We start from the raw sequence: 143342 nt of genomic DNA, 5'->3' as shown, positions 1-143342 counted from the left end.
CACCCATGCCCACTGTCTCTCAATCACAGCCCTCCGTTGCTCTCCTCAACCAAGAAACGCTCCAACAACGCCTCCAAGCTTTAATCGAAGGTGCTCGCAAGAGTTGGACCTACGCTATCTTTTGGCAGAGCTCCTACGACTATTCCAACGGTGTCTCTATTTTGGGTTGGGGTGATGGGTACTACAAAGGCGAGGACGATAAGTCCAAATCCAAAGCCAAGAACAAAGCTTCGTCGTCTGTGGAATTGGGATCCACGGAGGTGATTTTTCAAAGCTCAGATCTGATGAATAAAGTTAGGGTTTTGTTCAATTTCAATTTCTTCTTCTTGATGGCTGGGTTTCAATTTCTTGTTCAAATTTTTTGGGTTTTAAATTTTGTTTTCATGTTTAATCTGATGTGGGTCTGAAGTTTAATTTTGTGTTCTTATTTTCTGGGTTTGTGATTTTGGTTTTTAATTTTGTGTTCTTAAATTTAAATTTTGTGTTTAAATTTTGTTGTTTGTGTTCTTGTTTTTATTTTTAATTCTGTTTTTAATTTTTTTTATTTAGTTTAAATTAATAAATTAATTTTTTTAATTTAGATGCTGACGTGGTATTTTGTAATGCCAAAATAAAAATTTTTATTATTATTTTAATACTTCCGTTTGCCACGTAGGTCAGTGCCCTAACGGCACTGACGGAAAGGACTAAAACAGAAGACGTTTTTCTAAATAGGGACTAAAAGCGGTAAAAATAAAATCTAGGGACTAAAACGAGAATCGCCTGAAAACGTAGGGACGAAAATATGCTTTTCGCCAAAAATAATTTTACAATATTGATTTAAGTATGAAATAAACTCTCTTATATATACATTGTCCTTTTTGGTAATTTGCTTCTCAAATTGCCACTTTTATAAGTGATAGCCAAACACTTAGTTTTTGCAAAAAGCAACAATTTTTACCAAACACTCAGCTTTTTGAAAAAGTGAGTTTTTTGAAAAAACACTTTTTCATTATGCATTTTTTGAAAACCAAATTTCAAAAAGCTAAACCAAACTCACCCTAAGTCTAAGTCTAGTTCACAACTATTTTCACATCTTAGTCACAATTTGTTCACTTGATGATTTGTGAGTTGTGAAATTAAAGACCCACAATTTTTTACATAGACAAGTTAATGACTAAAGTTGTTCAAATTGTTGCGGTAGTAGATTTACTCTACGCTTAATCACGAGACATGACCAGTATGGATTACAAGCATGAAAGATTAATCATCAATTATAAACATCAAAAGAAGTTTTTTAATATTTTAGTAATGCTTATGGTTTATTCATCTAAATATCATCATAATTTCATATTATTATATTGGCCATGACTTTATTGATCTACTTTGTGTTAAATTATAATATTTTGTTACAGAAAAAAGCTACTCGCTTATATTCTTGCTGTCAAAAACACTCAACCTTCGTTACTTTAAAAGAACAAGATATTGTCATATTTTCTTTGTAGTTTGAAGGCATAAAATTATTACTTCTTCTAACCCTTTTGAATATAAAAATCATTGAGGGTACGAAATAGCTTTCAAGGAGATGTAGGAATGGTACGAAATTGTCATAGGTAAGGTGGCCCTAAAATCTTTAGATTAGACCAAATGCCAAATGCGGTAACAATAAAAATAGAGAATGAAAATGTTAAAGTTACTTCCAACTTTATTACAAAATATTTATAAACATGACAAAATATTTATAAACTAACGTGGCCTTGGATTTTTATTTTTTTTTTAGAGTTTTTCAATTTATAATAACTCTTTATCATCAGAGTAAGACACCAATTAATTTTTGATGTAAGCGAAGATTGAGTCCCGGATCTCTTACTTAACTATCAGAGACTTTATCAGTTGAGCTAACTGGAACCCATTGACCTTGGATTGATTGTAATAGATGTCACATCAATAACATAATAAATAATCATATTAACCTTTTTCACTTTGTGTTTAAAAATTGACACATCAATTTAAAGGTTAATGAGATAAAATTTATAATAATTTTAACGTAACCAAAATATGCCAAAACCGAGTTGCAAAAAAACTCAAAGTTAATTCCTAAAAAGATTAAATTATTAACTCCCAAACAAACAAACAGATCGAATCTCAGTGGAAAGTACTGATAGGCATTACATAATAGTAATGCGAGTTTGAAAATTCAAACTATCTATTAAGCATTTATCAGATATGATGGGGAGAATGACGATACAGCTAGATACAGACACAAAATAAAGAGATACCAAAAAAAAAAGAGAGAGGATTTGATAGGGATAGAAAAAAAAAAAGCTTTCAAGTTTGACTTAGGACATGCTTCCAGATTAAACAAAGCAAAGGAGGGAATCTTAAGTACGTAAGTTGTTGCCTAAGCTTCTGTTTTTTTCTTTCGTAAATTTAAAAATATTACTAGTTTGATTCGACACATAATTGTATGGAGGGATGGATTTAGAATACTAGGTAAAGTTTAAGTCCAGTGCTTCCAATGCACTGAACTCATTGAGATGGTAATACGTGTTCAAAAGTGGACACGCGTCATTATCTCAATGAGTCAGTGACCAGTTGCACTGAACTCAAACCTCATCCAAGAATAATATATAGATTAAATTAAGCTCATAATAATAAATTCAATTCATCCTCTTGTATACATCCCATGAACTGAGCACTACCTTGCACTAACCCCCACGTGAACTAGCTAGAACAATGTTTATCTGTGATACGTGCTACTATAATTTTGTGCTATTGCTTTTTATTTTTTTATTATTTTTTTCAAGATTAGTTTAGCCGTTTAGGACCTTGTTTTACTAGAATAATTATTGAGTGAGAGTGAGAGATATTGAAAGTGAAAGCAAGAACTGCAACCCAATAAGAGTATTGTTATCTGCAGACAGGTAGTTTCACAATCATTTTGGATTTTTGTCACATAAAATTCTAAAATGACGTTTTCACGTGGTCATAAAACTATATATTGTTCATATGTTTTTACTGTAGTAATTCCTGACTTAGAAAGCAAGTCTTCTGTACGAACGAATTCCTGACGTAGAATAAATTAGCCTAATATATAAGCTTTCTTTGAACAGAAAATTTGTCTTAAGTAGCAACACAGAAAAGTTCATGGAAAAAATCCTTGCAGTTGTCGACGCGTAAAATTTGATGACTTGAAGTGAATCGACGTGAGGATTAAAATTCATTGCGTTACAGCCATGGCCCACGTCGCTTTCCTACCAAATTTCTTTATTTTGACCTTTGATTTAATGAATGTGCTATTTCTTGTATCTCAGTGCCATTTTTCCAGTCTCCACACTTGCTATAAAAATTGAATCATTGTATGTTATAGCTTTTGATTTAAAAGTCAGAACATGATCCTATCAGTTTTGTAGCGTTTCCTAAAGTCCATAATATTATGCAATATTCTCTAATTTTTAATTTTTGGAGATCTTTCTTCCTTTTTCAGCCTAATATGAATTAAGGTTTCTTTACGGCTTTCCTAATTGTCCTAGGATCTCTTAATGCTTTTCTATATATAAGTATGTGGTTGTAACCCAAATTAGTATGAAGTTATTTGGTATTAAAATTTGAGGGAGTGTTATCTTTTCTCGATTTTGCCTTGCGAATTCAAGGTTTTCTATAGCACATGCATTTTTCTTGAGAATGTGTGTTCTACTTCTTGTGTCTAGCGTCAATTCCACATGTATATATTTTGGATATAATATGAGAATGAGATTCTCATAGAACTCATTATCCCTCGTAGAATACAAGTTTCCAATAAACATGTGATACTTAAATTGTGCAGATTTGATTAGTTGGAATTGGATTGTTTAAGTGTGTGATTGAGTCTCCAATCAAGTTACTAGGTGAATCTTGAGTTTATAAGTGATTACAAGAAGCTATAATTGTAACTTGATTGGTCATTTTGGTGTATATGTGCAAATATGATTAGCGCTTTTCTCGAATTGTTACAAATCATTTTTTTTATTTTTACCTTGAGTGTGTATATTTTAATTATGATCTTTGTTAAATGTCTTTTTCTACTAGAATACAAGGAAAGAGGCTACCCCCTCATGTAGGTCTTCTCTAAAATGAATACAATGGTATGTTTTAGCCATTTCAAGGAATATAAACCCAAATGATCAAGTAAGTCCTTACACAAAACTTGCAACATGGGTTTTGGCTGAATTAAGATCTTCTAGCTAGAGTTTTTAGGATAATTTTACCATGAAATTTTGCTCCATTGAATATTCCACCTAATCTAGTCCATATTATTAAACGATGATAACATGAAAAATATAATCCATTCTTTTTATCATGCATGAATGGATATGATTTTTAAGAATTTCACGGTGAATTTACCTTAAAAACTCTATAAAATCCTAATAATGGTTTTGGATTTTTAGAATTTCGAAACCCTCTATAGAATATCATGAAGCGATGAGTTGTCCAATTCCATTCATTTTAAATCTAAATTTCCAATTCATATTACCAAACCTAGAGGGTTTGTATGTGGTTGGGGGGGGGGGGGGGGGGGGGGTCTTGGACTGCAGCTTTTGTGTTACAAAATGAATTTGTCTTTATTTTATGTACGTGCGTCTAACGAATTGTCTTTATTTTCATCTGAGAATAGGGATTGAGGTACATGAAATTCTCAACTTTGGTTGATTAGGTATATGTCATGAGCATTGGATACAAATAAAAATTATTGCACGATCAAAGAGGTGCAGTTGCGGTTGAAATGGCCACTAAAAGTCTACTAAAGAAACAAAAGTTGTCTTGCTTGTTAGAATACAAAACAGCCCCTCAACACCATAATGTGGTGGATTTTCATTTATTTATAATACCATAGTTAATCATTATTAATTAGTTAAAAGAATTTATGTTTGAGGTTATTTTTAAATTAAAAGGCCACCGACCCCTCGGTATTCACGATTGAATAAACTAAGAAGACCTTAATTTGTTTAACCAGTTACTCAGAGAACTCTAGTTCACTTCACTTCCACATGCTAGAGTTGACTATCATCTTACCCTTGCGTTTCAAGACACCCTCCAATGTCTCTTTAATAAATTTCAGGTCATTTCTTTAACCAACAACAAGTACAAACAACTCATCCTCTCTCATCTGTTCCTTCAATTTTTTTGTCCTATTTGTGCTAATCAATCATGAGCGTTAAAATAATGATTAAATGATTAAATTCATTCTTTCTAAACAATGTAAGTTTTTAGGACCAATGGTAGTTTATCATAATACTAGAGAATGTGGTCTTGAGTTTAAATTTGATTTATACTTTACCTTCAATTTAAAATATTAAAAATTCCGTGAATTAAGTCTCACATAGTAAGGAGAGTTTATGACTACACATGAAGAAGAATGCTAAAACAATATTTAAAAGATTAAATTCACAATTTCCTAATAATTTAAACTTTCATTAGTTTATGAATAAGAATATGCTGGTAGAGTAAAACATTAAAACCATTTTATTGAAAACCATTTTACTAAGAAACCATGTCATGTCCAAAAATGCTCTCTCTCTTGAAAGAGTCATGAATTACATTGCTAGAGGATGAAAAATTAAGGTACTGAGGGAGGCTATCGTGGAATAAGTATGATGATTTGTCATCTGGGTCCATCTGTGGGGTAGGCATAACTGGCTCTTGCTGCATCTGGGTGCAGAGTATCTCTGCTTGAGCCACAGCTAGCTGCATTTGTAACTGAGAGACCTGGTTTTGCAGGAAAGATATGGCTCCAACACACCCATAAACAGGGTCTCTCACTCTTGCGTTTGCCTCGTAGACTAGGCTGCTCACTGCGTCTGCTCTCTGATGAACTGGAAGCTCCTGCTTGACATCATAATTATCATAAAGACTTGCCTTGGTTATGACCAAAAAATAAACAATAAAGAGTTCTCGGAAGTGGGTTCTCAAGTTCTTAATATTAAAACACTGACCGATATTGATGCTATAATAACTACAAATTTTTCTAAGAAAAAAGTTATCAAAAATGAGTTGTCAAAACATGAGTGATGCTATAATAATTACAATTTTTTTTTTTTTTGGTAAAGAAAAAGTATGTTAAAACATGAATGATGTGATAGATATTATAAATTTTACTATATAAGCTTTCCTAACTCAGATGTAGTATCTTTAACCATTTTCCTTAAAACGTATTCTTCTCTATGTACTTTACAATTATCATTGTACTTTTAGAGAACCAAAATTTCATAAGTGAATGAGTGTGTGAGAGAGAGAGAGACACCTGCAACATTTTGCTAACATTGCTAGCACCAAAGACCTTGTGAACAATGGCAAACTTGTGGGGGTCATCAGATGGAAAGTAAGGAGCAAAAATGCAGTCTTTGGCGCATCGGCGCCTCAGTAACTTGCAGGAAGCGCATGGTGAATTTCCACCCATGTTTTGGTTTCAGAAATAAAAGCTCTTTGTGTGTTACTGAAGGGAAAAGCTAGCTAGGAACTATGAAGGTGTGACTAGGACTAAGCTTGGAGAGAATGAGATTGGAGTGTGTGTATTTATAATAGTTGAGAACATGTGTGTGACCCTAAAGTGTGCTACAGATCAAACACACTTAACTGTATATAAGAAACTGTACTAAATAATAGCTTAACCATTAAAAAATTGATCTGATAAGTTTTATTAATTATTATTATTACAATGTATTTTAAAGATGAGAAAGTACTCGAATATATCACTACAGTTTTGAGTAAACTCTTGGATCCTTGCAGAACGTTATAGACATCAAAACAATATCAATAGGCACACTGTGTTTTAGCTGTGACAAGGGCATCTAAGTAATACTCTAAGATTTTCTCAAAAAAAAAAAAGTAATACTATAAGAATCAAGGCTCCTTTGTCTTATCATTGTTGTTGCAAACTTTATAATAATGATTTGATAACCTAGATTTATATATATTCACTGTATCTACTACTCCATTTTTTACCTTTTCTATCTTTTTCATCTAGCTTTTGGTCCGTTCAAATTTGGGGGGTCCCAAAAATGAATTCCAACCCTTAAATTAGTTTAACTACTTATGGTAAATTTTACTACATAAACTTTATAAATTAAGGCTTTAAATTTTTAATTTTTTTAATATTTTATTTAATATTTTACAATTAGTTTGTAAACTTTTTATAATAAATTGGTCATGTAGGAGTTTTACTGTTTTACCTTCTTTTTTTTTTCTTCATTTTGTAAATACTATTTAGAAGATATTGTGTCATTTGTGTGTGTGCATAAGATATAATATAATTGAAATTGGCCTATGGGTCTGGGATATGGTTGGAGACCAAAACTTGAAATGGGTGGTTCAGTCATGTTGCTTATTTAATTAATCGTTGTTCAGTTCATGTTGTACATAGATGGTAGATCCCATTTGGATGGTTCAGTTCATGTTGTGCAAAAACATATATAGTACAATTTACCTACTGTGTGCTTATTTAATTGCCATTATGTGAGTTTATTTTCATCACTTTTAAGGTATGTTTAGATACCGTATATTTTGCTGAAATTGAAAAATTATTACTAAAAATGCTATAGATAAAAATAAAAGTTAGTTAAAATAGTATAATAGGCTCATGAATAGTATCAAAAATGCAATAAGACTCACAAATTATAACAAAAATAAACTGAATAGTAAAATAATTTTAATTTTTAATCTCTACCTAAACCACATAATCAATCTACAAACTGAACTCTTCTTTTTCTTTTTCTTTTTTTCTTTTTTTCTTTCATGTAAAGTTGTATGAATCCAAGAAATTGAGCTCATGTGAGATGTGACTCATCCTAAATTCCCAACACGCTTTTAATTATTTTAATTAGAATTGTGTTAAGCATGTTATTAATTCATTTGGTAAAGATGCAATCAATTTATGCTGTTCATGAAAATCTACTGCTCATTTCAAATTATGGCAGTTTATTTTCACTTATTTCAATCAGTTTACAACCTGACCTCTTTCTTTTTTTGTGTAAAGTTGTCTAGGAAAATAAGCTCGTGAAACTCATCCTAAATTCCTAACACGCTTTTAATTAAAATAATTAAAAGTATGTTAAGCATGTTATAAATTCATTTGGTAAAGATGCAATCAATTGATTTATGCTGTTCATGAAAATATTTTCCTTCTAGCTTGTTCATTTCAAATTGCCTAAAGGAGAGGGACATGGAAAAAGAAACCAAGTTGTCTCTCTAGAAAACGAACCTGGACACCGAAAAATTGTAGTGATAAGGCCAGCTTCACGAACCTATGAGATGGGATAATGTGCCCCACTTGATATTATTCTAGAGGGGTCACAGTTCAAAAGGTCCATTCAGTACAGTGACCAGTATGAGTGTGTGTGAAACACGAAGTTGGAAGAAGAAGAAGAAGAAAAAAATGAATAATTGAAAAGGAAAACGGTAACAATATAGACACTGTTGTGGTTGACACGCCGCCAAGGCTTTTTTTGATCATTAATTATATTTTGTTGGCTTCCACGTCCTCCATTTGAGCCTTTGACCCTTCTTTATCTAGGGGAGTGCGTACGTGTGTGTAGTGTGTACACACAAGTGTTTGCTGGTCCTAGAGTACTTAAGAGTAGTTTAGGGTTGTTAATTAGCAAGTTCTTAACCAAGACCAACGAAGGGGCTCGACGTGAATGTTTGTTAGAACTTAGAACCCACAGACATTCACGTGAAAAACAAACAAAATCTCTCTTTCTCTCTCTCTTTCCCCCCCATGTGTTTGACTCAGATTATTGATTAGTTCAACTAATGGTCATAAAATATGTAATAAATGCACTGTTTTTTAGACTTGGACTTAAGCCATGAGACCTATATATTTTTGTGCTTCACAAAGTTGAGACCTCAAAATAATTGGCTTATTGTTTATTGACTTTTCTTTTCTTTTTTTTTTGTTAAGTAATAGTGTGATATTCCAAGTATCAAACAACCATACTTTGAAATATATGAGCAACTGTGAGAGTTGCATAACAATAAATCAATTTCTAAGCTTTACTTAGGGACAAAATTAGAATTCGAAGTTGAGGGGGGCAAATATAATTTTTCTTGGGTTATTTTCTAAAATCTTAAATATATATCTACTATTTAATATTTAAAAAAAAAATTGGGTGGGGGGAGGGGGGGGGGCCATAGCCCCCCTCAACTTGTACATGGTTTCGTCTCTGGCTTTACTGACTGTAGGTCACTAGGTCACCGTTGTGGAGCCAAGGCCTATAGAGAGCAATGGCCTAGCTAGAGAGGCGAGGGTTCTAAAAATCAAGCATGGCCCCCATGAGTTTTAAAAACCCTCTTATCTCTTTGGATTTTTCCATTAATAGCTTTGTCTTTTAAAACTTTTAGGATTCGTTTAGTTGGAGGAGTGAAAAAGTGAGAGGATAGAAAATGGTAAGAGAATGGAAAAGTAGAAAAATAGAAAAGATTTTAATCTCTTATTTTTGTTTGATTGAGAATGAAAAAGTAGAGGGATGAAAAAATTGAGTTTATATAAATTTACTCATATACCCTCGTTAAAAAATGATGCCCAATTGAAACAAAAAGTGACAAACAATCAAAAAAAATATATACAATCACCTAATTTTTTTTTTTAAATCATGTGTAGAAAAAAAAAATGGAATGAGACATTGAACAAAAGAAACACTTAACAACATATTAAAAATGGAATTAAAAAAAAAAAAAAAAAAAAAAAAAAAAACCTATTGAAGAAGCCCATGTGCAACTTGCTCATGGGCATTTTTGTCCGTCACTTATAAGATTTTCTCCCAACAAGTTTTCTCTTCATATTGGAGAAAACTTTTTGGTGGGTTCGGGAGTGCTCCACCATTATTTTCCTCTCTCCCCCTCTCAACCAAACACTCTTCAAAACGTTTCTCCTCATTTTCTCTCCAAAGTTTTTAATCCACCCTATTTCACCTACAAACAAATACACCCTTAAGGGCCATCATACTTTGAACCCCTCTAGAAGTTTTTCTTGTTGCCTGATCAATAATTTGTGTATAGTAGATTCTATGGTTGCTTTGCAATGTATGGATGGAAAATTAGAAGAAGAAAAAATTCATACTACATGATAAATATTTAATTAATGTGAACTAATATTTATAAAGTCAAATGATATAATTTGAAAAAAAAAATAAACTTAATTGAATTAAATTTATTTAGAGAATGTCAAATTTAGTGTAACTAGAATTTGTTTAGTGTTAATTTGTTTTATCTAAAAGACAATGAGTTCTAGTTAATTTTAGAAAAATTTAACAAATGCCCTAGATATATTGGTTTAGAAAATATTTTTAAAAATTTTTTATGGAAAAGAAAAAAAGCATTTGATATATTTTTTCAATTTTTTATATTTCTCATAAAAGTTGTATAAATTTTTTTCTAAAATAGTCCATTAACAAGTTCTCTAAGTGCACTCATTAACTAGATTCATTAATTTTAACTAAAATATATAAATATAAAAGTCAAATTAAAAATATATATTAAAATGAAACATTTAAAAAATTGTAGTTTTTCAAAAGCTTAAGAAAGACTATTAGAAAAATTCAATAAAATGACAAATGCTTTTATTTTATATTATTATATAGATATCGCGTGGAAGGAAAAAGATTATTTTGTCCCCTACAAAACCTTGGATTTAGAGGGCAAAATAGGATCCAGGTATGGTCATTCTAACATTTTGTTTTAGAGGGATTAGAAAAGAAAGATAGGAGGGAAATTTCAAGTGAAAATGAAAGTAAATTTCCTAATTGACTCAGTCACTCGCACAAATTATAACAACCGCTTTCTTTTTTTTCTCTTTTTTTTTTTTTTGAAATATAACAAACACTTGAATGAAGTCAATGAACGTGAATATTAACCAGTGCAAGTTGCTTATATGTGATTCTTAAGTGAAGCACATCTACACAAGTAAGTGTTTTTTTTTTTTTTTTTTTTTTTTTTTTTTTTAATGAGTGGACAATATTTTATAAAAATTGTAAAGAACAATTTGTCTTTCACTTATAATGAATAATCTGGTAGAAAAAAAGAGTAATATTAAGGATATTACAAATTTTAATATATATATACATAAAATAAATTCACATAAACACTCAACTAAAAGAAATGTTAATTAAAACTTATACAAATTTTACTACAAAATATTTACTAACTCACGTTGGCAATCATTGTCAATAAACCGATGTGTTAATTTTTAAATACATACAAAAAAAATAGTTAAAATTTTTACCATATTGTTAATGTGACATTAATCATATTATTTGTCATGTTAATTTTTGAGCTTTTGTAATAGAATGGATAGTAATTTTATATTTTTTTAAATTTTTTTTATGTAACACTACCTCACATTCATGGTTATGTTAGTTTATAAGCCTCTCTTTTTTTTGGTAATAAATTTAATAGTAGTAGTTTTTAGTATTTTCCTTTGGTAGAAATCAGAATTGTCCTTTCCCTTATCTGCTACAAACTTGGCAGGTAGAAGAGTTCCTAATTGGTCACTTAAATTCATTGACCCTGGTTGCCCATCCTAGCTATCTTCTACCTTATGGTTGGCAAGATAACTTAAACTAATACATATATATAGATCCTCAATATCCAAGAAATTTTAAGCTAATAAGGGATCAGCAACACTTGTAGATTTTCTTCCTATATTTTTCTTTTTCATTGTCATTAGGTGAAGGAGAGTGATCCCGTGAGTTTCATTCAATTCTTATCAATTATCACAGGTTATATGAACTTAGATTTTTAATTTTATCGGATTATTGAAAATATCTCTTTAGATCATAGAGCGAGACTGGTTGGTTGGGCTAATCAGCAAGAAAATAGTTCATGAACTGAATTTGTAAGAAGAATTTTTAGGGATAAGAGATAAGGGTCCTACAGAATTCTAAGGGATAGTGACAGCAAAATCGTTCTTATTAAGCTATAAGAATTTTCTTCAGCATTTTTTTTTTTTTTGTCTCAACTTGTAGCTCTCAACGAAGTACCCCGTGAATCGTCGCAAAATGGGAATCTTAGAACTGATGGTTAATTGATTTTAGACATCTTCACATCAATATTTAATTTTATGTAATCCTTATTTTTTCTTCGTTCAATCACAACATTATTTGTGATAAAATTGAAGACCAAGTGTGAACTTATATACCTCAAAATTTTAAAAATATCTCAATAAAGCTATTGGCACAATATTTTTACAACAAAATCTAAGTAGCAAGCTATTAATAGTAAATAAAAAAGTAACATCAATAATGAATTTAAATAAGAACCAATGACAACTTATAACTTTAGCTTTGTTCTAAAATTGTTGTACAAATATTATGTTTACAACACTGCTCAAAACATTCTTTCTTCCTCTTTTTTTTTTTTTTTTTTTTAAAAAAAATTATTGGACTAATGCATATATAATGCTAATACTGCCTGTCACATATACAACCCAAGATAATAGAATTTCTTAAACCATGACAGGACAGGGTTTACTTATAAACATAAGGCTTTCTACTTATTATATAGTGGATTACACTTGATTTAATTGATGAAATCTTTTGTAATTGAGCAGGGGATTTTGTTAATAGTCTTGTTTCTAATAAAAACATTTACAATTCAAATCTTCTCAACCCTAACTATGGATGCATCAAAAACAAAATAAGGGATTTGGATCAAATTCTGAACACTCACACACACAAGTTTTATATATATATATATATATATATATATAGCTTAGAGAAAGTACAATTAGATTTTAAATTGGAGTCCAATTTTGTGTTATGTGGCTTATCTAATTTTTAAAATTTTGTATCAAATGAATTATTAGGTGCAAAAATTGAAGAATTTAAATCCAATTGGATTCTAAATTAGAGTTCAATTTTACGCCACGTGTCCTATCTAATTTTTAAATTTTTGTAGCAAGTGAATTATTAGGTGCAAAAAAAAATTTCAAAATTCAATTAGATTATAAATCATAACTAAAAAAAATTGTGTAAGCTGTAACTCTATAAATCACAATTATACTATTGTATAATTGTGATTGTTTTCAAATGTACCCATACATATGCACGGAATTATACAATAGTTTAAGAAATAATTTTCAATACAAAATTTATTATAGAAAACTAAAACACTAGACTCAATTCCACGCGTCATATGATTTGTTGGTCATCGATTGATGAATCAACTATAAGAAATTGATAGATACTTTACATGCTAATCCAAAAGAATCTTAATAGTAGTGATGATCAGAAACAAAGCAAGCACCACACCAAGAAATTAATGAGGTCCTGACATGAATTTTTTTTTAGATATATAAGCAGGTCCTGACATGATATCAACTTGCAAAGATTGTTAAAAATGAAACTCATTTCGAGGGAGAAGAAGAACCCTAAGTCTCTTGCATTAATTGTCCATCACATGATTCCAAGCTTCTTTTCCTGTCTTCCAAAATAAAACAGCACTCTTTTCATTGTATGTTGGTCTCTTATATTATATAAAGGAATTAAACTACGCTATTTTTATGACAGAAATTTGTTTATGACTTTGGGCACTCCTTTCTTTCATGGATCCCCTCTGGTGACCTTTCTTTTTCCTTTTTCCACGTATGCATGGTTCAGTCCATGGTAATAATTTATGAACAAATTTTTTGTTCGTAAAAATATTATAAACTTTATATTACATAACAAAAAAATAATAACTAAAAATTTTATTTATTATTATGTAATTGATATCATACCAATCATATCTATTGTCATAGATTTTTTTTTTTTAATTAAAATTGGTAATATTGTTAATATATATATATATATATATATTTCTTTTGGTTCAACATGTTTGATTGTTATACCAGCTTGTTGACCTCACTGATCAATATCAAGCTAACTATGCTAAACCATGTCAACCTAAAGCCAAGCCATTGTCATGGGACTGAGTGCCCCAAACAATGGTCTTAGTCATCATATTCTGTTTTGAAACCCTAAGCTCTAGGAATGTGAGACCATGTAAATTGAGAAGGATAAGAACCTTGTTGTTTGGTTTCTGTGAATGTATCAAATTCAAGACAATAAATTATAGGGAAAAAACAGACATCTTCACCACATTAGAAGGAAAAACATGAGGCTTCCAACGCGGACATTAAATGAGCATCGTAGCGATAAAGATTTATTTTCGAGACGCATGGTTTTCTATTGTTGTTGTTGCCCAGAAAAATAAAAAATCTGATCTTTTTTGTTTTTGTTTTTATTTTTATGTTTTACATTGATAATCTCGTTGCTAAATCTGACTCTAGTAGATTCTTACAGTGAAGGTCATCTGACTCTTGGCGTGATAACTTTTTTTTTTCCTTTTTGCTTCGATTGATAAAGCAATTGATGATGCCCATTAAAAGGTGATAATAAAGTATTTATGTCGTATATAGGCGAAATTTTGATGGTGTTATGAGCAATCATGGTCCACACCTTGATGATGTTACACCTTTTTTTATACACTCTAATTCCTTTTGCGCCTACCTTGATGGCTTGCCTAATTGCAATGTCTAATAACTTTCCTTTAGTTTTCCTCTTTTTGTTTTTTGTTTTTTATTTTTTTGTTTTTAAATGATTTCTTTCTTTCATTTGCTAGCACTAGCAGCTCCATTCGGTGCAAATTCCATGGCAAACAAAAGGTTCAAATATTTCAATTGTGTGATGGGCTTGGATTTCAAGGTAGAGAGATACACATTTCGAGGTCCAAGAAGAAGTAAATGGCCCAAGGTGGTGCGATTCCTTCCAAAGACAATTATATATACTTCCTAGAACTGCGTTCCAATGTTCAATGAGAAATGCTGGGCTTTAAGCCTTTGACAAACAAAAGTTATATGATCCTAAAGATGATTGGTGTTGGATACTTTTGCAGTTTTGCTTAACTAGTTGCATAGTTTTGGTTAAGGTTTCAGGGAGCTCTCTATTTGAGCACAAGAAGAAGATTACAGTAAGCAAGCCTCCATAATACGTATAAGATACAAATGTATTCACTTTTATGGTTGATAAAACCGTGGAATCTGAAATCAGCCCAAGCCCATTTCTAGTTGTCATCACTAAAGGCAGTGGCAGAGCTAGAAATTTTGACTTGGGGGGCCAAATTATGGTATTCATAAATCGGTTTAGATAAATTCAAAACATATTCATATACAATTAGATTAGCAAGAACTCGTTATTTTCCTAATTTTTTTTCTAATGAACATAATCTTTCTAAACTTTAATGAGTACACACAAACTGTCTACTTTACTCTAAACATGTATGGAAAATAATCTAAAGAGAAAAATAATTAAATTTTTAAATATAATGGTGTAAAGAGCCTTGTAACTCAATTGATTGGATGTATAGATGAAGAGATAAAAAAAGGAAAAAATAATAATAATGGATGATCCTTGTGTAACTTTTTTTTTTTAATAAATTTGTTTTGGAAAGATTAAGCTATTTATTTTTGTTTTTTCTTGGGGGAAGCCAATTTTTTTTTCTGATGTTATTGGAGAGCAACTCTTTTTTTTTGGGGGGGGGGGGAGGGGGGGAATCTCATTTTTCTTTGGCCCCACCTTAACCGATTTATAACATATATATATATATATATATATATATATAGGATATTAAAATATTTCAAAATTTTGGGGCCATGGCTCCGCCACTGATTAAAGGGATTCCTCCAGAGATTTATTTTTAGGTAAATAGTTAGATTGGAGAGGTGGGATTCAAACTGCAAACAGGAAGCACAAAAGATGCCATTATTATTGAACTCTCACTTAAACTCCATCACAACCTCCAAATTTGGTTGAAAGTTTTAATGTTCAATTGTACATGAAACTTATATATATATATATATATATATACACAACAATAAAAAAAGGAAAATTTTAAGGCCTAATTCTTGTTGTAAAAAAGAATAGAGAATGTTATTGAACTACAAAGATTCTTTTAATGGCAACACTTGGGCATCAACGAAACTTGAGATAGGGAAAAATTTTAAATTTCTTTTAAATATCATAGTGGACTTTTTCAAGAAAGTATAAAAATGGCCCACTTAAGTTTTTTTATTTCAATTTTTTATGCTAATTTTCAATATTTAAGTAGAAATTCTAATAGGTTATTTTATTAATGTAACATTTTTGTATCTACTTGTTGAAGGCAAATATGATTTCAAGAACAAAATAAAATATTGGTAAAAGACAACCATAAGAAATTTCTATCAAATTTTTTTAGTTTCGTAGCCAAAAGAAAAAAAATAAAAAGTAAAACAGCATTAAGGAATAGAACAGGACAAAACTATTGCGTAAACAAGTAATTAATTATTTTAAGTTCTGATTACCAAAACATATTGAAAAAAACAAGAACAACTAAAATTAAGAATGAAACGTTGTTATTTGCTACAAAAGAAATTTGGAAGATAGTCAAAGATATTGTTCTTTTTCTTTGGCAATTTAACTATTTCAAATATCAATTTCCCAACAACATGGCAAAAGTTCTAAGGTGAATTATATTAAAAGAGTTCATTTAATGTTATCAATTGAGATTCTACAAGTGATTAAAGAGACATAAGAAGAAAAAATGCACTATTTCTCCAATATATATCATATACTATATAACAAAAGTTGGTCTTAGACATCATGGTTGCGCCTAATGGCTTCAACAAATTGTAGAATTTTTTTTAGATTTTTAAATTTAAAAAATATATAAAAATTTTCTTCTCCTCTAATCTCTAAGTTGATAAAAATCTTAATTTGATTACCATCCATATTCTTCATATAATCCATCTAATCCTTATTTAATCTTAATTTGATTACAATCCAAATTCTTCATCTAATCCTTATTTTTTTTACATGTAGTGTATTATAAAAAAAGCAACAACTTTCTTTCTTTCTTTTTTTAATTACTACATGTCACGTTCTAATGCATCTTTAATTGCAAAAAAAAATTTAGATTTTTAGATTTAAAAAAAAAAATATATATATATATATATATATAAAATTTTCTTCTCCTATAATTTCTAAGTTGATAAAAATTTTAATTTGATTACAATCCAAATTTTTCATCTAATCCATTTAACAAACAAGTTTAAGTTTAAGTAAGACACTAATTCTATTTGTTCTTATCAACTTATTTCGATAAAGTAACAATAAGGGTCTATTTGGATACAACTGAAAACTGAAAAACACTGTAGTAAAATAATTTTTAAATGTGTGAATAGTACCGTGGGACCCATTTTGAATAAAAAAGGTTGCTGAAAAGTGAGGTTTGTGGGTCCTGTGAACAGTGTGCGGGACCCATTGATGTGCTGAAAATGGTTGAAAAGTCAAATATTACGGCTACTGTTCATGAACAGTGCATGAACAGTTGTTGTAACAGTGAAGTTTGTCCCCTAAACGCGTGCCCCAAAAAAAAAAAGAAAGAAAGGAAAACGCCAGACGCAAACGCGTTGGCTTTTTCAGCCGAATCCATACGTAACCTAAGTATTGTATCAATTTTTTTTTATAAAGTAACAATTTTACTTTTAGCCTAATTTAAACATTAATTGTTGTTGTTGTTGTTTTTTTTTTTTTTTTTTGGATAAAGTATCAAATGATAGCTAATATGTATTAACATTAACGTAAACTTAATTAAAAATAAATAAATCTAATTTAGGTCAAAACAAAAAAAAAAATCAGGATAAAGTAACCCAAAAAAAAAACTAATATATATATATATATATATTAAATAATGACAAATTTTATAAAAAAATAAATGACAAATTCAAATCCACGTAAGTTTGAAGAAAAGCATACAAATTTTGTTTCATGATATTGACAAAAAATAATATACAAAAAAATAATAATAATAAATCATCTTATGCATTCTGAAAACAAACATATTTATTGCACTCTTGTGAGCTTTTCTATTACTAAACTTGAAGCTGCAATGTAGTTCCAAAATGTCGCTTTTATTTGAGGTGATGGTTGGAAATATGCAACCCAATTTTATCTCAAATGAAAATCAACTTCATTCGAAGCCAATTTTTCTCTGACAAAGCAAAAAATTCTCTTCTTAGAAAGCTAAGCTTTGAAGACTGGCGGAAGACTTGCAAAACACCACATAACTTGGGTCCCATGCAAACCCATTTTAAACGGAGGTCTAGTTAGAAATTAATATAGTCTTAGAAGTTGGATCAACTTGCACCAGTTATAATTATACAACATTATCAGACAGAAAGGTCGAATACATCTTGGAGTTTCAATTGATTGATAAAAACATGAACGAAAAGGAAATGCCCAGTTTTTTACAACCTGAATCTCTTCATTCCGGTAAAACAAGGCACAGAAGAAAATTTAAAATTTCAGTCATCAAAAGGTCTAGTGTATATATATGTATATATGTATATGTATATATATATATATGATACCTCATGTTCTCTCACGGGCAAAATTAAGCTTGAACTCCATCCACCGCGGCTCATGAGTTAATTAGAGCATAAGAATAGTGCATTCATGCTAAGCCCATTTTTATATGGGAAGTCCGGGCTTGGGCCTTGCGATTTTGATCCAGAAAGATTTTTTTGGGCTGAATAGAATAGAAGTGAAAGAACAAAGGAAACAGAATACAAAGACCAATTCACAGGGAGCCCAGAGCAGCTCCCTCATCACTAATAAAGGCCCAAGAGGGGACGAGAGGAATAGGAATAGGTCCCTATATCTAGCAAGAAGGCAAAGAAGCAGGCTGGTTGTGGGCAATAAAATTCTCACTACGGAAAGCATGAGGAGAGTTATTGGTTATTTATTACTAACACAATTTATTGCAATACATATTCACTCTATTAATGCTTTTTTTTTTCCCTTACCCACCAAAAAAAAAAAAAAAGATTGAGATTCTCTAGATTTCCTAAGGAACTCTACCAAATAAATTTCCTTAAATTCCAATCATTCTTTAATGATTTAATGGTCTAAATTCTGCCATGTCAGCATTTCACTAACAATATATATATATATATATATATATTTTTTTTTTTTTTTGAGACAAAGGTAAGCGAAATATTATTAAGAAAAACCAAAACTAAAAAAACAACACAAGTTCAAGGCAAATCGGAATGGAAAACATCTTCCATATCCTCAAGCAGAGATTCTGCCCATACTTCAGTATCTGCAGATAAAACTGTTTTTTTAGCTAAACAATGAGCTAACCTATTCCCCTCATGCCGAACATGCTGAAACAAACATCTCCTCAACGTTCCTCCAATTTGCTTAGATTCATCAATAATATGACTAAACAAAGTACGGCAGCGACCAAAGCCCTTCAAGGCAGCAATAACCCGACTACAATTACCTTCAATAATCACTCTAAACACACACAGCTCTGTAGCAAACATCACCGCCCTCCAAGCCGCCATAGCTTCAGCCATTTCAACAGACTAAACTGAGCCAATGTTCTGCCGCAAAGCTCCAATAATCTGCCTAGCACAGTCATGAACAACTACACCAATACCTGCTGACCCGGTTTCTTCAAAGAAAGTTGCGTCGAAGTTCACTTTGTAATGATCATGAGGGGAAGGAGACCAACGCACCACGAGACGACGCACTGGCTCACTTTGCACCTGAAGATTAACTTCCCAAAACTCATCAATTAAGCCTCGAGCTCGATCACCCAGTTCATGCAGCAGGCACACTGACTGGCGTTCTCTCAACCTGTTACAAAACTGCCACAAATACCACGCCACAGTAGAAAAAAGTGCAACACGATCAGGGACTGGACCAGGATTCATACTTGGAAGGGGCCAAAGCTTAAAACCAAAAAAATATTTATGAAAATAAAAACTAACATCTATTTCGTATTCAACAAAATACTACATACAAAATAAGTATTTCTTAAACATTTCATATTATAAAACACATCAACAAAGTATAACATACAAAATAAGTGTTTCTTATTTTGTGCGCAATTTTTGTTTAGTCCTTTTTTTTTTTTTTTGTAGTTAAAGGGGCATGAATTTTATTTATTTATTTATTTTCTTGTAGGTCAATATCTAAATATTTTTAGAGGAGGAGAGACAAATATATATAAGGGCAAATCTTAATTTTTTTTATACTAGTTTTTTTTTTTTTTTTTAATGGGGGGAGAAAGGGGGGGGGGGGGGGGGAATGGCCCCCCTCTACCCTAGTGTAGATCCGTCCCTGAACACGATAGCATGAACCATGATTAAATAGAACCTTCAACAGCTCCAAAAACGACCTACCCTTTGCCTAAACCAAAAACAGAAAACCCGGATCCATCATCCAAACCGAACGAACCTAATCACAAAGCCACAACACATGCATCACTGATTCCGAATGATCACCACAACCATCACAAACATTACCAAAAGGGATGTGCCAAGCCACCAAGTTCTATTTTGTGGGCAAAGAATCCTTTGCAGCACACCACAAGAAATGTCTAATTTTATGAGGAACCTAGACCTTCCAGATTTTCTTCCACACCGAGCCAACACCATTAGGAGCAAAAGAACTTGGCAGCGACTGGTTCTTATTATCAACAAGCATTCTATATGCACTCCTTACACTATAATCAGCATCAGCAGTCTAAGGCCAGATCAAAACATCCTCCTTCCCATCCACACAGACCTGGATTTTTTGCACCATATCCGCTTCCCATGGTTAAAAAAAGCTTGCTAGACGCCTCGGGTCCCAAGTTCGTGTACCAGGTAGGAACACATCACACACCCTACTAACATTATCATTGGCGTTGGGTGAAATAATTTTACTATGGTTGAGATCAGACAGCCACCTATAATGCCAAACATCTATCATTTGTCCACTACCTACCCTCCATATCGCACCTTTCTCAATGACACCACGTGCATTCAAAATACTCCGCCATGTGTAAGAATACTTAGGGTGAATTAGGGCATCAAGAATATTATCATTTGGAAAATACTTAGCATTAAAGACTTTAAAGAGAAGTGTATCCCAGTGATGAAGAAAACACCAAACCTGATTAGCCAATAAAGCCTTATTGAACTTCTGAAGGTCCCGAAACCCCATGCCACCAATTGATTTAGAAGAACATAAAGAGCTCCATTTAACCCAATAAATTTTTCTCGCATCACTACTACCCCACCAAAAAATTTGTATCATGGCTTCAATATCTTTACAAAGACCCACCGGAAGCTTGAAGATACTCATGGAATAAACCGAGATAGATTGGACCACTGCCTTAATCATAACTTCTCGCCCTGCTTGAGACAACAACTTTTCCTTCCACCCCTGCATTCGGCCCCAAATCCTTTCTTTGATCTAAGTAGAACACGCTTTCCTATCCCTACCTACAAAAGAGGGCAACCCCAAATATTTCTCATAATGTTTGATGACCGAAACACTAAGGGCCACTTTTGGAGCTTCCTGAGTAGCTTCATCTGTATTCTTACTGAAAAAGAGATTAGTCTTCTCCTTATTGATCATTTGACCTGAAGCAGTCTCATAAATGGTAAATAGTTCTTGAATTTTATTACACTCCTCAAGAGTAGATCTACAAAAAATTAAACAATCATCTGCAAAAAACATGTGAGTTAGTTTAGACCCATTTCTACAGAGAGAGAAACCATTAATCACTCCTTCATCTGCAGCATTCCGTAAGAGAGCATTCAACCCTTCAGCACAAAAGAGGAACAAATAAGGGGAGAGAGGGTCCCCTTGTCTTAAGCCACGAGAGGGAACAATCACACCATTTGGTTCACCATTCACAAGAATAGAATATGACACAGTAGTAATACACTCCATAATCAAAGCCACCCATGTATCCGAGAAACCCGTCTTGAGGAGAATTTTTTCAAGAAAAACCCACTCCACCCTATCATAAGCCTTGCTCATATCCAATTTCATAGCCATAAAACCTTTCTTGCCAGAATAACTATTCTTCATATGATGCAAAGACTCAAAATCAATTAAAATATTATTAGTGATCAATCGATCAGCAATAAAAGCACTATGGATCTCAGAAATAATAGAATTAAGCATAGGCTTGAGACAATTTGCTATCGCCTTACTAATAATCTTATAAATCACAGTACAAAAGCTTACAGGATGAAAATCAGAAACCCTTTTAAGGTTATGGACTTTAGGGATTAGAGTAATAAAGGTATGGTTTATAGACCTAAGGATAGACCTTGAATTTAAACAAGATAAAACAGCCTGAGAAACATCCATACCAATATCAATTTAGTAAGTCTGAAAAAATAAAGGCAGAATACCATCCGGACCAGGGGCTTTAAGTGAAGCCATCCCCTTAATTGCTTCTCCCACCTCCTCACTTGTGAAAGGTTTATCAAGTTATGCTCTCATAGTATCAGTTACTATAGCATTCACCCTATCCAACACATGATCTAAATCCTGTGGATTTGAGGAAGTAAAGAGATTAGTATAAAAATCATTAAGGAGAGTCGAAAATACCACCTCATCCTCTTGCCAAACCCCATTCCCATCACGCAACCCCTTAATAAAATTCTTCCTCTTCCTTTGAGTAGCAGTCCTATGAAAAAACTTAGTATTCTGATCCCCATTCTTCAACCACTGAACCCTAGACCGTTGTTGCCACATTTTCTCCTCTTTGTCATGTAATACATTCAACTCCTTTTTCAATCGAATCACCTCCTCATGATCCCCAGATCTGGCCGAAACCTCTTCAGCATGCCACAATTTCTCCTTCACCTGCTTTATCTTATTTTTAACATTGCCAAAGTGATCCCAACTCCAAGATTTCAACCGTTTCTTACACCTTTTTAATTTTTTTGCAACCACAAACATAGGTGTACCATCAGGGGCACAATCCTAAGCTCTTGTTATCACCTCTTTACATTCAGGATTCGAAATCCACATAGATTCAAACCGGAAAGGCTTCTTATGCCATTTTTGTTGCTCACCATTACCATCCAAATAAAGAAGAATCGGCCTATGGTCTGAGGTAAAGCAATTTAAGTGTCTCACCTTACCTGTGGGAAAACGAGTTAACCATTCATAATTTGCAACACCCCTATCCAACCTTTCCCAAATCCATTCTCCCCTTTGCCTCCCATGCCAAGTAAAATCCAGTCTCGAAAATCCTAGGTCAACAAACCCACAATAATCCAATACTTCTCTAAAACTTTGCATCAAAGAATGGGCCTGGAGAGCCCCACCTCCAAAAGTTCATTAAAATCACCCAAACAGCACCAAGGAAGCTTCACCTTTGAGCTAAGCATTCTTAGCATATTCCAACCTTCACTTCTACGATTTGTATCAAGCTTCCCATAGAAACCAGTCAATCTCCAAGCATTCTCCGAACCACCATGCACAATAGAATCAATATGATAGTTCAAAAAACTATCCACCCACACATCCACCTCCTTCTTCCACAAAAGAGCTAAACCACCACCCCTATCGTTACTAGGAACTGTAAAACATCCATAAAAAAGAATCATATCTCAAACCCATTTCATATGCTTCTTAGTTGACCATGTTTCAGATAAAAACACAATCTTGGGATCTTGTACTTGCACAATGTTGACAAACTTTTAAACTACATGCCTGTTCCCAAACCCCCTGCAATTCCAAGCTAAGGTTTTCGTGGCTGTTGGCGAGGCTGAACATCAGCCTCCACCGTGAAATTTTGAAAATCAACAACCTGTTTTTTCCTTCCAACACTCTCAAGTTTCAACTCCTCACTTGAATCCTCTCTTAGACGCTTCAAAGAGGTCGAACCCATCCCATCCGAAGGCACGACACCCAATTTGCCAGACCTTGAATGGCTATGTTTCCCCACCAATTTAGTAGGCATCACCTACCCAAACCCGTCCTAACCAGCCCGCATATCCCACTCATCCACTCCAACAACCTTTGAGGTCTCAAAACACCTTAAGTCAACATCAATCTCATCCAATTTAGCTTGAAAATCCTGGCTTACGAACCCACCAACCTGCGCAGAAATCCTACAAACTGAAGTGCTTCTTTCATCAGACACAGCATCCTCTAAACCAGCGTGTAGTACTGCCCCTGTTTGCTGTGCCTCAGATTCTGATCAATCACATTGGTTTTGCCCATTAGTCCGAGCTTCAGAATCTCCTTCATCCCTTCGTGCCTGATTCGTTACAACTTTAGTATTCTCCCTCACATCCTCTTCATACCCGGCAACCCGTATCACTGTCTTTCTCACCAGGTTTGGAGTAACCGCTCGCAGCCATGACCCAAATTGCTAGTCACTTTCCCTCATACTACCCTTCGTTTTCAACCAAACAGAGCATTCCTTATCATGGTTGGTAAGTCGACCGCACCAATAACAAAGGTTAGGCAAGCGTTTGTATTTGAAGCTCACCCAACTTTCCTCACCATTGCACAATCCTATTTTTCTGCCTTTGCTCAAAGGTTTTGTAACATCAACCTTCATCCTAACTCGCATGAAATTGCCACCTTCATAATCCTCGTGCTCTGCCCTATTGTGTACAAATTCCCCTGCCACGGAAACAATCTCTTGGATCACTCTCATATTCAAATTGCCCACAGGAAGATCATGAACCTATATCCAAAAGTGTGCACTATCAAAAATCAATCCTTTCATCTCTGTCTGCCGTCGTATTTGTTTCAGAGCAACCAAGTACTTGTTAAAAGACCACGGCTCACCTGCTACAACTCTGTCTATATCCGACTCTTCCAAGAACAGAAATAACACTCGATGACTGCCCATGTTGCGCACTTCGAATCCCTTCTTAGTATGCCAAAGTAATTTAAAAGTTTGAGCGATTGCTTCCATGTTCAACGCTCTACCAGTAAAAAACCTTGTCGCCAAAAGAAACTTCCCATCAAGACCTCCATCATCTACTTGATACATGTTTCCTTGGACTCAATCAGTGAAAAGTACTCCCACAAAACCAAGAGGTTATCCATGCCTGAAAACACAAGGAGCAAACCCATGTATTGTCGTTCACAAAACCAGAAAAAAACTACAGCCTCACTCCAAGGAGTAGGCACGTATTCTACAAACCTAGGTTGGCACCGCCTCAAGCCTTAGGTCAGAGAAACTTCTTTTTACCAATCTTCATTGACTTCCTTCAAAATTTATTAAAGACTTAACAATATTCTTAATTGTGTTGTTTGTACATTATTTTATCATTTTAAGAATATTGTTAGTGGAATGCTGACATAGTAAAATCTAGACCATGAAATTATTAAAAAATAGTTAGGATTTAAGAAAATCTATTGGTAGAGTATCCTAGGAAATTTAGAGGATCTAAATATAAACAAACAAAAATAACAATGACAAACAAATATGGAAGAGGTATTATTTCGAGTTCTCCCTATGAGGCTATGAGATGAATAGAAGTGTAATTGAGTCACAAAACTTTTGATTTTATACATTCTTATTAAGTTATTATTTTATAGATAGAATATGATTTGAATAGGGTTCTGTTTATAAAGATTATAATTTATTATCATTAGTGGCTTTTGTGTGTGTGCACGTATTTGAATCTATAGTATCCACTTTAATATGATCTTTTTAAAATAAAATATATATATAAAAAAGGTAAATAGTAGCGAAAGGGGAGGTGGGTTTCTTTCTCATTAGGTTAAAATTTTTAGTTTTATTTTTATTATAGACTAGATTTGATCTCAAAACCTTCATTTAACCATTATTGCCATTTATATGAGATGAGAAACATTACTCCTGAAATATTGGATAATTTTTTTTTAAACTTGCTCTTTGTAATAATTGGAGCTACCGTCATACGATTCATACTTCAAGTATGTGTCACTTTCTAATTGATTAAAACTTCCCTCCATATAAGAGAAAAAGTAATACACGCAAGTGCATATTTGCCACTAACACTACTTGCATAACTTATTTCACAACAAATCTTATAATTCTAATCCAGTTGACTCTAAGTAGTAAACATAATTGACATTCACAGACCTATTATTTTTTCTATGAAATTTATTATGAAAAAAAAAAGAAAAAAGAAAAAAAGATTGAATTTGTAGTGTTACTATTTGTAAGGACCTGATTTGAACTTTTAGCCCAACAAATGTATGGACTTAAGCCCAAAAAGCCCAAAGTAATAAATTTGTAGAGAGTGAGTTAGAAAACTGGGTTTTAGTGAATTAAGTAACCGGCCAATAGATTTTGATGACAAAGAAAGAAAGATAATAGACGTTCACTAAAGAAAAAAGTCCCTGGCCAAGTCTAAGGAGACTGATTCTTAAATATTATTCTCAAAACTTTGCTACAAGTCTGGTTCTAGATTGCTACAGTGTTTCTTCCCTTTTCTTTCCCCCCCCCCCCTTCTCATGGAGGGTCTCTCACATTATATAGTCCCCTTTGGGCCATCTTGATCTCACACTTGTTGATCATCTGAGCCTTTACTTGAGTACCTGTCCCATTAGACACCCACTTTAGCGTTCTGTGAATTGCGGTTACCAAGGCAGCACTGTTCAGGGGTCTTCTCCACATAAATGTAACCAGAAAAGTAGCTGCAGTGCATTCAATGCGGTGGTAGTAGCTTTCCCTTAGATATTTTTTGGGGTTTCCTTCTCTCTTGTACGTTTCTGGGGTACGTTCTTGTCACTGAGGCTTCCTAGAAGGTCGCCTTGATCATTAGGATCTGTGTTTGACCTATTCTTAGCCAGTTCGAGGAGACACTCCTCCTCGGACCACCTTCCCATCCATGCTCTGTTCGTAAAGTCTAACTTAAACCATTTTGTACTGCTTGCTCGTCTTCGAATTACTTACCTCCTCGAACAGGACCCAAGGCCTAGTATGTGATTTAGGCCCTTAACCCCACACTATTAATCTATTATAATAATGCTTCATCACCTATTACATGCGTTTGGTTCATCGTGATATTACATTACATCATAATATTATATTATAATATAATCTCAATACAAAAATACAACATTACATTGTTTAGGACTATGATGAGATTAAGGAGATGTAATATATTTTATAATTTTATATTATGATAATGTTAGAAAAATAAAATAAATCAAAACTTTTAAAGTCATATCATCATAATGTACACAGGATATAATCGCGAATTTAGTGTAAAAGTTGTTTTTTTTTATATATAATTATTAATGAAAGACAGCTGTTATTGTGACCTCATTTCAATCATATCATATTATACTATATTAAATAATTGTTATTATTTTCACCTGTGTGTTATCCTTATCATCAAACTCCAAGAGACAAAAATCTTACTATATCCCCATGACTAAATTATTAGATAATAATCCTACAGGTGCCTATACAAGTTGCTTTTTTATTATTATTCTTGTCCAGTTAGAATTTTGATTTGTGACTTACAAAAAGGCATTGCGTTCATTTGTGACATTAATTAAAATCCTAACTTATAAGAGCATCCACAATAGTGGTACTAAAAAGTTTAAAAATTATTTTTAGCATCACTATACACAAAAAAGGCACTATAATAGTGATGCTATAGGTAAATATTTTACCTATCTTGCTACAGTGTACGACTATATATGACTGTGCACTATAGCTGAAAACTAAAAAAAATTAATTTTTTATTCTACCTCTGATTAAAATATTATTTTTTTCGTTTTTTTTTTCCTGTTTCTTTTCTTCTCAGAATTCTCAACTCTCTCTCTTAACTTTCAGACCTCTCACAACTCTCACCTCTCTCTCTCACCACCTCCACCACGACAACCCCCACCACCACCACCACCACCACTACATCAGTCACAAATCCAACCATACCCACACTCATCGAACCCACCACCACCAATATCAATCACCCCCTCCACCAGCATGGCAACCCACCACCACCACCACCACATTAGTCATAAACCCAACCACACCCACACTCATCAAACCCACCACTACCAAAAAAAAAAAAAAAAAAAAAAAGAAAAGAAGCAAACATTAGCAAAACCCATGGCCAAAACATAACCAAAACCCACGGCCAAAATCCATCACTGAGAGAGCCACAACCCATGAACCATAACTGGACTAAGCGAACTTGAGAGACCCACGAGCTAGAGGAGAGAGTCAGATTTGAGAGACCAACGCAGATCCACCCACGGAGAGAAGACAGAGGTTTGGCTTGGTCAAGTGGGTTGCGTGGCTTGTGATGGTGGTGAGTTGCAGTGGCCTGTGACAGTGGTCCGACCATGGTGGCTTGGTGATGGTGTTCCACCATGGGTTTTAGGTTTGAAGGGGAGAGAGTAGAACAAAAGAGAGAAGGAAGAGAGAGAGACTGAAATGAAATGATGAGAGAGAGAGAAGAAAAATCAACCAATAAAATCCACATAGTGGTGGTTGTGGGTGTGGGTGTGGGTGTGGGTGTGGGTGTGGCTGATGGTGGAGGTGATTGCTGTGGATGTTTTTATTATTATTATTATTATTCTAATGAGCTATTTGTATTATTTTAATCAAATAACTAAAAATATAGATCCATTAATGTTGGGTGTGAATAGGTAAAATAGATAAAGTGACTTTTGTAGGTGTCAAAACTAAATTTTTAACTCCACTACTGTGAATACTCATTTTATGTTTCAATCTAATAAATATTATGTTGTACACGTTCATGGTATTGTGCAAATAGTAAATTCAAATAAAATATTTTTATATATTTTATTTGCATGTAAATATAAATGACACAAAATTAGAGTATAATGAAAATTTTAGAAAGACATGTGGCATGAAATTAAAGTGTAATTAAAAGGATACTTGGCATAAAATTAAGATAAAGTTATAATCTAATTTTAATTATTATTTTTTTATATAATATATAAATTCTACTCTAGTATAATCTAAGTATATATGTGTGTGAAACTCTCTTCTGGAGACTTGAACCTCAATCCTTGTCTCTCACACCTCATAAACACTTTTATACTTATGAAGTGATCATCGCATCAAAAACGTGCGGTGGTCTAATTTTGATTATTGATTAAGAGTTCAAACTTTTATGTACTAAATGATGAAAAATATTAACAAGTTTTCTAAAGGTATTAGTTTAGGAAGTATTTTTAAAAATATTTTATGAGGAAATGATAAAATAATTTATTTTTATGACAACATTTTTACATTTAAATTTTTTTTAATACAGTTTATTAACCATTATTATAATAGTACCTGTTAACATCCAGATATGACATCTTATTGGAAATATCAGAGCGAGTTCAGTCGGCAAGTGAGGATGAGAGTGAGGCATTCATAAGTGGAAATGTCCTAATTGCTTTTTTGACTTTTTATCCCTGGCTATATCCCCTTAGTCGGTGAATATCTTATTTCCACTGCACCTTCTAGATCTGCTAACTGTTTATTTTTTTTTTTTTTATTATTATTTTTTTTTTTCGGTTTAGGCATATATAAGTATAACTAATTTCTGCTTATTGAAATTTTAAAGTAAATTTGAAAATTGAAAAATCACAGGAAATGACAATCAAGGTACAACATTGGCTCAATGATTAATGTAAAATTTCAACCCAATTATGTACAAGGACAAAATTTAACAAAATTATAGATGCATAAATTTCTAGCGATTTTTTTTTTTTTTTCCTCTGGTATTTATACAAGCTCTTGAAACCACAACCTAGTTCAAAATTTTATCCTAATATGTTAAAATAGGAAAGTAGAGAAAAGAAACTGAAAGGTGAAAGCTAAAAAATGAATAACTGAGAAAAGATTGAAAGCTTACCACTTCTTTTTTTTTTTTTTTTTTTTATGTGGAAAGCTTGAGATATCAACAAGTAGTGCAATTATGTTACTATATCTTAAGTCTTAACCACTTATATCTACTAGTTTATAACTTCATGCATATGTATGGATACACTTAAAGATATACAATAAGATACATAATATAATCCCTATATATATAATTTAAATACTATTGATAGTCATTTTTATATTTTGTTAATTCTTTAAAAAAATTTATAAGGATATTATTAGGTATAAAATGTAAATTGTCCATTTTTTTAATTATTGTGAAACATTTTTTTTTTTTACAATTTATTTATTCTAGACTCTTTGGTTTTTGTACTTAATAACTCACTTGGATGAATATTTATGATGTGGTCCCACATTTGATTCTGAAATTAAGAAATAAAACTCTTTAAGAATAAATAATTTATGATACATGGCGCAAAATTAGAACTTTAATTTTTAATTATAATTTGAGTTTCTTTCAGCTTCACCTATTATTTATCTTCCTAGGAAGCAAAAGAACATGATCCATGTTTGACTTCCTTATCTGTGATCATTCTAAACTTTGAAGAGACAGATATAGTCATCTAAATGCAACAATATGTTTTGCATAGGCAAATTTAGAACACAACAAAACTATAATGTATTCAACCAATAATGGATTTTTCTTTGATTAACCATTTGAAAATTTTGAACCCTTGGTGTTTTCCTCACGAACTCATGAGTCTTTAATTTTCTTAATATATTTAGCGGACTAGCACATATAGTTGCAAAGGGATTTATGTATAGTTTGGTTATCACTAAATTTAGATTATGATAATTGATGTTAGGGTTCTAGACATGTTGACAAATCTTAATGTCTTTATCAACAAAAAAAAAAAAAAAAAAAAAAAAAACAAATCTTAATGTCAAAGCATATCAAATTTGAGTTAAATCAATATAATTGTGTTAGGGTTGAGTGTGATTTTATGAGGTAATGGTTTTTTTTTTTTTTTTTGGTATGTTTTGCATCATAATAAATTTCTATTTGGAACCTGTTTTGCACAAATCATTATTCTTGAAAATACATTATTTATTCCCTCATCGAAGTATTTTTTTTCATTGATAAGTGTAAGCTCCAAGGACGGGCTTGATGGGTCAAACCACTATTTGGGCTCACAATCTATTTATTTGGTGGGTCTGAGTATCCTACCTTGGGTTGTCCTAGGCTAAGGGATCCAATGCAAACACTTTTCTCCCTTTTTCTCAACGTTAACTCCTCTCTCTCTCTCTCTTTCTTACTCTCTTCTTACCCTCAGAATTGTATCCCCCAACTATCCATTCATTTCTCCTATTTATAGCCTTCGTTAATGGGATGCTCATCATTATCTTCTCCTTTAGTGCAAAGAAGGGTCCAATGTCAATGGGTTTAAGTGGGTTTTTAGGTACGAGTGGCCTTGGAAATGGTTCCCACTTCAGTTAATGTGTTCGACAGCGAAGTTTCCTAAGGTTCTGCTGGGCACATAATCTTCTCCCTTAGTGCAAAGAAGGGTTCAATGTCAATGAGCTTAAGTGGGTTTTTAGGTACGAGTGGCCTTGGAAATGGTTCCCACTTCAGTTAATGTGTTCGGCAATGGAGTTTCCTAAGGTTTTGCCGGACATGTAAACGGTGACGTGTTCGGGCGATGTGACCAAGCACGTGCATAGTTACCGGGAATGGTTTCCCGAGCATCCTGTGAGGAGGGCGTATGCGATCCGCTTTCTAAGTGCCCTGACAATACTTAGTCCACGTTGGTGGCTATTCGTGGGTCTGGGCTGTGGTCATTGTCGTTGTGAAGATTAGATCCTTGGCCCATATCATTGATTTATGGTCCAAGGCCCAATATGAACTTGGGCGTTTAGGTGCCGTACAATAAGGGTCTTCACTAGTATTCTACTTTGATACCATATCTTTGCATTGCATGTTAATTGCTTTATTATGCATATATGCATAGATACATTTAAAGATATACAATAAGATGCATAATATAGCTCCTATATATATAATTTAAATACTATTGATAGTCATTTTTATATTTTGTTAACTCTTTAAAAAAAATTTGTAAGGATATTATTAGGTATAAAATGTAAATTGTCCATTTAAAAAAAAATTATTGTGAAGCCCCCCCCCCTTTTTTTTTACGATTCATTTATTCTAAACTCTTTGGTTTTTGTACTTAATAACTCACTTGTATGAATATTTATAATGTGGTTCCACTTTGATTCTAAAATTAAGAAATAAATTCTTTAAGAATAAATAATTTAAGACACATGGCGCAAAATTGAAACTCCAATTTGAAATTTTAATTTGATTTTCTCTCAGTTTCACCTATTATTATATAATAATAATATATATAAAATATAGATATAGATATACAGATATATAGGATACATCACTAAACCCAAAAGCCAAGTCCATGGTTCTGTGTTCAATTTTCAAGTCCATGGTCTGTGCTCAATTTTATTATATGGGCTTATTTGGTTAAATAGTTTTTGTTTTTGATTTCAAAACACTAGAACACAGTTTTTTAAAAATTGAATTTGAAACCAATTTTCAATCCAAATTCAGGTATCATTTTGCATTTTCCAGTTTTAAACAGGTTTTCTATAATTGAAAACTTAACCAATATGAGACTTTACGATTTTACTAGTCACCCCATTCACACACGAATATTTTAACATAAATAACTGATAGACTTTGAAGATTATTTGAGATTTTCAACTTTGGATACCTTGTTAATAAAAAAATTAAAAAGATTCCAAAGAGAATTATGATATAAGAAATATTTGCAACCATACAATCAATCGAATACTCCATGTCCTTTTATCAACCAAAAAAAATAAAAAATACTCCATGTCCAGAATGCTAATTTTGGAGGAAAATCACAGTTCAAGGTGCATAGGCCACAATCTTCACCTGATTTGTCATACCCTCACTCACTTGTATGCCAAACTGTCCCCATTGGTGTCTCTTCATATAAGAAGAAAAAACTAGTTTTTTACAGTGGTGCTTCCTTTCCCACATCAACAAAGATTAATCTCAATGCCAACCCTTTTAGCTTTTAGTGTTGTTCCGTGCTATAGAAGGACCCCTTTCTAGTACAATGGTTGTGACCAAGTTCTAAATCGGGAACTCAACATTATTTCCAGCTTTTAAGGATATAATTTCATTCAAACCAAAGGCCATTTGACATTGTCACATTAAACATAGATGGTTGCCAATTTGCTATGATGTAAATCTAAGTTTCGTACTATGGCTCAAGGCAAAGGACAAAAAGCGTGAAGCTAACTACATGTAACATGCGTGACTAGTTACTGAAAATCCAATTGAATTTATGAACTGCATCATTAAAAGGTATTTGACTATGTGTTTCTTCTCTTAAAATTTCTCCTAATCTTTTTTTTTGAAGAAAAATTTCCCCTAATCTAACATGGAAAACTCCATTCAAAATTTACCATATGAGCACAAAAAAATTTGTCATTAATTTTTTATAGTAATTTGTTAGTACGTTACTTAACTTTCTAGGAAATAGAAACATAATAATACCAAGGTAATTAATGAATTACCTTTCCCAAATCTCTCATGAGTTGAGCATCCAACGCAAATATCCACGCTCCATACCAATAAGCCTAGAAATATAATATTTTTCTCAATTTATTTAATAACTATTAACACAATCTGTTTTTTTTTTCTCTTTTTCTTTTTTTTTAAAGAAAAGTTAAGAACACACCCTGTTCTGTTGGTCCATAGTAAAAATGATGCTAGGTAATTATAAATTTGGAAATGCTAACAAATGCCTTAAGGGTATTTGTTAGTGAATTATTTTAGAAAATTTTTTTAGAAAAAAAAAACAATTAATGTTTTGACAGTTTTTTCAATTTGTCATAAAAATGATATAAAAATTTTCTTAATATATTTTATTAACAATTGCCTTAAAATTACTCATTAACATAACCCTTATAAATTTTACTCAATAAACTTTACAAACCAGTGTGTTGTTAGTCACACAAAAAATCATTTATCATGTTTTTAAAATTCATCAATCATACTTATTGTCACATTAATTTGTAAAAGTTGTAGAGTAAAATTTGTAATGAAAAAGTTAACAAATGTCTTTAGGGTATTGATTTAGCAATTACTTTTAGAAACTTTTTTATAGGAAAAGAAAATAGCAACTTTAAATTTTCTTTAAATTGTCCATTAACAAATTTCCTAAAAGCATTTGAACTAATTTGTAATATTTTTTAACAATTTTCACGTAATAATACGTGATGTCAATGGCAAACTTGTGTAAAAATAATATTGTTTCAATTACAGTAGATTGCGTTATTAGCAATTACTTAGTGGATTAAAATTGGGTTCAAGTTTAGCATACACCAAAAACCAATTGATCCCCTCAAAAAAAAAAAAAAAAATTATGAAACAAATACTAGTCTACAGGTTTTGGGCTTCCAACCTCTCCTATGTTACAAATTAATTAAAAGTTTGGACGAATAATAAAAAGCAATTATCCAAAAAACAATCATCATATTTTTAAGTTGTATGACACCTAGCAAGTAGAGTCAATTCGAAACCAAACAAAACTTAAAATAGGGGAAAAATAAAAAAAGATTCCCAACCTTTCTGTCCAATCTTTTGGTCGCTATCAAACTTCTTGAAAGTTAACCAAAGAAACAGAGAGCTTGTAACAGACAGATAATGAATACAAAATTTGAAACCCAAAAAATAAAACTGCATTTGGCAACAATATCCCACCATTCTCTGTTCTCTGCATCTGGACACCAGAAGTCCCGATATTTCCTTCGGATTCTAGACGACAACAATAATGGCATGACACAAAGTACACAACCAACCAGCTTGGCCACGAGTTCAACACGCGCCCATATCTAACTCTCAATCTCATCCGTCCACTTGTCACCCCATCCAATGGCCCACATCAATCTTTCCCTGCCCTTATAACCCTCACTCATGGCCACCACATGCCCTATCTGTCTTCGCCTCTTCACCACAAATTCAACACTCACAAACTCTTTCATTTCCTTTCCTCTGTTTTCCTCTGTTTCACTCTGTTTTTCTCTCTTTTTCTCTTCGAAATCATGCTGCTCAAGACTGTTCCATCGTGTTCTCTCTTGAACCCACATGTGGAAACTCTGTCTTCTCCTCTGCCACAGCCATCTTCGTTTTCATTTTCTCCTCTGAACTCTTCGGCTGCTCTGGCTTCTTCGAGCCTGCGTTTCTCTCCAGCCAAAAAAGACACAAACTTTGTGGTCTGTGCCTCAAAGGGTGGTGCGAATAGCAAGCCTCTGATCGGTGTGGTGTTTGAGCCCTTTGAAGAGGTTAAGAAAGAGCTCGATCTTGTTCCCACTGTTCCACAACTCTCTCTCGCTCGCCAGAAATATTCGGATGAATGTGAGGCCGCGATTAACGAACAGATCAAGTGGGTCTTTTTTATTTTTTTCAAAATTGTTTCTTTTTTGTTCAGTCTGAAAGTTTGTGACTTTGTGGTTATTTTCTGTGTTGGGTTTTTGATTTCAATTCGTTTCTTGTTGTCAAAATGACAGTGTGGAATACAATGTTTCGTATGTCTACCATGCCATGTTTGCCTACTTTGATAGGGACAACGTTGCGCTGAAGGGTATTGCCAAGTAAGCTTGTAAAATTAAATCATTCAATTTTCATTTTTTATAACATTTTTCTGTTGCAAATTTGTGTAAAATTTATGGCTTATGGGTTTTTTGTAAACAGGTTTTTCAAGGAATCCAGTGAAGAAGAAAGGGATCATGCTGAGAAATTCATGGAATATCAGGTTTTGTACTTATTGTTTTTAATACGTTGTGATTTTGTACTTATTTTTATTTATTTATTGGGTTAAATCTGACTTGTGGTTTTGTTTTGCTTGGGAAATCCTCAGAACAAACGGGGTGGAAGAGTGAGGCTGCAGTCTATAGTGATGCCTTTATCTGAATTTGATCATGCAGAGAAGGGAGATGCCTTATATGGTATAGCTTCATTGGCCTATCTTATAAGTTTCATGTCAAACTGTACTTTTAATTACACATTTTGATATATTGAGGTTAAAAAAAGAACTTTTCGCATCCAATATGTGTAATGTAACATTGGTCTTGAACCACTGGTCCTACATGTTTGCTTTGTATGAGTTTGTCTATAATATCTGGTTTTTCATTGCTGCATCTCTTAAGAGTATATGCTTGTTAGAAAATAGAAATGGATGGAGTTTATAAACATATAAGTGACTACATTTACCATAAAGCTTCCATGAGTATGTAGCATAAATACATTTTGGTTGCTTTTGAATTTGATGATTTAAAAGCAAGGGATTTGAAGAAAAATAGCAAGTATATATTGCTTGATATAACTTTATTACAAGATGGTTTGAGTTTTGGAAATTTTTGCACAAACAAAAGCACTTGTGATGTATGAATTTCAAAATTTGAATCGACATGTTATCTTGATCATTTCAAATCTACCAGTTATTTTATGAATTTCAAAATTTGAAATAATATCTTATCCTAGTCATTTCAAATCTATATATTTAATAAAGCTCAAAAATTATACTTATAAAAAAATAATAATAATAAAACAAACCACGGAACTTCTGAATCCAAACATTAGTCAGCACTAATGTTATCCTTTTTCTTGGTTCAGCTATGGAGCTTGCATTGTCTTTGGAGAAACTGACAAATGAGAAACTCCTCAACTTATACAGTGTAATCCATCTCTCCTTTGTCCTTGTTCTTTGCTTTGTTTGAGTAGTGCACTTCATTTGCTTTGTTTAACCCAAAGCAAGTGCAAAATTTTGATTCAAGCACTTGACTTGATCGACAGGTGGCTGATCGGAACAAGGATGTGCAGTTGGCAGATTTTGTTGAAAGCGAGTTTTTAACTGAGCAGGTAAATTTTTTTCTCTATTGAAATGTCTTGCTTTAAAAATTTACATGTCAAATAAGGAAGGAATAAAGAGTATCATTTCAGACAGAATAAAATGATGAAAACTATATGTGCCAACCTTGATTAGTCTGTTAAGGATCCATAGCTGATTCCAAAAAAGGTTTGGTTGTTGTTTTCCATATTTGAAATCTATTCATAACAGTGTCAGTATGGAAGACACTATGGTAATATATGGTACGTAACTTTGATGTTGGCCTGATGGGGTTTCTTTTCTAGGTGGAAGCCATCAAGAAGATCTCTGAATATGTTGCTCAGCTGAGAAGAGTGGGCAAAGGGCATGGTAGGAATCCTCATTCTCTCACTTATTTCACTACATTTTCCATTCACTATCTTATTATTCAGTTTAGTAGATGTCTTTTCTTGTCCTCTGAAGCTGGTTTGTTTTATGGATTTTCAGGAACCTGGCACTTTGATCAGATGCTGCTTGACGAGGCTTGATGTTAAATCATTTCATTACTTTATGTTTACTTTTTTCGTGAGGGTTCGATGCAGTCTTTCATGTTAGTAGTTCTTCGTTTAAAGATGCTGTGAGGGCTCTCTGCAGTCTTTCATGTATAAGTTTTTCATTTAGAGATGCTGTGGTTAAAATTTTGTGACGGGTTAAAAAGGAAAAATGTATGTGCACTTATTTTAGTCTTCTTAATAAAATGTTAAAAGTTTATCGATGCCATCATATGTTAGTGTTCCTCTTTTCTCCAAGCTAGTTAGGGAGAGTTCATAATTCCATCTTAATGTGCTTATTTAGAGAGTCATCTTTTCTTTTTCTTTTTTGGTGACAAATAAGTGCATTTAAATATATTTCCATTTGGATATAGCTTTTTGTTGAAAGTTTATTTGTTTATATGGTTAAATGAGAGATATATTTAAAAATTAAAAAATAAGGAAAAAAGAAAAAAGCTTTACGTAGACAAGATATTGCTAAATAGATACCCTAATGCAACAAGAAACTTATGAATATTGCATTTGCTTGAATTGTTTTGAATGAAAGTTGGATATGTCATTCAGACATTGACTTGGTCCCTTTGTGATCTCACTAGATTAGGATGGGAATAGGATAGCCATTCAATACTCTCTTGGTTTATTCTGCAACCTGCACTTGTTGTTGGGACCCACTGGAGAAAGTGACGTGTACGAGTTTGTAGGGCTGGAAACATTTTAATTGTCATATTCGTTGCTGGGCTCTAGGTTCCCTATCGAGAGTGTCATTTTGGGTCACATATTCCAAATATTTAAGTGTTGGTTATGGTCTCTTTAAGATCTGTCCCCATCGTATCGCTCTCTCTGCGAGGTCAGGGATGACAAATGTGAAGTTCATTAAAGCTAGTAACAAATAAGCTGCAAATCCCACACTGCACCCATTACTACTATTTTGGTACTTTGCAAAATGAACTATCCGTTAATGAATTTATTTTTATAAGGTCTTCCAAAGTGTATTGGGGTTACATATTTAGAGAAAGAATACATATATATATATGATTTATAAGATATATAGGAATTCTTAGTTTATAAGGACAAGCACAAATGTTTAGTAAAAAATTTGATAGAATACAATGTCTAATCTAGCACTCAGAATTTTCAACTAACTCACACTATTTTTAGTAAACTTTATTTTACTCATCTCAATCCAAAACAAGCCATTAGTGCAAGTCATTGGTGCATCAAGACTAATTTATCAATTAGTAGTGCTAGTGGCACTTGGAATTTTTCACTTTTCTCTAATGGGCATTCACATGATAGACATGACAGAACCTGTGTCATATATTACAAACATAGGTGAGAGGGGAGTGAAAAATTGGTGGATTGTTTCAGTGTTGGTAGCAATTTCCTGGTATCAATACTGCCTGCTTCAATTAATTTTGGTAGCTGAATATTGGATATACATATCAGTCACTTGTGACTCGTTTGTTTAGGATGCGATATAAATATTCGATACCGTTCGTGATATAACAAGATGCGATATACTTTCCAAAAAAATAAAAAAAAGAGGTGGATGCAATATGAATATTCTTTGACCGTTTCAAAGAAGGTAAAAGCACCCCATGGTCCAAGAAATTCGGGCTGAAAACTTTTTATAATTTTTTATTTTGCTGAGTGGTCTAATATTACTTATTAGTCGTATTCTTTTTTTTAATCAGGTATTAATTCTTTTTGCCAAGTTCGTGGTTTTTTTTTTTTTTTTTGTTTGCTGAATAAGAACTTTATTGCTCAACCTGAACAAGGGGAGAAACAAAAGAACGGAGCCAAATTTCATCTCTATCCGAAGCCCGCAAAATCGAATAAGGCAGCTAAGAGATGGAAACCGGCCCAATCCAACTTACAAGAGCTGCCCATTGGGCCAAAGATAGGCAGATACATTGTCCTCTTTACAAACAAAAGAAAATTTTACATTTTTAAAGTACTCTACAAAATACAAAATATCATCACATAAAGATTTAATGCTCCAATGGGGATCAACATCTGCATTACAAATTGGCTCAATAACATTCCAAGCATCACCCTCTAGAATGATATTCTCATAACCTTCACTAGCAGCAAGCATCATGGCACTCCAAGCTGCTCTAGCTTCCCCCACCAATGAATTATTGGAAAGAAACTGGTCAGACCATGCTTTCAAGGTATTACCCATAGAATCTCTACTAACCACTGCAATTGTGGTTTTTTCTTCCTTAAATGCAGCATCAAAGTCCATTTTAATCCAATTGGAAGGAGGTGGCGACCAAGATACATCTTTTTTTGGCCTTACGGACTACACCTTCCAAGCTTGCTTGTGTTCTTGAAAAACCCGTAGATCTGTCTAGCAAGCTCTGTTGGATTACTATTAATCCCTTCCACTGTTGCTTTATTTCTTGCCCACCATAATTGATCACAAGATATTGCTGCATATAGCTGAAACTCCCTGGCCATTTCATCATCTAGACCAAGTTTAGAGCTTGGATAAAGAATAGCTTTGATCCAGTCCACAATCGAAACATTTGCTAAATTGTGGATAACGAGAGGCCGAGGAGCCATAAGCCAAATCTGGGCAGCCCACTCACAATGCAGAAAAAGATGCTCCAATGTTTCAGGGGCATTATTACATAAAGGGCAATCCAAAAAAGGGCAAAGCGGTTATTAAATTGATTAAGATACTGTGGGTTTCACACCCTACTCATATATAATTAATACTGATGTATAACCTGATTGAGTTTTAGGACACCTTAATTTCTTTTGATTTTTTAGGTGTAACTTTCAAAAACTACTACGTGATTAATGAACCTATAAGAAAACAAACGGATAGAAAATTCTTATAAAACGTACTTTCAGGAGCTAAAATTATCATCTGCTATCACTTTCTCACTACTCAAGCATTTAAGAACTCATCAAAACTTTCAACTATGAACCTGCCCATAGCTACCGTGCATGTCAGCCAAGTCAAAATTATGGTTTCAATATACCACAGAAAGCATTTGTTGCAATAGAAACTTGCCAAGATATTTGCCAGAAACACCAAGAAATTCATCCAGGTAAAGAAAAAAAAAATAGACAATCAACATTAGTTAGTCCAGCAAAATTTAATTCAAAATAACAAAAGTTTAAGATCGGCTGTTCAACTTTAAAGTATGGAAAACATGACAAAAATTGGAACCAAAATCCAGGATCAAACTACAAAATAACACTTTTAAACTTCATGACAACTTTTACCACAATATCTTATGATGTGGACGCTGTTTGGGCTCCAAGCCTCTTCCTGGCCTCTTCAATGATGGTTAGCTTAATACCCTTACCCTTGGGAAGGGATACCCATGGTTTTGTCCCCTTGCCAATATTGAACACATTGCCCAAACGAGTTGCGAATTCATGCCCAGTGGCATCCTGAATATGGACAGTCTCAAAAGTCCCCTTATGCTTCTCCCTGTTCTTGATGACTCCAACTCGTCCTCTGTTCCTTCCACCTGTCACCATGACTACATTCCCAACATCGAACTTGATGAACTCAGTGATCTTTTGGCTCTCCAGGTCCAGCTTGATTGTGTCGTTGGCCTTGATTAAAGGGTCTGGGTAGCGGATGGTTCGTCCATCAAAGGTGTTCAGGTATGGGATACCTTTTTGCCCAAACTGCACAGAGCGAACTTTGCATAGCTTAAACTGCAAAAGCACACTGAAAATGTCAGAATGGCACGGTTAAAGGATTTATGACCAAAAAATTAGGAATCATTAATCATTCCACATAGCCACAAGTCACTATAAAATTGTTTACCATGTGTTTACAAACCTTACAAGTTACAAGCACAAAAACACTACAAAAGCAAAATAAAAGCAAGGGTTCAGAGGTTAAAATACAAAATAATTCCCTACAATTTGGCACCACAACTGAGAATATGATTCGGTTTCTACTAACTGGCATACACAATAATATGATATTTCTTCACATAAAAGCATTCGATGCATGGCACTTCCATACGCTGACAACTCCTTAAAATAAATCATTCTTAATTAGAATAGACTAAATTTACTCACTCTAATGACATAAATCATATCATTCCTATAGAAAGATAGCAGAAAATATACTTGAGAGGATTGAACAGAATTACCTTCGCCTCTTCATCCCTGATTGAGTGGAGACGGAATCGACCCTTGGTGTCATAAAGGAGACGGAAATTTTCATTCGTTTTGGGGATTGATACAACATCTGTCAGAAAAAAGTAAATACCAAACTAATAAGAACAATGGAATATATATTAGGACTAATATTACTCAACTACTAAAATGGAAGGAAGTGAACCTTACTGCCTCAAAACATTGAATTTTGTAATTCTGGTAAAAGAGAATCGCTAATTGCCATGAACTATTTTTTCATATCGCAGTAGCAACAGTTTATATGTGTGAGGTTATCCATTATATCCATTCACATCATATCATTCAGCTTAGCATTTCCTTTTAACGTCTATTAATTGGTAACTTTGCCTAAGTGTGCCTTGCAAAACTTGCAAGGACCTTTTTTTATCGATAAATTCAATATCCAACTTTTTGTGTGAACTTACATGAAAATAATACGCATAATAAGAATATAAGCACACAAACACAAATCAGAAAATTAGAACAATAATTCACGTAAGAACAGTTCATGCCATACCCATGAAACCTGCAGGATAGGTTTTATCTGTCCTGACCTTCCCATCAACCAGTACATGGCGTTGCATCAAAATGGAAATGACCTCACGGTATGTGAGAGCATACTTCAACCTGTTTCGCAAGATAAGGATCAATGGCAGGCACTCCCTTGATTTGTGAGGTCCAGAAGAAGGCTTGGGAGCCTACACAGAAAATAATAATAACAACAATAACAAATAAATAAAAATTCATGATACATATAAACAGAAGAACAATGCAAAGTAGCATTACAGAAGGAAAACAAGCACTCAAATTTGACTTACAAATGCACCACCAAGTTTGTCAAGCATCCAATGCTTTGGGGCATTGAGCCTCTTCAAATGCTTCTTCAATCCTCTAGCCTGTTATAGCCATAAGCGTGAAGTTCAGAAAACCAAAAATCCAACTTAAATACAAAAAACTTAAATTATAATTCTAACCCATGAAAAGATTATGAAAAAAAAAAAAAAAAAAAAAAAAACAGCATGTAAATTCAGATGGGTAATGACCTAATTCCCTCTCTTCATGGCCGTACTTTTTCTAAAGGAAGAAAAAAAAAAAAAAAAAACTAGCCATTTTATACATGCTTAGTTTGAAAATTTCTCATCCAAACAAAGAATTAACAAAATGTTTGTCGGTTGATTCATAAATGAGTACACAATGGAATCTAGGACTGCTGCATAAACGTTAAACCAAACACGTAATTGGGTCTCTTTGAATCCTAAGGGACCTACAAAATGAGTTTTTTGTAGCCTTTTTAAACATGAGTTTTTTGCATATCTATATTGAATCTTGCATCATTCACATACATTATGTAATGGCTCCAACTTTTTTACTTTTATTTTAATTATTTTTTTCCTATTTCCCACATTCAAATGGTAGAGAAATATGCATTAGGCAGTACAAAATGTTGAATCACGCAATTCAAATTCAATGGGGAAACCTAACAAGCCCTAAGAGAAACGAAACCGAATAAACATGTTTATACTTTACAATCTAAATACGAACTTCAAAACCATATGTTTGAAACTAAATCTGTGTTTAAATAAAAATAAAAAAACATTATGAATCTGAGAGAGAACATGAAAAGAGTAAAGAAGTGGGAAACGAACCATTTTGGTGTTGTGAGCTAGAGATCTCTGGGGAAGTGGCTCAGCCTCGCTCAAGCGCTCTTAGAAGTGAGATCCTCTTGTTCTGAGAGAGACACACAGAGAGACTTCAAAACCCTAATATCGTATTGGAACATGGGCTGGGCGGTAAAGATTTAAGAGATCTCTTATGGGCCATAACTGCCAACAAGAGCGCAAATTCATTAGCTTTTTTGGATGTGAATGGGCCCCCATTAGTTTCGGCCGGGAAAGTATAGGAGATAAATCAAGAAAAGACAAGTTTCTCAAAAAAAAAAAAGACAAAAACTCTAAAATACAGTTCAGAATATAAGAAAATATGTTCTCAATACCATTTTATTTTACAACAATGTGATTTTTTTTTTTTTTTTTTTTTTTTTTTTTTTTTTTGAGAATGAACAATGTGAAACTTTGTTGTTTTGGTGAGGAAGACTTTGTCTCACGTTTGGAAAACAAAATGGAAGGGGGTGCTATACTTCTTGTTTTTGTTAATATCTCTTGTGGAAGCAGGAAATTAACCCAAGCTTAATTGCTTGCTAATGATCACAATTAATTTATATTAAGGGTTCATACAATCCTGCTTCAAAAAAAAAAAAAAAAAGGGTTCATACAATCCGCAATGGGGAATTTGAATAAGAACTAAATAACTCTCAATTTTGTGAAATTGTGTCAAGGAATTTATTTATATAATTTGACTATTACATTGCTCATTGTCTATTCCACTCCTCTATTTTTTCTCTTCTGACTTTTTGTAAAATCGTTCAAAAATCTTCTCTTCGTTTGTCTGTCTTTTTTCTTTTATACTCTCCCTTCTTTTTCTTCTTTATCCTTATCCCTTGCTTGGTTTTCTTCATTTTCTTCTCCGGTATGTACCATAATAGGTGTTGTCTTGGTATATTTGGGTAGCCTTATGTCCCATTAGGCTCTTCTTTTCCAGAGATTATGATGAACAAAGATTTTTGGAGCCTTTTGTTTTATTTGGATAAGTTATCTATTGCATTAAATGCAATCGTGTTAGGTTAGTGGTGGAGTCAAGATTTCAATTCAGGAGAGACAAGATTAGAAGTCAATATTAAAAAAAACAGAAAAAAATCTATATTAACAAAAAAGAAAGCAATAGCAACTATAAGTGTCATACAAAAACTAATTAAACGTAAACTATAGTTACACATTTAAGTTAATACTATAAAATAAATTGCGGAAATAAATTAATTTGAAAATATTAAAAGTATAGCAATTTAATTGCAAAGTTGTATACACGTCTCACTATCTTTTCTTTATTGTTTTTGAAACTATAGGTAAAATTCAACTTTCTATTTATTTTTCAAAATAATTAAAAATTTTGTTCATAACATAAACCCAAAATTTAAAATTGAAATGTCAAGAAATTGAGGACAAATAAAAATTTGTGTAAAATATAGGACTATCAATTGAAATGTCATAAGAAAGACACTAAAATGCATGATTATTATTATTATTTTTCTAAGCTTAAGTGCATGGTAATTAAAAGCTAACAGCTAACAAGTCAAATCTCTTGGTGTGTGTTATTGTGCCTATGGCTCTGTTTGGGAGTTCATAAGGGAATTGAATGGAATAGAATGGAATGATCATAAGGGAATGGAAATGAATGGAATGGAATGTATTTAAGTAAGAGAAAAGGATGAGAAAAAATGGAATGGAATGGAATTAAGTAACCTTTATTGGATATTTTAAAATAAATGAATGGAAAAGAATGAAAATGAATGAAATGTAAGTAATTTTGTTTGGGAGCATAATGGAGGGAATGAAATGGAATTATTTTATGACAATATTACTATTAGACCCCTATTTTAAAATAAAGAATTGAATATATAAGAGTATTTTGGGAGTTTTAGTAAAAAAATCATTAAATCTAATTTCATTCCCTCTCATTCCTCCTAATTTCGGGGGGAATGAAAATTTGAGGTTTTAAAGGAATAGAGAGGAATGAGTGTTCCCTCCTACCCATTCCATTTCCTCCCACTTAAACTCCCAAATAAAGGAATGGACTTTTCATTCCCTTCATTAAAACTCCCAAACAAGGGAATGGAAAAATTTTCTAAAATGATTCTTTTTATTCCTTTCCATTCCCTCCTCCCAAATGAGCCCAGGGAAACTCTTCCCTTTATTCTTGCTTGTGTCAGGAAGCTTTTTCCTTGTTTTTTTGTTTTTTGTTTTCCCCTTACACAGTGTCATTGACTTATTGGGCATTAGGTAAGCTTGTCATTTTTCCTTTATTTTAGCAGGGCGAGGAAGCTTTTTTCCTAATTTGTGTTTAATTTATGCATCAAGGAGGGTAAAACGTTTTTTAAAAATTCCTAATAGTAGTACATATGGAATATTTTAGGAGGAGTCAAGAAGGGCACTTGCCCCCCTGGCTCCACCCTTGTGTTAGGTTGGTTGTTGTGGATTTATCAAGAAAATCTAGAAGACATCCTCAAATATTTTGTGCATATCTCGGCAGGATGCTTTGGCAGCTTAGAACACAAACTACAATTGGTGTGGGCAGTATATTCAATAGGCTTTTACCTTGGTCATTTCTAGTGGTTTGCTCATGCTTGAATCAAGGGTGATGAACCTTGTTAGGTTGGATTCCAAGGTTCAAGGTCTTTAGGATGTATTTGATGACTTCTTATTTTACCTTTGGTCAGTACTCTGGGGTATGTGCCTTTGTAAGGAGGCTTCATAACTCAAAGAGACACGTTCTGTGCTTGTTTTATTTGAAGGCCCAATGTTTATTTGGGTATTATGTACCATCTCCCTACATCTCTAATTCAAGAATTTAAAACATGGATGCATGGATTAACTGTTATACGTTCCTATTAATATTTGGTTTAATGTTGGACTAAATTTTGTGTGGATTTAATTTTTTAAGTTTAACTTTTGTGTGGGTCTAATATATAGTGCGCATCTGGGTATTAAACCCAATGTTTCTTGGAAAATCAATAAGTTGGATGATGCGGATTAGGATGATGTGTGATGTGTCAGACCTGAAAAAGAATTGACAAAAGTCAGAGGAGACCAGGATGATCGGCAACAAATCCTCTGATGATGAAGTTAGTTTCTTTCTTCAGGAAATCTGGAATTTCAAGATTCTAGGAATATTGTCTAGAATGAACTTACCCTTCTTCACAGGAGTAGAAGTGTTTATATAGGTCGCTGTAAGCAGTTACTCATCTCATAACTCCCCTTATTATTAAGGAGTCCGTAGGATTTGGAGTCAACTCCTGTAACTGCCGTGGAAGTTATGTTTCTTTGATAATCGTTTCCATTACTGTCGTTGGAAACGATTCATCATAAAGAAACCTAATTCCCTTTTTAAGTGTAGAGCTCGTCCGTCCAAACGTTTCTAAGGATGGACAAGCTTTTTAAGGGACTCATCTATCTATGCGCTTCTAAGGACGAACGAGGTCAATAAGGACACCTAGGACGACCACTACATGCGCTTGGTTCGCCCTAGTTGGTCTTTCATTGGACGAGTCATATGGACGAGCTCAGGAGTTGGTGCTTTTTGTAACACCATCAGTACCCATAGTTTTCAAGAATTTATTTGCATCGTGTTTATTAAAGAAATAGATTTTGTTACCTCCCATTAATTTTTGTTGTAGGCATTTTGTCCATTGGTCACTATTAAATCCAATAAAGAATGCAATAATTATTATGTTATAATAATTTGATAGTTACAATAATAGAGGAGAGGGATTTTAAACCCTTGTTCTCATTGTAAAGGAAAATAAGTAGGCGTAAATGCACTTTTAGTCCTTACATTTTGCATTTTTTCTATTTTGGTCCCTACATTTTGTTTTTATCATTTTTAATCCCTAAACCAATTAACGCGTAACATTTAGGCCCTTTTCGTCACCCAACTAACGGCAAAAGCTGACGTGGCTGATGGTGGAATAAAAAAAATAATATAATCACACACATTAATTAATTAAATTATAAACAAACATTAAAATTAAAAAAAAAAATCATTAGTTTTTGGGAAGAACATGACTGTTCACATTCTTCATGTTCTTCCCTAAACATGTTTGATTGCCCATAAATTTAAAATATCGAAGATTTAAAATAACACATCGATGCCCTTGAGTCCTCTCTCCAATCATCAACATTTTCCCCAGAAAATCAAGATTTTCTTTCAAACTAAACACTAAAATTCGTCACATTAAACAAGCAAACATAAATACCAACCCAACCAACAAACTTAAACACAAACCCATAAATTTTCTTTCCACCCGAACCCAAACCTAGAAATTTTATCTCTACCCAAACACAGAAAAATCCAGCCACCAACCCCACTGATCAAACCCAGCCAATAAACATAAACACAAACCCAACCAACAAACTTAAACACAAACTTAGAAATTTTCTTTCCACCCGAACCCAAACCCAAACCCATAAATTTTCTTTCTACCCAAACACAGAAAAATCCAACCACCACCTCCACTGATCAAACCCACCACCACAACACTTATCAAACAATCAAGAGAGAGAGAGAGAGAGAGAGAGAGAGAGAGAGAGAGAGTTGGGTTTAGATAAAGAAAAAGTCAGAGATTAAGAGAAAAACAACCCACCACCACCGATTGAACTCGAACCCATCAAACTTGCTAGAAGAGTCATCTGATCCCCAGACGGTTGCCTCACTTCGACTCGGTCTTGGCTCGCACCCAACAAAGCCGTGGTCAAGCCTAGGAGTCAAGCTACGGTGTTGACTCGAGAATGGTCTTGTCATGGAGAAGCTCAAGGTTGTCATCACCCTTGTCGAGAGAGTGAGATTGGGAGGTAGAGATAGAGGTTTGGAGAGATTTGATGGGGACTATGGAATAGCTCAGAGAGAGGGGAAGAGAATTATTATTATTATTATTATTTGATAAGTGGAGAAGAGAAATTGGTTTATAAGGATTTGTTTGGTTTTAGTTAGGAATTGTAATTGGAAATGGAATTGGAAGAAAGAGATGGTCTGAACATGTTTCCAACCAAAGATTGGGGAAAAAACTTGTTTTTCCAAATATTCTAATGAGAAAGAAAATTTTCCAAATATTTTGTTTTATAACTTTGTTCAAGAAACTTTTTAGATCTAAATTTTTGTGATTTTTGGTTTTTAGTTCTGCTTTTTTATTTAGTTAAAATTAATAAATTAAGTTTTTAAATTTATATATTGATGTGGCATTTTTTAATACCAAAATAAATTTATTATTATTATTTTAATGTTTTTAAATAATTTTTAATTTTCTCTGTCAGCCACCTCAGCTTTTCCCATTAGTTGGGTGACGGGAAGGACATAAATGTTACGCGTTAATTGGTTTAAGGACTAAAAATGGTAAAAATAAAATGTAAGGATCAAAATGGAAAAAGTGCAAAATATAGGGACTAAAAATGCATTTACGCCAAATAAGTAATGTTACTAGTTACAAAGTTTTTGCAATTTAAGAAATTATTTTTCTTATAAAAATAATCTTTGTGTTGTTTATATATTTGTTTTTCTTTCCCTTATCCCTTGTTCTTCCCCAATTCATGATGGCATTTTGGCTCGTTGATGTAATGCTCAAGAGAAGTACTACGTTAAAAATATTTAAATAACAAATCATAGGTGGTTAGTTGTTATTGGTTCAAATTTAAATTTACCACTGAGATTACTTTTTTGTCACAATAATAAAAGTTATTAATAACTTGTTACTTAATATTTATTGTGAAAATATTATAAAAATATTATAGACATAACATTTTTTACTGCTCAATGGAGGGGCATGACAAGTTTAGAGTGAGTGATTTGCTTGAGAGAGGAAGACGTATTGAAGGTGATGTGGTGATGTAATGCTCAAAATAAGTGCTACGTTTTTATTTTCATAAAAAGAAGAAGAGGCAGATGGCATTCTTTGATACGGTCAATGCCGTCAACGTTTTGAATATTTAAAAAAGAAAAAGAAAAAGCTCGTTATTCACAATTTCCCTGGTGACGCACACGGATTATTTTGCTTTCCCCATCCAACAACACGCAGAATCAGAGTCTCATTCTCACACGCACCTCTTTTCTTTCTTTGTTCTTCCTTCACGAGCGAGAGCTAACACTTGAACACACAGTAACGCAGAGAGTATGAAGAGGGCAATTCATTTTGTTCTGCTACTGTTTTTATCTCTGTTGCTTTATTCTTATGCTGAAGAAGCTTTCGATGTGCGCCAACACGTCTCTACCGTCACCAGGTCCCTCTCTCTCTCTCTCTCTCTCTCTCTCTAGATCACGCATTAATCGTTAAGATATGAAATTAGAAATTAATTTTATCGTTTTAGGTTTTTAACTCTTTTGTTTCGCTTTGTTACTGAAATTTTAATCTTATTATGCGCTTAATTGCTGATTCGGTTGTAGCATTTTGAGAGATTTAGTGGTACTTAATAAACAGATCCATTGATCTTACTACCCTGTTTGGCTGCCGAGAAAGTGGAGGAAAAAAATTAGAATGTTAGAATGATTGTGTTTTTTTTTTTTTTTCCTATTGTTGTGGCATATGAGAGAATTAAAAAACAAGAAAAGAAAACCCTCACATTTTGATGTAATATGAATCAATAAGTCTAAAGACATTAAAATTTTCATATCTGGCAAGTTGTTAGTGATAGATAAGAAAGTGATCAGTGGTGAGCCAAATGAGAATCAGTAAAAATAATAGGAAAAAAAAAAAAAAGCTTCATTTGATGATTCGATGTAATATGAATTGCTTTTACATGTGTAGTAATGCGGTAACATGGTAGTGTCGTGCAAAAGAGTGGTAGAGCATATGATTGAGTTTCTGGTGTTGTTTAATTAATGGCTATGTTTCTTGATGTTTCTGTGCAGATACGGTGCTGTGAAAGGAATTGCTGATAATTCCATTATAGCTTCCAATATTCCCGACGGGTGTACTCCTATCCACATAAATCTTGTGGTAATTTTACTTAACAGTTTTAGATTGAGAATTTGAATATAGTAGTGTTCTTGGGGTAACTCCACTATAGAGTTCTTGAAATACTATCTATCTATTTTGAAATGAGGGGATTGGATTATTTTGTGTCATTAATATTTAATCAAACACTGACTATTGGCATTTTGATATCTATTCAAATTATTGATGACCTTGAAAAATTCAATTCACTCATTTCAAAATGGATTGATAGGATTTTGGAAAGGGGCAATATCGAAGTTAATTTATGTTTTTGTAAACTAAAAAACACCTAATGCAGCTTTTATTGTCAGGCAAGGCATGGAACTCGCTCTCCCACTAAGAAACGGATAAAAGAGTTGGACAATTTGGAAGCTCGTCTGGAAGTACTTCTAAGAGATGCAGAAGAACGGAAATTGTCTTTACAAAAAGTTCCTTCCTGGATACAAGGATGGAAATCTCCTTGGAAAGGAAAGCTGAAGGGTGGAGAACTAATTAGCAAGGGAGAGGAAGAATTGTATGATCTTGGAATCAGGATTAGAGAAAAATTCCCAGATCTCTTTAATGAGGAGTACCACCCCGATGTTTATACAATAAGGGCAACTCAGGTGAGCTGTGTTTTAAGTTTTCTTTCGTTCAATCATGTAAAAAATTCCTTCTATTGAAATGTTTACTCAAGGTTTTGCTATGAGAGACTATGTGAGAAATTGGCAGCAAGTAATAATCTGCTGGTTTATTATCATTTCTCATTTTGGAGTTTTGCTTATGGTGCTTTTGGGTCTCTCACTGAATAACCATAAATTTCTTTTTTGGGTTGAGGTGCCAAACTGGTCAAGGTTGATTGCATCATTTTGGCTGTGATGGTCTAGGATTCTTCTCTTTTCTGGTTAGGCCCCATGAACTTATATATCTTTGTCTTCTAATGAGATAGATTCCTCGGGCATCAGCTAGTGCGGTGGCATTTGGAATGGGGCTTTTTATCGGGACAGGAAGTCTTGGACCAGGACGTCACCGAGCTTTTGCTGTTACTGGTGAAAGCCGTGCAAGTGATTTATTGCTAAGGTTTTATGAATCTTGTGAAAACTACAAGGTATTTATGATATGTAGAGAAATGCCTATGATTGATTATGTTGGTTAGATATTCATGCTGGATAAGGCCATCATATTTTTCTGAACTAAAAAACACATTAGCTCCTGTTATACTAGGAGTATTCACCCATTTTAGGCTATAGAAGAATACAAAAGGTCGCACTTGTTTGCGTTACTTTTTGTAATTTACAATGGACTCTTCTTTTTGGTGATAAAATGTTTTCCTTCACTGCCTTTATCTGCATCTGAATTTTGCCTTTCTCTTGTCTTTTAGGCTCCCTTAAATGATGTTTCTTGAACCTATATTGATAGACTTGTTCCCATCTTAAAAAAAAAAAAAAAAAAAGAAGAAGAAGAAGAAGAAGAAAGGATTGGCACCTAAAGTTATCTTATTTGGCAGTTTCAGGGTTCTTCTTTACAAAGGTTTCCCACGTTATAAAAAAAGAAAGTGTTCTATATGTATGGGTGCATGAGTTGTATTTACCTATCACTAATCCCCCTAAAAGAGAAGGCTAGTTCATAGATTTTTGGGTGGTGTAGCTACATTGCAGTCACGTTAATTTACATACACTGATGCAGGATTTCAGGAAAAAGCAGGAGCCTGCTGTTGGTAAGCTTAAGGAGCCTATTCTTGATGAAATTACCTCTTCCTTAGTGAGTCGTTACATGCTGAATTTTATGAGGCAAGATACTTCTTCTCTCTGGTTTTTATGCAAACAGGTAAGCACTTTTTTCCTTTCCATTTTTTGACTGACCAAATTCTGGTTATTGCATGTGTCTAGAATAAATTATGGTTGATGTTCAATTGAGATTCACCTCCTTTTGCAATTATCGTGCTGGTTTTCCAATTTGGCAGGAAGCATCTTTGTTGGACATAACTGATCAAGCTTGTAGTCTTTTCACCCCTTCTGAGGTACGTGAGATATATATTTATATAATCTGATGTGATTAAATATTTCATTCTTGTTTTGCCTGATTGTTTTTCTTGGTAAGTCATGTGCAACTTCTAGTTTTCTTCTCTATGAGATTTTTTTTTTTTAATCTGCAATGTCACCTGCTATTGTTAATAAATTGTTGCTAATTAAGGCTATTGATGTCTTTGTTATTTGGCTGAAAAATAACAGAGTTTGTATACGTTTGATTTGACACTGGAAGAAAATGAATATATGTTCTTCCCCCTTTATAATTGAGATATTTTTTGTAAAATTTGGTATCTTTTTTAAAGTAATATAAATTAGGAAATCATTCTTGTATCTTTTTTTTATAGGCTTTCTAATATGCAAAATTTATAATTGTGTTTAGATTTCTTTGTTGGAGTGGACAGACGACCTGGAGCTGTTTATATTGAAGGGTTATGGTAATTCATTGAACTATAAAATGGGAGTGCCATTACTTCAAGATGTTTTACAAGCCATGGAACAAGCTATCAAGGCTCAAGAAGGTAATGTAGATTTTCTGGTTTTCTCTCTAGTGTATTGCATCAGATTGTCTTTCTCTGTCTTCAAATTCAATGATAGGAGATTTTTTACTTTTATTATTTTTATTCAGCCAGTGGTGGCTCAAAGTGGGGAAGTTTAGTTAAGCAGGGTAGGCCTGGCACGGCTACTTGATAACGTCATCTTACGGGCATATGTCAATAACTGTTAGATTGGCCCTTAGTCTTGCACTCCTTTTTGATGATATTAATCCTTATCACTAATAGTCTGTTATTACCTATCAAAAAAAGAAAAGTAGAAACATGTGTAATATATGTCAAGACTCAAGACCCAAATCCACCTTGCATCTATATTTGGACATTGTTCATTTATTAGGGAAGATTTTGTAAATCTACTTCCAAGCTTTTTTGAGAAAAAAAAAGGAGCCTCATCTTCATTCTAAAGCTATCATAATTCCCTCTGGCAGTAATTCTTTTGCCACTTCTGTCTTTGTAGAAAAACATGCTCCTGGAAGTTATGAAAAGGCACGACTTCGGTTTGCACATGCGGAAACTGTTGTTCCCTTCTCATGTCTTCTTGGACTTTTTCGTGAAGGATCTGGTGAGTGCTTAACATTCTAATTTTCTCTAATGATGTGTTTGTGTGTGATCTGGAAGCAGTTTTCAAGCATAATTGTTTCTGGTTCCTGGGTTCTGCTATGGGCTGTCTTATTAGTAGGTTCTATCTTTATAATTACAGGATTTCAACAAATACAAGAAGAAAAATCCTTGGAACCACCTCCAAAGCCACCCCAACAGAGAAATTGGAGGGGTAGCGTTGTGGCTCCTTTTGCTGGGAATAACATGCTGGTTCTGTACAGCTGTCAAGCTAACTCTTCAAGCCAGTACTTTGTGCAAGTACTGCACAATGAAGATCCCATTCCATTGCCAGTGAGCATTTCCCACTCCCTCCTATTTTTATCTATGACTACTAATATATTTGGGATTTTAGATCCACCTTTTAAATTTAACACAGAGGACTTTGGTAAAATATGAATTGCAGAGTAAATATTAGTGAGTGTATTGACTATTCTGTCATCATTCCGATTGTCAAAGTTTTGGATATCCACTATTTTAAGCTGTAGTTCATCTGTCTCTGATGCTGGATAGATGCATTATTGAGCTCTGATACCAATTTTGATGTAGGTTTTTTAGGAATTCAACACTAAATTATGGTTCTAGATGAGATTTTGAAGGGTTCTTGATTAGGGTTAGATGTTAAGGGTTTGGGTAGGGTATAAAAATATTGGATCTTGAATGAGTTTAATGGCTGTTTGGTGTTAAAACATTGGATAGAACAAGAAGAGTTCTTCTACGGGCATAACAGAATCTCGTAGCATTTTTACAACAAGCTGAGGTGTCAGCTTCATAGGTCAAAATAAAATAAAATAAAATAAAGAAAGATTATACCTGAACCCACCACAACTCAAATCAAGGTGTTGTGAAAATGTTGTGAGATTAGACTTTCTCGAACAAGAAACAAAGCAAGATAAACCCTAGGAACAATAAAATGGAATTTTATTAAAATCAATCTCACTAATTTTCCCTTGAATTCATAAAGACTCTTTTGTAGGCTACTACCAATATTTTACTCTTAAAAGGACTAGGACTGCTAATAACCTTTTCTCAGAAAAAATAGGATTCCTAATAACAAGGAAAAGTAATTAATAACTTATAGACCAAATAGAAAAAGGACTCAAAACATAAAGTAAGACTGATGGACCTCAGTACAGCTCATTCCAAAATATCTAAAAATTTCCAAAATACCCCTATTTTAGCAAAACTTTATTAAAAATTTAAAACTAAACCAACAACTTTTTAACTAATTAACTTAAAGAAACTTAATACTAAGCGTAATAAATAAAGATGCCCAGAACACCCTAAGAAAGATGGCACATAGACCCCACATTGAAATCAGACCGTAATTCTTGAATCTTTTGGTATCTTGTGTTTCCTTCCTTGTACTCTTTACTGTTGCATCAGGCTAAATGGTTACAAGTCCTTTTCCTTGTGTGCAATATGTCTTTCTGGTGTTTGCTCATTAACATTTTGTTGTTTGTTGAATAGGGTTGTGACAGTGATTTCTGTCCATTTGAACTTTTTAAGGTACTAATATAATCCCAATCTTAATACTCAAAGAAATCATCACTTGCCATATTCTGATTATAGAATTTATTTTATTATTTGCCTCCCTTCAGGAAAACATAGTTTATCCTCATCTAAAGTCCAATTATAATCAAGTCTGCATGGTAAAGCGGGAAGCACCAGAGCAGAAACCTTCTAAGTTATCACAGCTTTTCCAGCTCTTCTCGTTGGGGAATGATGGTAAACAGACTCACAAAGATGAATTATAGTTACTTCTTCAAGAAAGGAAGGAAATATTCTTATTTTCTTTTTCCTTGTTGGCATTGCCTTCATAACATGATTTTCAGCGACAGCCGGCTCTTCCTTCTAGCTGAGTTCAATTTTGGATGGCTTCCATTGCTAAAACAGAAAATGCTGTGTCATGACTTGATTTTGCTAGTTTGAACCATATTCCTGATCCAGAAGTTTTTAGTCAGGAGTATTGGAGGTGGGGAGAGTCATGTTGTATACTGCAAACACAACATCACTGATTTGTGTCCAGTGTTCGCTTGAAATAGTACTTGGGGTAGTAGGCGTCATTTTGTAGTTATTGCTTCAAGTATTTGTTCTCCATGGAGAAAGAATACATATGTTCAGTTAATTTTATTGGCCTCTTCAATTTATAATAGAGATAACTTCAGATGGTTTTTAGTGGCCAAATATGCAGAAAAAAGTGGGTCAGTGTAAATTATGATGGCAAATTGTATGTTGTAGTCTTGCAGAGCAATCACTTCTTAAATAGGTGGATCTTAGATTTTTACTTACAGCATAGATATCCCAACACCAACAAGGGTTCATCTCATACAATTATCTCTGTCACGATATAAGCTCTAAATGATCGAGTTATATTTTTGCCATGTAATATTCATTTAGCCTGGATGGGCTGATGCATACTTCTGAACTACCTTTTCCGTAATGCCATACAAATCTCACTCTCAACACATGTATATGCCATATACCTACAACTGGTATGCAAGTCGAATTTACAGACAGTCATCATATAGGGGATTCAGGGCTTCATGAATTGGTATGGTGGAGGAATCATCTTTCTTCTTTGACAACCTGCGTAGGGTTGAATTTAAAGTTAAAAGTTGTAGAAAGCCCACTTAAACAATGCAAAGAGAAATCTTGAGCAAAATCTATTGCTCAAGTCAAGCAGGAATTAACTTGGTTTATTAGAAATGGAAAATGCATCAAGTAAATTAAGTTCAGAAGTAGGATTTTTAATATTGGGTCATTTATCTTCTGAGTCAGTGATAGATTGTTCAAGTAGTTCCTTACTTATCACTAGCCTAACTTGTGTAAATGGATAAAGTCGATTTGATTATCTGGGTTGTGGGAAATGGAAATATCTTTCGAGTTTATTAAAAACCTTATTTTCCACAAATTGTGTTCTGGTGCTCTATTAGCTGAGAAAGAAACTCCCCATGTGCAAGTAACAAGAGAGTTCAGAAGATGTAGTCAATTGTTGTACTGCACACCTACCATCGAAGCCTGTCGAGCTCGCCACTCTTGAACTAGTACGCAGCATCAACACATGAGATAAGTGAGAGAAGTCATCATATGAATCTCTCTACCAAACAAAACAAAGATAGTATGAAGCTAATGTTTTGTTCTGCATACTAAAGCACTTCTTTGATGGCCAAGGAAGTACCTCTATGTTAAAAATTTCCCTTAATTTCCTTCTCATGCAACAGGTGTAGCAGCATCAACCACAGAAGAGGGAGTATGACATTAGATAATTGATTGATCTTTCACGAGCTGTACTTCAAAATTGATTTACAATTTATGTTGACAACTAGCATGTTAGTTATGATGATCCCATCACAATGTTTTAGAGCATTTCCAGCAGATTAGACAAATTTTTGTACCATTTGGAGAATGAACAGTGACTTTTACTTTTTAACTACCATTTTTTTCAAATACACTTTCTAACAGATTCTCTATCTCATTTAAATATTATTTCTTCATTCATTATTTATTCTTTTTTTAACAACTACACATCTTCTAACCTTTTTTTATTCAATATCTGATTATTATAATAGAAAAAAAAAATATTTGAAGAATGAACAGTAGCCCATCATTTATGGTGTCATTCTTTATTATAGAGATTTTTATGCATTTAGCTACACCATTGGAGATGTTCTTACAAGCTTATATATTTTTCCCTTTAATATCAGGTTAGCTATCCACGAAAATGTTCCACAAGGGTAGACCTAGGTCTTGAAGCCTGTAACAAAATAAGAATACCTAATTGGTGATCATAAATATTTCTTAAGAATCTGATGTGCTAAAATCCTAACCCAAATGATAAGATCAAACGGTAATAAGTTTGATTGAATTTTCTAAGCAGTCAATGATATATGCAGACATGACCTCGCATGTATATATATTAGTTAGAACTTTTTTTTTTTTTTTTTTTTTTTTGAGGAACTTAGATCCTAACTTTTATCTTGGACCCCCATAATAACATGCCTACTATAAGTAGGGAAAAAGGGGTTTAGTGTACTAACTTAAACAAGGTTCGCTGCAACAATCGAAAAGATCAGTTTGCCATTAACTATGATCTTCTGGCTTTAACCCAATGTCCCTATGGCTAGAATTTACATTGGATATGTACCTGTGGCAGAATTTCATGAAGCTTGTTAATTTGGCTAAGGGTGCGTTTGTATAAGCTGTTGGGAAACTGTATTTTGAGTTTAAAATGAGTTTTTGTAAAAAAGCTATGAGGAGCTATAGTTGCAAAACAAAATTTTGAGTTTTAAAAACACTCTTTTAATCTCCCAAAATGTCTAACCAAACAAATCCTAAGACTTAAAAGAGACTACCATATCAAGTCTCACTACTACTCACTCATATTTTTTGCTTACCCTAATATCACATAAGTTGGTTCATTGGCAAGAAGTTTTGAGATCTTCTTACAAGTAGCACATTTACAACATTTTCCATTACATCAATAAGGTGTTCACTAGGTGTGCATTTGCGTACTGCGGCCAGCGTTTGTGTTTGTGTTTTGGCTGGTCTCATGGCATTGTTCATGGACCAGCCAAGTTGCACAAAATGCATGAATAGTGTTTTGGTTGTTTAAAAAATATTTTTCTACAGTGTTTTTAGTTATAAGTTTTTAGTTTTCAACAAATAAGCAGTATCTCAACAAACCCTAGATATTTATGGGACTTTATTTGTTCATGATTGCTACAATTAAATGTTTAATTTGTCTTTCTCCTTATGGAGTGCTTCATGAAATTCCAAGTCAGGATACATATGAGACAATGACTTCTCCAATATAGAGGGGAAAATGAGTTTTTACCCTTATTTTTAAAAAAATCTAGCACAATGTTCCTATTTTGAAACTATTAAGCACTGTGTCCTTGTTTTTGAAACTTGATTTTAATAAAATCGAGTTCTATATAAAACTCGATATCCTCAAAATCGAGTTATATGTAAATTTTTAATTGAAACTCGACTTTAGCAAAGTCGAGTTTCACTTAAATTTTTTTTTTAATTTTATAATTAAGTGGCAAAATATGCATATAACTTGACATTGTTAATGTTGAGTTCCACTTGTAACTTGATTTTTTTTTTTTTTTAAATCGAGTTTCAAAATAGGAATACAGTACTTAATAGTTTCAAAACAAAGATATTGTGCTAGATTATTACAAAATAAGGGCAAAAGCCCATTTTTCCCCTCCAATACATCCGCATCTTTCTTTATCCTATCAGTTTTGAGTATAACATTTTGGGCCTCCATATCATTTTCTTCGCGAGGATGTATTTATTTCCTTTAATCCTCTTCAACTACGTGCTATCCTTCGTTTAAATTCTGTGTTCATTGTTACAAGTTACAACACTAATTGATTAGCTACTGATTAATTCACGTAGAATGGATCAAATGCTTGATAAAAGACATGGCCCACATTTCAATTCCAAATTTTCCTGGACCCAGCATAGAGCCTCTTCTCTCTATTTTTTTTTTTTTAATATAAATTTACTAAAAACTATATATTTTGATAAACACTATACAAATATAATACTATAAATAAGCAATTTTTAAACCTATCAAATCTTTTGATAAAATACATCTAACAGAGCTTCGGTCCCAACTCCCAAATACTAATGAAAATCTAAGCTTTGGTTCATTTGTTTACATCTTAGAAAATGTTATTTACACAAAAAAAAATTTAAAAATATTTTTCATACTAGTTGAACCAGCAAATTTTTTTTAATTTTTATCTAAATTCATCACTAATATCACTTTTTTTACCTACTATTAATAATCTAGCACATCAATAAACAAATAATTTGACAAATTTTTTGTATGGTATTACTTTCTCTATCTTAAATCTTAATGCGTAAGGTTTCAAAACCGTCCTCTCCAAGGTCTTCCAGGGATCTAGGCTCACCTTTTCCAAAAGAAAAGGTGAAAAGTTCCAAGAAATCTATGCCCGCTACTTGCCAAACAAAAGTAAGAACCAAAAGAAATAATAAAAAGAAAAAGAGTAAAATCACATTCACACCGATATTAATTTGACAAATGTTCCTCATTTCATATCATCTTGACTATAATATTCATGGAATTAAGTAGCAGTATAGTACCTTTCTTCTTCCTTCTCTCTTATTTATTTATTTATTTTTATTTTAAAAATTTTTATTTATAATTTAAATTTTATTTTGGTACAATTAAGCGGGGTCCTGTTTTCTATAATACGGCTCACTTGATAATAGTAACAATTATAACTAAAAAGATAACTGATGCCTCTATCACATTGGTTTATAAATTATTTTTTAAAAATTATTATAGAAAAAAATAAATAATATTTTTAATAAATTTTTACATTTCTCATTAAAATAGTATTAAATTTTTTTTTTTTTAAAAAATAGTTCATTAATAAGAGCATTTGCATTAGTTTATGTAAATTTTTTTGTCTATTTTAACATAAGAACTTACTTATTCTATTTTATATACTCACTTTTTAAAATACGCCGCATAAAATTATCCATATTACACTACATTTAATTAAAATATAAATTTTCTTGATTTTTTTAATTGTTTATTTTTTTTCATATACAACAACCACCATTCACCATTCACTCTCTTCTTTTAACCTCGAGATACATAAAGAAAAAAAAAAAACTAAATACAAAATAAATAGTTTCATTATAAATTTAAAGAGTTAATGTAGCAAACTTGTAAACATACATAATTATATACAAATTTGTGGGGCCCAATGGTCTATGGGCCCGGCTCGCTCGCTTATGGGGAGTCCACAGGTCACCAAACTAAAGGAGGCCAGGGCCCAAGCCCAAAAATAGTGAGCCCGGTGTGGTTCAAAGGTACGTCCGAGGACCACTCAGTCCTCGGAAAGCCCAGAACCCCATTGACAAGAATGAGATACAGGCAGACTTGAAAGATCAGAAAATATCTCACGGAAATAGTATTTAAATATCCTTCATTGACATGACATCTCCCCAGACAGAGCCGGATTTTTAGGCTTTATGGACCATCTCCCACAATTCAGGGATTAGACTGATGGGACAGATATCTGCCCTGGAAAGATCGACCCTACACGTGGACGAAGGACGACGAACGTAGGCTAGTATAAAAGAAAATGTTATGTGACCAAGAAAGGGACTCCCAGGGAGCTCCTGAAAAAGAACTTGATGAAAGAGAATGTCTGAAGAATATACGCCGGACATCACCTAAAAAACCCGCCGACGGGCAATCGGGGACAACACCACCGCTCCTCGGACAGTATCCGAGGAGCCAGATCCTCCTCAATGCAAGATCGAAGGGCCTGAATATCCAGCCCAAAGCTTTATCTCATGTTGGTTCATCTAAAGTCCGGCCCAAAAATGCCATCCTGTGATCCAACGCTGGCTTTTTAACCCCACTCTCTACAAATATTATTGTGAGGGACTTTCCGTGTACGAGCCCAACATCGTCGCTGGGCTGTTACAGATTTTGTGTCCTTACAAAATTAATGTGTAAATCATTTTTAGGTAAAACTGTGTAAATTTTACATATTTTTCTATTATACACTGATATACATGCTTTAAATGTCCTAAGGCATCGGGCCCATCAAAAGGACAAAATAAAGTATTTTTGTGGAAAATTTACTTGTTTCTACTTTCTTCTTTCTATCAAAAACTATGAGGGCGTTTGGATTCAACTTAATCCTACGTCTACGTTTTGCAACACGTTTTCAGTCCTTTTTTTTTTTTTTTCTGCGCATGAACAGTGATTTTACTGTTCAGAGACATTTTTTACTGTTCACAAAATGTTCCGTCACTGTTTATCACTGTAGCAGCACTGTTCATATATTAAAAAATATTAAAAATGGGTCCCATGACATTATTTACACATTTAAAAATTATTTTGCTACAGTGTTTTCAATTTTCAGTTTTCAGTTTTCAGTTTCAGCAACAATAAGTTCAATCCAAACGGACCCTATGAAATCTGTATTTTTTTTAGAAAGTTTACTTCATTTTTAACCCTTTTTAAATTCAAAAAATTTATATTTTATTTTTACAAAATATAAAATGTGTTATTCCATTTTTCTACCGTTACATTTGGTTCAGTTCACATGAACTTTTTAACCTATCATTAAAACTCATATTTTTATTTTATTTTTATGTAAAACTCATTTATATATAATTTTTTTTAATGTCATGCAGAAAAAATGTCAAATTATTATTCTTAATTTTTTGAGAAAATTTAAAATCGAATCCTGACCAAATTTTATGGATGAAAAATATGTTTTAACGTAAGGACTTAATAATTTTCAGTGTGATTAATTCATTACCTACATGCGAAACAAGCGGACACTTTCCTTTTTAATAATTTTTTTTTTTTGGATAGTTATTAATTACTTTTTCTTTTTTGGCTTTGCTTTGGAAGAACAAAGAATGTTAAAATTTAGCATCATATGGAATAATTCAGAGAAAGTGGAGCACTGTTTTTTGATGTGTTAATAGTTGTGTACTGTTAAGTAATGGTTAATTTTACTCAAAAAAAAAGAGTAATGATTAATGAATTTAACTACAGTACTTATGTTTCTCTCAACTTCTATTTATAATATTTTAAAAAAATCTTTTTTTATAATTTTTTTATAAGAATCTTTTATTATAATTGATGTACCTATCAAATTACCTTTATTGTTATGTTTTGTAAATATTTTGTAATAAAATTTTTGATCGGCCTAGCTAAAGCAACATTTAATAATAATAATAAAAAAACTAAATTTATTGAAAATTTCCTCACATCAGCCTCAATATTTTGTCCCAAAAAGTTAACAATGAACAATGTTCTCAATATATCTATTGAGCACCGGTCACTCAAGAGTCAATACACCTAATAAAAATCTTATTTTATTCAAACCTTGGGAAGGATGGGTTAAAAAATATATTTGAGAAGAAAGAAAATAGTAATAAAATAGAATAAGTACTAAGGTAGATGTAATTTTTTGTATATAGTAGATTAGCTAAACTAACAAAAATTAGTTTTTTATATTAAATTTGGCTAAAAATTCACTAAGGTTGATGTGAATGCTCTTATGCTATTACTCACATGATTAGGATTGTAATAACCAGAGTTGGGACTCAACCCAAAATAAATGGACTTGGGCTCAAAAAGCCAAAAATAATGAATTTGTAGAGAGTGGGTTGCAAAAATCGAGCTTAAACGAGTTGGATGACCAATTGATTGGGTTGCAATGACAAGAACAAAAAGGCAAAGTGGTTCTATTGAAGAAAATCATCTTCGGTTCAGTCCGAGGAGATCCATTCTTATATATTTCACACAAGTTTGATTACAGGTTTTGGTTCTTGATTGTTACAGTGTTTCTTACTTGATTTCTTGATCCCCTTTCCATGGTGGGTTTTCCTTATTATATAGTCCCCCTTAAACGATCTTGGTCTTCCATTTGTTGGTCATCCAAGTCTCTACTTAAGTGTCTGTTCCATCGGACGCCCCTTCAGGCTCCTTTGTGCTTTAGGACGACCAATATAGCACTGTTTAGGGGTCTTCTCCACATTAATGCAGCAAAAAAGTTAGTTGTAGAGCTTTAAATGCGGTGGTAACAGCTTTCTTAGATATTTTAGGATTTCCTTCTGTACTTTGTTTTTGCAATGCTTACCCGTGCCTGTAGAACTTCCGGGAACGTCCCTCTGGACGGCAGACCACCTATTCGGACCTCGGCCTTATGTATCCAAGGTTACATTTGTCCTCGGCCTACCCCTCTTGTGCCATTATGACCAAAACTGACCTCGTCATCCACTAACACAGATTCCCTTGATAGTGTTTACTCCTTGGGCGATCTCTAGTCCTCGGCTTGGGCCTTAGGCCCAATACATGCATAAACAATGGGTTCCAAGGCCCAATGCCCCTACAAGGACCAATGTTGCAATCGTGATTTTAGTTAAGAGGGGAGCAAGATTGAAAGTAAAATTAATCCAACATTATTAATTCAACAGTGAATTTTTTTTGAGAAGAATTCATTAGTGATTTTGACAAATGTTCCTCATTTCATGCCTTCTTGACTATATTTTTTATGGAAATAAGTAGGAGTATAGAACCCTTCTCTTCTTTTTGGATTTTGGACGTTTATCAAAACTTTTCTAATTTGTTACCAACTTTTTTAATATAGTCATTCAACAAGTATAAGTGCTTGTAGGGTATGGAGGGTAAGGATTAGAGTTCGAATCTCCAGGAAGAAGTTTCATATACATATACACGATTATGATAGAGTAGAATTTCTATATTGTATAAAAAATATATCTTATTAATCATAAAATGGGTTTTTTTAATAGGGAAAATCATTGAATAGTTTATTCATTTATCGGTAAAGTTCCACTTCATAGACATTTACATATAATTCTCTTATAATTAAATAAATCATTTAAAATAATTGTGTCAGATTGAATATTAATTTGTGTGTGCATAGATTAGTCAAGTTATTATTGAATCTTAATATATTTGTCATTCCTAAAAGGTGAATTTTTTTATTTATACTTTTGTCCCCCACAAAACTTGATTACGTTTCATCAATTGTATGAGTAATAAAAAATCTAAGGTTACAAATTATTACACAACTTCATTGTCATAATTGTGATGTTATAGAGTTTTTTTTAGAAGATGATGTAGCAAAGTGTGAGTGGTGAAGAAAAAAATAGTGAGTTCATGAATTAATTATGTTTACTTTAGTTTAAATCACCCCTTTTATGTTTTAACTACATTTTTTTTTTAAGTTATATTTAATTGATTCGATCATCTGCCCCTCTCTTTCCTCATGCCCGGCCCAGAAGACTGGCCCCAATGGGTCAACTACTCCCTTGCTAGGTAGAGTAGTACCAGTGACAAACTTATTTCTTAGAATTTTCTTCCCATGACTTAGAAAGCTGATCTTTTTTTTTTCTAATTACCATGTTCCATTCACACCGAGGGGCTGGAATTTTGAAATGTTTAGGTTAAAAAAAATTGGGTTTAGCTTTTTCAGTACTTTTTTAATTGGATATATCCTTTTGATTTAAATATACAATGACAAGTGGTAGTGAGTTTTAATCCACATCTTTTATTTAGTTAGTGGGTGATGTGGTAGTCTTTCATTAAAACAAAATGAATTTTCCTTTTAAAAAGTACTAAAAGCAAGCCAAACCCAAAAAAATTCACCCTTTTACTCACCAAATCTGTTACTTGGTTGATGTGCTAATACTAGTGTTATGTACTTATGGTATGCTATTGCCTCACATGATTAGGACTATTGCCTCACATGATTAGTTAAAAAAAACAAGATTAAAAGATAAGACTGAAAGTAAAATTAATCTAAAACTATTAATTTAATATTAATAACAAAATAAAAAGCTAATGTTATTTTCACACACAAATTAATAGACACTTCAACTTTAATTTATTTGTTCATATCTAGTTTAATTTTACTCAATTGTTTTCCATGTAAATAGTTAATGATAATCAAATTGAGAAATTAATTTAAATGCATAAAGTTAAAATTGTAGTTTATATTTTTACAAAATAATATAAAAGTGTAATGAAGAATATAACAAAATAACTACAAAGTTGTATATGTGTCTCACAATCTTGAATATTTTTTAAAAATTATGTACAATTCGAGTATTCAACTTTTCTTCCTCTATTCCTTTAAGTAGTTAAAATTTGAGATTATAGCAAAATTTGGAAGTTTGAAACTATGCAAATGTAAAAAGATGGAAGAGAAAGAAAAAAAAAAAAAATCAGTGGATACTTTAAGGTTTCTTCTAGCAAGTAGGCTAGAGACTTAGGCCATGTTTGGTTTAATAATTTTCATCACTCAATTTCCGTTACTCATCACTCATTACTCATCACTCATCACTCAAAATATCCTACCCGTTTGACACCATCATTCACTTCCCATCACTCAATATTTTTCACACTATTTGCGGGCCCCATACCTGTCACCCAGTGCAGTTTTTTTTCTTTTTAGTACCCAAACTCACTGAACCACCATCGACAGCCCCACCCTGACCACCGCACCCATCGAACCTTGTAAGGACACCACCCATCTCGTCGGTGCCCGGAAACACCATCAAAGACTTCTCGGATGAGCCGTGGGGGTCTGATCCTTCACTAAATTGGCTTCCCGCCGAAGAAAAGTGAGTCACAGTACACCCATCGATCCTTGGGTGGTCCCCATCCAACTCACCGAGAAACCCAAGTTTCACCGAGGCGACTTGAAGAGAAGCTTCAGATTCCGGCACCGTTGCAGTCGTCGGCGACACGAAATCCCCTCGTACCATATGCTGAACATTAAGGTGTTGGTATTTGAGAGAGAAAGAGAGAGTCATGGATCTGAAAAGAAAGATCTGGAAATGTTGTGTTGTGTTGGAAGAAAAACAAAGACAAATAATGGATCTGGAAATGTTGTGTTGTGTTGGAAGAAAAACAAAGACAAATAATGAGAAAAACAAAGACAAATAATGGATTTGGAAATGTTGTGTTGTGTTGGAAGAAAAACAAAGACAAATAATGGATCTGGACACCGTGGAAGTGTTGTGTTGTGCTGGTTTTATTTTAATTTTTTGGGTATGTGTTTTGTGTTTGTTTTTATGTTTAATTTTTTGTTCAGGTTTAATTTGATGTTCTTATTTTTTGGGTTTGAGATTTTTGAATTTTAATTTTATGTTCTTGTGTTCTGGGTTTGTGTACTTAAATCTGGGTTAGTGTTCTTGTTGTTCTTGCTCAAGACACACTTCAATCTTGATAAATGTGATTTTTTTTTTATTTTTATTTCTGTTTTTTATTTAGTTAAATTTAATAAATTATTTTTTTAAATTTAAATACTGACTTGGCATTTTTTAATGACAAAATAAAATTTTTTATTATTATTTTAATAATTCTGTTTGCCACGTAGGTCAGTGCCCTAACGGCACTGACGGAAAGGACTAAAACTGAAGGCGTTTTTCTAAACAGGAACTTAAAGCGGTAAAAATAAAATTTAGGAATCAAAGAAGGAATCGTGCGAAAATATATGGACCAAAATGTGTTTTTCGCCTAAATTATAAGCAAGAAAATGATGATAATAATGGGCTAATTGAAAATAAATAATAACTTGAAATTTTTTATTGTAAAAGATATTATTGTTGATGAAACGGGCATTTCAGGCTTGACAGTCTTTTTGAGTCTTTTTTTATGTTTTTTTTTTGGGGGAGAGAGTCTTGACTTGAGTGACATGAGTCTTTACTTGCTTAGAAAGACAGAAGCGTGTATGTGACTATGTGTGAACATGCGGACCACAAGTTAGCTTCTTTGTGTAGGACATAATTGTCGCTTTTTTTTTGCTTTTTGCTTCTTAAGAGCCAATAAACTAAAGATTTGTGGAGAGCTCAGTTCAAGACTTGACATCTGATCTGGTAGCCTTTGCAAATTACTCTGCACCTTTATAAAACACATCTTCAAAGTTCATATCAAAACACTCAGAACCGCTTAATTCTCAACAAAAAAAAAAAAAAAAAAAACAATCAGAATCGCCGTGGTGATGGCTTCAGAAAAGAGTGATAGTGCAGAGCCAGCAGCAGCAAAATCGAACCAGCTGTACGTATTTTTTGGTCATGAATCTTCCTCAGTCCTGTATTCAATGTATGAGATTCCTGTACCAAATCCTCTCCCTCCTCCCCCAACGAAAGCAGCACAAATTGCCGAAATGCAGAACCCAAGTCCACTTCCCAACACTACCCCAAACCCAATCCTCAAACTCAAAAGGGGTGAATACCCTCGAGGCATGTGTTGTGTTCAACTGGGTTCCAAATTTTACTTCTTTGGTGGCGAGTACGATGATTTGGATCACCCATATGTTGCTAAAGATGTTAAGACAAAGTACAAGAATGTAAAGCGAGATAGATATCCTAGAGATGTCTATGTTTTTGACCCCACTAACACCAACACCACCATTGGTGATAACAACAAGAAGTTGATGATGATAAGTGGTACACCAATGCAGACCGGAAAGGCTAAGCCTTTGGGGTTTGTGGTGGATGAGAAGATTTACGTGGTTGGAAGCACTTTCACATCCAAATTCTTGAAAAATGTAGACGAAAAGAATTCAGATATAAAAAAGCATGTTTTGTTTGAGGTGTATGATCCTGAAGTTGATAAGTGGTCTACTTTGCCAACCCCTTCTCATCCTTTGATTAAGGACTCGGAGCCAGAGGAGACTGAATGGGTGGGGCATGCTGTTGTGGGAAGGAAGGTTCTCCTTCATAATCAATTCGGTTATGGTGTTCTTCAACACCGCCTATATTGTTATGATCTCGATAGAGGTGAATGGATGAATTACCAAAACCTGCCTTCCTACTCTGGTAGTTTCTTAGGGAGGAATGAGTTTGTAGGGGATACCCTTTATGGAGTTTACAACAGGAAAGTATCTGCAATTGCCCCATTAGCTCATGCTGATGAGGAGGGGGAGGAGAATATGGGTGCAGATGTAGAGAACCCTCTTTATTTTCCATCTGAGGACTTGTGCTCGGTTGTGGATGCTGTTTACCATAAATTTCCTCCACAGCCGGACTCCTCAATTACCTCATCAAGCTTGCTTCACTTGGGGAATGGAGTCTTTTGTTTTGTGCTGTCTGGCAGGCCTCTGCATTTCAAGCATCGGCATGGTTATTATGCTATTGAAGGTAACAAAAAAGGTGTTATTAGCATTGTAATCTTTCAGGCCCTTGGGGATAAACACTTACGAGGTGAAGGTGAAGATGAAGATGAAGATGAATATAGTAGCGATGAAGATGAAGGTAACGCCGGATTCTTCAGGGCAAAATTCTTGTATTCCGCTCATTATCACATCAATACCCGCTCCCGAAATCTTGGGGATATCCATGGTTGCTTCTCTCTTGGCCAGGTATGTATTTCTATTTCTTTCATGCTCCCGTTGTTCTTTTCTTCATTATTTTTCTTTCTCTGCATACCATACCATTACTTTCCCTTGTGTCTTGGGATTTAACATTACTGTGTGCACATTATTAACTAATTCCGTGGACAGCTTATTACATTAAGCCTCTGCAAATTATGGTTTCTTTTTTATCATTCCATTAGTCCTAGTCCATGATCTTCATACCATACCAATACTTCGCGTTGTGTCTTGGAATTCAACAATATTTTGGCGGTTCCTTAACACCCCTGCTCCTCCCCACTTATCATTCGTGGTCTTGCAATTTTGAGTTTGTCCAAATGCATAAATTTTGAAATATTTACTTGTAATTGACTTTTTTACTTCTGTATAGTCGTTTAACTTTGGAGATGGGAGTGACCCTAATTGTGCTGAGCATGGCAAAGGGCCTATGTCAAACTCGCCATCCGATCCACATCTTGTTCCCCAATCTGTCCCCGATGTGCAGCCTTGGATGAAGGAGGCGATGGCTTGGTTCTTGCAATATGTGGAGGATGATATTAACGATAACTTCATTATGACCACAAGGCCTAGTTCGCTAGGTGAGAGGAGGCACATAAATCACCAGCTTCCTTGGCAGCTACCGCATCACATGCTCACTCAAGAGCGCTCAGCTGTGCAGACTAAGATAGCTTGGCATGTTGCAAGGAAAGCTTTGATTGAGGAAAGACGTCGGCTGCAAGATCTTCAAAGAGAGCACGAGATATTGAGGAAGGAGAATACCATGCTTACCAATCAAAGGGATCTTTACCAGTCATGGATTTCGCGGTTTTTTGATGATCGAAGATTTCAGGCTATTGCTGATCCGTTTGAGCCTCAACCAGTTACATCTTCTGTTCCCTCATCTTCTCAGCCTACTGGGCCTCTAGTCAGCAATCAATCTGGAGATTCCTCCCATAGGATGGAGACCCTGTCCTTGTCCTAGATGCCACCCTACCAAACCAGACCTGATGATGCCAATGACATAGACTTGGGATTTCTTTCTGTTTTGTCTAATTGATGGTATTTGATGTAGGGGAATTTCCATGATTGTATCTTAAAGTCTTATAATATATATATGACATCTATTCTGTGTTTGTGTCACATTATGATTATTGTTCTTATTGATGCATGTTCTCTTGTTTTGTATTCTAATCATCTAATGCTTGACCTATTGTTATCTGTAAACTTTGTTATTTGCTTTAATGGACTGAAACTTTTAAGTTTTGCTTGCGTGAGAAGGTGCTGCTTCAGCTGGCCCAAGAGGCTAGTATTAAACCTCCAAGTCTACAATTGAAGCAGGTGCTGAAGAAATGTTCTATGACGATACAAAACTTTGGTCTTAAGTTATATCGGATGTTTATTTGAGTAACCTTGCCATAATCTAGTTATGAGTGTGAGGAATGTGATGGATATGAATGCTCTATGTTAGTGATTTAATTCCTTTTTTGTTTGTCTTATCAGGTAACCATTAGCGTTCGGTTTTTCCATTGCTTTAGATCACCCTTCATCTATTCACTAAACTGAATTTGAGATTTTACTTCTTTCAGCTTTGACACAACACTAGTCTTTTAAGACCTAATAGGAAGTGATATACAGCCACTCAGATCTTGCTCCTTTCTTTAAACTTCTAAACTCTCTCTCTCTCACACTTTCTCTATTGCTCTACAATGGCTATCACAGTCCCAAACCTAATCAAATAAAGAAAATTCCCATTCATATTGACCCTCTCAGTCCTACTCCTCTGCTTCGCATTCCTCATCTTCACCGACACCAAATCAAATCCTAACCTTCTCTTCTCTACTTCCACCACCTCCACCTTCACCTCCACCGCCACGTCAGCTCTTCAATCCTCGCTTACGTCGTCTCCGCCTCTGCCTGGGCAAAACGACGGCGTCGCTGCCGCTGCTGTTGCTGTGATCAATTATCTCTTACAATTATCTCTGTCATGATATAAGCTCTAAATGATCATGTTATATTTTTGCCATGTAATATTCATTTAGCCTGGATGGGTTGATGCATACTTCTAAACTACCTTTTCCGTAATGCCATACAAATCTCACTCTCAATCCATGTATATGCCATATACCTACAACTGGTACGCAAGTCGAATTTACAGACAGCCATCATATAGGGGATTCAGGGCTTCATGAATTGGTATGGTGGAGGAATCATCTTCTTCTTTGGCAACCTGCGTAGGGTTGAATTTAAAGTTAAAGTTGTAGAAAGCCCACTTAAACAATGCAAAGAGAAATCTTGAGCAAAATCTTTTTTTGCTCAAGACAAGCACGAATTAACTTGGTTTATTAGAAATGGAAAATGCATCAAGTAAATTAAGTTCTGAGTACATGATAGATTGTTTAAGTAGTTCCTTACTTATCTCTAGACTAACTTGTGTAAATGGATAAAGTCGATTTGATTATCTGGGTTGTGGGAAATGGAAATATCTTTCGAGTTTATTAAAAACCTCATTTTCCACAAATTGTGTTCTGGTGCTCTATTAGCTGAGAAAGAAACTCCCCATGTACAAGTAACAAGAGAGTTCAGAAGATGTAGTCAATTGTTGTACTGCACACCTACCATCGAAGCCTGTCGAGCTCGCCACTCTTGAGCTAGTTCGCAGCATCAACACATGAGATGAGTGAGAGAAGTCATCACATGAATCTCCCTACCAAACAAAACAAAGATGGCGAAAATGCACTTTTGGTTCCTATATTTTGGGCCTATTTACAATTTGGTCCTTAAATTGATTTAGGTCCTAGGTCAGTCCCTGATTTTCAAAAATCGTTTTTAAAATAGTTCCTACCGTCGACCCAGTGACAGAAAATGCTGAGATGGCAAACAGAATACACTGTTTGCTGATGTGGCTAATAAAATAATAATAAAAAAATATATTTAAATGCCACGTCAGCATTTTCTGAATTAAAAAAGCCATGTTAGTTTAATTAAAAAAATAAAAATAATTTATATTTTTCAATTTCAATTTAATTCAAACTAAATTAAAAAAAAAACTTTTAAATCTAATTTTATTATTATTATTGCTTTCATTATTTTTTAGGTTAGGAGGTAAGATCACAAGAACTTGTTCTTCATGTTCTTCCCAAACTTAAGAACAATCAAACCCAGAACAAGGCAAAATTTCATATAAAATCCCTATCCTCCATTGAAACCTCCAGAACATGAAAAAATCATCAAACCCAAACCCACATGAGAAAACCAACCCAGAAAAATCATCAAACCTCCAACCTAGAAAAATCATCAAACCTAGAAACCTCCAACCCAGAACATGAACTTCATTCTTCATGTTTTTCTCCAAATCAAGACAAACCCAATTAACTAACCCACTTAAAATCAATCTCAGGACAAAAAATCCATACCCACAAATTGAAACCACCACCAACAACCAAAACAACAACCACAATCACCACCAAAAAAAAAAAAAAAAACAAACCAAATAATGAAAGCAAAACAGATCCATTTTCTGCCACAACCACCAAACCCAACACTCGCGGCAGCCCATGGCGAGCAAAACCACGACCATCCACGAGCACCAACAGCCCCACGCCAACCCACGGCAATCTGAATCCCACTTGTGCCAATCTGAACCCACCCACGGCGAGCCACGATCACCAAAACGCCACCACTCAACCAGAAATCATTGATTTGGAGAGAGGGAGACCGAGATGATGGCGAGCAAAACCACGGCCACCCAGGAGCACCAACGCCCCACGCCAGCCCACGGCGATCTGAATCCCACTTGTGCCGATCTGAACCCACCCATGGTGAGCCACGACCACCGAAACACCACTACTCAACCAAATCACCAATTCGGAGAGAGGGAGACCGAGATGAGGAAAAAAGAATAGAGAAATAGAGAGGGAGAAGAAGGCTGAATCGGTGATTTCTGATTTAGGGAGACCTAGTGTAGGGTGAAGAGAGAGAGAGGGAGTTTGAGATTAGTGGTAGAGAGTGTGAAGATTTTTTTAAGCTGATGAGGTTAACCAAAAACAAAAAGAATTAAAACAATTATGAATTTTTATTTTTTAAGAAATGATTTTAGTTTAAATTAGATTTAAGGTTTTTTTAAAAATTTTAATTTACATTTTTTTTTAAATTTTCTTAGGGCGGGCTTTTTTTTATTAATTTAAATGCTAACATGGCATTAAAAAAATGTTAAATATTTTATTATTATTTTATTAGCCACATCAGCAAACAGTGTATTCCGTTTGTCACCTGAGTATTTTCTGTCACTGGGTTAATGGTAGGGACTATTTTAAAAACGATTTTTGAAAATCGGGGACTGACCTAGGACCTAAATCAATTTAGGGACCAAATTGTAAATAGGCCCAAAATGTAGGGACCAAAAGTGCATTTTCGCCAACAAAGATTGGATGAAGCTAATGTTTTGTCCCGCATACTAAAGCACTTCTTTGATGGCCAAGGAAGTACCTCTATGTTAAAAAGTTCCTTAATTTCCATCTCATGCAACAGGTGTAGCAGCATCAACCACAGAAGAGGGAGTATGACATTAGATAATTGATTGATCTTTCACGAGCTGTACTTCAAAATTGATTTACAATTTATGTGTACAACTAGCACGTTAGTTATGATGATCCCATCACAATGTTTAACAAGCTTATATATTTTTCCCTTTAATACGAGGTTAGCTATCCACGAAAATGTTCCACAAGGGTAGACCCAAGTCTTGAAGCCTGTAACAAAATAAGAATACTTAATTGGTGATCATAAATATTTCTTAAGAATTTGATGTGCTAAAATCCTAACCCAAACGATAAAATCAAACGGTAATAAGTTTGATTCAATTTTCTAAGCAGTCAATGATTTATGCAGACATGACCTCGTATGTATATATATTAGTTAGAATTTTTTTTTTTTTTTTTTTTGAGGAACTTAGATCCTAACTTTTATCTTGGACCTCCATAATAACATGCCTATTATAAGTAGGGAAAAGGGGGTTTAGTGTACTAACTTAAACAAGGGTTGCTGCAACAATCGAAAAGATTAGTTTGCCATTGACTATGATCTTCTGGCTTTAATCCAATGTCCCCATGGCTGGAATTTACATTGGATATGTACTTGTGGCAGAATTTCATGAAGCTTGTTAATTTGGCTAAGGGCGTGTTTGTATAAGTTGTTGGGAAACTGTATTTTAAGTTTAAAATGAGTGTTTGTAAAAAAGCTATGAGGAGCTATAGTTGCAAAACAAAATTTTGAGTTTTAAAAACACTCTTTTAATCTCTCAAAATGTCTAACCAAACAGATCATAAGACTTAAAAGAGACTACCATATCAAGTCTTACTACTACTCACTCATATTTTTCGCTTACCCTAATATCACATAAGTTGGTTCATTGGCAAGAAGTTTCGAGATCTTCTTATAAGTAGCACATTTACAACATTTTCCATTACATCAATAACGTGTTCACTAGGTGTGTGTTTGCGTACTACTGCCAGCGTTTGCGTTTGTGTTTTGACTGGTCCCATGGCACTGTTCACAGACCAGCCAAGTTGCACAAAACACATGAATAGTGTTTTGGTTGTTTAAAAAATATTTTCTTACAGTGTTTTTAGCAATAAGTTTTCAGTTTTCAGCAAATAAGCAGTATCCAAACAGACCCTGGGTATTTATGGGACTTTATTTGTTCATGATTGCTGCAATTCAATGTTTAATTTGTCTTTCTCTATATGGAGTGCTTCATGAAATTCCAAGTCAGGATACCTACGAGACAATGACTTCTCCGATATGTAGGGGAAAATGAGTTTATGCCCTTATTTTTAAAAAAAATCTAGCTCAATGTTCCTGATTTGAAACTATTAAGTACTGTGTCCCTGTTTTTGAAACTCGATTTGAACAAAATCGAGATCTATATAAAACTCGATATCCTCAAAATCGAGTTATATGTAAATTTTTAATTGAAACTCGACTTTAGCAAAGTCGAGTTTTACTTAAATTTTTTTTATTTTATTTTAAAATTAAGTGGCAAAATATGCATATAACTCTACATTGTTAATGTTGAGTTCCACTTGTAGCTCGATTTTTTTAAAAAATCAAGTTTCAAAACAAAAATACAATGCTTAATAGTTAAAAAAAAAGAGACATTGTGCTAGACTTTTTACAAAATAAGGGCAATAGCCCATTTTTCCCCTCCAATACATCCGTATCTTTCTTTGTCATACTCCTTCCGTCCCACTTTGTTTGTCATCTATTCCATTTTGAGATGTCCTAAAATATTGTCCTGTTTCTAAAAATAAAAATCATTAATTTACTAATTTTCCTATTATACCCCTATTTTATTAATAATTCAAGTTTATGAAAAATTTATTTAAACGTAGTTTTGGAAACTTATACATTTTTAAAAGGTAGACAAAATAATAAATAATATTCCCTTAAAAAGTTTGACTTTTCAAACAGGACAAACAAAGTGGGATGGAAGGAGTATTAGTTTTGAGTATAACATTTTGGGCCTCCATATCATTTTCTTCGAGGATGTATTTATTTCTGTGTTCATTGTTACAAGTTACAAGACTAATTGATTAGCTACTGATTAATTCACTTATAATGGATCAAATGCTTGATAAAAGACTTGGCCCACATTTCAATTCCAAATTTTCCTGGACCCTGCAAAGAGCCTCTTTTTTTTTTTTTTTTTTTTTTTTTTTTTCTTTAATTTTTAATTTTTAATTTTTTTAATATAAATTTACTAAAAACGGTATATTTTGATAAACACTACAAATATGATACTAGAAATAAGCAATTTTTAAACCTATCAAATCTTTTGATAAAATACATCTAACAGAGCTTCAGTCCCAACTCCCAAATACTAATGAAAATCTAAGCTTTGGTTCATTTGTTTACATCTTAGAAAATGTTATTTACACAAAAAAAAAAAAATTAAAAATATTTTTCATACTAGTTAAACCGGCAAACTTTTATTAATTTTTATTTAAATTCATCTCTGATATCACTTTCTTACCTATTATTAATAATCTAGCACAACAATAAACAAATAATTTGACAAATTTTTTGTATGGTATTACTTTCTCTATCTTAAATCTTAATGCGTAAGGTTTCAAAAACCGTCCTCTCCAAGGTCTTCCAGGAATCTAGGCTCGCCTTTTCCAAAAGAAAGGTGAAAAGTTCCGAGAAATCTATGCCCGCTACTTGCAAAACAAAAATAAGAACCAAAAGGAATAATAAAAAGAAAAAGAGTCAAAACACATTCACACCGATATTAATTTAACAAATGTTCCTCATTTCATATCATCTGCCACTCTCTTTCCTCATGTCCGGCCCAGAAGACTTGCCCCAATGGGTCAACTACTCCCTTGCTAGGAAGAGTAGTAGCAGCGACAAGCTTATTTCTTAGAATTTTCTTCCCATGACTTCGAAAGCTGATCTTTTTTTTTTTCCAATTACCATGTTCCATTCACACCGGGGGCCTGGGAGATTTTGAAATGTTTAGGTTAAAAAAAATTGGGTTTGGCTTCTTTTCAATATTTTTTTAACTAGACACGTTCTTTTGATTTAAATATACAATGACAAGTGGTAGTAAGTTTTAATCTCCATATTTTATTTAGTTAGTGGGTGATGTGATAATTTCTCATTAAAACAAAAAGAGAAGTACTGGAGGCAAACCAAACCCCAAAAAATTCACCCTTCTACCCACCAAATCTGTTACTTGGTTGATGTGTTGCCTCACATGATTAGGACTAATGGCGGAATTAAAATTTTAGTTAAAAAAAAGCAAGATTAAAAGATAAGACTGAAAGTAAAATTAATCTAAAACTATTAATTTAATATTAATAACAAAATAAAAAGCTAATGTAATTTTCACACACAAATTAATAGACACTAAACTTTAATTTATTTGTTTATACCTAGTTTAATTTTACTCAATTGTTTTCGATGTAAATAGTTAATGATAATCAAATTGAGAAATTAATTTATATGCATAAAGTTAAAATTGTAATTTATATTTTTACAAAATAATATAAAAGTGTAATGAAGAATATAACAAAATACCTACAAAGTTGTATTTGTATCTCACAATCTTGAATATTTTTTAAAAATTATTTACAATTCAAGTATTCAACTTTTCTTCCTCTATTCCTTTAAGTAGTTAAAATTTGAGATTATAGCAAAACTTGGAAGTTTGAAACTATGCAAATGTAAAAAGATGGAAGAGAAAAAAAAAAAAAAAATTAGTGGATACTTTTTTTAGGTTTCTTCTAGCAAGTAGTCTAGAGACTTAAAATTTTTTTTTCCACAAAATTTGTCACAACCAATAGAAATGATAAGTTGTAAATGATAAACTAGAAAATGATGCTAATAATGGGCTAAATGAAAATAAATAATAACTTGAAAATTTAATAATTGAAAAATTTATTGTAAAAGATTTTGTTGATGAAACTGGCATTTCAGGCTAGACAGTCTTTTTTTTTTTTTTTTAATAATTTTTTTATGTTTTTTCTTGGGGGAGAGAGTCTTGACTTGAGTGACATGAGTCTTTACTTGCTTAGAAAGGCAGAAGCGTGTACGTGTGAACTGTGAACATGCGGACCACAAGTTAGCTTATTTTTGAGTCTTTTCTTTTGCTTTTTGCTTCTTGAGAACCAATTTATAGTAAGAATTTGTGGAAAGCTCAGTTCAAGACTTACATCTGATCTGGTAGCCTTTGCAAATTACTCTGCACCTTTATAAAACACATCTTCAAAGCTCATATCTAAACACTCAGAACCGCCGTGGTGATGGCTTCGGAAAAGAGTGATAGTGCAGAGCCATTAGCAGCAGCAGCAGCAAAATCGAACCAGCTGTACGTATTTTTTGGCCATGAATCTTCCTCAGTCCAGTATTCAATGTATGAGATTCCTTTATCAAATCCTCTCCCTCCTCCCCCAACGAAATCAGCACAATTTGCCGAAATGCATAACCCAAGTCCACTTCCCAACACTACCCCAAACCCAATCCTCAAACTCAAAAGGGGTGAATACCCTCGAGGCATGTGCTGCGTTCAACTGGGTTCCAAATTTTACTTCTTTGGTGGCGAGTACGATGATTTGGATCACCCATATGTTGCTAAAGATGTTAAGACAAAGTACAAGAATGTAAAGCGAGATAGATATCCTAGAGATGTCTATGTTTTTGACCCCACCAACACCAACACCAACACCAACACCACCATTGATGATAACAAGAAGAAGTTGTTGATGATAAGTGGTACACCAATGCAGACCGGAAAGGCTAAGCCTTTGGGGTTTGTGGTGGATGAGAAGATTTACGTGGTTGGAAGCACTTTCACATCCAAATTCTTAAAAAATGTAGACGAAAAGAATTCAGATATAAAAAAACATGTTTTGTTTGAGGTGTATGATCCTGTAGTTGATAAGTGGTCTACTTTGCCAACTCCTTCTCATCCTTTGATTAAGGACTCGGAGCCAGAGGAGACTGAATGGGTGGGGCATGCTGTTGTGGGAAGGAAGGTTCTCCTTCATAATCAATTCGGCTATGGTGTTCTTCAACACCGCCTATATTGTTATGATCTCGATAGAGGTGAATGGATGAATTACCAAAACCTGCCTTCCTACTCTGGTAGTTTCTTAGGGAGGAGTGAGTTTGTAGGGGATACCCTTTATGGAGTTTACAACAGGAAAGTATCTGCAATTGCCCCATTAGCTGATGCTGATGAGGAGGAGGAGGAGAATATGGGTGCAGATGTAGAGAACCCTCTTTATTTTCCATCTGAGGACTTGAGCTCGGTTGTGGATGCTATTTACCATAAATTTCCTCCAAAGCTGGACTCCTCAATTACCTCATCAAGCTTGCTTCACTTGGGGAATGGAGTCTTTTGTTTTGTGATGTCTGGCAGGCCCCTGCATTACAAGCATCGGCATGGTTATTATGCAATTGAAGATAACAAAAAAGGTGTCATTAGCATCGTAATCTTTCAGGCCCTCGGGGATAAACACTTACGAGGTGAAGGTGAAGATGAAGATGAAGATGAATATGGAGATGAATATGGAGATGAATATGAAGATGAATATGAATATAGTAGCGATGAAGATGAAGGTAGCGCTGGATTCTTCAGGGCAAAATTCTTGTATTCCGCTCATTATCACATCAATACCCGCTCCCGAAATCTTGGGGATATCCATGGTTGCTTCTCTCTTGGCCTGGTATGTATTTCTATTTCTTTCATGCTCCCGTTGTTCTTTTCTTCATTATTTTTCTTTCTCTGCATACCATACCATTACTTGTTTCTTGGGATTTAACATTATTGTGTGCACATTATTAACTAATTCAGTGGACAGCTTATTATTGCATTAAGTCTCTGCAAATTATGGTTTCTTTTTTTATCATTCCATTAATCCTAGTCCATGATCTTCATACCATACCAATACTTCGCCTTGTGTGTTGGAATTCAACAATATTTTGGCGTTTCCTTAACACCCCTGCTCCTCCCCACTTACCATTCGTGGTCTTGCTATTTTGAGTTTGTCCAAATGCATAATTTTTGAAATATTTACTTGTAATTGACTTTTTACTTTTGTATAGTCGTTTAACTTTGGAGATGGGAGTGACCCTAATTGTGCTGAGCATGGCAAAGGGCCTATGTCAAACTCGCCATCTGATCCACATCTTGATCCCCAATCTGTCCCCGATGTGCAGCCTTGGATGAAGGAGGCGATGGCTTGGTTCTTGCAATATGTGGAGGATGATATTAACGACAACTTCATTATGACCACAAGGCCTAGTTCGCTTGGTGAGAGAAGGCACATAAATCACCAGCTTCCTTGGCAGCTACCGCATCACATGCTCACTCAAGAGTGCCCAGCTGTGCAGACTAAGATAGCTTGGTATGTTGCAAGGAAAGCTTTGATTGAGGAACGACGTCAGCTGCAAGATCTCCAAAGAGAGCACGAGATAGTGAGGAAGGAGAATACCATGCTCACCAATCAAAGGGATCTTTACCAGTCATGGATTTCGCGGTTTTTTGATGATCAGAGATTTCAGGCTATTGCTGATCCGTTTGAGCCTCGACCGGTGACATCTTCTGTTCCCTCATCTTCTCAGCCTACTGAGCCACTAGTCAGCAATCAATCTGGAGATACCTCCCATAGGATGGAGACCCTGTCCTCGTCGTAGATGCCACCCTACCAAACCAGACCTGATGATGCTAATGACCAATAGACTTGGGATTTCTTTCTGTTTTGTCTAATTGATGGTATTTGATGTATGGGAATTTCCATGATTGTATCTTAAACTCTTATAATATATTAATATGACAACTGTTCTGTGCGTTTGTGTCACATTATGATTATAGTTCTTATTGATGCATGTTCTCTTGTTTTGTATTCTGATCATCTAATGCTTGACCTATTGTTATCTGTAAACTTTGTTATTTGCTTTGATGGGCTGAAACTTTTAAGTTTTGCTTGCGTGAGAAGGTGCTGTTTCAGCTGGCCCAAGAGGCTTAGTATTAAACCTCCAAGCCTACAACTGAATCAGGGGCTGGAGAAATGTTCTATGACGATACAAAACTTTGGTCTTAAGTTGTATCGAATGTTTATTTGAATAACCTTGCCATAAATTAGTCATGAGTGTGGGGAATGTGATGGATATGAATGCTCTATGTTAGTGATTTAATTCCCTTTTTGTTTGTTTTATTAGGTAATCATTAGTGTTCAGTTTTTCCACTGCTTTAGTTTTTTGCCTTAAATAGAATCCACTAGTTTTATCTTTGGAGTCACTGGCATACTGCAGGATCACCCATCATCTATTCACTAAACTGAATTTGAGATTTTACTTCTTTCAGCTTTGCCAGAACACTTTAGTCTTTTAAGACCTATCCTTGGAACTTATAGATGTAGTCGATGAGATGGATCACATATTGGGATCAGGTGAATATATTGTAGTTTAGGACTCCATGGAAATAATTAACAAGCTTAGTCAGGTCTTACTTTTCCTGCACCTCTATAGAACATATAAAACTAGGACTAAGATTTATGTCCATTCGCTTCATTGGTCACTAGCACTCTATAAGGATCAGTTCTTTGTTGGCAGGCATCCAACGGTTGAAGAAACTAAATCATGAAAAAAAAAAAAAAAAAACCTATACCAGCATTTTAAAAATGCGGCTATAAGTGAAAATTAAAATAAATAAATAAAAACCTATACCAACGTTTTAAAAACGTGGCTATAGGGGCAAATTACAGCAAAAAACCTTATACTAGCGTTTTAAAAACGTGACTATAGATTAAAATTTAAGTAAAAAAAAAAAAAAAAAAAAAAAAACCCTATTCTAGCATCTTAAAAATGCTTCTACCAAAACTGCCTAGCAGTTTCACTGAAATTTTTTTGGAAAAAAAAAATTATGTAAACTGCCAGAAGAAAAAAAAAAAAAAAAACCTATATCGGTGTTTTAATTTTATAAATGAACAGCTGAAACACTTACCATCAAAATATGAATAGACACAACAAAAATTCTATTACTACAAATTAAACCACAACTATCCATGTGTCTTTACTATGATATGATATCTAGCTTTTCTTCTAATTTTTTATTAAGAAAATAAAATTTCATTAAAATAGAAAACAATTTCTTGTCAGGAGTCTTATAATTTAACTGACACCTATCAATGTTTTAATGAGAAACAAAATTTTTCTTTTTTTAGGAGTATGATAGTGTATATTTTATTTAAACTATATAATCAATTAAGTAATATGTATATCACTGTCTAGTAGACTCATAATACATGGACGGGATTCTTCTAGCCAATATATTACATCAATGTGGTTTTTTCTATCACATGCTAACTTCTCTGCTGGTCGATTTGCTTGACAAAGGTAGTAAGAGAAACATATACTCCTAATAGAAGAGTCAAGCACTTTAACATCATTAAGAATGTGGCTAAGTCACAAATTGGTGTGTCCAGCCGACTTTAGTTTTTCTACCAGACTTTTGAATGCACACTTGGTCTCCACTTCTTGAAGCCCTAAATCCACAGCAAAGTGCATTGCACTTCGTAATCCTAATGCATGCACTTCATGCTAATCGTTTCTTGCTTCTATTTTTGCACTCGTAGTTCCTACACATTGGCTTCCACTATCACAAACAAGTTAACAACTACCCCAATACTAGACCATCTCTGGATTCTCCTTGGCCAGAGCTGCAGGTTCGCTAACGTAAAGCTCTAGGGTTTTGGTGCCTCCATTTGAACTATTCACATTCTCCTTTGATTACTTATCATCCAGATCGAAAAGTTCAATTAATCCTCCACCCAAGATGGAAATTCCTACACACACTTTCTTCGACTCAAGAATGGTATGCTTTTAACTTTTAAGATCTTAGTGATGTCAAATTTGGATCTAGGACACAAAAATCCATCTTCGAAGTATGCATGCAAATTTGGATCTAAGACATATATATTCAAACTAAATGATACGCTTCTAAGATCTTACTAATATCAAGCTAAATTATATGCTTCTAAATTCCATTTCTAATTGTGTGAATCAATTAAAGCTCCCTTGCATTATCTGTAAAAGACCAATGAATATGAAAGACAAAAAGATATAAGTAATCAAATTACAAATATGAGCAAAGAAACCAATCATTGATATTTTGAGCGAGAAAGTTGAATAAGTATTTTCAAATTTTGAACAGGATTAAAAATAGATAATGTAGGTAATTATCGTAAACAAATATTGTTATAGCCACAGGAAAATATTTCACTTCAAACAATTTTTAGAAAATGACATTAATTAGATCCTTTATTACCTATGATGTGCAAAACAACACATTATGTGACATTCAACCCATGTATCAAAAATCATAAAGTAAAAATTACCATGCCCAAAATTCTGGAATTGAATTAGAAAGAGAACTTTCAACACTAGAAACAAAACCATGTAACCATCAATGATATAAATAAAATTACCATTTTATCTGCAAAGAAGACCTTGGCTTTTGGGGCTAACCATGTCATATGAACAACTGCTGCATTTCTAGCATTGTTCTCGTTAAGATCAGGATGCCAAATAAGTAGTGATAATATGTACCATATAATTTGTCACATGAAAACCCAACACCTTAGTCCATATAGGAAAGCTTTTTTTTTTTTTTTTTTAAGAAAACATATAGGAAAGCTAATAATAAATCCCGAGCATTTGCATCCAAGTATCTAAAAAAATATCTATTTTACACACTCAAAAACTACTTTATCTATTTTATTACCACAAATCTATATCTATATTGTATCTAAAAACTAAACCGTAACATTTATTGTTAACGTTTTTGTTGAGCCACGTCAACGGCTACATCACCCATCTATTTCCAACTATTTCTCTTTATTTTTTGGCTCTTCTTCTTATTATTAATTTTATACCTTACTATTACATTTCTATCAACCTTTCTCCCTCCCTTTTACCTTTTCATCTCTCCATTACTCTCAACTATAATATCACTCTTATCCCTACCTCTTCTTATTCCCATACTATTGCTATAAACTTGATATTTTCTCTCTCATTCTATACATATGTTCCCACACAAAAAGGTTATTATTCTCTCACTCTCTCTTCTTCCTTTTTTTGGTGGATTTTTTTTTTTTTTTTTTTTTTTTTTTGGTTGTAAAAAAAATACAAGCGAGCACACAAGGGATAGGAGACTAACAAAAATGTCCTGCTCATGTTTAGGTTCGTGAAAGAAAGGTTTAAAAGATGGGGAACATCAGAGAAGCATCACAATGGGCTAATTGACATGTGATGACATCCCCAATAAAAAGGTCCACCTGTGATACTCCAAAGCTCATCATATTCATTGAAATTAATGTTTCTATAACATCTACACTTAGAAATACAAGTTCCAATTCCGTGCTACTTACCCAGTTTTATAAGAGGCAGTCTCACATCCAACTCTTGGAAGGGGACAGATTTGATAATAATAAAAAATTATTCCCACTGTGTAGTAAACTATTAGTTTTTAATAATTACCACAAAAAAGTATTATTGTTTAATATTATAATTAGATTATACAAGAGTAATGAATATAAGAATTGCATACAATAACAAAAGGCTGATCTGAACACAAAATCTCAACTATCACATCATCTCGTCATTGCTACCACAAAGTAATGCCATGTGTATTGAATTGACACTTTGACAAAAATAAAGGACATCAATTTAGATTTAGTTACTAATAAGAGCCTTTGTAATAAAAGTAAAAGGAATGTGTTCTCCTCTTCTTTTTATAATTTTTATCTTTCTTTGTAGTTGTCTATCGAACATATAAAACTAAAAGTAAGATTGTACAGTGGTAAATGATCAGCTCTATTCATGATTTAGTTTCTCCAATTGTGGGACGCCAGAAACCCTTCTTACCAACGAGAAACTGATCCTTATACAGCGTTAGTGACCAATGAAGCGAATGCAAGATAGGACTAAGCTTATTAATAATTTCCATGTTGTCCTGAACCACAATATATCCGCCCGGTCTCAGTATGCGATCCATCTCAACGATCACATCCAAGACATCACATCTGAAAAAATAGCAAATATCTTAGATCACCACATAAAGTCGAACTGAAATATATTGATTTGGGTTTAGCATTTCTTTTCTCTTTTGGGGTAAAAATTTATTTAAGCCAAATAGAGAAACACAATTTTCATATTTCTACTTCCATTCATAAAAAATTTCCATATCAGTTATGAGGTAGCAATCACCATAGGTTAAAGGGCAATGAACCAAACAGTTGTTCTACCTTTGTGTAAGATTTCTGAAGAGAAAGCTGGAATGCAGTAGATCATAAGTTCGAGGATAGGTGTTTAAAGACTCGCACCAATCGTGATAGATTCCAATCAACCCTCTGTCAAATATAATAGATAGAGTATCTGGTACATCAATGGGGATGACATTCATTACCCAGACAGGTAGATCAATAAGTGCTGCAGCAAATCTGGAAAAAGCAAAATCATAAATTCAGTTTAGAGAATAGATGAGGGGTGATCCTGCAGTATGCCATTTACTCCTTGCAGCATAGAAATCCGTGAAGAAAAAAAAGAATGGATTATTTTTAAGGCTAGCTATTAAAATATAGAGCCCACCCCTTGCATCTTCACATTTAAGGAGTGAAAACTGAAAGGGAAAAGCTAGAGACAAATGATTAACTAACAAAACAAACAAAAATGAAGAAAAATGGAGTTGACATATTTGCTAACTTTGTATACTTTACCCTCCATAGTGAGCATTCATATCCATCACATTCCTCACACTTGACCAGTTTATGGTAAGGTCATTCAAATAAACATCTGATACAAGGTCGGACCAATGTTTTGTGTCCTCATAGAACATTTCTTCAGCACCTGATTCAGTTGATAGGCTTGGAGGTTTACTACTAAGCCTCTTGGGCCAGGGCATGGGCCAGCTGACCAAGTTACCCTTACTATCAACCGGAAGCAAAGAAAGACAATGACTGAGAGGCACATACCTACCACAGAAATATAGAAAAGATTAGCACAAATATGGATAAAATTTGAATAGTATTCTAAAAAATTGATTCTCAGGCAATGCGCCAATAGCATTAAAAATAGCTGCAGCAATGTTAATGTGATGGAGAGACAATGTGTTTTGGAAAAATACCATGAACTGTTTTTCCCATCTTTCTGATCACATAATGGTGGATAATTATTATTTTTTCGTTTTTCATAGCAGGAAGGTGAGACAGGCTTTTGGTATATTACAAGCCCAATTCCAGATGAATCAACTGTCCTAGCCACAACTTTCCAGCACATTGATTTGGTCAAAGCCACCATAGCTGCAAGAATCATTAAATAAGAATGTCTAACTTCAATCAACTCAAGCTTTTCTATATCTCGTATTGGTAAATCTTAAAAGGTCAAAAATAAAATTATGAATGTAAAAATATGAATTAATTACAAATCCATCTAAAAAACCATGAATAACTAGAGCAATATAATTAAGAGTGTGAGGTCATATCACAAACCCTTCCATATATTCTGATCTCTTTCATCGTCACGATAGACTGGTGTAGCAGACCACACAAAAAAGCCACCAGGCCTAAGAATTCTGTTGAGTTCCAATAATGGTTTCCCACCTAAGATTTACAACCAAAGAGACACAACACAGTCAATGAATACAAAATAGTACTTCAGAATTAAAAGCGAAAAACAGTTGCACAAAGTACCATCTGCATCCCAGTGAACCCTGCATCGTGCACAATGAATCAAATCATATGCGTTGTCTGGAAATGTCAGCTTTTGTGTTCCAATGACTGACAGAGTAGCAGGAATTCCTCGTTCAAGAGCAAACTGTATCTGAGCTTCATGCTCATCCTTTGGAGCAAATGACATGGTAATAACATTTTTGTCCAGTAAATAGCCACCAAAACTAGCAACACCACAACCAACATCTAATATAACCCGGATGTGCCTCCCCCATTCAACGGTTGGTAAAGTCTAGAGTAACACAATAAATAAAAAAATTCATTCAATAGTCTTCAAGAAAAATGCCATTAATTTCCAATCATAACAGACTCAGTTTTTATATATAAAAATAATCTATCCTACTATGAGAGTTCCACTTTATGCTCCATCAATCGCAGCCTACTGCGCATTCCTTCTTTTTCCTCCTCATAAAGTAACCAAAGTTTAAAATGGGACAAAAGAATCGCACACATGGCATACTGCAGATAATGGAGCATAAAGTGGAACAATAAGAATAGGACAAATGATTTTTATTTGTAAATTGATGAGTAAGACATAAATGAAGGTCAATCCTCCAAAAGAGAGCCAAATATCCTTGTTTTGCACTGGACTTTTGCAAAAATCTCATCACTACCACTTGCATAGTTTGTTTCTATCTTCACACATTCAAGATGGAGAAGAAACAAAAAGATACTAATTTAGCTGGCAAAGTTCATAAGCTTTTAAACTTTAAGCAGTAAAATGGTATACCCTTTGTATAAATTCAACGTAGCTAATAACTCCATCCTTGAATTGAGTGCCACCTCCAGGGAAAACAAGGTAATCACCAGACTTACGCACCCAGTTTTGGTCCTTCTTGTACTCAACAAGCTTTGGGTGAGGGACATTATTATACCATACCTGGGAATAAAAAAACAAAAGAATGCGTCATCATTCTTATCAAATCCAAACAAGAAATTCTGTAATTCAGTCTACCATTAATCAACCTAGACTAGTTATCATTACAAATTCGATTTAGATAAAATAACCACAAGTGATGTATTTTCATTCCGTATTTTATACTCCATAAAATGAGCTCGCATAATAAAAGTCATTTCAGTTTCCAATGAATCAACTGTTATAGCAAAATTTTGCTTATATTGAATCATTTGCCACCAATAGGTAAAGTCTGCTAATGTCCAAGGACAGAGAATCTTTCTTCCAAAATATTTCTGCTCTTTCCATATGTTTTATACAGTTGAGTGGTTTAACAGAGCCCGCAAACTCGAGAACAAGGTAGAGAGAAAAGACTAGTAATGAATTTCGCATTCCAAGCAAACCCTGAGTACCGATTCCTAGTGCATACCCTTAATTTTCTATTCAATTGTTCTCCCTAAATTCCATTTCAAAAGAATGCCTCATCACTCGTCTCGCTAAACCAGATTTCCTTTAAAGGACCAGTATATTTTGCTCTAAAATTAGCTTTAACAAATAAAATTTTCAATACAATTGGCAAAAAAAAAAAAAAAAAAAAAAAAAAAAAAAGCAATTCACCATTTCCTAATAGATTAAGCTTTTGAGACCATTGGTAATTTATCCAATTATAAGTAATGGTTCAAACTCCTAGTCAATGCAGAAACTGAAAGCTTCAAACAAAATTGAGCTTTTCCAATTCATGAAGATCGATCTTTATACTTTATAGCTTCAAAATTAAACTCTTCCCTAAGCATCGAATATGGCATGCAATGCAATTCAGGTACGAAAACGCAGTCATTTTAAAGGAAAAAACAAAAACGACGGAAACAAAAAGTCTCACCTTACCATGTCTCTGCTCTTAGGCCACAGAAGAGGGATCCGATAACCCTTGGGAAGAGGAACCAAGCAACGCGGGTTCGGGTCGGGGCAATGGCGTTCACGGTGCTCCATATGTCTCCGCGCCTTCAACGCCTTGATCGCCTTGAAATTATCCAAACACGGTATGAAATCAACGGCCACGGTTCCTTTACACAGCTTCCAATCAATACGAGGGGAATTCGGATCCGCATTGATCACCGCAACAGCAGCGGGGGCAGCGACGCCGTCGTTTTGCCGAGGCGGAGGCGGAGACGACGGAAGTGAGGATTGAAGAGCTGACGTGGCGGTGGAGGTGGAGGTGGAGGTGGAGAAGAGAAGGTAAGGATTTGATTTGGTGTCGGTGAAGATGAGGAATGCGAAGCAGAGGAGTAGAACTGAGAGGGTCAATATGAATGGGAATTTTCTTTCTTTGATTAGGTTTGGGACTGTGATAGCCATTGTAGAGCAATAGAGAAAGTGTGAGAGAGAGAGAGTTTAGAAGTTTAAAGAAAGGAGCAAGATCTGAGTGAGATTTGGAATGTCGTTACCTGGGGATGGTGGAAGTAACAGAATATTAAGAAAAAAAAGGGAGGCTTTGTAGTTTGTTCCCTAATTTAGCGATTAAAATACTAGTATTCCGCAAAGCTTTGACCTCTGACTCTGAGAGAGAGAGAGGCGCTTTCGCGGTTTAGCCCGTAACTGTGTATTCCACACATGGTCCCTTTATGAGTCTGTGGGATTGTTTAGAAGAACATGTACAATTTGAATTGGGTTGGTTCTGAATTTAAAATAAATTTGAAAGCTGTCGGTCCAGTCTTAAATTGAAAAATTATATCTTGTTTATTTAAACTGGGGGTAGAATAGTTTCTCAAAAAAATAAAACTGGGGGTAGAATCAATTTTAATGTTCTAACTTTTTCTTTATAAAAAAAAAATACATCAATTTTAATGAGAACTTGTACATGAAAATTTGCTAATTTAAACTTTTTTTTTAAGGCTTAAACGCAAAAACTGGTATTTCAATTCTTAGATTTCCATATCTGCCAAATTGGCCCCTAAAAGCTAAGACTAACTTCCATTAGTTCTTATAGGGGAGAAAATCACGTTACCGATCATGTGATTAGTAACATGTATCATTTAGTGACTTTTTTTAAATGCGGGCAGATGATGGCTACAACATATTTCTCTTCATTGCCAATCAATTTGCGTCATTGATTACATGATGGTTAATTGATTTTCTCATTCATATAAACCCAAACCTCTAATGGTATTTTTGCACTTTTTTAAAAATATATATAGACTATATGCTTTTGAAATACGAAAATTTAAGAACTTATTTTTGGAGTAAATGTGCAAAGAATTAAATCTCAAAGAGAGAGAGAGAGAGAGAGGCTAGTTAAGTGTGTTGACTGTAGTTAGGTGGGTTAGGTAAATGGTTATGTGTATGCCCAAAACACATGTTTGCTTCATAAGGTGTCACTTAGTCTAGTTTGGAGGAATTCTTTCATATTGGGTTGCAGCCAAACTTTATCTAACCAAACATTAATACAAACAAGTAACAATTAAGGTTATAACTTGGTTGCACTTTTTCATTTTAGGTTAAATATCAATCATCTTAATCATGTGATGTAATATAGGACACTATTGCTAACACATCAATCAAGTAACAATTTAACAATAGAATATATTAAAGATACTACTATTTTACTACAAAAATTTACAAAGCATAATATTAATGGTAATTGATAGGTTACATCAAGCATAGTGAAAACCAAATTATTAATTTTTTTTTTTATATTTTTAAAAGTTGATATATTTTTTATTTTTTATTTTTATAAAATAAAAATTGAGAGATTGAGTTGAGATATAAGTATTCAAATTTGTAGTCCCTATCATTATTCATTAATCATTACTTAACAATACACAACTATTAACATTTAACACATCAAAAAGAGAGAGAAAGCAGGCATAAATTAACAAGAGGGGGGGAAGGAAAAGATAAAGTAAAGACTCATTCATTCATTCATCCCAAAAGAAAAAGAAAGAAGGAAAAGCAACAAAACACCTAAAACAAGATAGCTAGAATAACAAACAGGAACCCAATCAATAAGTTACTTCTATAAACTCTTTCTTCTCTGTGTGGCTATATATCACTTCCTATTACACCGGAGCAACATGCTGAGCTATGCACAAGCACTACCATCATCAGGAGTGGACGCCTTAGACCTAAGCAATATGATCATATCATCAGCTCAAAACACCACCACACACCGCAAGAACTGCGAGCAACTAGTGGAGCACGTGAGGCTGATAGGGAACCTGTTGGAGAAGCTGAAATCAACGGACCTGATGAACTTGCCGGCGACGAAGGAACCGTTGGATGGTTTGGAAGAGGCACTGAGGAAAGCACTTGAGTTGGTGGAAAGTTGCAGAGAGAAGAGCTACCTTTACATGCTTGCCATGGGGTGGAACGTAGTGTATCAGTTCCGCCAAGTCCAAGCTGATATTGATCGCTATCTTCGTCTCGTGCCGTTGATTTCTTTGGTCCAAGAGTTTCGCATGCAGGTAATAATCAACGAAAATTATTATGTGTTTTTTTTTTTTTTTTTTTGGGTTTTTTACGTTAAAAACAAAATTTTCATCCATAAACTCTAGCCAAAATTTGATTTTTCATTATTCAAACTTAAAAAGTTATAATTTCTCAAAAAATTAAGAATAGTAATTTGACATTTTATCTACATGACATTAAAATTTTGGAATTTTGCATAGAAAAAAAAATAAGAATTCGAATTTTAATGTGGTACGCGAAAAAAGTTTGTGACTTGAAGACTTTAGATAAATGGAAAAACGTTTTTTTTTTTTGTAAAAATAAAATTTTAATTTTAAAGTAAGGATTAAAAACGAACAAAATTTTGTAGAAAAGAAAAATTTATCATTTAATTTATTTAAAGTAGAAAAGGGTCTTACACTCCTAATTAATTCCATGAATATTCTAATCAAGAAGGTATGAAACGAGGAATATTTGTCAACTTAATGTCGGTGATTGGCTCTTTTTCTTTTTCTTTCTTTTGGTTATGCTTCTCGTTTCGAAAGTAGCGGGCATTCATTTCTCAAACTTTCACTTTTTCTTTCGGAAAGGCAAACCTAGAAGTCTCTGGAGAGTAGAGAGTTTTTGGTTTTTTACGTGTTAAGATAATATGGGAACAAATGAACTAAAGCTTAGATTTTCATTACTACTTGGAACTTAAGCTCTAGTAGATGTATTTCATATAAAGGAGAAGTTAGAGAACTCTTATAACAACTAATAAGGAAAAGGCACCTAAGGAAACTAATTCACTTCACTAGACTCCAGTAGATGTTGCATTAATCTATGTTAGCATTTATTATTGCTACACTCTTATTTAGTCATATCAACGTAGTATTTCAGTCAATTTGAGTCTATTTCAGTACATTCGGTCCTATTCGGTCTATTAGGTCCATTTCGGCCCGGTTGGATCTATTGGTCGATTTTGGTCCATTTCAGTCCATTTGGTCTATTTTGATCTATTTGGTTTATTTCTGTTATTTCAGTTTATTTCGGTCCATTTAAGTTTATTTCGGTCCAGTTTGGTCTATTCAGTCCACTTCAGTCATTTGGTTTATTTAGTCCACTTCATTCAATTTTGGTTCATTTGAATCCACTTCGGTCCACTTGGTCAATTTTGGTCCATTATAGTCCATTTGGCCTATTTAGGTCCACTTCAGTCCATTCAGTCCACTTCAATGATACTTTGGGAGGAAAGGTTTGTGTAAAAAAAGCCGTTGCTTGAAATTTTTTTAAAGAAGAAACTTCATTGACAATTATGCAACATTCTCAGCATAATGTTGGTAGGATCTTGATAACATTAAATTTTTTTTTTTATGTTATTAAAGTTGTATTTTTTTTTTCTAATATAAGTAATGAATTTACTAATATCTACTTCCTCTTTATGCCATTTAAGATGCATAAAGGATAAACTATTTGTAAATTGTAAGTAGTACTAAAAAAAAATTCCAATCATACATTACATTATTTAATATCTCGCCTTATATAATAATTGAATGTAAAATATATTATGTTTTGTCGGAAAAAAAAATACAAAATTTAAAACACTTTTAATCCAAATAAAAAATATAGATAGCTTAATTACTTTTAAAATTTTAATATATTATATCAACTATATTTTGTTAAAATAATCATAATATTTTAAGAATAGTTTGAAATTGACACTTATAAATCTCATCTATCTATTATTTTTATTTTTTTGAGAGAGAGTTTTATGAGCGAACGTCATAGGTTAAAACTCTCTAAAAAAAATCTATTATTTTCATTATTTACTTAATAAAATTAATAAATTATGAAATTTTTTCACGTATCTTGTGGCTCTACTACTAGTTTACATATAAAGTAGAAATCAGACAACTCTTATTGAGTAACAAGGATTGTTGTATCTATTAAATTATAAAAAATAATAAACTTTTTGTCTCTCCCATTGGGCCCATGAAAATTTGGAAATCAAATAGGGGATAATTCTTTATCAAGCATTTGATTCATTCTACGCGAATTAATCAGTATTTAACCAATTAGTGTTGCAACAATGAACTCAGGATATAAAGGAAGGATTGCAGGCGATTGAAGAAGATCAAAGGGAATACACCCTCGAAGAAGAAGATATGGAAGCCCAAAATGTTATAATCAAACCTGATCGGACAAAGAGAGATGCTAATGTACTGGAGAAGTCGTTGTCTCGTAGGTATCCTGACTTGGAATTTCATGAAGCACTCCATGAAGAGAAAGACAAATTAAACATTGAATTGCAGCGATCACAAACAAATAATGACCCCGATCAATGCCGGGTGATTGAACACCTCATTGATGTAACAGAAAATGTTGTAAATGTGCTACCTGGTAAGAAGATCACAAAACTTCTTGCCAATGAACCAACTTATGTGATATCAGGGTAAGTGAAAGGCATGAGTGAGTAGTAGTGAGACTCGTTATTTATTTATTTATTTTTGGTTATGGTAACCTCTTTAAGTCTTAGCCAAATTATCAAGAAGCTTCATGAAATTATGCCACAGGTATGTATCCAATGTAAATTCCAGCTATGGAGACCCCGGATTAAAGCCAGAAGATCAAAGTCAATGGCAAACTGATCTTTTCGATTGTTGCAGTGAACCTTGTCTAAGTTAGTACACTAAACCCCTTTTTTTTTCCCCTGATTAGAGTAGACATTGCATGATGGTCCATGAATATATTACATGTTACTATTATGGAGATCCAAGATGAGAGTTGGGATCTAACCAATATATATACATGCGAAGTCATGTCTGTATATGCGGGCTAGGATTTTAGCACGTTAGATTCTTATGAAATATTTAAGATCAACAATTAGGTTTTCCTATTTTGTTACAGGCTTCAAGACCTTCTTCTATCCTTGTGGAACATTTTCATGGATAGCTAACTTGGTGTCAAAGGGAAAAATATGTAAGCTTGTAAAACATTGTAATGGTATTATCATAACTTCATAACTAATGTGCTAGTTGTTAACATGAATTGTACATCCATTCTTGAGTACAGCTCGTGAACGCGCAATCAATGATCTAATGTCATACTCCCTCTTCTGTGGTTGTTGCTGCTATAGTTGTTGCATTAGAAGGAAATTGAGGGAGCTTTTTAACATAGAGGTACTTCCTTGGCCATCAAAGATATGCTTTAGTATGCAGGACAAAACATTAGCCTAATATTATCTTGTTTTATTTCGTAGGGAGGTTCATGTGATGACTTCTCAACTCATCTCATGTGTTGCTGCTGCGCACTAGTTCAAGAGTGGCGTGAGCTCGAAATTAGGGGCTTCGATGGTAGGTGCAATACAATAATTGGCTACATCTTCAGAACTACTTTCATATAGGGAATTTCTTTCCCAGCAAATAGAGCACTTGAAAACAATTTTGAGAAAAATGTGGATTTTAATAAACTCAAAAGATATTTCCATGTCCCATGACCCAGATAATCCAACAGGCTTTATCCATTTGCTCTCCCATTTAAACCCATAAATTTAGGATGGTAAAACAAGTTAGGCTAGTCAAAAAAGGCCTTTTAAGGCAGTATCTATCATTAGACTCGGAAGGTAAATGACCTAATCTAAAACATCTACTTCTGACTTAAATCACTTCTCATTCCTCTAAACCAAGCTATTTGAGGTTGACTTAAGCAACCTACTAAACTCATTAGCCAAGTTATGCTTGAGAGGTTTTTCTACACCTTTTAACTGCAAATTCAACCCTATGCAGGTTGCCAAGGAAGAAAGATGATTCCTCCACCATACCAATTTATGAAGCCCTGAATCCCCTATGCAATGGCTGTCTATCAATTCTACTTGTGTACCAATTGTAGTTATAAGAATTATACATAAAAAGAAAGAGTGAGATCTGTAGAGCATATAGGAAAAGGTAGCTTAGAAGTCATGTATCAACTCATCCAAACTAAATGAACATGACATGGCAAAATATAAAGGTTTTCTTTTAGAGCTTATATCATGACATGACCATGCTGACGTACTATCAAAGATGCATTATCAAATGGAGATCAGACATAATTTTATGAGTAAAAAGCCAAGGTGCGTCTTCTTTTATTTAAGAAGTGATTGCTCTGCAACATAAGATTTTCAATCACAATTTATATTGATCTACTTTTCTATGCAAATATATGTAATATTTCTCCACAGAACATAAACTTGAAGCAATAACTACAAAATGACACCTACTTCCCTAAGTACTTATTCAAGCGAACACTGTACACAAGTTAGTGATGTTGTGTTTGGAGTATGACCTCTATGCAATCCAAATACAGATTATACAACATCACTCTCCCCACTTCCAATACTTGAGGTTTAAAACTACTGGTCAGGAACAGGGTTTAAACTAGCAAACTCAAGTCATGACACTGCATTTTCTGTTTTAGCAATGGAAGCCTTCCATAATTGAATTTGGCTAGAAGGAACAGCTGGCTGTCGATGAAAATCTTGTTAAGAAGGCAATGCCAACCAGGAAAAAGAAAGTAAGAATATCTCCTTCCTTTCTTGAAGAATTTAACAACAATTTATCTTTGTGAGAATTTTAATCATCATTCCCCAAAGAGGAGCCAATGCAAAAGCAGTGATAACTTACTGGTCATAGAAGGTTTCTACTCCGGTGTTTCCAGCTTTAACTTGCAAACTTGATTATAATTGAAATTTAGAATAGGATAAACTTTTTTTTTTTTTTTTTTTTTTTTTTCTGAAGAGAGGCAAACAATAAAATAAATTCTACAATCAGCATATGACAAGTGCTTATCTCTTTGAGTATTAGGTTTGGATTATATTAGTACCATAAAACTTCAAAGGGACAGAAATCACCGTCACAACTCTATTCAATGAACAAAAAAAAGTTAATGAGCGAACACCAGAAAGACATATTGCACACAATGACTTGTAACCATATAGGCTGATGTGGGAAAGCAAAGTAGATCATATTTTTCATCCAGGCAAGTTCAAGTGAAATGTTTGCATGTATTAAATCATAACAAACAAAGAATGACATATGGTGGTAATTAGAAGATGATGAGTTGGAAGTCTAAATGAAAGAGTTCTCTAAGAATGTGCCATATAGAAGCACCTCATGCTTTTACATATGAGGTTTCTGTTTTTATATATATTGAATGATTATAAAAAGATGATATCAAAGTAATGAATATATGAATGAAAAAAAAGCTTATCTGAACCAACCTAATCATATATGCTGCAGTAAATAAATGCCATATCTATTGAATTCACATTTTGACAAAAATAAGTGACATGAATTCTTCTTCTTTTGCTTTTTCTCAATTTGTTTATTTATTTCTGGTTGTCTATAGAACATATAATCTAGGATTAAGATTTACAGTGGTAAATGATCAGCTTTATTTACCACCTTTGTTCATGCTTCAACCGTTGGATGCCTGCCAACAAAGAACTGATCCTTATAAAGCGCTAGTGACCAATGAAAATGGACATAAATCTTACTCCTAGTTCTATATGTTCTATAGAGGTGCAGGCAAAGCAAGATCTGACTAAGTTTGTTAATTATTTCCATGGTGTCCTAAACTACAATATATTCACCCAGTCTCAATATGTGATTCATCTCAATGACTAAATCTATAAGTTCCAAGGATAGGTCTTAAAAGACTAAGAGTTGTGGCAAAGCTGAAAGAAGTAAAATCTCAAATTTGGTTTAGTGAATAGATGAAGGGTGATCCTGCAGTATGCCAGTGACTCCAAAGATAAAACAAGTGGATTCTATTTAAGGCAAAAAACTAAAGCAATGGAAAAACTGAACACTAATGGTTACCTAATAAAACAAATAAAAAAGGCATTAAATCACTAACATAGAGCATTCATATCCATAACATTCCTCACGCTCATGACTAGTTTATGGCAAGGTTATTCAAATAAACATCTGATACAACATAAGACCAAAGTTTTGTATCGTCATAGAACATTTCTTCATCACCTGATTCAGTTGTAGGCTTGGAGGTTTAATACTAAGCCTCTTGGGCCAGCTGGAGCAGCACCTTCTCACGCAAGCAAAACTTAAAAGTTTCAGTCCATTAAAGCAAATAACAAAGTTTACAGATAACAATAGGTCAAGCATTAGATGATTAGAATACAAAACAAGAGAACATGCATCAATAAGAACAATAACCATAATGTCACACAAACACACAGAACAGTTGTCATATTAATATATTATAAGAGTTTAAGATACAATCATGGAAATTCCCCTACATCAAATACCATCAATTAGACAAAACAGAAAGAAATCCCAAGTCTATTGGTCATTAGCATCATCAGGTCTGGTTTGGTAGGGTGGCATCTACGACAAGGACAGGGTCTCCATCCTATGGGAGGTATCTCCAGATTGATTGCTGACTAGTGGCTCAGTAGGCTGAGAAGATGAGGGAACAGAAGATGTCACCGGTCGAGGCTCAAACGGATCAGCAATAGCCTGAAATCTCTGATCATCAAAAAACCGCGAAATCCATGACTGGTAAAGATCCCTTTGATTGGTGAGCATGGTATTCTCCTTCCTCACTATCTCGTGCTCTCGTTGAAGATCTTGCAGCTGACGTCGTTCCTCAATCAAAGCTTTCCTTGCAACATACCAAGCTATCTTAGTCTGCACAGCTGGGCACTCTTGAGTGAGCATGTGATGCGGCAGCTGCCAAGGAAGCTGGTGATTTATGTGCCTTCTCTCACCTAGCGAACTAGGCCTTGTGGTCATAATGAAGTTATCGTTAATATCATCCTCCACATATTGCAAGAACCAAGCCATCGCCTCCTTCATCCAAGGCTGCACATCGGGGACAGATTGGGGATCAAGATGTGGATCGGATGGCGAGTTTGACATAGGCCCTTTGCCATGCTCAGCACAATTAGGGTCACTCTCATCTCCAAAGTTAAACGACTATACAAAAGTAAAAAGTCAATTACAAGTAAATATTTCAAAAATTATGCATTTGGACAAACTCAAAATTGCAAGACCACGAATGATAAGTGGGGAGGAGCAGGGGTGTTAAGGAACCGCCAAAATATTGTTGAATTCCAACACACAAGGCGAAGTATTGGTATGGTATGAAGATCATGGACTAGGATTAATGGAATGATAAAAAAAGAAACCATAATTTGCAGAGACTTAATGCAATAATAAGCTGTCCACTGAATTAGTTAATAATGTGCACACAGTAATGTTAAATCCCAAGACACAAGTAATGGTATTGTATGCAGAGAAAGAAAAATAATGAAGAAAAGAACAACGGGAGCATGAAAGAAATAGAAATACATACCAGGCCAAGAGAGAAGCAACCATGGATATCCCCAAGATTTCGGGAGCGAGTATTGATGTGATAATGAGCGGAATACAAGAATTTTGCCCTGAAGAATCCGGCGTTACCTTCATCTTCATCGCTACTATATTCATCTTCATCTTCATCTTCACCTTCACCTCGTAAGTGTTTATCCCCGAGGGCCTGAAAGATTACGATGCTAATAACACCTTTTTTGTTATCGTCAATAGCATGATAACCATGCCGATGCTTGAAATGCAGAGGCCTGCCAGACATCACAAAACAAAAGACTCCATTCCCCAAGTGAAGCAAGCTTGATGAGGTAATTGAGGAGTCCAGCTTTGGAGGAAATTTATGGTAAATAGCATCCACAACGGAGCTCAAGTCCTCAGATGGAAAATAAAGAGGGTTCTCTACATCTGCACCCATATTCTCCTCCTCCTCCTTCTCATTTGCATCAGCTAATGGAGTTATTGCAGATACTTTCCTGTTGTAAACTCCATAAAGGGTATACCCTACAAACTCACTCCTCCCTACGAAACTACCAGAGTAGGAAGGCAGGTTTTGGTAATTTATCCATTCACCTCTATTGAGATCATAACAATATAGGCGGTGTTGAAGAACACCATAGCCGAATTGATTATGAAGGAGAACCTTCCTTCCCACAACAGCATGCCCCACCCATTCAGTCTCCTCTGGCTCCGAGTCCTTAATCAAAGGATGAGAAGGAGTTGGCAAAGTGGACCACTTATCAACTTTAGGATCATACACCTCGAACAAAACATGCTTTTTTATATCTGAATTCTTTTCGTCTACATTTTTTAAGAATTTGGATGTGAAAGTGCTTCCAACCACGTAAATCTTCTCATCCACCACAAACCCCAAAGGCTTAGCCTTTCCGGTCTGCATTGGTGTACCATTTATCATCATCAACTTCTTCTTGTTATCATCAGTGGTGGTGTTGGTGTTGGTGGGGTCAAAAACATAGACATCTCTAGGATATCTATCTCGCTTTACATTCTTGTACTTTGTCTTAACATCTTTAGCAACATATGGGTGATCCAAATCATCGTACTCGCCACCAAAGAAGTAAAATTTGGAACCCAGTTGAACGCAGCACATGCCTCGAGGGTATTCACCCCTTTTGAGTTTGAGGATTGGGCTTGGGGTAGTGTTGGGAAGTGGACTTGGGTTATGCATTTCGGCATTTTGTGCTGATTTCGTTGGGGGTGGAGGGAGAGGATTTGGTACAGGAATCTCATACATTGAATACAGGACTGAGGAAGATTCATGGCCAAAAAATACGTACAGCTGGTTCGATTTTGCTGCTGCTGCTGATGATGGCGCTGCACTATCACTCTTTTCCGAAGCCATCACCACGGCGGTTCTGAGTGTTTTGATATGAACTTTGAAGATGTGTTTTATAAAGGTGCAGAGTAATTTGCAAAGGCAACCAGATCAGATGTCAAGTCTTGAACTGAGCTCTCCACAAATTCTTAGTATAAATTGGTTCTCAAGAAGCAAAAAGCAAAAGAAAGTGACAATTATGTATGTCCTACATAAAGGGAGCTAACTAGTGGTCACCACATTCACACATACACGCTTCTGCCTTTCTAAGCAAGTAAAGACTCATGTCACTCAAGTCAAGATTCTCCCCCCCAAGAAAAAACATAAAAAAAGACTCAAAAAGACTGTCAAGCCTGAAATTCCCGTTTCATCAACAATATCTTTTACAATAAATTTTTCAATTATTAAATTTTCAAGTTATTATTTATTTTCATTTAGCCCATTATTAGCTTCATTTTCTGGTTTATCATTTCAATTGGTTGTGACAAATTTTGTGAAAAAAAAAAAAAAGTTTCTAGACTACTTGCTAGAAGAAACCTTAAAGTATCCACTAATTTTTTTTTTCTTTCTCTTCCATCTTTTTACATTAGCATAGTTTCAAACTTCTAAGTTTTGCTATAATCTCAAATTTTAACTACTTAAAGGAATAGAGGAAGAAAAGTTGAATACTTGAATTGTACATAATTTTTTAAAAATATTCAAGATTGTGAGATACATATACAACTTTGTAGGTATTTTGTTATATTCTTCATTACACTTTTATATTATTTTGTAAAGATATAAATTACAATTTTAACTTTGTGCATATAAATTAATTTCTCAATTTAATTATCATTAACTATTTTCATCGAAAACAATTGAGTAAAATTAAACTAGGTATAAACAAATAAGTTAAAGTTTATGTGTCTATTAATTTGTGTGTGAAAATTACATTAGCTTTTTAGTTTGTTATTAATATTAAATTAATAGTTTTAGATTAATTTTACTTTCAGTCTTATCTTTTAATCTTGCTTTTTTTAACTAAAATTTTAGTTCCGCCATTAGTCCTAATCATGTGAGGCAATAGCATACCATAAGTACATAACACTAGTATTAGCACATCAACCAAGTAATAGATTTGGTGTGTAGAAGGATGAATTTTTTTGGGGTTTGGATTGCTTCCAGTACTTTTTAAAAGATAAAGTCCTTTTGTTTTAATGAAAGACTATCACATCACCCACTAACTAAATAAAATGTGGGGATTAAAACTTACTATCTCTTATCATTGTATATTTAAATCAAAATGACATATCCAGTTAAAAAAGTACTGAAAAGAAGCCAAACCCAATTTTTTTTAACCTAAACATTTCAAAATCTCCCAGCCCTTCCGGTGTGAATGGAACATGGTAATTGGAAAAAAAAAAGATCATCTTTCCAAGTCATGGGAAGAAAATTCTAAGAAATAGGTTTGTCGCTGCTACTACTTCCTAGCAATGGAGTAGTTGACCTATTGAGGCAAGTCTTCTGGGCCGGACATGAGGAAAGAGAGGGGCAGATGATATGAAATGAGGAACATTTGTCAAATTAATATCGGTGTGAATGTGATTTGATTCTTTTTCTTTTTATTATTCCTTTTGGTTCTTATTTTTGTTTGGCAAGTAGCGGGCATAGATTTCTCAGAACTTTTCACCTTTTCTTTTGGAAAAGGCGAGCCTAGATTCCTGGAAGACCTTGGAGAGGACGGTTTTTGAAACCTTAGGCATTAAGATTTAAGATAGAGAAAGTAATACCATACAAAAAATTTGTCAAATTATTTGTTTATTGATGTCCTAGATTATTAGTAGTAGGGGAAAGTGATATCCGTAATGAATTTAGATAAAAATTAATAAGTTTGTCGGTTCAACTAGTATGAAAAATATTTTTAAATTTTTTTTGTGTAAATAACATTTTCTAAGATGTAAACAAATGAACCAAAGCTTAGATTTTCATTAGTATTTGGGAGTTGGGACCGAAGCTCTGTTAGATGTATTTTATCAAAAGATTTGATGGGTTTAAAAATTGCTTATTTCTAGTATTATATTTGTATAGTGTTTATCAAAATATCTAGTTTTTAGTAAATTTATATTTTTTTTGAAAAAAAAAGAGGCTCTATGCTGGGTCCAGGAAAATTTGGAATTGAGATGTGGGCCAAGTCTTTTATCAAGCATTTGATCCATTCTACGTGAATTAAGTAGCTAATCAATTAGTGTTGTAACTTGTAACAATGAATACAGAATTTAAACGAAGGATTGCACGCAGTTGAAGAGAATTAAAGGAAATAAATACAACCTCGAAGAAAATGATATGGAGGCCCAAAATGTTATGCTCAAAACTGATAGGATAAAGAAAGATGCGGATGTATTGGAGGGGAAAAATGGGCTTTTGCTGATGTGCATGAAATATATACGATTAAGTACTCACATATCTATATATTTAGCTTTATTTTTATGTTATTTTGTGACTGAATATATAATATCTTTGTGTTGTAGGTAACAAGGGTTTTACATGCAAAGTGGGACTAGCGAATTAAATGAAGCCAACTTACATCCAATCAGACATAAATTCAAGAGAAGACAAAAAAATAAAGAATAAGAAGTGACTCCCTACTCAATCTGACGTGGTAAAAGTGTTAAGGAAACATTTAATCATGAGGTAGTGGAGTCAACGTGTGAAGTAAAATGAAAAAAATAAAATGCAAGAATAAAGAATTAAGACTAAAGAATAAAGAGAAGTGGCCTGGAGACACGTGAAGGAGCAAGGAAAAGAAAGAAAAAGAAACATGGGCTTGCTTTCGTGGACCCATACGTGGACTTGGGCTTTCGTCTTACTCCACCGAACCACAAATAAGAGAGGCTCTAGGTTACTGTAGGTTTTCCTGGAGCCTTTAGGTCGGCTGTATGTGGGTTGGGGTGGCAAATGGGTGGGTTGGGTCATAGATGGGTTAGATGTATAATTACCCATTTATCCATTTATGACCCGTTTATATATAAATTAATTATCCATTACTAACTCAACTCATTTAATTAATAACCCACTCATTTAATCCAATATGACCCAAATACCTCTAAAATTACTTGAATACCCTCTTGACCTCCAAAATACCCATAAATACCTAAAATGATGCAAATACTCCTAATCTTCCAAAATTACCAATATACCCTTGGACATCCAAAATTATCCCAAAAATCTCTAAAATTATCCCAAAATACCCATGAAACCTCTAAAATGACCAAAATACCCCTGATATCTCTAAAATCACCAAATATGCTTAAAACCACTAAAATGACCAAAATACCCCCTAAAACCCAAAAAATGACCAAAATACCCCCAAAACTCAAAAAATGACCAAAATACCCTCGAAACCCAAAAATTACCAAAATACCCTCCAAAACCTAAAAAATGACCAAAATACCTCCAAAACCTAAAAATGACCAAAATACCCCCAAAACCCAGAAAATGACCAAAATACCCTTAAAACCCAAAAAAAATGACCAAAATACCATCAAAACCTAAAAATGACCAAAATACCTCCGAAACTCAAAAAATGACCAAAGTACCCCCAAAACCCAAAAACGACCAAAATACCCTTGAAACCCAAAAAATTACCAAAATACCCCCGAAACCCAAAAAATGACCAAAATACCCCGAAACCCAAAAAATTACCAAAATACCCCCAAAACCTAAAAATGACCAAAATACCCCTAAAACCTCAAAAAAATACCAAAATACCCTCGAAACTCAAAAAATACCAAGTACCCTTGTAACCTAAAAAATGACCGAAATACCCTCGAAACCTAAAAATGACCAAAATACCACCGAAACCTAAAAAATTACCGAAATACCCCAAAACCTAAAAATTACCAAAATACTTCTGAACCCTAGAAATTTACCGAAATATCCCTAAAACTAAAAGATGACAGAAATGCCCTCGTAACCTAAAAAATGGCTAAAATACCCTTAGAATCTAAAAGATGATCAAAATAACCCCGAAACCTAAAAAATTACCGAAATTCCCTTGAAACCTATAAAATGAATGAAAGACTCTTAAAACCTTTAATTTGTCAAAAATATCCTTGAAACATCCAAAATACCCTGAAACCTCTATTTCGGTAATTTTAGATGTTTTAGGTGTATTTTGGTCATCTTACATGTTTAGGGGCATTTTGGTCATAATTTGGGTTTCATGGGTTTTTATCAATTATTATTTTAGGTTTTGGGATTATTTTGGTCATTTTTTTTAGGTTTTTGGGGGTATTTCAATTATTTTTTAGGTTTTAGAGGTATTTCGGTCATTTTTTAGGTTTAGGGCGTATTTTGGTAATTGTTAGGTTTTGGGAGTATTTTGGTCATTTTTTTAGGTTTAGGGCGTATTTTGGTAATTGTTAGGTTTTGGGGGTATTTTGGTCATTTTTTTAGGTTTTTGGGGTATTTTGGTCATTGTAATAGGTTTTGGGGTTATTTTAGTCATTTTTTAGGTCTTAGGGTATTTTAATCATTTTACAAGCTTCAGAGGTATTTTGGTCATTTTTTAGGTTTCGGGAGTATTTTTGATAATTTTAAGGTTTCAAAGGTATTTCGGTCATTTTTAAGGTTTAGGGGGTATTTTGGTCATTTTTTAGGTTTACGAAGCATTTTGGTTATTTTTTGGGTTTTTAGGGTATTTTGGTAATTTTTGGGTTTTGGGGATATTTTGGACATTTTAAAGGTTTTTTGGGGGGGGGGGGGGGTATTTTGCTCATTTTAGAGGTTTTGGAGGTATTTTTCTCATTTTGTGGATTTTGGGGGTATTTTGGTCATTTTTTGGGTTTTGAGGGTATTTTGGTCAGTTTTTGGGTTTTGGGGATATTTTGGACATTTGAGAGGTTTTGAGGGGTATTTTGCTCATTTTAGAGATTTTGGAGGTATTTTGGTTATTTTGTGGGTTTTGGGGATATTTTGGTCATTTTTTGGGTTTTGGGGGAATTTTGGTCATTTTTTGGGTTTCGAGGATATTTTTGTCATTTTTTGGGTTTTGGAGGTATTTTGGTCATTTTTAGGTTTTAGGGGTATATTGGTCATTTTTTGGGTTTTGGGAGTATTTTGGTCATTTTTTGGGTTTCAGGGGTATTTTAGTTATTTTTTTGGGTTTTGGAGGTATTTTGGTCATTTTTATGTTTCGGGGGTATTTTGGTAAGTTTTTGGGTTTTGGTGGTATTTTAGTAATTTTTAGGTTTTAGGGGTATTTTGGTCATTTTGTGGGTTTTGGGGCGTATTTTGGTCATTTTTTGGGTTTTGAGGGAATTTTGGTCATTTTTTGGGTTTCGAGGGTATTTTTGTCATTTTTTGGGTTTTGGAGGTATTTTGGTCATTTTTAGGTTTTAGGGGTATTTTGGTCATTTTTGGGGTTTTAGAGGTATTTTGGTCATTTTTTGGGTTTTGGGAGTATTTTGGTCATTTTTTTTGGGTTTCAGGGGTATTTTGGTTATTTTTTGGGTTTTGGAGGTATTTTGGTCATTTTTAGGTTTCAGGGGTATTTTGGTCAGTTTTTGGGTTTTGGTGGTATTTTAGTAATTTTTAGGGGTATTTTGGTCATTTTTTGGGTTTCAGAGGTATTTTGGTCATTTTTTGGATTTTGGGGGTATTTTGGCAATATTTAGGTTTCGGGGGGTATTTTGGTCATTTGTTGGGTTTTGGGGGTATTTTGGTAATTTTCAAGTTTTGGGAGGTATTTTGGCCATTTTTTAGGTTTCGGGGGTATTTTGGTCATTTTTTGGGTTCTGGTAGTATTTAGGATTTGTCTTTAATTAATTGAATACTTGGTTTATTAATTCTTGATTATAAAATTAGATATCTCTTGTGATTTCTCTGTCAATGGATACAATTTATGATTTGATTTTTAAAATTGGATATATCTTGTGATTTGTTTGGCTACGGATACAATTGATGATTTGGTTTTATACTTAAGAAGCGAAAAAGAACATGCTTTAGATTTTTAAACATAAGTTTTAATGATGATATTTTCCATGATAGCAAGATTGATTTCTAGATTATCGTGTAGTGAGTTGGGAAAAATTAATGATCATAAATATATACTGATATGACCTAGAAGGCGGATTCCAAAACCTTAATTCCTTTCCCTTGATTGTTTACATCTTTTTATTGTTTTATATCTTTTGCTTAGTTTAACTATTTGCTTAATTTTATTATATACTTAGTTTATTTAATCTCAGAAAACCAAATTTTATTAAACTAGATTAGGATTAATTTGGTTAAGGTTTAATTAATTTTCCTCTGTCTATTCAAGACCCTGTGAGTTCGACCTCGTTCTTGTTCAACTATACTTCGGTACGGTTCGTACACTTGCAAGTACTTTAAAATTTCACAACATTTGCCCTTATTTTGTAAAAAAACTAGCACAATGTCTCTTTTTTGAAACTATTAAGCACCGTATTCTTGTTTTGAAACTCAATTAAAAAAAATCGAGTTACAAGTGGAACTCAACATTAACAATGTTGAGTTATATGCATATTTTGCCACTTAATTTTAAAATAAAAAATATATATATTTAAGTGAAACTCGACTTGGCTAAAGTCAAGTTTCAATTAAAAATTTACATATAACTCGATTTTGAGGATATTGAGTTTTATATATAACTCGATTTTGTTAAAATCGAGTTTCAAAAATAGGGACACAGTGATTAATAGTTTCAAAACAGGAACATTGTGCTAGATTTTTTTAAAAATAAGGGCAAAAACTCATTTTCCCTTGTATATCGGAGAAGTCATTGTCTCATAGGTATCCTAACTTGGAATTTCATGAAGCACTCCATAAGGAGAAAGACAAATTAAACATTGAATTGCAGCAATCATGAACAAATAAAGTCCCATAAATACTCAGGGTCTATTTGGATACTGTTTATTTGCTAAAAACTGAAAACTTATTACTAAAAACACTGTAAGAAAATATTTTTTAAACAACCAAAATACTATTCACATGTTTTGTGCAACTTGGCTGGTCCATGAACACTGCCATAGGAACAGTCAAAACACAAACGCAAATGCTGGCAGTAGTACGCAAACACACACCTAGTGAACACTTTATTGATGTAATGGAAAATGTTGTAAATGTGCTACCTGTAAGAAGATCTCAAAACTTCTTGCCAATGAACCAACTTATGTGATATCAGGGTAAGCGAAAAATATGAGTGAGTAGTAGTGAGACTTGATATGGTAGTTTCTTTTAAGTCTTATGATCTGTTTGGTTAGACATTTTGGGAGATTAAAAGAGTGTTTTTAAAACTCAAAATTTTGTTTTGCAAATATAGCTCCTTATAACTTTTTTACAAACACTCATTTTAAACTCAAAATACAGTTTCCCGATAGCTTATACAAACACGCCTTAGCCAAATTAACAAGCTTCATGAAATTCTGCCACAGGTACATATCCAATGTAAATTCCAGCCATGGGGACATTGGATTAAAGCCAGAAGATCATAGTCAATGGCAAACTGATCTTTTTGATTGTTGCAATGAACCTTGTTTAAGTTAGTACACTAACCCCCTTTTCCCTACTTATAGTAGGCATGTTATTATGGAGGTCCATGACAAAAGTTAGGATCTAAGTTCCTCAAAAAAAAAAAAAAAAAAAGTTCTAACTAATATATATACATGCGAGGTCATGTCTGCATATATCATTGACTGCTTAGAAAATTGAATCAAACTTATTACCGTTTGATCTTATCATTTGGATTAGGATTTTAGCACCTCAGAATCTTAAGAAATATTTATGATCACCAATTAGGTATTCTTATTTTGTTACAGGCTTCAAGACCTGGGTCTACCCTTGTGGAACATTTTCGTGGATAGCTAACCTGGTATTAAAGGGAAAAATATATAAGCTTGTAAAACATTGTGATGGGATCATCATAACTAACGTGCTAGTTGTCAACATAAATTGTAAATCAATTTTGAAGTACAGCTCGTGAAAGATCAATCAATTATCTAATATCATACTCCCTCTTCTGTGGTTGATGCTGCTACACTTGTTGCATGAGATGGAAATTAAGGAACTTTTTAACATAGAGGTACTTCCTTGGCCATCAAAGAAGTGCTTTAGTATGCAGGACAAAACATTAGCTTCATACTATCTTTGTTTTGTTTGGTAGGGAGATTCATGTGATGACTTCTCTCACTCATCTCATGTGTTGCTGCTGCGCACTAGTTCAAGAGTGGCGAGCTCGACAGGCTTCGATGGTAGGTGTGCAGTACAACAATTGACTACATCTTCTGAACTCTCTTGTTACTTGTACATGGGGAGTTTCTTTCTCAGCTAATAGAGCACCAGAACACAATTTGTGGAAAATGAGGTTTTTAATAAACTCGAAAGATATTTCCATGTCCCACAACCCAGATACTCAAATCGACTTTATCCATTTACACAAGTTAGGCTTGTGATAAGTGAGGAACTACTTGAACAATCTATCATTGACTCAGAAGATAAATGACCCAATATTTAATATCCTACTTTTGAACTTAATTTACTTAATGCATTTTCCATTTCTAATAAACCATGTTAATTCTCGCTTGACTTGAGCAAAAATAGATTTTGCTCAAGATTTCTCTTTGCATTGTTTAAGGGGGCTTTCTACAACTTTTAACTTTAAATTCAACCCTACGCAGGGTGCCAAAGAAGAAAGATGATTCCTCCACCATACCAATTTCATGAAGCCCTGAATCCCCTATATGATGGCTGTCTGTAAATTCGACTTGCGTACCAGTTGTAGGTATATGGCATATACATGTATTGAGAGTTAGATTTGTATGGCATTACGGAAAAGGTAGTTTAGAAGTATGCATCAACCCATCCAGGCTAAATGAATATTACATGGCAAAAATATAACATGATCATTTAGAGCTTATATCATGACAGAGATAATTGATCACAGCAACAGCAGCGGCAATGACGCCGTCGTTTTGCCGAGGCGGAGGAGAAGACGACAGAAGTGAGGATTGAAGAGCTGACGTGGCGGTGGAGGTGGAGGTGGTGGAAGTAGAGAAGAGAAGGTAAGGATTTGATTTGGTGTCGGTGAAGATGAGGAATGCGAAGCAGAGGAGTAGAACTGAGAGGGTCAATATGAATGGCTTTGAGCCCGTTTGGTCATAGAGTTCAAAAATTGTTGCTTAAAAAGATGTGAAAATTGTAGTTTAACAAGTGTTATTGAAAAACGTGTTTTTAGTGTTTATAAAACAAAAAAATGTGTTTAGTATCATGGTTTAAATAACGTGTTTCAGTATTCAAAAAACATAAAAAATGTGTTTGGTACGTGTGTTTAATTTTGTGAAAAAAACTGAGCAAATGTACAAAATAACAATTTTTAAATCAGGAGAGAGATGAGAGTACAGAGAGGAGAGGAGACAAAGATTAAAAAAAAACTGATCAGGTGGGTCCGAGCACAGTCCAAAAAAGTTGATAAGTAAGTTCAATTTTATTACGGAAGTGCCATCAAAAACATCAGTTTGTTGTTTAAAATCAGCTCCGAGCACATTCCAAAAAATGATGTTCAAAAATGGGTTTTGGAGCAACAATTTCCAAACAACCCTGTTTTGAACTCCGTGACCAAACACATTTTTCCAAATTTTGAACACTAGTGTTTAGTGTTTAAACACTGAACTCTGTGTTTTGAAAAGACAGACCAAACGGCCTCTTTGTAGTTTGTTCTCTAATTTAGCGATTAAAATACTAGTATTCCGCGAAGCTTTGACCTCTGACTTCTGAGAGAGGCGCTTTTGCGGTTTCGCCCGTAACTCTGTATTCCACACATGGTCCCTTTATGAGTCTCTTGTGGGATTGTTTAGAAAACATGTACAATTTGAATTTGGTTGGTTCTGAATTTAAAATAAAATTAAAAGCGGTCGCCCCAATCTTAAATTGAAAAAATTAAATCTTGCTTATTTAAACTGGGGGTAGAATAGTTTAACCAAAAAAAAAATTGGGGGTAGAATCAATTTTAATGTTCTAACTTTCTCTTTTAATAAAAAAATACATCAATTTTAATGAGAACTTGTACACAAAAATTTGCTAATTTAAACTTTTTTTTAAGGCTTAAACACAAAAACTGATATTTCAATTCTTAGATTTCCATTTCCGCTGAATTGGCCCCTAAGAGCTAAGACTAACTTCCATTAGTTCTTATAGGAGAGAAAATCACGTTACTAATCATGTGATTAGTGACATGATTAGTGAGTTTTCTTAATGCAAGCACATGATGGCTACAATATATTTCTCTCTATTGCTAATTAATTCATGTTATTGATTACATGATGACTACGTGATTTTCTCATTCATATAAACTCCAAACCTCAAATGGTATTTTTACACTTTTTTAAAAATATATATAGACTATATGCTTTTGAAATACAAAAATTTAAGAACCTATTTTTGGAGTAAATGTGCAAAGAATTAAATCTTAGAGAAGAGAGAGAGAAAGGCTAGTTAAGTGTGTTGACTATAGTTTGGTGGGTTAGGTAAATGCAGTGGCGGAGCTAGAATTTGAGTTGAGGGGGGGCAAAACTTGTATAAGATATATGCATTTTATGCACATATATCTTATGTATTTAAAAAGAAAAAAAATAGAAACAACAAATATGTTAAGTAGCTAAGGTGATTTTGTTCCATTAATGATTAGGAAAACAAGTATAAAATATATATACATATATTTCATTTTTCACAACTTCATCAGCAACCAAAACGAGTCAATTAAAAAAAAAAAAAAAAACCAACAACTGTTCTCACCTTCAAAACTGAAAATAAAAATGATAGTATCAAAAAAAAAAAAAAAAATTTTTTTTTGGGTGGGCTAGGGGGGGCAGTGGCCCCCCCTCGACCCAACCTGGCTCCGCCTCTGGGTAAATGGTTATGTGTATGCCCAAAACACATGTTAGCTTCATAAGGTGTCACTTGGTCTAGTTTGGAGGAATTCTTTCAAATTGAGTTGCAGCCAAACTTTATCCAACCAAACATTAATACAAACAAGTAACAATTAAGGTTATAAGTTGGTCGCACTTTATTTCAATTTAGGTTAAATATCAATCATCTTAATCATGTGATGTAATATAGGACACTATTGCTAACACATCAACCAAATAACAATTTAACAATAGAATATATTAAAGATACTACTATTTTACTACAAAAATTTTCAAAGCATAATATTAAAGGTAATTGATAGGTTACATCAAGTAGAGTGAAAACAAAATTATAAATTTTTTTTATTTTATATTTTAAAATTTGATATAGTAGTATTTTGTGATGATAGTATGTCATATGGAGTTTAGAAGACTTTTATTACTGATACATAGACCTTCATGTTAAGGGATTTTCTGTTGCTGTTTCGTAAGCCCACAGTTGTTTTCTTTTTTTTCTGCATAACATGTCCTTGTTCCCCTGCGTTTGTTTCAGGGTTGTACTGCTTCTTTATTTCAAGGTTGTCTGAAACAAGTCTCGTGAATAACATGTGTTGCTTCTTTATTTTATTTTATTATTTTAGTTTTTTATCTAATAAAATTTCTATCTCAAAAAAAGAAAAGAAAAAAAGAAGCAGATACATTTGATTTCAAATTTATTGATTAGTTTTTTTTCTTTTTTAAGATAAAGCTATTGGTTAGTTTTTATGTTAAAATGTTTTGGATTTAAAAAAAAAAAAGGGTTTTGGGTAGGGTATGGATATCCATGGATAATAAATCCGGGTAAATTTTGGGTATGGATACTGATGGGTAATGATATTCGGGTATCCATGGGTAAACTTTTTGGGTAGGGTATGGGTATACCCGATCCATACCCTACCCATGGCCATCCCTACAAGAAATTGTTTTCTATTTTAATGAAATTTTATTTACTTAAAAAAAATTAGAAGAAAAGCTAGATATCATATCATAGTAAAGACACATGGATAGTTGTGGCTTAGTTTGTAGTACTAGAATTTTTGTTGTGTTTATTCATATTTTGATGGTAAGTGTTTGTGCAATATTTGTTCATTGCCATTTTTCAGCAATTCATTTATAAATTCATAGTTATATCATTTAGATATGTTCCTGCATATTGTCCATGTAATAAGAAACAAATAGAATGCCACAAAATCCAAATGGACGAGGGAAAAAAATGACCCTTGTGGAAGGGAAAGAAACAGAATATGGAGAAAGTGGGACAATTGTAATCAACTCCCAAGATTATACTTAAATGTAGTCATCCTTATTCATCATAAGGTTGAATCAGGGGTTTGTAATAATGGATGGAACTATAATTTGGAGTCCTTTGTGCACAACAATCATGTTATTTCTAGACATTAGTTTGAAAAGCATTTTGTTCTCAATCATAATAAATACGAGATTACGCTGAAACAGTAGTTGGAGAAGAGAAAAAAGAAAAAGAAAAAGGAAAATAATTGGGATGATGAGTATTTGAAATGGAAGGTATATCAGCCAGAGGAGAAGGCTAGAAAAATTATACAGGGCATACTCCATATGGTTAGTGAGCTTCACTCTCGTGGTTTTTTTCGTGAATTTTTGTACCATCCTAAAAATTTTGCAATCCAAGATAAAGACTTAGTGATAGGAGGTGATCACAAGAACAGTAAACATGTCTTCCTCATACACAAAAATCATAAATTGAAGGATAGTTCTGTTGTTCCATCAAATAATAATACCCAGCAAGGTGACAAGCTTGCGGTGTCAAATTTGATTTTCAATCAAATTCTTGGAGCTACTACATCTAATGAGAAATGGTGGTACCACAATATCCTTAGAAGCTACATGAACTACTTGAACAAATTAATCATGTGAGTTCCAACCAATGGAAACTTCTTGTTAACCACCCATCTTTGTGGCATTGGAAGTCAAGATTTAGTTCCACTAAATGTCTGGATGCATTATGTGAATGCTAATCCAACTTCTTATACGTATCAACATATGATAAATGGATTTAGAAAAATTACTATATTGGGTTGGAGAGAAAACATTCACTACAAAAAAGCAAGTTTGTAGTCACGTTTTTAAAACGCACCTATACCTCCTAAAAACGTGGGTATAGGTCAATTTGAGCTATACTCGCGTTTTCTATAACGAAGTTTCATAGTGTTGGTATTACACTATGGCAATAGACTCAACTAGTCTATACTAGCGTTTTCAAAAGTGCTATTATAGATCTTTCACCTATAGTAGCGTTTTTAAAACATTAGTATAAGGTTTTTATAAAAATAATAATAATAATAAATTATCACCTATAGTTGCATTTTTAAAATGCTAGTATAGGGTTTTATTTTGTTGTAATTTTCACTTATAGCTGCATTTTTAAAACATCAGTATAGGTTTTTTTTTTTTTTTTTTTTTTTTGGGCAGTTCATAGAAATTTTTTTTTCCACAAAATTTCTTTAAAACTACTGGGTAGTTTTGGTAGAAGCATTTTTTTTTTTTGTGGTAGAAGCATTTTTAAAATCATAGAATAGGGTTTTTTTATTTATTTATTTAAATTTTAACCTATAGTCGCGTTTTTAAAACGCTAGTATAAGGTTTTTTATGTTGTAATTTTCACCTATAGCTATGTTTTTAACCTATAGCTATGTTTTTAAAACGTTGGTATAGGTTTTTTTTTTTTTTTTTTTTTTTTTTTTTTTAATTTTTAATTTCACTTATAGTTGCATTTTTAAAACATTGATATAGGTTTTTTTTTTTTTTTTCTTCGGGTAGTTCACAGAATTTGTTTTTTTTTTTTTTCCCACAACATTTCTTCAAAACTACTCGGCAGTATTGGTAGCAGCGTTTTTAAAATGCTAGTATAGGGTTTTTTTTGTTGTTGTAATTTTCATCTATAGCCATGTTTTAAAAAACTTTATATATTGGCCTTTTCTTTTTATGATATCAATATATTCAATTATCTTTTTATTAAATTTTGTCTAATTTAATTTTTGGAATGACTACCTGAAAAACATTCATGGTGCCACCATTGGCCTCACATCAAGTTGGGATTGGTATGATTTGAATTTTTTTGTTGGGATTGGCAAATGTTTGATGAATGTCAAAGCAGAAATAATGGCGTTAGTTCCAGAGAAACAATTTTGTTTCGGTTAAATTGGTTTTGAACTCGGGACTAAGAAGGAAAAACCAGTACTAGGGGTGTGCAAAAAACCTGCCAACCCGCCAAACCCAACCTACCAGGTTGGGTCGGTTTTTAGGGCTTGGTGGGTTGGGTTGGGTTACAATTTTTTTTTAATAGTGGGTCGGGTTGGGTTTGGGTCGGGTTGGGTTTGGGTCATAAAATTACAAATCCACCAAACTCGACCCGACCCACCCATATTTTAATATATGTTTAAAATATATTATATATTTAATAATTTTTTTTTAAAAAAAAACCAGCTATAAAGCACTTCCTCAGTTCCTACTATCATAAATAATATAAAATCTTATTAGTTCTTTTAATATATATTTAAATATATTATATAATTAATAAAAAAAATTAAAAATTTAGATATATTTTGTTTATAACTGAGTTAAGAACTCATGTATATTTTGTTTTTATAAGTGAATTAGGATACTAGTTTATTTATATTTTATTTATCAACTCAGTTGGATACTTAAACATATTTTATTTACAACTAAGTTGGAATATTAGTTTATATATTAATGTATATTTTGTTTATCAACTCAGGTGGTAAGTGTGATTTTTTTTTCTACTCAATTTAATAAAAAAATTGTCCAACCCATGGATTCAACTTGACCCAACCCAACCCAACCCAACCCATGGTTGGGTCAGGTTGGGTTGAGTTGAATTTTTTTTACCCATCATGGTGGGTTGGGTCAAAAAATCTCCTCAATCTGACCCAATCCGACCCATGCATACCCCTAACCATTACACTGAATGTGCTTTTTATGAAACAAGAATTTCTTGACTTCAAAGATTAATTTGTTATGCACAGAACTGTGAGAATATGTTTTTAGGCAAAACAAGAAATGTTAGTTCAAGACGTGGCAAAGATCTATGACTCCACTTGCATACCTACATATGGAGTATTCTGGGACTGACATGGCTTCCATCTTCTATTCTTGTGTGCTGTGGCTAAGAATGAATTGGAGAAGCTCTCAATGATATGAGGAACAAGGGGTTTTTGAATCTTTCAAGACACAGCGTTGTATTTACTATTTATAAGGTAATTTGCAAGGCATCAGAAAGCCCGGCCCACTTTAATACCCAATTAATGCAGTAATATTTAAGTTTCAATTAATAAATGTTTATTTTAGGAATTTTCTATAAAAATTACTCTGCTAAGTAATAAAGTTACATCCGAAACTGGGTTTTTCTTTTTTCTTATCTTTAGGTAAATATTTAACAGTTGAATTGATTTTAATTTTTTATTTTTATATAAATTTTGTAGATTATTTTTTATTTTTTAGTTTCGACTAAATTATTGACCCTTTTTATAATGTAAATTCGTAATCTTCCTCGCTCCTCTCACATTGTTTTACCAATAGCAATCTGCGGTTAGTTTTTGTTTTTGTTGTTGTTGTTATCTCTGCCCCCTGATTATCTTTGTTTTATGTTTTTTTTCCAATGCATTTGTGATTATTTGTGGCTAATCTTAGGTCTGTTGGGTGTGCATTTGAACTGAACTTGATGTGGTTGTTCATGTGATTGGGTTTTAATTAGATGAGAAGCTCTATTAGCTTTGAGAGCTCTTCTTGAAGCATGGCATTGACTTTTATGAGCACTTCTTCAATAAAATTGTTTGGGGACAACGTTGACAATACCTTATTTATGCAGAATAAAAGTTCATATTATCACTACTCATTTGGCATCCTGATCTTAATGAGAACAGTGCTAGCAATGCAGCAGTTGTTCATATGACATGGTTAGCCCCAAAAGCCAAGGTCTTCTTTGCAGATAAAATGGTAATTTTATTTATATTGTATCGTTGATGGTTACTTGGTTTTGTTTCTAGTGTTGAAAGTTCTCTTTCTAATTCAATTCCAGTATTTTGGGCATGGTAATTTTTACTTTATGATTTTTGATACCTGGGTTGAATGTCTTATAATGTGTTGTTTTGCACATCATAGGTAATAAAGGATCTAATTAATGTCATTTTCTAAAAGTTTGAAGTGAAATATTTTCCTATAGCTATAACCATGTTTGTTTATGATAGTTACCTACATTATCTATTTTTAATCCTGTTAAAAATTTAAAAATGCTTATTCAACTTTCTCGCTCAAAATATCAGTGATTGGTTTCTTTGCTCATATTTGTAATTTGATTACTTATATATTTTTGTCTTTCATATTCATTGGTCTTTTACAGATAATGCAAGGGAGGTTTAATTGATTCACACAATCAGAAATGGAATTTAGAAGCATATAATTTAGCTTGATATTAGTAAGATCTTAGAAGCATATCATTTAGTTTGAATATATATGTCTTAGATCCAAATTTGCATGCATACTTCGAAGATGGATTTTTGTGTCCCTGATCCAAATTTGACATCACTAAGATCTTAAAAGTTAAAAGCATATCATTCTTGAGCCAAAGAAAGTGTGTGTAGGAATTTCCATCTTAGATGGAGGATCAATTAAAGTTTTCGATTTGGATGATAAGTAATCAAAGGAGAAAGTGAGTAGTCCAAATGAAGGCACCAAAACCCTAGAGCTTTACGTTAGCGGACCTACAGGTCGGGCCAAGGAGAATCCAGAGATGGTCTAGTATAGGGGTAGTTGTTAACTTGTTCGTGATAGTGGAAGCTAATTAGGATTATGAAGTGCAGTGCAATTTGCTATGAATTCAGGGCTTTAAGAAGTGGAGACCAAGTGTGCATTCAAAAGTCTGGTAGAAGAAGTAAAGTCGGCTGGACACACCAATTTGTGAATTGGCCACATTCTTAATGATGTTAAAGTGCTTGACTCTTGTATCAAGAGTATATGTTTCTCTTACTGCCTTTCTCAAGCAAATTGACCATCAGAGAAGTTAGCATGTGAAGGAAAGAACCACACTAATGTAATATATTGGCTAGAAGAATCCCCTTCATGTATTAGAGCATCTGTAGCAGGTGTGCCATATGTCAAATTTTTGGCATTTGGCACACCAGACCCCAAAATATGAGCCTCATGAAATGTGCCATATGCCAAAAATTTTGGCACACCGTTACAATACCGTCTCAAATATGAGACGGTACGGACAACAATTGTAAAATTAAATATTATTATTTTATGGCATTTTTCTCTCTCCTCTTCCACATATATCTCTCTCCATCTTCTCTCTTTGTCACTCTCTATCTCTTCCCTCTCCTCCCTGTTCAAGAAAGTTGATCAAGATCACTCTCTAGTCCTCGCTGCTGATCTCGCCGCCTCATTCTCTAGCCCTCACCACCAACCTTTAGATCTCTTTTAATCGAGTTATGGGTGTAAGATTTGGGATGGGTTTTGATGTGGGTTTTGGGTTGGCGTTTTGGATTGGCGTTGTGTGGGTTGTGGGTCGAGGTTTTGGGTCCATTGGGCTGGAGTTTTAGGCCGATTGTTGGTTGAGTTTAGGTCGGCGTTTTATTCTCTGGTTTGTTGGTTGGTTTGGCTTTTTTTTTTTTTTTTTTTTAAAGGTGGCATTGGTGGATGTAGGGGTTTGTGCCGGTGGTGGCTGTCGGTGTTGTTGCGGTAGTGGATATTGATAGTTGGTGGTTGTGCTGTTGATGTTGCTGCTGTTGTTGATGTTGATGATAATGGGGAGGAGATAATATATTATTTTAATGTGTAATAAATATTATTTTAATGTATAGAATTGAATGATAAAACATCTGATGAATGAAATATTGTAAAATGATGTGGTAAAATAATAAAGTAGACTTTTGGTGTGTCAAAACGACATTTTTTATGAAATAGCTGATGGTGATGCTCTAAGGTCTACTAGACAATGATATACCTATTACTTAATGATTATATAGTTTAAATATAATATACACTATCATACTCTTCAAAAAAGAAAAGTTTTGCTTCTCTTTGAAACATTGATAGGTTTCAATTAAATTATAAGACTCTTGACAAGAAATTGTTTTCTATTTTAATGAATTTTTTTTACTTGATAATAAATTAGAAGAAAAGCTAGATATCATATCATAGTTAAGACACATGGATAGTTGTGGTTTAGTTTGTAGTACTAGAATTTTTGTTGTGTTTATTCATATTTTGATGGTAAGTGTCTACGCAAAATTTGTTCACTACCATTTTTCAGCAGTTCATTTATAAATTCATACTTATATCATTTAGATACGTTCCTGCATATTGTCCATGTAATAAGAAACACATAGAATGCAGAATGCCACAAAATCCAAATGGACGAGGAAAAAAAAAAAAAGAGTACAAATTCAGATGCACACGGAGTACATAGTAATAGTAGTTTCAAATTCTCTGCATCACAACAACAATCACACAACCAAGTCTTAATCCAAAATTTATGGGGGTCAATTTTGGTCCTTAAGTATATTCAACAGACTACCAGGTTGATCAAATGTAATCTTTTTTACCATTCTAATTTAAACGAAATCATACAAATTCACATACACAACTACACCTATAAAGATTTGACCAAAAAAAAGAGGATAAGAAAATAAAAAAGATTGCAACCATTCTTCCTAATTCTGAAACAAGAGATTAGACTGAAGAAAGGCAAGCAGAGGTGGTTTTGTCTTTAATGAGCTTACCATCGTTCGATTTTACAGTCCGCGTGTAGCATCTAAAGTCATCCCTGTAACTAAAGCTTTGTTTGGTAGTGGCTGCACCAGAGAGAACCGAATGATCCTTCACCATCATCCATCCTTCAGAATCCTGCACATTATGAACAATACTAACAAAACTTTTTTGTCTATACCTCTCTTTCAACACATGTGAAACATTAGTGACAAGCATATACGTATCCTTCTTCGGTCCAGGTAAATTCGAAGTAACGACAACAAGAGGGTATCTCCTATGAACACTAAACCAAGAAATCACGCTGCCTAAATCGCTAAGCACCTTCACATATCTCACTGCTTTAATTTTCTGCTTAACGAATTTATAAGCTCCATTCATCTCAAATCTTACTGTATTCTTCAACCTGTAGTTTTGTGAAGAAATCGTAGTCAAATTGCCTAAACTCGACTTAACCCACCCTACAAACTTAGCTTTCCTCTCTGCCTCTACTTTGAATGACCCATCAAGAAGCTTAAAATCCTCTTTACGCTTAATCTTCAATCTTGGACTCTCATAAATGACAGACTTTGCTTTAACTTTTCGCGAGCTATGATCAACCCAAAGGTGCAAATTGGCATTCACAAGCCAATACGAAATTCCGTCAGTCACTCCAAACCCAATCCTATGAGCTTTTTTATCCACCAACATGCCCAAAAATGGTGTCAAATCAAAATCGTAAGAAGGAAGATTAAACGCTCCAATTGCCACAACCGGTTCCCAAAGCAACGGGTTAACCCCGCCCGCGAACATAACCGGAAACGGAGACTCCGACCCGACAAATTTCCCATCAATCGTGACATAAACCTCTCTATAAGCTCCGTTACCTCGTTCGGTAGTTAGGTTGTTGGTTTTGATATACGAAGTCGCCGGGTTCGAGTACCAGAACTCGTCGTTTCCGTGAAACGACGCGTATAATTCCAAAACGGCACGGTAAGTATTCCGTGGTATTCGGATACTTTTGGACTGTACATCTTCGGATTCGATTCGAAACCAAAACCCCTTATCGCCCCGATCCGATATTGGGATTATAAAATCAGCTGGCGGGTCATATAGACCGCCAAGACCTTGCCACGTGTTAACCCTATCTGAAATCAGAGATGGAGGAGGAGATCTAACGGTGTTATCTTTGTAATAAAAGATACTAACGGTGACGTGGTAAACGCCGGTGTAGACATGGTTAACGATGTTTTCGAGCATCATGGTGAGGTTAAGGTCGGAGCGAACGAGGAGAGAGGAGTACCTTGTGATGTCTTTCCGAACCTTCCAGAAGATTCCACACCTGGTCGGCTCCGCCGTGCTTGTGCGGAGAAGCTCCGCTCCGCCGAGCCACAAGCCGGCTATGCGGTCGTACTGTTCGCCTCTTGACTCGGCGCGGAACTCGAGTGCCACGTGGGACCAAGGGGAGAGGCAATCGGACGGCGGGGAGTAGAGGGTGGAGAAAGGAGGGGCGTTGATTGTGTCGGCGAAGGAGTGACGTAGGATTTGTTTTGAGCATGATGGGACTAGGAAATCGGACGGTAGGGGACGAGTGAGTTCTAAGTATTCTCTGGGTTTGTGATTGGAGGGTAGGGATTTGGTGTAACGGTCTGGGGAAGAGGATGGTGAGACTGGGGCGGTGAAGAAGAGAAGCAAGAGAGAGAGGAAGATGGACATTTTTGGGAGACACTTTCAAGCTTTTTAGGAAGCTTCGAGCATTTTAAGCGTCTATGCAGTTCCTTGCTTGAATAGGTTTGGTTTCAATTGCTTAAAAAGGGGGCTTCATGGTGATGTTATGTAACTAAATAATTGAAGGGTGAATGAATAGGATAATATAAAGCATTTAGTCATGTAGATTTCTGTGTGAAGTGAATACAGATTTTTTTTTTTTTTTTTTTTGATTAAAGAGTCTTGTGCACAAAATTCATCTCACTTTTATATGGATTTGGATACGTTTATGCAAACACAGAATGTTGATGAAAGAGGGAACATTACAATTTGGACAAAGGGGTTGTTTTTTCCTCCTATAAAGAGCCTCTACAGATATATTTCTCTTCTACTAGTGGAAAGCATTGTAGTCCATTGGAAATAATAAATATTACAAAACTTATTTATTTTTGGGTGAAGCTTAGTGCACTGGACATTGAAGCAACACATGGCCTTTTGTGAACCAGTAAATCTTTTATTAAAGTAGATTGCAGCCAACAAGATCTCTTGATATAATTTATAGAGATAATGGTACATCAAATTTGTAATAATTCAGTTGAATTTATGATGTCATGATTGCAATCTTGATGTCCGTTAAATAACAAACATAAAATTTATTAGTCAAGAGTATTGTAGTTCAATGTTATTGCCTAATTCTATCGAGGAGGTTTGCCTTAGTTTGAATTCCCCTTCCCACTTACTGTATTTGTAGATCACATTCACAAGGGAACAAACAAATATTGCATTGGTAAATCATAACAGAACTGAGTTTGGGTTGGGGGGCTTGGCTTTTAGTCAAATGTCCAATAAGTGAAACATGTAGAATAATTATTCAAATGCCTGTTAACCAATGCACATATTTAACACTTTCTGCAAAAATTATCTAGTATAAGAACATTCATAAAATGGAAGGTCTTGCATTGCAATCCAAACACCTCCCCCCCAACCCACACACACAGGAAAAAAGAAGAAGCTCTAGTGTGGTTTTTAACTTTTTATTTTACAAAATTGTATTCCAGTATATGAATAATGAATTGGTCGAATAGATACTCAACTAGGAGAAAGGGTGCATATTAACAATAATGGGAAGAAAGCTATGGCACTTTCAAGCTTTTTAGGAAGCTTCAAGGATTTTAAGCGTGTATGCAGTTCCTTGCTTGAATAGGTTTGGTTTCAATTGCTTAAAAAAGGGACTTGATGGTGATGTTGTGCAACTGAATAATTGAAGGGTGAATGAATAGGATAATATAAAGCATTTAGTCATGTAGATTTCTGTGTGAAGTGAATACTGTTTTTTTTTTTTTTTTTTGCTTAAAGAGGCTTTCGCACAAAATTCATCTCACTTTTATGGATTTGGATACTTTTATGCAAACACAGAGTGTTGATGAAAGAGGGAACATTACAATTTGGTCAAAGGGGTTGATTTTTCCTCCTATAAAGAGCCTCTACAGATATATTTCTCTTCTACTAGTGGAAAGCATTGTAGTCCATTGGAAATAATAAATATTACAAAACTTATTTATTTTTGGGTGAAGCTTAGTGCACTGGACATTGAAGCAACACATGGCCTTTTGTGAACCAGTGCACCGGAACACTAGATGCAAGTCAAATCCTTTATTAAAATAGATCGCAGCCAACAAGATCTCTTGATATAATTTATAGAGATAATGGTACATCAAATCTGTAATAATTCAGTTGAATTTATGATGTCATGATTGCAGTCTTGACGTCCATTAAATAACAAATATAAAATTTATTAGTTAAGAGTCTTGTAGCTTAATGTCATTGTATAATTCTATCGAGGAGGTTTGCCTGAGTTTGAATTCCCCTTCCCACTTACTGTATTTGTAGAACAAATTCACAAGGGAACAAACAAATATTGTATTGGTAAATCATAACAGAACTGAGTTTGGGGCCTTGGCTTTTAGTCAAATGTCCAATAAGTGAAACATGTAGAATTATTATTCAAATGCCTGTTAACCAAAGCACATATTTAACACTTTCTGCAAAAATTATCTAGTATAAGAACAATCATAAAATGAAAGGTCTTGCATTGCAAAATCCACACCCCCCCCCCCCCCCACCCACACGCACACACACCAAAAAAAAAAGCTCTAGTTTGGTTTTTAACCTTTTATTTTACAAAATTGTATTCCAGTATATGAATAATGAATCGGTCGCATAGATACTCATCTAGGAGAAAGGGTGCATATTAACAACAACATGAAGAAAGCTATGGTACTTACATGGAACCAAACCTTGTGGTATACAAGCTTACGTAGGTTAATTCATTGAAAGATGGATCCTCAGGAAGATGAAAAGGCTGTAATACAAGAGGAGGCTCCCCTGCTTATGAGGAACTCAGAGATATCATCATAACACATGGCTCTAGCTAAGTAGAGAGGGGTAACACCCTTTATGGTCCTGGCATTAACATCAGCTCCCTTGTCCACCAATACCTCAACTGTCTCTAGGTTACCACCCTCCACAGCCAAATGCAATGGTACATGGCCTTCATTGTCCTTGCATTCCAAGTCTATCCCGAATTTAACAAGCATCAGCACTGCATCCCTGTGCCCTTTGATAGCTGCTGCATGGAGTGCTGTCAACCCGTATTGGTCGCAGTAGTTCATGCTTGCGCCTTTCTGCAGCAGTGACTCAAGGCGCTCTAGCTCTCCCCGCCTTGCAGCCATTAGCACTTGTTCTCCTCGTTCCAGAATCTCCACAACCTCTTTCTGCATGAGACATACAATCATTTGATTAAAAAAGAGACTAGAGAGAGAATATAGAATTAGATTAATTAAAAGATTATGCATAGTGATCAGGAAAACACCATTATTTAATTCGCCTAACAACATTTCTCTTGTTAATACCTTATATCTACATCTTGTTTTCACCCATTAAACTCTACAATTGGGTGCATTATGAAAGACCATTGCATTAGCTTTAGTTTTTGTTACATATTAGTTTTGCAATTGCATACAGCAAATGACAAGATGCTAGTTTGTGGTCCAAGTTAAGGGTGACCAAATCTATAAAACCAATGGTTTTATACATATGATTTATAGAAACACAGCCACAATTGACAGCAAAAGGGTAGTATATAATGTCATAGTGCTGCCATGCCTTCATTCACAGTGGTATAATTTATAGATGTATGTTCTATGATATTTACTCTTTATCCTTATATAGAGACATTAATTGGTTTTTTTTAGGCTGGATTCGAACCTAGCCCTCCTATTTGAGGGCAAAAATTCCAGTTAAGTAAATTGGAATCTACATTAATCACAAATTTAATTTGCTTAAATAATGTAAACAAAAAAAAAGTACATACAAATAGAAATATTTATAACGAATTAACGATCATTAGTGTTTTCTATATGCTTACTAGCCCATCCAGTCTCTGCTATTTAGTAGTACATGGGTTGAGTTTAGATTCTCACTCACTATCCAGTTTCTTTTACAGTACTTACATGTTCCTTGTCACGAGCAACATCAACTGCTGATTGTCCACGATCATTGGTGATTGTTGGATCCGCACCAAAATCCATCAGCATCTCCACCATCCGACGGTTCCCATTAGCCGCTGCCCTATGCAAAGCTGTGCGACCATCCTTACACTTTGTGCTCGTATCCACACCCGATTCTAGCAACAGCTTCGCACACCCAATATTTCCTTTACTCGCAGCCAAATCCAAAGGCGTACGACCCTCTTTATCTCTACAATCCAACGACCTGTATTCCTTTAACTTTATCAAACTCAGCATCTCGTCCGTCTGATCAAACGCCACCGCCACGTGTAACTCGTCCAAACCCTTCGATGCCCACCTCGATTCCATCACATGACTCGCATTGTTATCCAATCTCACACGTGACTCAATCTTCAGCCCCGCTTCAACTAGCAAGTTAACCATCTCATCGGGGCTGACCAACTGAGTAGCAACTCGGAGCAGCGACTCGGCTTCTCTGGGTGTCAACTCGGTGAGAATAAATTTCTGCCGCTTGATTAAGTTCCTGACAGCTTCCACGTCACCACGGCCGACAGCGTGCCTGAGAAGTACGGGACCCACGAAGGCAACCTTGAGTTTGAGGTCCTGAGTTGACCCGTGGGGCCTAGAGGAAAACCACGAGTTGATCGAGTCGGGGTGAGTTGACTCGGACGGGTTTGTGGTGAACTCGGAAGCTTTGACGAGGAAACGGTCTGATGGTGAGCGAGGAAAGGTGGGTGGGAATTGGGTTTGGGGTTTGAGAATGATTTGGAATGTGGCGTAGGATAAGGGAGGAACGAGTCCACTCGGCGGGTTGACTAGGAATTTGTTGGGTGAAGAGGTTTGGACCTTGAAAGCAATGGGGGTGGTGGCGCACAGTGATCTGAGGCGCACGTTAGCACGGCATTTGCAGTTGAGTGCAAAGTCTATTCGCACCTCTTGCTCTAACACTTCTACTAGTCTCTCCATTGACAGAGTGAAGAGGAAGAGTGAGAGTGAGAGAAAGGAGGTGTGTATGAAACAATATAGGAAGAATATTGGTGTGCTTGAGAATTCACGTGATTCTGTGGGACCGAGAAAAGCGTCTGGCCTGGCAATTTGGCAAAATCTTTGTCTTGTTCTCTGACTCTAACTTCCAGTTTGGACTGTGTCATGTGATAGACTGATAGTTTTTTTTGGTAAACGATAGACTGATAGTTGCATTCTTGCAATTCTTCTTTCTTTCTTTTTTTTTTCTTTTTTTTTGGTAAATAATCAATTTATAATAAACTTCAAAGTTTTCAAGACAAAGGGGATGATTTGGACCAATCTCTGGAAGCCGAGAAAGTGACCCAACAGAGAAGAGAAAAAATGTTTAAACAATGAAGTGATTATATTTAACAATTATATAAGATCAAATATAGAACCTACTCTAGCTTGCACCATAATATAAATCCCAATTTAAATCAATCTCACTTCTACCATCAAATCCCAATTAAATAATAGATATTATATGTCATCAAACAATGACAATTGTATGGACCAGATTTGAGTCTCTAATCCAAAAAGTGGACGAACTTAAGTCCAAAAAGTCCAAAACAATGAATTTGTAGAAAGTGAGTTGGAAAATTGAGTTTTAGTAAATCAAACAACAAGCAAGGTAGATCTTGATGACAAGAAAGTGAAGATAGACAAGTTTAAACTAAAAGAAAATCGTCATCGGCATAGTTTGAAGAGATTTGTTCTTATATATTGATGCTCAAGTTTGATTGCAAGTTCAGTTCTCAATTGCTACAGTGTTTTTCTTTTAATTTCTCAATCCTTTCTCCATGGAGAGTCTTTTACATTATATAGTTCCCTTTAGGCGATCTTGACCCTCCACTTGTTAATCATTTGAGCCACTACTTGAGTGCTTGTCCCATCGGACACCCTCACAGATACTCTGTAAGTTGGGGCGACCAAGACAGCACTGTTCAGGGGTCTTCTCCCCATAAATACGGCCAGAGAGTTAGCTGCAGAGCATTTAATGCGGTAGTAGCAGTTTTTTCTTAGATATTTCTTAGCTCCCATTTTGTCTCGTACGTTCATAGTGTATATTCTTAACAACAGAACTTCCACTTCCTGGAGTGTCACTCTAGATAATAGAACTCACCTTCTGACCCCTCATTTGTTTAACTAAAGAGATACTCCTCCTCGGCCTACCTCTCTTAGCCTTAACGGTCATAGCTTGCTCGTGAAGTTCTTGGCTTTACTCCTTCCTCATTGTTGACCTATTCTCGAATCACTGTACCTCCTCAGACAAGGCCCAAAGCCCTATGTATTTGGGCTTGTGTCCCCACAACAATAATTTGAAAAGTACATGTCCATATATGAATTTGTGGCATTCCTCATTTGGAATATTTTAGTGAGCTAGAAGGATTAATCAAGCATTTCATAATGTCACTAGTTTCCATGGTCCTTAGCTTTGAGAAACCAAACTGAGAGAGATGTTGCAGTGATAGTGTATGGCCAATGGATAATGGGGTATTCAAGTGTTTCTATGTGGTGATTGCAAAGTGCACAACTTAGATCTCTATAAGGCCATTTCTTATTTAAGGCATCCTTTGAGGTAAGGGAATTCCAAGCAATTTTCCATAGAATCATTTTGAACCTTATGGATGTTTAGTTTCTTACGTGTTTCATTACCATACAATGAGAATGTTTGCCTGTTGGAATCTATAGGGAGTCTGAATTAGGTGATCAAGTTGGTATGGTGAGTGGGAAGATATTTGTAGCATGAGTAGTGTTTATTACACACATTTACACATGAAAAAACAAATTAAACTATGACTTGAAGTCACGATTTTCAGTATGTAAATATATATATAACAAAATGTATATAAGATGATCATTAACAAAACATGTATAAAAATATGACCAACCCAATCTCAAAGCACCCTTCACTAGCACCAAGCTTGTTAAAAAGATCTAAAAAGTACAATACCATGCCTCATCTTGCCAAAAACAATAGCTAAGGGGTTGTTTGGATGAGTGAGTTTTGAGTGATATGATCCTGTTTTCATCACTCATCATCCAAAATTTGTGGGACCCACGGAAAACATTTTGTTTGGACACCATCACTCATGTTTGGTCATCCGGTTTTGGTGATTCTATCACTCAAAAAACTGAGTGATGAAGACCAAATAAGAAAACACATTTTCCTTGTTTTCAAAACTCATCATCCATAACTCAGTGGCAGTTTCGTAATAAGCTGTCTCAGTGGGCCCCATTCGACCAGTGCATTGTCCCATCCATCTGACCGTTGGAGCTTCCCCTGTTACTTTGCATTTCTCCGAAAAATTTTTGCTAAAAAATTTCCCTCTTCTCACTTCCCTCTCATTTTCACTTCCCTCCTCATCCCCAGCAAGGTAGCTCCATGGCACCACAGTCCGTGTTCGAAGACTGAACCAAGCTTGAGAAGATCGTCCGTGTTTGAAGAACAACGCCTCATCGAAGCTCTGAACCAGGCCGGAATCTTCACCGGCGAGTGTAGCTCTCTATCATCGTGTCCATACCTCTCTCTCCCTTTCCCAGGTGCAATATTATCTCCCAGGTGCAGTAAATCTCTCTCTCTCCCTCTCCATTTTCCATGTCCCTGGTCTAGTTTGGGTTTTTTGTTGGATGTGAAAGGGGTTTTTGATTTAAAGTACTGATGTTGGTTGTGGCTTGTGAGACATGTTGATTGAATTCTTCTCATATGGATTTTTAGGGAAAATTTGTATTATCTTACTCTAATACCATAGGTCCAAAACAGAGCATGTAAGTGAAAAAAAAAAAAAAAAAACAAATAATCATTTGTATTATACTCTTAACAACGTATAGAATGAGCTGTATTTAGATTATTTGGACAGCTTGTTTTTTTCAAACTATATTTAGTCTTAAGTAAAATTTTTCTTGAAGATTTTGTGATTGGAAGCCTAAGAATGCAAGAGTTTATATACATTGTTATTTTTATTAGATGCATTTTATCCAAAAAAAAAAAAAAACAACGTATGACCATAGCAGACTTAGAAGTACTGATTTAAAGGGCTGGGTAATGCAGATGAGCAATATTCATGGGGTTAAGCTTACCATTCTGCCTTGAAGAAAAATATGTGATTTTTCTTTTTTTACCTCCATTCTAATTAGTGCAGCATGTTTTAGTTGATTTTATCTGTAAATTATGTCACTAGCAATAGGTAGTATCTTTTCCTTTGATTTCTTTACATCTTAGTACTACAGCTGATTGTGAAACTGGCACTTGAAGAATTATGAAATAAATTGCTGTCTAAATAGGTTTTTTTATCTTCTTCACTTAAGTTGAGTGGTTGGTTAGAGATTCAAGTGGCCAATTCATAAAACTATGAATATACAAATATTAACATATGCAATTGTGTTGGGAAACTTGTATTAGATGGCACAAGAAACACAGGATGTTGACGAGAAAAAGTGGCTTCCCCACATTGAACATCTTTTCATTGACCTCATGGTCGATGAACAGCAAAAGGGGAACATGGAACATGGTGTCTTTAAGCTCAAAGTTTGGTTATCAATTACGAAAACCCTAAATGAGCAAACTGGGAAGAGTTTCACCCCTAAGCAAGTGAAATATAAGCATAATAGGCTTAGGCAAAAACAAAGAAAGTGGGGCCAGCTTTTGAGGCATACCGGGTTGGCGTGGGATGAGACAACCCAAACGGTGACTGCTTCTGATGAGGTGTGGGCTAACGTGATTGCGGTATGTTATATTTACTATCCTAATTCTTTGTATATTTGTTTGTAATTTTCTATTTCATATTAGCATGATTTTGATGTATATATTGTCATTTCAAGGGGATAATAAGGCAGTTGCATTACGGAAGAAAGGGTGTCCTAATTATGAGAAGCTTAAGCAACTTTTTGCCCCTAATACTGAAACTGGTTCCCTTCAAATTTCCTCAAATACGCCAGCCCCAAATAGTGATGAAGAGCGTGTCCTGGAAGAGGAACTTGCCAATGAGGCACGTGAGGCATATCGTACCCAATTGGATGATGATGATTGGTACAATCCCAACATGGAGGGCGTAACCCAAGACGATCCCATTGTTGATGAGCAAAACCAACGCGCGGACAAACGTCCCATGGAAGAGCCTACTACCAAGGGGAAGAAGGTTGCCAAGAAGAATGATAGGGCTAGTGAGATGACCATGGCTCTTCAAGAGTACACTGCCTTGGCAAGGGAAAGGTTTTTAAAAAAAAAAGGGAAAGTCTTTTGGTAGCTCTGATCATGTTGCACAATTTGTCGGTGGTGGCGATCCTTGCTCGCTCAGGAGAGCTTTGGAAGTGCTGAATCAGTATACTGATCTTGATGATGACACCTACCTTAATGTCGCCGAGGCTCTCCAAAAGAAGGAGAAAAGAGTGTTGTTTATGGGCATGCCCGAGCAAAGGAGGAAGAGGTTTATGGAGCGCCACGCTCAGCAGCCGGATAATTAATGGGGATTGCTTTTGTTCTACCTTTTGTTATGTGACACTTTATGTGAATCACTTGGTTTAGTTTTTTTCTTTTTGAGAAAACACTTGGTTTAGTTTTTAAGTATCATTTAAGGACTTTATGTGTGTGTGCTTGGACAATATTCGACGTTTGGTTTTATTTCTCTTTGCTATCAGTTGAACACTTTTATTTAATGTAGTTTTATTGTAATGTTAAAATGTTGTGAACTATGCTTGTGATTATGGTGTTACTTAAATTAGTGTGTGGGCTTTGTTATGTACTTGGTGTTTCTTTATAGTATTTTATATATATATATATATATATATATATATATATATATATATTTTAATATTTTTTATTTAGTTCATGTTACTTACATTGTAAGGTGAGTTCAGCTAACATTATTGCAATTCTCTTCGTACTTTATATTAATTTGTCCGTTTATATATTTCAATATCTTTGGTTCTAATGCTTTGGTTTTTTCAGGGTATAGGTATAATGGTCTCCCCCAGTGATCCTTTCTAGCAATATGATTTTGATGATGCTTATTTTAACTCCGACGATGATGACATGGACAGTGGTGGTTGTGGTGATGACATGGACACTAGTTTGAGTGATGATGATATGGATATAAGTGATTGTGACGATGACATGACCACTAGTGCAGACACGGACTCGGAGTATGACAGCGAGGAGGAGGAGTTTTGGTTTGTATTTCCACTTATTGGCGAGATGGTGGCATATTTCCAACGGCATTACGACAAGTGCCCACAACGTACTAGCATTTTGACTAGAAGCGATTATATGGCTGAAGTGAGAGATGGCAATCCTACCAATTGTCATGAGATGTTCTGCATGACACTAGATCTATTCTATCACTTGGTTGATGAGTTGAAACATTATGGGTACTTGAAGGAAGGGAAGGGGCGTGTTGACGTGCAGGAGGCAGTGGCCATATTCTTGTACATTGTCGACCATAATACTCGGATGCGGCCTGTGGCAGACAGATTTCAACATTCCACTGAAACTGTGGATCACAAGTTCCGTAGGGTGTTGCAGGCTGTCCACACATGGGGCCAACATTTAATCAAGCCCGATCTGAATGTGGTAGGCCTTCTAGAGCATTTGCAGGGGAACAATAAGTATGACCCTTGGTTTGAGGTAAATAATTTCATAATATCTTCCAAAATGGTTGTACACATTACTATATAGTATTTCAACTAATCGGCACTATTCACTGTAGAGAAGCATAGGAGCTATTGACGGAACACATATTAGTTCTCGACCTTCAGCGATAAGACTCCAGACTCATAGGAGTCGCAAGAGCACTGTTACAACCAACGTCATGTGTGCATGTGACCATTACATGCGGTTTACGTATGTCCATGGTGGTTGGGAGGGAAGTGCCAACGACTCCAGGGTGTTTGAAGAAACTATTAAAGACCCGAAGCATGGCTTCCCATGGCCACCGGAAGGTATGCGTCTTTAACTTAAATCCTAACATTTGGTTATGTAGGAAGATTCAAATACGTTTTTATACAATTGGTTCTCTGTGTTGCAGCAGCTAGTGCACGGGATGTCACACCAGTGCAGCCCAAGCTGCAACATTACAGCTTCTTGTTTGGGTTATTAGTAGGTTCTTTGAAATGGTTGTGGCTTTGTTTGAGTTCCACAGTGAATTAATGATGATCTTTATATTGTAAATGTTTTCCATGGTTTGTGGCTTTGTTTGAGTCCCTAGCTTTATTTGTTTTCATGTAGAACTTTATATTGTAAATGTTTTCCATGGTTTCCTGGTGTGGCTGGTTCATGTAGAACTTTATCAACTCATTTGAGGGTTCTTGGCTGGTTCTTCTTGCCGCAAATATTTTCTATTAAAAACATTTTCCTAGTAAGAAATGTTTTGATATTTAGAGCATTGGGCTGCTGCACTGGTGTGGCAGCTACTAGTGGACAACTACTACTGGTGTGGCTGCACTGACAGCTTGGGCTGCACTACATTGGTAAATTGTTTTTTGTTCCCCCTATTTCTGTTATGTGACTAATTTTTCTGTGGTGAGGCCTAGTACATTAAATCTTTGACTTCTTAGTTGAACCTTTATAAGTTTTTATATATGCATATATAGATTTATAAAAGAAAAACATTTATATATATAGGTATGTTTGTCTTAACTATCAGTAATGATAAATCACTAAACATTTTGTGTTAAATGCCCTTATGCCCTTGTGCTTTTATTTTAGAACATAAACTCTGCCAAAGCTACAACACAATGCAGCAACCCAAGCTGCAACACAGTGCAACTGGGGCTGCACTGGTGTGGCAGCTACTAGCTGCTGCACTAGCTAGTACAGCTTGGTTAAATAATATTTAACTTGTGCAAGGTCAGAAACAGAAAATTAGGAGGAAAAAGAATCATATAGGTTAAAAAAAGTGACACAATCACTTCCTTCCCGTTGCATTCTCACACGCATGGAGTAGTTGATTCTTATGATAGGTGGGGCAGCTTATCAGATAATACTGTTAGATCAAAGAATCACAACAAGCTGGCCACGGCTTTAGCAAATTTCATTGAGGTTTACCTCTTTTCTATTCTTTTAATTCTCTTTATTTTGACCAGCTTCCAGATTTTCCAAATAGATGGATTGTGGTAGAGTTCAAAAATAATTAATTAAATTCAAGTTTCAAAGAGAAAGTCTTAGAAAATAACCAAACTTTGCACTGTCAATTATTTAGCTCCCTGCCCAAAACCTAAATTTGACCAAATGGTTGTGAACTTACCGTAAATTACTAGTAACATTGAGCAAGCCATGCCAAGTTTGCAAAATGGACAACCCCATTTAACACCAAAGTACAAAATGAGATCAACAAAGGTTCTCAAGTTTCAAGTATAGAGAAGTCATACCTGAGAAGCCATAATCCATTTTCCATCAATCCAGTCCTGATGTGGCCTTAAGTCAGAATGCTTAAACTCTATTTCCTCATCTGTGTCCCTAAAGTAAACTAAGTATTTTGAGCCACCAAGAACCTTAGAAATCACACCCTCCTAATTTTCTGTTTCTGACCTTGCACAAGTTAAGTATTATTTAACCCAAGCAATCCTATAACCTATAATACTCGGGCTGCACTGGTGTGGCAGCTGGTGCACTAGCTGCTACAAGCTGCCACACCAGTGTAGCCCAAGCTGCACTGGTGTGGCAGCTCTGCTACACTATGTGCTGTAATGTGTTACATAGTTCCTTTGCTTAGAATATAGTTCCTTTGCTTAGATTATTTTACTGATTTAATCCCCTTATTATTACTGATTTGGATATGCTATTCTTGTAGGTTCCTATTACTTGGTTGATTCGGGATACCCCATTGGTGCATCGTTTCTTCCACCACATAAGGCCACCCGATATCATGCCCAAGAATTCAGGAGGAGGAGTACTAGGCAACCAAAATCGGGGAAAGAGTTGTTTAATTATAGACACTCTTCATTGCGCATGGTGATTGAGAGGTGTTTTGGAGTCTTGAAGGCTCGCTTTCTCATCTTGAGCAACATGGCGAAGTATAAGCAATATCGTCAGCGTTTAGTTGTTTCTGCATGTTGTGCGTTATATAATTTTATACGCAACAATAATCGAAGGGATGTACTGTTTAACACATGGGAGAACCTTGGTAGGGATGATATGCAAACCGGAAACAATGGGAACTCTCCTGAGTCGAGTGCAAGTGCCGAAACGAGACATGTAAGGGAGATGTCTAATGCGTCGAAGAGAGCAATGGGCGAATTCAGGGATGATATAACTGACCGCATGTGGGAAGAGTACATGCAACGTCGACGTTAATGGTTGGCATGTCTAAGGATTCACCCTTTTTGTTGGGACTTGTATAGAGCTATACCCAATCCCATGACATTTTGTTGGGACTTTTGTATAAGTCTAGGTACCGTAACTAGAAGTCACTTAGCATGACACGTGATGCACCCTTTTGGATATTATGATGCATTTTTTTGTAATTAAAATTAACTGTACACATGCTTACATGTAATGGCTAATGTCAATAATCTATTGACATTTCTGATGTAATTCTTTTTGGCAATTTTAAAGTAAGTGTATGTAATACCTATTGGTAATGTAAGTACAGGTAGACATGGTAATATGTAATACCTTTTCGCAATGCATTTTATATGTAATACCTTTTTGCAATGGAGTATTTTTCAAGGACCAATTATTGTGTATCTGATATGGTTATAGGTGGATAATTATGTTATATCACCTTGTAAAATATATAGGAACCCAAAACAGGGCATGTAATCTTTTTTTTTTTTTTTGGTAGAAAGGGAAATTCATAAAACACTAACACAGCCAAAAGAGTTTCAGAACAAAGCCTGTTCACAATACAAACTAGTGGCATTAGCCTCCAATGTGGAATGATTGGGACAATATCAGGAGTTTCTCTAAGTTTTTCTTTAAAGGCTTTATCAAAAAAGTTTTTCTTTAACGGACTAATTTTTTTTATACTAGTCTTTTGTTTGTAATAAGTAATTTATTCTTTTGAAACATATTACAAACCTAACATATATATATAGTGCACTTTTCTTCTTTTTTTGAGATAATAACAGATTCTTAATTTTTATTTTGTTAAAAAGTGTAGATTTTCTTTTGATAAACATGTAGGTTTTTATTAATAGTATACTTATTATCCTGGTACAGCCAGATACAACACAACTGAACCAAGCACAATTTATTTTGCTTGCCCTGTTTTTATTCATATTAATGCTTAAATATAACAACACAACTGAATCATAAACAATAGGAATGGCAAAAAATCAGAATGCTACCAAAATATCTACCATTACAAAACAGCAATTATATGTATACGAATCATACAATAAGTCTGTCATTCAACACATACAATTGCCAGGTCGAACACCTACACTAAAAGGCATTCCCAACACGTACAATACATTTCCAAACAACTAATAAAAATTAAAAAGGTCATGGCAGACACATTTGCCGTAATCCAACCTCCCTATTACCAAGTGAAAATATAATAAACACCACAATTGCCAACCATGACATAAGTAGAGCAACTTGATATTTACGTGCTCGCGCATTGGCCATACGAAGGGAAACCCTTGCTTTTTCAGCACTACGCTTTGCTACTATTTCCCTGTAGAGTAGGTCTGCTATCATTGCACGGGCTTCCATCTCATTGTTTTTTGCCATAGCTGCCTCGGCCTCAAGCCTAGTAAATTTCACAATGACAATCGGTGCTGTTTCAGCTTCATGCCTACATGGGATGCCATCCAACCATTTAAAGGACTTACAATGTTTGTCACTGCCCTGCATGTTAAACAAAGCTGGTAAGTACATGAGCTGAGGAGCAGAGCAACTTTAACCATGAAACAACAATGATAGTAAGCGCGCAGCTGATACTTACAGGCTTCCAATGTCTACAGCCATAAAACCGTTTACCGAAATTATGGAGGTGCAAAGATGTCCGCAACACGCACTGATTCATGTCACACGCATGCCCCCTATAGTTGGAGTTATAGCTACTGGCACTTGCCTCCGACATTGTGGTGAATCGTCCAGCCCTACAAGGCATATTCACTGTCATTCAACACATAGCCAACCATGTACTAAAAGTTTTCATCAACATGTATGCAGTAAGAGATGACAGTAATGCAGATTTTATATCCTATTTTGGTCAATGACACTAGTGCAGATTGTAGTCCTGCTATAGTTTTATTTTTATTTTTCAGTTTAGCTTATTATCACACCCTTGAATTTAGAAAGAGTGCCTGCAAATTCTGACCAGACCAACCCAACCAGCCTGCCCTTCTTTGCCTGTTATGAACTTATGTTGTTTGGGTGTTTATGTTTTAGGATGAGTGCTACACTTAATAAGATAAGAAAATTTAAAGGCATTTCTTCAAATAAAGAGGTACAGTGGTGCCTATAAAGTTACAATATTAATCAAATCCTTTATTGCACATCCAATGCTTCAAATCAACTCCAATTAGGTACATGAATTCGGGTAAGTAAAGAGTTCACATAACAATAAAATTGAATGTTGCAGTTCAAAGAGATAATTGTTTCTCAAAATTTTTTAAAAACAAATGTTCAAAGAGATAAAGAACGCATGTCAGATATATGTCTAAAATATTATATACTAACAGTTATCATCTTTTACCCAAACAAAACTCTTTGACCTCAACAGACCCATGTATTATAGTCGAAAGCAGAGGGAAATCACCCATCGTAATAAGCAAAAGACAGAGGTCTCAAAAGACAGAGGTCTTACAATCTTCATATTAAAAAAAACCTAACATAAAAATGTTCAAATCCAAGTAGAGTATTCACAGCATTTGATTGTTCAAATCCAATTTACAAGATCTGCAGTAAAATATTTATGAAATATAAAGGCAAAATCATGAGAACGGAGAGAAATTTAGTGCATGTACCAACAGAGGGCTCACGAGTTTCTCTTCAGCAGACCCACAGTGTCGTGATGAGTTTACAAGTTGAAGGTGAGGAAGATGAGCAACGTTGGATACCTGGGTTATGTTCAGAGTTGGGAGTCTGGGATTCCTTTGTGTGGGTTTTCTGGAGTTCAAGATGAGGGAGAGATCCAACGCAGTGGAGGCAGGGAAGTGAGGGGCAACGAGATCCTTAAGCCAGGTCCAAATGCTGAGAGGAACTGGGGTATTGCGCAGACAGGTTCGAGGTGAGGAAGATGAGCATCACTATGATTTATGATGCTGGGCTTTTGCATAGTTCCATTTTGATAATTTTGCCAATTTTGGGTTTTTGGATGCTGGGGACCGTTTTGGGGTGGAAAGGGTGTGAAGAAGAGAGAGAGAGAGAGAGAACGCGGGTAAGATTGATGACTGTTTTGTACAGCAGATTTGTAATTGATATTTGTGGGACCCAGTGAGTTGACATAAAGGTGAGTGATGGAATTGAAAAACTCACTGAGATATTTCACCCAAACAAGCCACAAACAGAGTTATCAAAAATTGGGGTATTTTTGAGTGATGAGTGATGAGTGACGAAAATTGAGTGATGAGTTTTGAGTGATGGGAAAAGACAAACCAAACAAGGCCTGAACTTCTCTCTCTCTCTCTCATACAAGCCATATATGCGAGTCAATAGTGAAAAAATAAAATGCATTATGTACAATTCTAAATGGAAAAAAAAATTAATTAAAAAGAAGAGTAGACGTGATATAGAAAAAACAAAATAATAAAAATGTAGTAGGGTTAAAAAAAAAAAAAACACTTAGTTTTTTACTAGCTAAAACTTAATCGAGAATGTTGCAATGCTCTAATCGAAAATGTCATAATTTTTTTAAATTAGGGAGTGGGACTATTCAAAATAAGCGAAAAAAAAGTTCTTATAGAATGAAGTAAGGACCAAATTCAAGTATTCAAGAGAAATCTTCACACATATATACACTTAAATTCTATTAGAGTAGAATAAAAAGGATGTGGGGCAATTATTACACACATGAGCTCTTCTTCTTCTTTTTTCTTTTTTCTTTTTTTTTGGTTCCTAAGAAAAAATAAATCCTGTATCATCAAAAAAGGGAAAAAGAATATTAAATTTGTAAATTTATAAGTTTGGTACAAAAATATTGTGGAGCTCTAAGCTTACTCATGAGAAGAATGGCGGTGAAAACTGAAAAACAGTGATACTGTAGGGCCCAGAATCTCATAACGGTTGCGTCTGCGAGTTCACTATCGTTACGCGCAACAACAAGTACCTCCTTCATCCCTCCACTCAGCACACTCCACCTGTCCTTTCATTTCCCTTGTTTCCCTTTCGTAGTACAATTAATTCCACGCCTCTCAGGTTATTATATCCTCTACACTTTGCTTGCTGTCCCAGCGGGCAATTAGTTAGTTTCAGAGACTCAAACACGCACCACTCTCATTTTCAGCTCTCTCTCTCTCTCTGCAATTCTTCAATTGCCGCCATTGAAGAATCTTCTTCTTCTTCATTTCCTCTCTCTCTCTCTCTCTCTCTCTCTCTCTCTGTGTGGTTTCAGCTCTGTACACTAAAATTCTAAAACATGTTCTACTCGCACCAGCTACTGGCTCGGAAAGCCCCGCTGGGGAAGATTTGGTAGTCAAAATTCATTGTCTATTCTATTTTGATTCTAAATTGAACGTATATATCTCTGTACTATTATTTTGAACACTAAAGCGTACGGACTGTAAATTGTAATTCCACGCATTTCCTCTATGTTTCTATAACTTTTTTCACTGAAATTCATATGAATTTTCTTTGATTGTGAATCACTTTACATGCATTGTTAATCCTTCGAAATCGGATTGTGATTTCAACGAATTTACTATGTCTCTGTAACGTGAATTTCTCTGGTACTACTTTTTGTGACTTGTTTGGTTTAATTTTTGCGTAATTTCCATGAAATTGAAATACATGAGTCATAGTATTTGAAAACTTAAGCTGTGAAATAGTAACTTAATATGAACATTTATTTTCAAACTACAGGAATAGGATTTTATGAAACTATGGCACTGAAATTTCTTTAATATTGACGTTATCTCTTTGGATTTTTTCTATCTCTCTGTATGTGTTATAAAGGATGGCGGCAACAATGCACGCCAAGATCAATAGGAGAAAGCTCGATAAGCTCAACATCATCAAGATCTGGTTATTATTTGATCTCCATTTTAATTTCACTGATTTTCTACCACTTCAATGTCCTCCTATTTTCTCTGCTTAATTTTCCAATGTTGCTCCAAACTTTTACAGCGAAGAGATTTTGAATCCATCAGTTCCTATGGCTCTCAGACTCTCCGGAATTCTCATGGGTAATAGTCTTTCTCTCTCTCTCTCTCTCTTTCTCTCACTATTTCCATGCACTCACAGAGAGCCTCTCTTCCACTTTATTCTTAGGTGGCGTTGTGATTGTCTACGAGCGAAAAGTCAAGCTCCTCTACGGTACTATTTGAATCCTTATTTTACTTAATTTCAAATCACAGTTTCATTATTTCGATTTCTGAAGAAACTGTATTATCTAATTCGGTTTGTGCTCTGCTTTGCTTCACAGACGATGTTACTCGTCTTCTGGTACTTGACTTTTACTTCGAACTTCTTAACCAAAAAAAGAAAAAAGAAACTCTCACTTTCTCTCACTCTTTTTTTTTTTTTTTTTTAAATTTAAATAAAATTTTCATATAAACTCAGGTTGAAATAAACGAAGCGTGGAAAGTGAAAGCTGCTCCAGATCCCACTGTCCTACCCAAAGGAAAATCTCATGCCAAGTCAGCCTCTGTTTCTCTCTCTTTTGTTTTTTTGCAAAATTGCGAGAGAGAAAATAAAAATGGGGAAAGGGTAGGAAGGTAAATTTATAGAGTTAGTTATGCTCATATGGTGTGGCTCTATGTGTTAATTAATGTTTGTAGGAAAGAAGCTGTGACGCTGCCTGAGAACAAAGAGACAGATTTTGGGGATGTTGAGCAGTCCCTTAATTTTTCCAACACCACAGCCACCATGGGCTTTCAACAAACCACTTATTTTGGCTTGGTATGTAACAGACCACCCTGCATTGCCAAATGACCAAATTGTATCTACTATTCGTCCACGATCAACTTTTTTTTATTAAGTCCCATTAAGGTTAATTATGTAATTTCGCTAGGATTGGAGGATTAAAGTATAAAAAAAATTTATTTAAAAAAAGATTTCGTAATCTGAAGAGAAGAGAATGACAGTGTTTGTATTCTTAAGCTTTAGATGTTACTTGAAAGATCCAATGGTGAGTAATTTTTCACGCTGACTGGGAGGTGTTTGACAAATTTACCCTATCAAACATCAAATATAATACTTTAGGTAATTGAGGTATGTATGTATGTACGTATTTTAAATATTTCTATAATCTTGTAACTTGATCATATGACTTACTGTGATTGTGGTAAAAAAAATCTGTTCAGCCTTGTGTGGAGCTGTGGTAGCCTGCAGGTAAATTTATAGAATTATAGTCTACAATCACAGGAAGGAAAAAAAGCTGTCATAGTGACAATAATGCAGAACACACAAAACTCAGTTTTTCTGCATTTCAAGTTTTGTTAGTCATTACTATGAGCACGGGATGCATTAAGTTCATGAGAAACATTCTGAAGAAAATTATTGAGGAAATAGTGGAAATTTCTTCTATTAGGAAGAGGCCAATACATGGTTTGCATAAGTCATTGTGGTTTGCATTAAGTTGCTGCAGTGCAGTTATATGATCTGGGGATCAAATCATACGTATAGACCGTATGGTGGTAACAGTCCAGACATCTTCACTGATCAAGAACCAGAAATTTCAAATTAGGCTTGTTGAAATATCATATAAAACTTATGCAGGTAACTTTCTGTGTTGCAGCGACTTGATAGTGTGGATGAACCTTATATTAACGATAATGCCAAGGAGGAAGATCCTAATCAAAACTTTCATCAAGCTAATGCTGACAATATCACCTTATTCGAACGCTTTGATTCATACCAAGCTAATGCAGATCTGTACAATCGCTTTGAAAGGTTAATCCATTATCACGTCATAAATTTTTAGTTGCCTGCATTCTTTGTTATTCAAATCAAAAGGATTTTCAGGGCATCATTTTGTATCAATAAGTCAAATTGGAATACATATTTAAATTTCAAAATTTTGCATGAAACAACCTCATAACTGTACATTCCTCCAATCACATCTACACTGTATTTTGATAATCCACTGTGTTAGATCGCATTGTTATACAATATCATTTGTGGATGGTATGCAGATTTGATATTGAAGGGGATGAAGATACGCAGATGAACTTCACTTCAGGAGAGCATACACAAATTCCAACAACACTTAAACCGTCCCCACCTCCACAAGAAGAGCCTCAAAGAGGTCAGTGCGATGATGCCTTCAATGCTTTCAAGCATAAATAATGCAATACTCTTTCTGTAAAATATTCTTAGAAAGCAGTTAGGAATATAACGGACACCTACATATTCACTTCAACTGCTCCTCACTTCTTTTTGTCCATTTTTCACACCTATATATTCCCAGCTGTAACAATTAAGATTATGCAAATAAAAGTTTGGGTTCAGGTTCAGAGAGATGGCATAGTGAATTTAATTTTACCATTTGCAGATATTAAGCATTCTCCTCTTAGCCATTATTTACAGAGATAGTCCATGTTACAGAGCTGAATTTGTGATGCTTTTGTGTTTCTTCTCAATATATTCCCAGGTTTATTTATTGATTGATTGATATACAAAAAATTCTTGGCAAGGATAAAACTAAATATATTCAAACTGTTAATATTTCAAACATTAAGAACATAAAACAAGAATGTAAGCATCACAAAGTATGCTTTCTGTTCAGCATACCAATCCCTCTATCCCCTCCACACCTGCATACAACCCCAAAATACTTCTCTTGAAAAGTATCAGATAATGTAGGATGCGGCCAAGAGCCTTGTAGCTCAATGGCATAGCAAGGAAAAAAAATCATGCATTTCAGGTTTTCTTGAGTGGTGCTTTTGACTTGGAAAACTTGGCTAGGTTTTTGGAATGTTAAGTTGGATGTTTACAATAAACTAGTTGCTAGAATTTTCTTAGTTCCATTGGTATTGACGGTGTATTAGCACCTGTCTCATATAATTTTGTTCTTTCTTCTTATATTTTTTCAACTAAAACATTGAACCTTGGCATGCTGGCAAAAGTGTTAGATTATTATTTTAAACACGCAGAACTGTTTATCTTAATTTGTCACTCTCAAAAAGGAGCAAATGATCCTTCATCTTTTTTTATCTCTCAGTCTGTCCAACATTTTTATTTGTATAAAACTTTTGTTTGTCTCAATAAGTTAAGTATTTCACAATTATGATGAAATTCATGGAAATTATCATTTGTTATTATGTAAAAAATGACAATGTAGTTGACCTCCAAGACCTTCTGCAGCTGAGGAATTTCAATATGAACAACCAGATCACCAGGTCAATCAGCCATCACATGAATGCAAGGGAGCTAGACAGGTAGCATGATTTAACTGTATGTTACCCCAGCAACCATCATGTGAAGAATATGACAGAAGAAACAATAGAAACTTAACCAACCAAGATGTTTGATGAAGCAGGATCAAGAGAGGCTGGTGCCAGTAAAAAGGAAAGCAAGAAGATCACCAGCATCTGCCATGGATTATGAACAGACCATGATTCCTGGTCATATATACCAGTCTTGGCTTCAAAATGCTTCAGACATTGTCTCAAGAAGAGGAAGAAAGAGAAAGGTTTGTCTGTGATATTTGATATGCATCCGTCAATTTGTTCCATTCTACATGTTGCAGATATAGATGATCTTTGACCATAAAGTTATGTAATGATCAAAACAAAATTATAGTGTGTGTATGTCTCACACTTGTATTGATTTAGGATATCTATGACAATATTTTGAACCATGGAGATGTTTTAAAGAATGATGTACAAAGAGAGCTTTTATATAATATATAGAAACCAATTACCTTAATGTTTAAGCAACGATGCAGTACAATACAAGTTTTTATGCCCTTCGTTGCAGCATGCGGATATCATGTCTACCATGAAGATAGTTAACCTCATGGAGCTGCCACCTGTTGTACTAATTGGTGATTTATTTATAAATGGAGATAGAGCAGTCTATTATCCCCCACCCCTTCTGGAGTTATGGATGAAAAGCACCCAACCTCCCCATGACTCAGCTTCTGGTCAGTGTTACTCATTGTTTATTTCAAGATTTTCCTCATTAAAAGAGATATAGGAAAGCGATAAATAGTACTTTTTCATGCAGAAAGAACCTCTCCACCCATGCCCCCAGAACCATCGTCATCGTCAGCTCCAGAAAGAGTGCATTTCCAAGACCCAAAGGGATTTGTAAGCCACTCTACGTATCTGTTGGTTTACTCTAATAACTTCCAGGAAAACAACTTATTCTTTGTCTGATCATCTATTCAAATATGAAGCCTTTTGAAGATTTTCATAGTGGAGTCGGCTCTGAGTCACTGGGAGCTCCCATAGAGAAGCAACGGAGAAATATTGTCAACAATGACATACCAACTGAAATCCTCATGGACGAACTAAGAGCCAACCTCATGAACAATGGGGTGAGGGTAGGTGAAGCCAATCTGATGGTCACACCTGGAAATTCTGGTATGATGCATCTTTGTTTAATTTGTGTTTATATCTGCCACTTTTCTGGGTAAAGTTTTGGTAGAATCAAATGTTTCTAAGGATACTCTACACCAATTTTTTTGCCTCATGTAAATTACTGGAGATGAAGTAAGATCCATTCCTAGCTCAGCATCTGGACATGGTGGTCTCTCACATAATTCAGAAGTCAATTCCGGAAGGTGAGTGGAATATAAATTTCACCAAATCCATTAAAGAAAAATAATGTTAAGTAAATTGTTCATTTGATGTTGTTAGTAGAAACCATTAGGCACATATAAGCTCATTCAAAAGCCTATATTATTGAAATACTGACTCTTGATAGATCCAACAGGAAAAGGCCTTATTCTTCTTCGAGACACAGTAGTGGTGGTCTAGAACCTGTAGCAGAGGAGAATCCATGGAACCACCCTGACCCAAATTTCAAGTTATCAAGGCTGTCTGAAAATGGCCTGACACCTGATCAAGGTAACTTAGCAATCCTTCTCATTGTTGCATGAAACATAGCTTTGGTGGTATTTCCCAAGTCTGGAAAAAAGAGAAGGTTGCAGTAGGTTGACGGCCAACTTATAATTTAGTCACTATATTATGAATGGAACTTGAACATCTTAGTTCACATTATTGAACTTCTTTTTTGCAGAACTATTTGTGGAAACTGGAGTGACACAAAGCCAACAAGAAAACATCAAACCCCCCGTTGACATTATAACTGATTCTATCCGAATGTATCACTCTCTTTTGATCTATTGAATTCCCCAATCCAAAAGTAACTTTGAGTTCATATTAAAGCATGTTCTTTGCACTTAAAAAAAAAACTACAGGCAAATGAAAGCGCATTTTGACACACCAGGAGCCCCTCAAGTAGAATCCCTGAACAACCTAGCTACCGGAATGAATAGAAAAGGAGCAGCTTTGCTCTTCTATCAGACTTGTGGTACACATCCATACATGCTACTTCCCTGCCTACTAGATAATATGTGCTTACTTTGACTGTTCAAAATTAGATCACTACTTGCAAAAAAAATTTCAACTAACTAGATACTACCATAACTGGGAATTTGATCTGTAGTTCTGGCTTCTCGTGATATCTTGAGAGTTGAACAAACAGTGCCATATGGGGACATTCTCATCTCTAGAGGAGCAATGATGTGACGGATGTGAGCACCTCAATTTCATATTTTTCTTCTATAATTTTGTCTTTTCCACACTGGTTTAGGGCATGGAGTTTACAATTACAACATATTTTTTTCCTTTTCCTTGCAGCTTATAAATGCCGGAATTGACACACTTATTTTTAGATCAGGGAAGTAGTAAAGGTACTTTAAAAGAGGTGGGGGGTCATCCCTGTTTATTGCGGTTAATTACGTATATTTAGTGATTTATGTAGGAGTCCTTTCTGGTATAACAAGAATTTTAGTACTCTTATGTTCTTCTATTCTAAACCTGACACGTATTTCACTCACCGAAAAATGAGTAATCACAGATTTCTTTTTCCTAGTTTCTTAATCTCAAGTGTGTTCTATACAACTAGTTAACAACCACCCCCCCCCCCCCCCCTCTTCTTCTTCTTCTTCTTCTTCTTCTTCTTCTTCTTTTCTCTCTCTCTCTCTCTCTCTCTGTGATTAAAATATATGATGAGTGAATGGTGGTTGAATGAAATCTGTCAAGAAAGATCTCACCGAGAATTCTTAGTTTTGAATTGTTGTTTTTAGCCAAAAAGGGTGGTCTAAGTTATTAGAAAGAAAGAGACAATTATTACTAAAAAAGTGCAAAGCTGGGGACAGCAGGTGGAAATCATAATGGATACTCATGCAACAGTTGGTAACAGAGCAAGTTATAAACCCAAACACACACACCCCACCGATGTGGGACAAGCGCATGATGGATGCATTAAAACTTCTGCTTGACACCTTGTTTTGCATTCTCATGAACAACTCACTATCCCACATGTTAGGAATATCTTATTATGTTACCTTAGGTGCATGCACGCGCTTTGACCGTTTCTACATGAGAAGAAAAATAGGACAAAGTTCATCAGCACTTTCGGTAAGTAGATTAGAATGCATTTGGGATGATTAGAAATTCTCTAGGATTTTTAGGGTAACTCTACTATTGAATTTTAAATTCCTAGTCATCAATTTTGAAATGAATAGATAGGATTTTGTTGTCACATAATTATCATTTAAATGAATTGTTGACCATCACCATTCTAAGTATCTATTTAAATTAGTATTAACATGGCAAAATCCAACTCACTTAGTCATGTTTGGTGTGACAAATTCAACTCTCACATTTTTTTTTTTTTTTGCTAGGGAAAAAAAAAAAAAAACTCTCACATTTCAAAATATATAGTAGAATTTTAAATTCTTCATGGTGAATCTATTCTAAAAACTTTAGAGTATCTTCATCCATAGTTTTCATGTTTAGCATTACATTCATATGGAACAATTTCATCCCATCAATTTTTTTTTTTGGTTAAAAATTTCATACCATCATTTTATATGAAAATGATCTTATATTCCACTATCTAGAATGAGCAACTC

The 143342-nt window shown here is 34.3% G+C and overlaps 13 protein-coding genes and 1 pseudogene across 19 annotated transcripts; 7 read left to right on the top strand and 7 right to left on the bottom strand.

Annotated features, from left to right (window-relative positions):
• Positions 1-5458: 5458 nt before the first annotated feature.
• LOC126697778 (LOB domain-containing protein 12-like) lies at positions 5459-6515 on the bottom strand. Its single transcript, XM_050394878.1, has 2 exons — positions 6260-6515; positions 5459-5841 (listed from the first exon to the last, which is right to left on the bottom strand). The coding sequence occupies exons 1-2, from the start codon at positions 6413-6415 to the stop codon at positions 5500-5502; spliced, it is 498 nt and encodes a 165-aa protein (XP_050250835.1). The 5' UTR covers positions 6416-6515; the 3' UTR covers positions 5459-5499.
• Positions 6516-21278: 14763 nt separating this feature from the next.
• Positions 21279-24840, bottom strand: LOC126696657 (uncharacterized). Its single transcript, XM_050393344.1, has 8 exons — positions 24604-24840; positions 24342-24528; positions 23817-24029; positions 23204-23409; positions 23020-23080; positions 22827-22969; positions 22347-22688; positions 21279-22172 (listed from the first exon to the last, which is right to left on the bottom strand). The coding sequence occupies exons 1-8, from the start codon at positions 24838-24840 to the stop codon at positions 21279-21281; spliced, it is 2283 nt and encodes a 760-aa protein (XP_050249301.1).
• Positions 24841-34450: 9610 nt separating this feature from the next.
• On the top strand, positions 34451-37331 carry LOC126697777 (ferritin-3, chloroplastic). The gene is made up of 8 exons (XM_050394877.1): positions 34451-35129; positions 35254-35337; positions 35438-35498; positions 35604-35691; positions 36359-36420; positions 36539-36604; positions 36878-36941; positions 37059-37331. The coding sequence occupies exons 1-8, from the start codon at positions 34672-34674 to the stop codon at positions 37097-37099; spliced, it is 924 nt and encodes a 307-aa protein (XP_050250834.1). The 5' UTR covers positions 34451-34671; the 3' UTR covers positions 37100-37331.
• A 2862-nt stretch (positions 37332-40193) lies between these two features.
• Positions 40194-43053, bottom strand: LOC126697775 (40S ribosomal protein S4-1). The gene is made up of 5 exons (XM_050394875.1): positions 42904-43053; positions 42076-42153; positions 41775-41955; positions 41233-41330; positions 40194-40786 (listed from the first exon to the last, which is right to left on the bottom strand). The coding sequence occupies exons 1-5, from the start codon at positions 42904-42906 to the stop codon at positions 40352-40354; spliced, it is 795 nt and encodes a 264-aa protein (XP_050250832.1). The 5' UTR covers positions 42907-43053; the 3' UTR covers positions 40194-40351.
• Positions 43054-48860: 5807 nt separating this feature from the next.
• On the top strand, positions 48861-55158 carry LOC126697774 (uncharacterized). 2 transcript variants are annotated; one of them, XM_050394874.1, is made up of 12 exons: positions 48861-49137; positions 49766-49853; positions 50162-50455; positions 50779-50937; positions 51516-51656; positions 51793-51849; positions 52239-52377; positions 52868-52972; positions 53111-53301; positions 54478-54516; positions 54609-54735; positions 54843-55158. In XM_050394874.1, the coding sequence occupies exons 1-12, from the start codon at positions 49031-49033 to the stop codon at positions 54863-54865; spliced, it is 1470 nt and encodes a 489-aa protein (XP_050250831.1). In that variant the 5' UTR covers positions 48861-49030; the 3' UTR covers positions 54866-55158. The 2 variants fall into 2 exon arrangements, with proteins under 2 accessions (XP_050250831.1, XP_050250830.1); XM_050394873.1 differs by having other exon boundaries at positions 54609-55158.
• An 11217-nt stretch (positions 55159-66375) lies between these two features.
• Positions 66376-79276, top strand: LOC126697773 (uncharacterized). Of its 6 annotated transcripts, none has more exons than XM_050394870.1 (3): positions 66378-67815; positions 78030-78142; positions 78522-79276. In XM_050394870.1, the coding sequence occupies exons 1-3, from the start codon at positions 66561-66563 to the stop codon at positions 79110-79112; spliced, it is 1959 nt and encodes a 652-aa protein (XP_050250827.1). In that variant the 5' UTR covers positions 66378-66560; the 3' UTR covers positions 79113-79276. The 6 variants fall into 6 exon arrangements, with proteins under 6 accessions (XP_050250829.1, XP_050250828.1, XP_050250827.1 ...); XM_050394869.1 differs by having other exon boundaries at positions 66380-67271; positions 77450-78142; XM_050394868.1 differs by having other exon boundaries at positions 66381-67154; positions 77333-78142.
• A 3767-nt stretch (positions 79277-83043) lies between these two features.
• LOC126697771 (probable methyltransferase PMT23) lies at positions 83044-87687 on the bottom strand. Its single transcript, XM_050394865.1, has 8 exons — positions 86985-87687; positions 85935-86084; positions 85166-85436; positions 84965-85075; positions 84601-84775; positions 84194-84448; positions 83723-83917; positions 83044-83500 (listed from the first exon to the last, which is right to left on the bottom strand). Exons 1-8 carry the CDS (start codon positions 87453-87455, stop codon positions 83296-83298), a joined length of 1833 nt encoding a protein of 610 aa, XP_050250822.1. The 5' UTR covers positions 87456-87687; the 3' UTR covers positions 83044-83295.
• Positions 87688-89012: 1325 nt separating this feature from the next.
• LOC126697772 (protein MID1-COMPLEMENTING ACTIVITY 1-like) lies at positions 89013-93548 on the top strand. Its single transcript, XM_050394866.1, has 7 exons — positions 89013-89560; positions 91622-91974; positions 92096-92202; positions 92430-92501; positions 92595-92701; positions 92782-92875; positions 93308-93548. The coding sequence occupies exons 1-7, from the start codon at positions 89171-89173 to the stop codon at positions 93358-93360; spliced, it is 1176 nt and encodes a 391-aa protein (XP_050250823.1). The 5' UTR covers positions 89013-89170; the 3' UTR covers positions 93361-93548.
• A 2193-nt stretch (positions 93549-95741) lies between these two features.
• On the bottom strand, positions 95742-98403 carry LOC126697770 (uncharacterized). The gene is made up of 2 exons (XM_050394864.1): positions 96876-98403; positions 95742-96496 (listed from the first exon to the last, which is right to left on the bottom strand). Exons 1-2 carry the CDS (start codon positions 98247-98249, stop codon positions 95906-95908), a joined length of 1965 nt encoding a protein of 654 aa, XP_050250821.1. The 5' UTR covers positions 98250-98403; the 3' UTR covers positions 95742-95905.
• LOC126696656 (protein MID1-COMPLEMENTING ACTIVITY 1-like) lies at positions 98290-106728 on the top strand (annotated as a pseudogene).
• Positions 106729-116620: 9892 nt separating this feature from the next.
• LOC126697769 (peptide-N4-(N-acetyl-beta-glucosaminyl)asparagine amidase A) lies at positions 116621-118857 on the bottom strand. The gene has a single exon (XM_050394863.1). The coding sequence runs from the start codon at positions 118619-118621 to the stop codon at positions 116891-116893; it is 1731 nt and encodes a 576-aa protein (XP_050250820.1). The 5' UTR covers positions 118622-118857; the 3' UTR covers positions 116621-116890.
• Positions 118858-120769: 1912 nt separating this feature from the next.
• On the bottom strand, positions 120770-124285 carry LOC126696655 (protein VAPYRIN-like). Its single transcript, XM_050393343.1, has 3 exons — positions 124271-124285; positions 122125-123267; positions 120770-121386 (listed from the first exon to the last, which is right to left on the bottom strand). Exons 1-3 carry the CDS (start codon positions 124283-124285, stop codon positions 120958-120960), a joined length of 1587 nt encoding a protein of 528 aa, XP_050249300.1. The 3' UTR covers positions 120770-120957.
• A 2265-nt stretch (positions 124286-126550) lies between these two features.
• LOC126696654 (L10-interacting MYB domain-containing protein-like) lies at positions 126551-127611 on the top strand. The gene is made up of 3 exons (XM_050393342.1): positions 126551-126874; positions 126981-127360; positions 127446-127611. Exons 1-3 carry the CDS (start codon positions 126551-126553, stop codon positions 127609-127611), a joined length of 870 nt encoding a protein of 289 aa, XP_050249299.1.
• An 8060-nt stretch (positions 127612-135671) lies between these two features.
• Positions 135672-142305, top strand: LOC126696653 (sister chromatid cohesion 1 protein 1). The gene is made up of 20 exons (XM_050393341.1): positions 135672-135724; positions 136208-136276; positions 136379-136437; positions 136523-136567; positions 136677-136696; positions 136814-136890; positions 137032-137152; positions 137991-138145; positions 138388-138500; positions 139559-139632; positions 139734-139886; positions 140174-140339; positions 140423-140505; positions 140595-140781; positions 140906-140981; positions 141134-141267; positions 141440-141524; positions 141621-141733; positions 141869-141956; positions 142063-142305. Exons 1-19 carry the CDS (start codon positions 135672-135674, stop codon positions 141949-141951), a joined length of 1866 nt encoding a protein of 621 aa, XP_050249298.1. The 3' UTR covers positions 141952-141956; positions 142063-142305.
• The last annotated feature ends 1037 nt before the right edge of the window (positions 142306-143342 follow it).

The sequence above is a fragment of the Quercus robur genome, chromosome 8 (assembly GCF_932294415.1).
Source record: "Quercus robur chromosome 8, dhQueRobu3.1, whole genome shotgun sequence".
NCBI lineage: Eukaryota > Viridiplantae > Streptophyta > Magnoliopsida > Fagales > Fagaceae > Quercus > Quercus robur.
The sequence above is the reverse complement of the archived record's forward strand: the minus strand, read 5'-3'. Positions and strand labels throughout refer to the sequence as shown.

Coding starts and splice junctions, on each gene's coding strand:
- LOC126697778 (XM_050394878.1), bottom strand. CDS start 6,415: ATGGGTGGAAATTCACCATGCGCTTCCTGCAAGTTACTGAGGCGCCGA. Junction 5,842..6,259: donor ATGTTAGCAAAATGTTGCAG/GTGTCTCTCTCT, acceptor GATGTCAAGCAG/GAGCTTCCAGTTCATCAGAG.
- LOC126696657 (XM_050393344.1), bottom strand. CDS start 24,840: ATGTATCAAGTAGATGATGGAGGTCTTGATGGGAAGTTTCTTTTGGCG. Junction 22,970..23,019: donor GGAGAATGGATTTGGGAAAG/GTTGGATAGGGG, acceptor GTTTTCCCACAG/GTAAGGTGAGACACTTAAAT. Junction 22,173..22,346: donor TAGATCATGTGTTGGATAGG/GTGAATGCTATA, acceptor GATGTTTCTCAG/GCTGTTTTATCTTGTTTAAA.
- LOC126697777 (XM_050394877.1), top strand. CDS start 34,672: ATGCCCTATCTGTCTTCGCCTCTTCACCACAAATTCAACACTCACAAA. Junction 35,130..35,253: donor GCGATTAACGAACAGATCAA/GTGGGTCTTTTT, acceptor TCAAAATGACAG/TGTGGAATACAATGTTTCGT. Junction 35,499..35,603: donor AGAAATTCATGGAATATCAG/GTTTTGTACTTA, acceptor GGAAATCCTCAG/AACAAACGGGGTGGAAGAGT.
- LOC126697775 (XM_050394875.1), bottom strand. Junction 41,956..42,075: donor ACAAACTTGGTGGTGCATTT/GTAAGTCAAATT, acceptor TTTTCTGTGTAG/GCTCCCAAGCCTTCTTCTGG. Junction 41,331..41,774: donor CTATCCTGCAGGTTTCATGG/GTATGGCATGAA, acceptor TTTTTCTGACAG/ATGTTGTATCAATCCCCAAA.
- LOC126697774 (XM_050394873.1), top strand. CDS start 49,031: ATGAAGAGGGCAATTCATTTTGTTCTGCTACTGTTTTTATCTCTGTTG. Junction 49,138..49,765: donor CACGTCTCTACCGTCACCAG/GTCCCTCTCTCT, acceptor GTTTCTGTGCAG/ATACGGTGCTGTGAAAGGAA. Junction 50,938..51,515: donor AATCTTGTGAAAACTACAAG/GTATTTATGATA, acceptor ACACTGATGCAG/GATTTCAGGAAAAAGCAGGA.
- LOC126697773 (XM_050394867.1), top strand. CDS start 76,718: ATGGCTTCGGAAAAGAGTGATAGTGCAGAGCCATTAGCAGCAGCAGCA. Junction 78,143..78,521: donor GTTGCTTCTCTCTTGGCCTG/GTATGTATTTCT, acceptor ACTTTTGTATAG/TCGTTTAACTTTGGAGATGG.
- LOC126697771 (XM_050394865.1), bottom strand. CDS start 87,455: ATGGCTATCACAGTCCCAAACCTAATCAAAGAAAGAAAATTCCCATTC. Junction 85,076..85,165: donor GGTTCACTGGGATGCAGATG/GTACTTTGTGCA, acceptor TGTAAATCTTAG/GTGGGAAACCATTATTGGAA. Junction 84,776..84,964: donor AGATCAGAATATATGGAAGG/GTTTGTGATATG, acceptor TGATTCTTGCAG/CTATGGTGGCTTTGACCAAA.
- LOC126697772 (XM_050394866.1), top strand. CDS start 89,171: ATGCTGAGCTATGCACAAGCACTACCATCATCAGGAGTGGACGCCTTA. Junction 91,975..92,095: donor CCAACTTATGTGATATCAGG/GTAAGTGAAAGG, acceptor ATTATGCCACAG/GTATGTATCCAATGTAAATT. Junction 92,203..92,429: donor TTGCAGTGAACCTTGTCTAA/GTTAGTACACTA, acceptor ATTTTGTTACAG/GCTTCAAGACCTTCTTCTAT.
- LOC126697770 (XM_050394864.1), bottom strand. CDS start 98,249: ATGGCTTCGGAAAAGAGTGATAGTGCAGCGCCATCATCAGCAGCAGCA. Junction 96,497..96,875: donor GTTGCTTCTCTCTTGGCCTG/GTATGTATTTCT, acceptor ACTTTTGTATAG/TCGTTTAACTTTGGAGATGA.
- LOC126697769 (XM_050394863.1), bottom strand. CDS start 118,621: ATGTCCATCTTCCTCTCTCTCTTGCTTCTCTTCTTCACCGCCCCAGTC.
- LOC126696655 (XM_050393343.1), bottom strand. Junction 121,387..122,124: donor TTGCTCGTGACAAGGAACAT/GTAAGTACTGTA, acceptor TGTCTCATGCAG/AAAGAGGTTGTGGAGATTCT.
- LOC126696654 (XM_050393342.1), top strand. CDS start 126,551: ATGGCACAAGAAACACAGGATGTTGACGAGAAAAAGTGGCTTCCCCAC. Junction 126,875..126,980: donor TGTGGGCTAACGTGATTGCG/GTATGTTATATT, acceptor GGGGATAATAAG/GCAGTTGCATTACGGAAGAA. Junction 127,361..127,445: donor ACTGCCTTGGCAAGGGAAAG/GTTTTTAAAAAA, acceptor TTGCTCGCTCAG/GAGAGCTTTGGAAGTGCTGA.
- LOC126696653 (XM_050393341.1), top strand. CDS start 135,672: ATGTTCTACTCGCACCAGCTACTGGCTCGGAAAGCCCCGCTGGGGAAG. Junction 136,891..137,031: donor AAAGGAAAATCTCATGCCAA/GTCAGCCTCTGT, acceptor TAATGTTTGTAG/GAAAGAAGCTGTGACGCTGC. Junction 138,146..138,387: donor CTGTACAATCGCTTTGAAAG/GTTAATCCATTA, acceptor GATGGTATGCAG/ATTTGATATTGAAGGGGATG.